Source organism: Anabrus simplex, chromosome 5, assembly GCF_040414725.1.
Source record: "Anabrus simplex isolate iqAnaSimp1 chromosome 5, ASM4041472v1, whole genome shotgun sequence".
NCBI lineage: Eukaryota > Metazoa > Arthropoda > Insecta > Orthoptera > Tettigoniidae > Anabrus > Anabrus simplex.
The window spans coordinates 346,773,211-346,911,688 of NC_090269.1; the positions used below are offsets into that span (position 1 = coordinate 346,773,211).

Consider the following 138,478-nt stretch of genomic DNA (forward strand, 5'->3'; position numbering starts at 1 on the left):
ATTATCCATTGCCGATTACCTGTAACAATGCAGACATCCCATCTTGTTCGATGCAACCAAGCTACTAACTTCTAGCCACCACTTTTACTACAAAAAACATCAGATAAGCCATAGAAATTAAATTTGGATAAGGGATTATTGATATTTACGTCTGAAAATAGCACTAAAAGAACGAGAAGAACGCACCCCCACCACCCCTCACCCACCCACCCACCCGCCCACCCACCCACCCACCCACCCACATACAACCTCAGAGGGCAGCACTTCCTCCGCCCAATCCGACTGCCAGGTATAAATACTCCTGTCTTTCTTCCCTTCAGGTCGACGGGTACAGAGATGGGGTGGCCACGACTGGTCCGACTCTCTACAATTATGCATTCCGACCGACCAACCGAGAAGAGGAACGGTGTCCAAGGATCTACCGTGGCTCTACACGGCCAATTACCCCTTTTCCTTTTCCACATCACCTTCACCTTAACATCATCAACTACAACATAATTAATATCAGATAAGATACGAGATTAATGCGCAATCGATTGCCTTCAGTACTTCCAATGATGACTTATGTTAAATTTACGCAGAAACATGATATACACATGACATTCAGCTCTGGACCGAAGGTGCGTGACCTCATCTGACAGGTGAAGGTTGACCTCCAGCTCCGTCAGGGAGTGTAGAAAACAGCTCGAGGCTGTTTATTGCTGTTGCGTTTGAATATATCCCATTCAATTATAGACTATTGTATTTGAGCATATATACAAGTTGCAATGATATGTTTTGCAGTTCATTAACATTAATTTCTGTCCTCGTCTCCGCTTGTATGGAAATAATTATTCCGCCTTTGTCATTCTATTTTGACAGAAATTTTCAAACTAATTTGGTTCCTATGATTGGCAATGTGGAAACATGTAGCCATTTGTTTCTTTATACACATGTAGCCTCGTACAATTTTTCGTAGAATGGTCTACGCTCTATCATTCTCACACGCAAAGTAAAAGGATGTCCTTAAAGTAGTGTAAGCTAAGTCACAGTAATATTCCTCCTGTACCTAGCGTAGGACATCCACTCTAACAAATATAAATAACTGATTTTTGAGCGATATGTTAAAGACAGGTACATGGATTTCCAGACTGGGCTTCATAATTCTTATGCAGGTTGTTTGTGGATATATTTATCACTTTAGGCAGCGTCCACACCAAGTTTCAGAAATGCTCTTCTCCCACCTGGCGTGTATTCTGCTGTTAAAGAACACAAAAAGTTATGTCGGTGGCATTTTAAAGATTGGTACATGTGTCCCCTTGAATGTTGGCTAGGATATTTTATGCTTTACAGTTCTTAAACATGAACGGTTGTTTGTGGATGCGTTCAACGGTTTACGCAACCTATGCCAAGAAGGTGTTCGCATGCCGCCACTTTCTTCAAGTTGTTTTGCAGAATCTGTTACTGCTTGGCTTTCTTCCACCCCGAATTGGTATTTAAAACAAGGAAACCTCCGCCGTGAGATCCTCTAGGTAACAGCGAAAACGGCATATAAAACTGTACAGCGATTCTCGTGTTATAATGGTTTAGTCGTTGTTAAGTCGAGACTAGGAATGCTCGTACCACAGTGTTTAAACTCTCACCGGAGGAGTTGGCCGTGCGGTTAGGGGTGCGCAGCTGTGAGCTTGCATCTGGGAGGTAGTGGATTCAAACCCCACTATCGGCAGCCTTAAATATGGTTTTCCATGGTTTCCCATTTTCGCACCAAGCAAATGCTGGGGTTGTACCTTAATTAAGGCCAAGGCCCCTTTCTTCCCTTTTCTAGGCCTTTCCTACCCAACCCTCTCCATGAGACATATGTATCGTTACTAAGTAAAGCAAATTATTAAAAAATACTGTTAAATAATATAAAACACTTATTATGAGCGAACATCTAAAGATATATCTGATACCTGAGACTAGTATGTAGAATACTTCATGCTATCGATTCTGATGCATATACAGTAGACTGTTAATATCTTTAACAGTTTAAGGACGGACCAAGTGGCTCAGACGGTTGAGGCGCTGGCCTTCTGATCCCAACTTGGCAGGTTCGATCCAGGCTCAGTACGGTGGTATTTGAAGGTGCTCAAATACGTCAGTCTCATATCGGTTGATTTACTGGCACACAAAAGAACTCCTGCGAGACGAAATTCTGACACCTCGGCGTCTTCAAAAGCCGAAAAAGTAGTTAGTGGGACGTAAAGCCAGTAATATTAATATCATTATAATTAACAGTTTAGGTAGCGTAAGCCGAAACCTTATATCACCGAGCATTATTTTCTTCCAGTTGCTTCGCAGAAAATATTACTCCTAAGTTTTTCATCACAGTTCAGTCGTACAATTCTATTCCCCTATCTAGCGCAGATTTAGGAACATAAAATCTTCTATTGTGGCCGAACGTTAAAAGATAGTAATGCGGCCTCGGACCATTCTGTAGTACACATTATACGCTAAAATTCGTACGTATGTAGGTTTTGGAAACCATTAGCGGCTTAGGAAGCATATGCTGATAGTTTTGTCACCTGGTATCATTTGTTGGTTTTGAAAAAAATCGTTATGCTCGGTTTATTGTCATCACAGTTCAATATTTAATACACGGAAACATTCCTCAGGAAATCCTCTGAGATACGACAACAATCGTTTAAAATTCCGTCCAGCGGTTCTGGTGTTATAACGGAATACCAACTATACAGGTTGTATCAAAACCTCACAAATGGGCTCCTCATACAGAAAAGAAAAATGCGATATGACAACATGGGTCCGGAAATGCATAATTGCAGAATTGTGCGGGCATGTATTTGCTGAGTGCACGTCGACAAGTCCTGATTTTCGGAATAAAAAAAGTGGGACACCGTTTACATACATAAGTAATCATGTCGTGAATAAATCTGATGTGGGTCTGAATACCTCTAAGCCTCTGTTTTGTGACAACCTGACAAACAGTATGAACTACATCAGTCATTTTTTATCGCCTTCGGCACTCGGTGCGAGGACGAGCGAAGGTCTGCATTCACGTAGATATAGCTAGCCTCGTGCAGCCTTTAGGGCACAGACTATTCGATGAGGTTGTGTGATGTATGCGTTGCAGATACGTTGGGTGCACTACAAATTACAATTCTTTGAACCAAAGCAATTAACGGTTTACAGCCAAAACACGTCGAACCAGATGTAGTAACACTTGGATCCACGAGGGCTGAAGTCCATGACGCTGGCCACTCAACCCTGGATGCGAATATCCATCCTACTTATCTGGGTCTATTCAATCAGAGAGCAATAATGTATACGCAAATAAGGACGATGTACGTGAAATAGTGATATGCATATGTACAGCGAGTGAACATCGAATCAGGACTTTGAATAATATCTTACTTTTTGTGTTAAGAGAGTGTTTTATGAATGGAAAAAAATAAGAAAGTTTAAGAAGAAAATAGAGATAATGTTAGAATTCAGGAGGACAAATTGGGGTAAATATCCGTTTATAGGAAGGGCAGTTAGGGATTGGAATAACTTACCAAGGGTGATGTTCAATAAATTTCCAATTTCTTTGCAACCATTTAAGAAAAGGCGAGAAAAACAACAGAGAAGGAATGCAGGAAGAATTAAAAATACGGTAAAATTAGATAAATTAATTACTACTGCGAAACAATACATATAAAATACAAATTGCGTTGTTCGGCGTAGGCCTGGGGAACAGCTGGTCAAATTTTTAAAGGAAACTATAAAATATTGGTGAAAATAATGGTATTAAATGTTAAAAAAGAATTAACGAGCCCCTTTGTTCTATGTACGATGAGGAATGATCAGTATCTCCATGTACTGGATACTTGTCTAATTCCTCAAACAAAACACGTGGTTTCCCGGATCACACAGTACACTCCGCAATGATTCATCTTCAAAAACTAGTTGGAAGTCAACCCAGACCTCTTCACGACATATGTAAGTTATTTATAGAGGGAACTGGAGCCACTAAGTGTACTCCTATATGTAAGTTATAGAAGCATTTTTCAAATTGGTGACATCGGGAAGAAGTTTTGGAAAGTATTGCTATTCAGAGACTAAAAAAATCTCTAAACTAATATGAGATGTAATCAAGGCTAAAGGTGGACGTAATAAGTACAGAGCGAAATTTGTTTGCTTCAAATGTGCATGTTACAGCAGATATTTTGGATTCAGGAGGTCAAATTGACGGTATCGCCATTGACATATCTAAGGTGTTTGACAGGGTAAAATACGTGAGACTACTGGCAAAAATGAGTGCAATTCGACAAGACAAAAGAGTGTCTGAATGGATGGCTGTATTTCTAAACAATAGAACTCAGAGAATTAGAGTAAGCGAAGCTTCATCTGACCTTTAATACAATTAAGATGGGAATTCCTCAAGGCATTATTACTAGACCTTTATGTTTTCTTATATATGTATTGTACCAGGAAAAAATGTTTATCTTTGAGGCGCTTGACACTAATTTGATCAGCATGGACTATAACTTAGGGTGTGGCTTGAAAACATTGGAGTTGGTACAGAGAGGGGTATAGTTAATCGAACTTAGAGATTTTTTTAATAATCTGAGTTTATTGATCATTGAAGACAAGTTAATATCACATCCGTACAGTAGAACTGAAGTGTCGTAGCCGGCTGGTAACTCCGGACCCTGGGATGTTGCTGGATACGACCTGGGTAGGAACCACGCCCGCCTGGATGCGAAGTTCTCGAAGTTCTGGAATTTCTCGAAGTTCTGGAATTAAGAGTTCTCGATTCTCCAGAAGCACACGTTCCGGGGTTCGTTCTTTGAGACGTGATTCACATACAAGTTCCCCGTACGACACTCCACTTATTTGTAGCAGTGTTAAATAGATATGACCTTTCAATTATTGCATCTACTCGTACAATGAAATATGGCAAGTGTTACTAAATCCTTGATTCAAACACTTCATTGAGTCGAAAATGTTCATAAATCGTCACTTGAAAAACAGGATGATTGAACTTAATATTTACCTTGTATTCGTCGAATTAATGTGTAAAATGTCAAGTTCATGACGTGAGCTTACTAACACAGGCATGTTAGACTAGAATGTTCCATGGGGTTACCAATTATAGTCACCACAGTTCTCAATGCACAGTTTATGAAGGTTCGGAACACATTGGCACATTTGCAATAAGCTTAGTAAATGAAATAGTACTCGGAAAATGTCTTATTCCGTCGATAAGCAAGGTAAACAATCATTAAAGAAAAATGGTACTTGGGAAAAGTATAACTCCATAAATTGTGAGTTCACTTAGAACACTGGAAAGTTCTATGTTCCCTCGGAACATGGCACGTGTACTCTGAGTTGTCACAGTCTACTATGTTGACTCTGGAAAAATAATCATACCATTCACACGAAAGTTTACGTTCCCACAGCTTTGTTGTAGAACACAAGTCCAACTTACACACTTGGAGAATTTCTATGTTCCTGAAATCGGTTCATGAAAGTACAAGTTCGAAATACAAGTTCAAACGTGGTACTTGCAGAAGTCACGACACTCACGAGAATTCTAAGTTCCTTCAATAGTCACCGGAACACAAGTCCTAACGCGACACTTTAAGAAAATAACAAAGTTCCAACACTCGAATTTCAAAGACATATCTGACTATAGGTTCAGTCCGCACTCGTAGCGCTCCTCCCGTCACCCGTGCTGTAGAGACGGTGGAGTGACATGTACTGAATTTGTAGTCCAGATCGCCCTCCTTTTATACCAGATTGTGGGGAAGTATCTAGAACATGGGTATTATCTACCCCTATAACTCTTAAAGTACAGGGTGGATTTTCTTAAGAATTTGACAGGTTGCATCTATTATAATGGTCTTCACGATGGCAGTGTCAAAATAGCAATATTTTAACGCAAAATAGACTTTTACATATGGGCTGGGACATGACCATATATGGTCATGTAGAGCTCACTCGAGGTGGCTACGTCACTCGCTGAGTACGTCATTGAGTTCGGCGGGCTGCCTATCTTCCGCCTCGCGCGAAGTTCAATAAACATACTTCGAACTTCTCTTCCGTAGCGGCGTTCCCGGTACAGTATCTAAATGATATGCTTAAAGAAGTAGAATCAAAGATAAGGCTTTTTGAGGATGATGTTATTCGGTATAGAAATAAGTTACAAGATTGTGATCAACTACAAAATGACCTCGATAATGTTGTGAGACGGACAGTATGCAATGGTGTGATTATAAACGGGGTTAAAAGTCCGGTTGTGAGTTGCACAAATAGGAGAAGTTCTCTCACTTTTAATTACTGCGTTTATGGGGTGAGAGTTTCTTAAGGGGATTATTGTAAAAGCCTAGGTGCTAATATAAGGTAAGATCTTCACTGAGGCAATCACATACATTGGATTGTAAATAAAGAGCACAGATGTCTGCACATGGTTATCAGGGTATTTAGAGGTTGTACTAATGATGTAAAGGAGAAGTCTCTGGTAAGACCCCAAATATAGTAAGGTTCTAGTGTATGGGACACTCGCCAGTAATACTTGATTCAAGAACTGGAAAGAATCCAAAGAAAAGAGTTCGATTTGTTCTGGGTGATCTCCGACAAAAGAGAGCGTTACAAAAATGTTGCAAAGTTCGGGTTGGGAAGACTTGGGAAAAAAGGAGAAGAGCTGCTCCAATAAGTGTTATGTTCCGACCTGTCAGTGGAGATATGGCGTGGAATGACATTAGTAGACGAATAAGTTAGAGTGGTGTCTCTAAAAGTAGGAGTAATAACAATATGAAGATGAAATTGGAATTCAAGAGGAATTATTGGGGTAAGTATTCGTTTATAGGAAGCGGATTTATGGTTTGGAATAACTTAATATACCCTACTGGGCATAAAACAATAATGGATTACAGAACTTACCTACTTACCTGTCCGTAAATAACTGCACCAGCTTAGCTGCAACCGGCATAGGGGCGTTTTGGGTTCTTGTGACGAGAGTATTATTGGACAGGGATACTACTCTATTAATTTTAATTACGGAAATGAGGAACTCAATTGTTTTTTAACTATTTAAGTGACAAATCATAGTCGATTAAAAAATTAGTTATCACAATACCTCTTTTACAATGGATCGCAGTAGTAGTGCAAAGATAACTTCCGTGAATGCTTACATTTGTGATTTACAAAGATAAAAATGAGATGACGTTACAGTAACTTACAAAGAAAAAATCACGTGATGACTCGGTGCAGGAAAGTAAGTCCGTGAACCAAACCTGTATCCCTCTTTAGGGAACAACCATTGGACCTACAAAATAAAAACATGATGCCAGGATTGGGAACGTTTCGCAGAAATAAAGCTATTACTAAAGGTTCCCCCATATTTAGGGTAAATATTTACATATAAACAGCAACTCCGTATGTTACAAACGACGATTAAAATAAACCAAACACTGAAGCTATATGTTACCCGACTACATATAAAAATTCATAGGGTTGTGAACCCATATCCTCTGAGTAATCTTTATAGTTACTGGATGAACTAATAATCAGAATCCACTAGTACCAAGATATCATATACACAAATACACATCCATATTGACAAGTAAGTGGAAAGAAAAGAGAAACAAAAAGAAAGGATCGTTGTCACAAATAACTCTCGGCCTGAAAGAAAGAATCCCGTACAACACTTGGCTTTTAAAAATGGCCGCGACTTCCCGGATTGCATGGTTGGGCCATTGACCTGGTTGTCTAGCCAATAAAGCCTCCTCCATCTCACAAAAGAATCGTAAACAAGGGTGCCAGTGACCTGCTTTCTCTGCGTACTGGACTAACATCACAAAAAGGCTATCAATTTCGTCTTCTTTTGACAAACCTATAAGACTTAGAACAAATAAGGAGCCAATTCTCATTATATATATCTGGCTCTAATAACTGACCACCTCGGGCCTAATTCATTTCATACAAAGTACTATACCGTACTATTTCTCATAAAGTCACGACCGTCTATACATGTGACGTGCCTGGTACCTTTTAGGTCCAAGGTTCAGGACCATGTTTTGCAGAGTGAAACGGGGTCAAGATTTAAATGACACTGCATACAACGTGGTTTTAATTTCACCAGGATTCAATCAAGTAGATATATGCATATAAATCACACTCAGGCAAACACTACGTTACGCAGATCTACCTATCCTTCCAAATAGAGAGAATGATAAACTAATCCAAATGATCCTTACTTACAAGAAAATTTTATCCGACGACAGATACTAAGGAGTATACTGATCTAATATTCACTAAACGAACTTAAGTAACACTTGGCACTCTACTTCCCACCACGTAACATAACTCACGTCACTATTCGCTACACAAGAACATTTACACTTTACAATTTTAGTAATTTTTAAACCATCTCAATAAATAGCCTGATGGGCTACATACAAGTCGTATTCTAATATTTACATACTTAATTAGTACATTTCTGCGTAACGACCGCCAATACTAGCACATGCCTACAAGTATGGTTCACTTATCTGACATTTGGTGACTTCCTTATCCCTCTTTCAGGGTTAGGCTGTGCCTTCTTAGCCCATCATGGTAGCGATGTAGTCCTGGGTCGATCCTCTTGGTCCAGTCTCGATGGATAGCTCGTTCATGAGCCCGTCTTCTTCAGGAATGGCTCGTCCATGAGGCCGTCTTCGTGAGGTTGTGGTCGGAATGTCCCGTATCACACGTCTCTTGAAACACGCCACAGGTCTTCACTGGAATGCAATGCCTAATTTATTTAACAGCACGGCACTACCGGTGCTTGTATTTAATTTTAGGGGCATAAATCAGTACTGGCGATCTGCGACGTTAAAAATCATTGTTCCCGTTTAGCTGCTTAATCGCGCACGAATGTATATAGGCAATATATCTGCGATCTGGAATCAGCAACCTAATCGGTCGAACAAATTGTCATTATCTCAAGCTCGACTGATTCAGACTCGTAAGTCTAGCTGGAATAACACAAATGGATTTAGTTTATACTTGCACTTCTTCCGCACTTCGCAATCTATTTGCGAGTTTATCCGTACCGCTTCGTGATGAAGTCTATATGTACGGCATTGTCTACAGGCGAATAATTAGGCACTAGCGACCGCACTGTAAAGCATCTAAATACAATCATACAATTGAACAATTAGTGCAAAGTTTATGGATCACCGATCCGCTGAATAAATGTTAGCGCAACTGCACTAAAGTAATCACAGTCTTTCTCCTAAGCAAAAGGTTTCTTGCCTAAGCCACGGACGAGTGAGGTCGCATTGAGTGGAGGGTCCCGGGAGTGGGAGGTGTGGGTGATAATGCCGAGTGCAGGAAGATTGTGGAGAAGTGTGCCGAAAATGATTAGTGTAGAGCAGTACAGGGCGACGGCAGGAAGATGGCAGGGAAAAATGAAGAAAGAAGAAATGAAATTAGGAGGGTGTAAAATGGATTTGGAGGGAAAGGGTGAATTATTGCTATCAGCGGCGGTGATTATAATTTTGCTATGCATTGGGGGGGGGGGTCGAGCTGACCCCAGGCCCGACCTCTAGTAGAAATGAGGAAAGGGAAAATATGGACGCATTCAAAGAGCCGTAAAAGAGGTGGTGGAAGAAGTTGGCCCTTTTGAGCAAATTAAAAATATGATTAAAGGACAAACCAGGGAGTTTGGAAAAATGGAGGTATGGTTAAGAAAAAAACGGAAGATATAACAGCACAAGTGAGACATAACACCGAAGAAGTTGTAACATTGAGGGAAAAAAATAGGACGATTAGAAGAGGAGAACTTGAAGCTGAAAGTAGAAGTGGAAGCCAATACTTTATATCGAAGAAAGAAGTGTTTATTTATATATGGTGTGATTGAGGAGTTGAAAGAAGACAAAGTACTTACAACTTATAAAGTAGTGGACTTAATACAGGGGAAATTGAAACTCAATTTTAGTGAAGTAGATATTGACGATGTGCAGAGGGTGGGAAAAATTAGGGGCAACAGGCCTATCAAACTAGAACTGTTTTCTACGTTGATGGCTGATGCTGTGATAAGAAATGCGAGTAATGTGCAGAGAGGGAAACTATGGATCAAGAGAGACGTGGGATGGGAGGCGATTAGGAACGAGAAAATACTCAGAAAACACAAGATTCGTGCAATAAATCAAGGGTTGAGAGCGACTATTAAAGGGCAAGAACTAGTGGTAGCAAGCAGAAATTGGAAGAAAATCTGGTCTGTAAATAGATTAATTGATTTAGACAGGAGGATAAAAGAAGACGAAGAAAAAGTGAGTAGTGCAACGAAAGGTGGGGAAGTGAGGCGAGATATCAGTATCAGTGTGCAGGGTCAGGGAGAGGTGCCAAGTGAAAATGTGATCAGAAACAGTGAAGAAGCCCAAGTTCAGGAAGAGATGACAAGTGAAAAGGTGACCATAAGAAGTGAAGAAGAAAGGCAGGGGAATGAAAGCAGTGAAGTAAGGGCAGGGCAGGGTAAAAAGGTGACGTCAGAGGCAACCTTGGGGTGTCTCAATCTGAGTTGGGAAAGAGGAAACGGGAGAAAATTTACGGAGAGGATGACAGCTGAAGTTGGAGGCAAAAGTACACAACGGAGTGAAGATAGTGATGAATTGGCGGCTAAGAGAGGTGGTGGAGAAGCAGGAAAGTATAGAAATCTGACTGACATGTGGGGTGCAGGTAGAAATGAGAGGGGGTTATTCACTAGAAGTAAAATACAATAGTTTAGTGAGTAGTGAAGACAGAGATTGTTAGATGTAAGAATGTAGTGTTGAGTAGAGGTGTTATTTGGTAAATATGAGATTGAGAGGTGGTTTATGAAGCGACGTGTTGGTATAGAATGGTAGTTGTAATAGCTTTTGTGTTTGGTATGATGTTTATTTAATGCTAAATGAGTGAGTGTTGAGAGGGAGCAGAGTTTTGGATGGTGGAGGTTGAAATGTGGTGTTGGTGAAGAGATGGTATATGAGTGTTTGGTATTTTGAGTGTTATATGTATTGAATGGTAGTTGATATAAACAATAATAAAGTGAGTAAGTAATTAACGGCATGATTGTCGAAGAAGTAAGAGAAGTAGGTGGTGTTTGTGGAGTTGGAAGTTATGATGGTATTTATTTGTGAAGGCTGAAATGTGGTGATGGAGAAGTGGTATGTAAGTTATGATGTGTTATAGGGCTGAAATGTGGTGTTGAAGAAGTGGTGGTATAAGATGGTCACAGTTATTGAGGACTATGGTTGAAATGTGGTGAGAAGAGGTGTTATTTTGTAATTCTTAGATTTTGTAAATTTTGATTTGGTGCTGTATTGTGGAAGGTATATGAGGTGGATCTGAAATGGAAATTGTGGGTAAGAGGTGGTATCTGAATCCGGGAGTTTGTATGTTGATGGTTTATTTATTGCTGAATTATTTTAGATTTGGGAAGTGGTATTATTGTATTTGGGTTTGGTATTAGTAAGTTGATGTAATCGGATCATCGATTACTGAATTTGGGAGACTGAGAGGTGGTATATGAGGTAATGTGTTGGTATTAAATGGTAGTGTATTGGTGAATGTTTGGAGTTGTAGAGGTGATTTTATTATCTATTGAAACGAAATATGGTGTGGGAGAAGTGTTGGATATGAGTGTTTGGTTTTTGTAGGCGAAGATGGTTTGGTATTGAGATGGTTTTATTTATTGCTGAAATTCTTGGAGTTGCAGAGGTGATTGTATTAAGTGGTGTCATTTTGTAAATTTTGGTTTGGTGGCTTGTGTTGTATTACCTTTCTATACCTTTTCGGTACAGTAGGTGGAGTTGGTTAGAGTAAATGCGGGTTGGTAAAAGGGATGAGATTTGAGAAGTGGTGTTTTGTTTGAATAATTGTCTTGAGGTGTTTTATTAGGTGGAGTTGAAGTTGTAATTGATGTGTCTGTATAGTGAACTTGACGGTGGTGGTGGTATGTATGGAACGCCAAACAGTGTAGTACTTGTGTGGTAACAGTGATAGTACAGCGTAACTGATTAAGCAAGTGGATCAATGTCATTAAGAAATTTAAATGTTAGAGGACTGTCGTGTGTAAACGTTAGTCAGCACACTCAGCAGTAACGTGATCTTGCCTGGGTTTGCTAAGAGTGGAATTCTGTTACAGACTAGCTTACTCAGGCAGACAAATATGGGGCATGGTTAATGTTGCGTAGCCCCAGCGGCTGCGCAACATGGTCAAGTCAACGGAATACCAACATTCGTCACTCATGTTAAGTTAATTTAGCACCACTCGGTGGCACATTTCATTTCATTTTTAATTGTTCTGTTGTATTTATGCCTTTTTTAGTTTACCATTTTAATTTGTCTGTTTGTCCGTTAAGGCCATTGGATCTCCGGTAAGGAGCTATGCATGGCCAGTTATCAGTATCTGTTGCTCATATTATTGTAGTTTAATCCTGGCTATAGGCTGGACATTGCTTTGTGAACATGTATTGGGGCAGGAAGCCTGTTTGTTCATAAATAATTAGTAAATAGTAAATAGTTCAAATACAGACACTCGACACGCACTAGCTGCAATCTCGCTGTCGAATGAACAACCTCCCTCCACATCTCTCAGCTCTTATAGGGAGCAAGAAGCGAAGCGACGCCAGGGAAACTCCCTCGAAACACTCTTGAGTTTGGTATGCAGCCACTAAACAGTTTCCCACGGTGGTCGAATTATTGCGAAGTTATTAATCTCGTTACTTGTTAACAGCGTTAAACGTATCATTCGCTTCTTAAAATTCTGAAGATTATTTTCATCATTTTATTATTCTGGAAAACCTTCGGATAGGGGAGACATCACTCGATTCCCGTGATGTGCTGAACCTGACTACTCCTGCTTAAAATATTGTAAGGGTGGTATGGTACTTCCCAAAACAAAACGCTTCTCTCTCTTTCCTTCTCCAACATATCTTCTGTTTCCCTCATGCATACCCACACCCTGCCTAGGGAATCACCTCTTAAGTTCCAGCGTTCTATACGGCATCACGCCCTTACGTTTGACGTCATGTTGCGCAATATCTGCGTTAAATATCGCTTATTAATGAATGAACAGAATGGTTCATTACCAAGGGGGATGTTCAATAAACTTCCAATTTCTTTGCAATCACTTAATAAAAGGCGAGGAAAACAAAAGATAAGGGAACTGCCACCAGGGTGACCGCCCTAAATGAAGATCGGTAGATATTCATTGATTGTTTAATTGTATTGCTTCCTTGTTAAGTGTAAAATAAAATGGGCGATTTGGCCATGCGGTCAGGGGCGCAGCAGCTGTGAGCTGCATCCGGCAGATAGTGGGTTCGAACCCCACTCCCAGCAGCCCTGAAGATGGTTTTCTGTGGTTTCCCAATTTTCCACCAGGCAAATGCTGGGGCTGTACCTTAATCAAGGCAACGGCCGCTTCCTTCTCACTCCTAGCCCTTTCCTCTCCCATCGTCGCCATAAGACCTATGTTGGTGCGACGTAAAACTAATTGTAAAAAAAATTAAAATAGGTTTTAATTGAAGCTGTATACTGCGGAAAACGTGCTTAACATTAGAAAAAACGGCATTACTTGTCTATCTGCAAGAACTGTACCGGTCATTTTGACCGGTGATGTTTTCCCTTAATTTTAATAGGCGAAATATCTAATAAATAGTACTACAATTTCTTACAGATCACTAGTACGCCATGCAATACAATTATTGTTGACCGTCACTACCTAGAATTTCTCATTTCTTAAATCTCGAGTGGTTTAGATACCGATTTTAGGAGTTAATTTTGAGTTAAAATCATTATATGAATTGGAATCATATATTTCTAGTACCAACTATTAAACTCATTATTTATTATATAATGAGTGTTAGAATTTATTTCTTTTCTTCTTAATCTGTTTACACTCCAGGGTTGGTTTTTCCCTCGGACTAAGCGAGGAATCCCACATCTACCGCCTCAAGGGCAGTGTCCTGGAGCATCAGACTTTGGGTCGGGGGATACAACTGTTTAGGATGACCGGTACCTCGCCCAGGCGGCCTCACCTGCTATGCTGAAGAGGGGTCTTGTGGGGGGATAGGAAGATTGGAAGGGATAGGTAAGGAAGAGGGAGTAAATCGGCCGTGGTCTTAAGTTAGGTACCATCCCGGCATTTGCTTGGAGCAGAAGTGGGAATCCACGGAAAACCACTTCGAGAACGGCTGAGGTGGAAATCGAACCCACCTCCACTCAGTTGACCTCCCGAGGCAGAGGGGACCCAGTTCCAGCCCTCATACCACTTTCCAAATTTCTTGGCAGAGACGGGAATCTAATCCAGGGCTCCGGGGGTGGCAGCTAATCACGCTAACTCCTACACCACAGAGGCGGACTAGAATTTCCTTTTTCTAATTATAACTTCTTACTTTAGTTTTTAAAAACACGTTCTTATTGTTGCAATTCATTTTCCATAAAATGCAATGTCTTAAAGTAGAACTTCATCCAGATCTTTACCAGGTGGTGAAATGGAAATGGCGTATGGTTTTTAGTGCCGGGAGATCCCACGACGGATTCGGCTCGCCAGGTGCAGGTCTTTTGATTTGACTCTCGTAGGCGACCTGCGCGTCGTGATGAGGATGAAATGATGATGAAGACAACACATATACCCAGCCCCCGTGCCAGGGAAATTAACCAATGATGGTTAAAATTCCCGACCCTGCCGGGAATCGAACCCGACTGACGTGTAGGCTGTGGACCGTGACAGTGATAACGAGAGTGACTGAGTGGCTGAGAGAGTGTAGTGTAAATAATCGATGACTCTGTGTGTGTGTGTGTCATTGTAGGTGGAATATGAGAAGCTAAGAGAGAGAGTGCGAACCGTGTAAGTGTGTAACCGTGTACTTGTGTAAGTTGTAAGCTCGGATATCGTGTGTGCGTGTGTGTGTGTAAATCTGTAATTGTTGTGCATAGTTAATAAATCTTAGAAATAGGACGCTAACAGGTTCTGTACTATTTACTTATTTACCCCACCAACACGTTACAATATGAAGTTAGAATTAGAGAGAACAAATTGGGTCAAACGTTCATTTATAGGAATAGGAATAAGGGATTCTCGGTAAAAAAAGAAAACTGACGGGAAATCCTCCACCTTGGCGATAACCCTAAATGAAGAACATTGATGATTGACTGACTCATGATTGAGGAACTGCAAAAATATTCAACAGTCATAATGACCGATGACGGTCCCATGAGATATTCATAACTCTGTCCATCACTGAATTTATGAATCAATTAATTTAATTTTTGAAGGAAATTTAACTCACAGAAAGTCATTGATTGTCGGTGAATAAAAGGGAAAGTGTTTGTGCTTTGTGTAGCAATAAAACGTTGTTAACAATGAAAGTGTATAAAATCTGAAACTTTGTAATTCACTCGTCAGGCATTGTACTATAACTGGATTTACGTAACATAGCATACGATAACCGTTACGTTACGTTCTCAATACGAAAGAGTTGTATTCAGCAAGGTTTATATTTGCATTGGAAGTATAGTGATCCTACATGGAGAATTAACACAGTATCAAGCGACATGCAGAGTTTCAGTAAAAATGTTTCATGGACACATGGTCACGACAGAATACTATTTAGTAGTACCGTACTAGGAAAGGCTCGGAGGGTCTGGCTAGCCAGTCAGTAGAGATGTGTTTTGTTCATCTGGATAGATGTGGATTGGACTTTTTTTCCAAAACGTGAATCAAAGCATTTCGAAATTAGACTTCAACATCTAGAGAGGCGCAAAAATCTGTGTTAGAATCAGCGTACTTCAAGACTGAGTGCTGGGATAATTCCTGGGAAATAAGGTAGCCGATACAACCCTATCCATTTTGGCCCACTTAGTGACAAGATTATGGATTTACTTGTTGGATTTTATGGAGATGTTTTAGACAGCACGTTTAAGATTTGAGTAATTAGGTACACAGTATAAAGACAAACCTCAGTCTTCTCACAGAAAAAAAAATATAATTCATAACACATTAATCTCACCTCATTCAATGATCAAATAAATCACCACTGATCTGCGTTTACGGCAGTCGCCCAGGGGGCAGAATTCATATCTGTTGTTTGCCTAGTCTTTTCTCAAATAATTTCAAAGTACGGTATTCGGAAATTTATTGAACATCTCCCGTGGTAAATTATTCCAATCCGTAACTCCACTTCCTATAAACGAATATTTGCCCCATTTTTTCCTCTGGAATTCCAACATTATCTTCATCTTGTGATCTTATCTACTTTCAAAAACACCACTCAAGATTATTCGTCTGCTAAAGTCATTCCACACCATCTCTCAACTGACAGCTCGGAACATACCACTTAGTCGTGCTGCTCGCCTCCTTTCTCCCAGGTCCTCCCAGCCTAAACATTGCAACATTTTCGTATCGCAACTCTTTTGTCGGAAAGCATCCAGAACAAATCGAGCTGCTTTTCATTGGATATTTTCCAGTTCTCAAATCAAATAATGCTAATAAGGATCCCATATACTGGAACCGTAGTCTATTTGGGGTCTTACCAGAGACGTATATGCCCTATCCTTTACATCCTTAGTATAACCCCTAAATACTCTAACAACTATTGGGTGGATGCATAAGTTCGTGCGACATTATTTTGGGTTGGCAACAATGTGGCGTGAAGGGACTTCTTATCGTTATTTCGCTGTTTTAACTGAGTTTGGAGTTTGTGTGGCGTGAAACACAGTTTTCTTGATTGTGAAAGTATTATTTATGTATATAAAAAAAACGGATATTGAATGTCAATTTGAGGAAAGTGAGCATTTCCGACACATTTTGCTGTTTGAGTTAAACCGAGGATTCAGTGCAGCATGAGCTGCGAGAACAATTTTTGAAGTGTCCGAGAATGAAACAATTGCTGGAAGAACAGCATAAAAATGATTTTCTTGCTTTCGAGCAGGACGGTTTGACTTGTCTGAATATCCACGTTCTGGAAGACGTTAAGATTTTGACGAAAATCGCTTGTATGGGTTGCTTCATGAGAATTCTCGTCAAACAACATGGGAAATGGTGCCAGTTTTTTTATGTGATCAGTCAACTATTGTACGCCATTTTCATTCGATAGGTAAGGTACTGAAATTGGGTATATGGGTACCACATGTGCTAAGTGACAGTAACAAAAATCAACGAGTAAACATCTGTTCGTCATTGCTTGCCCGGCACCGGTTGGCTTGTGACAGGCACGAAGCATTCCTTTCGAACATTGTCACCGGTGACGAGAAATGGCGCCTGCATATCAACACGAAGAAGAGTAAAGAGTGGATCAGCCCATCAGAAAAAAACAACTCCCGGTGCCAAGGATAGTGCCCATCCAAAGAAAATCATATTGTGTGTTTGGTGGAACAAAGATGGCGTTCTTCACCATATTCTTCCTCTGAAAAACGTAATGATTACCTCTGCTGTGTATAGTGACCATCTATGATGGCTTGCCGTTGTTATTCACAACAAAAGATGCAGACAACAGCCATGATAAAGTTCATCCGCACACAGCGCAATTGACCTAAGATTTGATTGTTGAACTTGCTGGGAACCACTTCCTCATCCTCTGTATCGCCCTGAGCTTTACTCCTCAGATTCCCATCTTTTCAGCTCTCATTCTAACCACGTCCAGGGGCAAGTGCTCCTGACGAAGCTTCTCTTGACTAATAGCTAACAGATTTCTTCTAGCCAAAACCAAAACAGTTCTACAGGCGAGGCATTCTACTGCTACCTGAAGTTTGGCCGAAGGCCATAGAGAGTGGAGGTGAATACATCACTGAGTGACTGTGATTGTGATGGTGAGTTGAAGTTGCAGTGTGTGACAGTGACACTAAAATAAAATGAAATAAAATAAAATAAAATAAAATAAAATAAAATAAAATAAAATAAAATAAAATAAAATAAAATAAAACAAAATTAAACAAAATTAATTATAATAACCGCACGAACTTATGCATCGAACCAATATCTGCAGAGATCTCTACCCTTTATTTACAATACCATTTATGTATTTACCCCAATGAAGATCTTTGCTTAATTATCACCTGGGTACTTAAAGTGATCGCCATAAGGAACTTTTACCCTATCAACGCAGTAATTAAAACTGAGAGGACGTTCTCTATAAGGGAAACTCACAACCTGACTTTTAACCGCGTTTATTATCATGCCACTGTCTGCTGTCCATCTCACAACATTTTCGAGTTTTTTCAGGTACTCACACTCTTGTAACTTATGTATTGCAAGATTATGAATGTGCTTGAGGGACAAGGTGAATACTTGTAAAGAGGTAATTAATTGTAAATTCGTAATGGATAGTATTCCACTCTAGCATTCAGTTCTCATCACCACACCTGCGGTTTGAAGCAGACAAGTCTCTTGAACAGTTCAGTATGCACAGAATATCTGAGAAGGAACTTATCGACCTGTCATGACTCGTGCAACGTCTGGTTTATTCTCACGTCGCATGCCAAAGAAAAGGAATATCAAGGAAACAGAGGAATGTTTCCAGCACACAAAAGGACGAACTAGAATGGGAAAAGGCTTATGGATCTGTGTAAGGCCGACAAACTGCAACTAATGTCGACTCGACTTAGAAAACATCCTAAAAGAAATCATGGAAAACAATGTAGCTTCGAATTGGGAGAATTCCAGCTTCATCATTTTGCAATATAACAGAACGTATGAAAACATGGTTTTGATTCAGATCAATATCAACCCCAAAATCAAAATTATCTAACGAAATCTATGAGAAAGTATAAAATAGAAGAAAAACTAAGCGAAGGAATTCTTTCCGGATATCAAACAAAAGTAAAGAACATTCAAACTGGCAAGCAGGAAGAAAACAAAAACGGAATCATAAATGAAGAAAATACAACATTGTCATTAACAAAAGGAAGAAACTTCAGGTGGAATCAGACATGCGAAGAAGCCTTACAAGAGGGAGAAATAAAGTAGAAACTATGACACTCCAACAAGTCAGTACGAAACAAAGAATAATTTAAACAATAATAAGAAAGACGGCAGCAAAACTCATCCGAAATCAGAATAGGAAATATGAAAAAGAACAATTCGGACTGATAGAAGAGAATTTCCGAAAGAACAATAGTACAGATTTGCAATACATTTGAAACAAAGACACAAGAATATAAACCGATGTGTAACAACTTCAAGGATGATAAAGGTAAAATGATGCTAAAAAATACAGACAACCTGAAACTCCTAGCCGAATACTTTAAAAACTAAGCTGTCCTGATGCTGAAGAGACTTTTGATTTTAAGGAGAATACTAATCTAGTAGCCCCTTCGGAACCTCCAGGTAAAGATGGAATTAAAGAAATAATCTAATATTTGAAAGGCAACAAAGCAAGTGGCGAAGACTACTTAGTAGCAGAAATGATCAAAATGGCTTAAGAGACTCTCACAGAGAAACAGAACGTTTATTTATGCAAAATTGAAAAGTGAGAAATTCCCGGACTACTGGAAAACTGTAGTTATGCACTCACTCGACGAGAAGAGGGATAGAACGGACCCGAACAAATAAAGGGGGATCCCTTCCGTACCTGTAGGGTATAATATCCCGAGTACAGCGCTACTAAAGAGAATCATACCAATCATAGACGAAGAATATTAGTGAGGGAAATCAATCCTATTTAACAACAGAAGAGGTACAAAGTCGGATATAGTGACAATATTTGTACGAGAGTTGTAAATAAATTAGTGGCCATACTGATAGAATGCAATATTCAATGAAGTAACAAGAAAAATTCCATGACATTCCTTCATTGCAGTCACCAGAAAATCTATAACCTTTAGCCAAGTGTCGGGAAGCCGTAGAGGACCGTTGACAAGGCGTTTTCTCTTGATGACAGCGACGGAGCGTCCTACTGCGCGGAGTACTGATATCTATACCGGGCGTGTTGGCCGTGCGGTTAGGGGCGAGCAGCTGTAAGTTTGCATCCGGGAGATAATCGATTCGAGCCCCACTGTCGGCAGCCCTGAAAATGGTTTTTTGTGGTTTTCCATTTTCACACCAGGAAAATGCTGGGCCTGTACCTTAATTAAGGCCACGGCCGCTTCCTTCCCACTCCTAGCCCTTTCCTATCCCATCGCCACCATAAAACCTATCTGTGTCGGTGCGACATAAAACCAATTGCTGATATCTATACGTATAATTCTTGGAGAGTCCATGGATGGTCTACGGAAACGAAACCACTCGCGATGTCAATATGATCTTGAGGAATGGATGCTCGAACTCTGCGGTGCAAATCCACAGTCTCATTCTGACCCCACGAAACGCCTTTACACATCGTGCAATTATCGCATTATCGCCACAGCCTTCATGTAATCTTCGATAATATTCTGATGTATTTTTTCCACGGGAAACCTCGCTGATAACCTTTTGAAAACATGCCTAAGAGTGTTGAAATGGACTCTCCACTTAAACGCCACACAGCAAAAACACTCCCAACTAGATGTCTGTCAAATGCACACTGTACATCGACAACAGCGCCACCTGACCGCTCCCATATCTTATTTACGCATACGCGATCTTCTGCGTGTGTCTGGACTACGTTGCCACTACTTTATTTACAGCCCACGTAGATTTAAACAAAGCCTACGTTTCGTTCCATATAACTTTCTTCGAAATGTTAAATACACGAAAACTGTGAGCATCATTAAAGAAACACTGACTGACACCTTCTCAAATGTCAAACACTTAGGTGAACTCTCAGAACCATTCGAAATTAAAACTGGCGTGAGATGAGGGGATGGACTCTCCCCGGTACTATTCAACTGTGCATTGGAAGAAGTAGTAAGGGAACGAGTTGAAATATTGAAAGAAAAAGGAAAATACGGATCAGCTGTAATGGGGCCATCAAACAAAACAATTTTAACAAACCACTTAGCTTTTGCAGACTGATGATTTAGTCATAACAGCAAAAACCCCAGAAGATGAAAGAATAAATCTGAAAGACCTTCAAATGTGTGTGTGGGGCCAAAATAGGATTATAAGTTTAATATAAAAAAGGAATGTGTCACTAGTATTAACAATGTATCTGCAGAAATCAAGATATTCAAAATCAAAAGGGTTAAAAAGTCATCAAGTTCAAATACTTAGGTCAATTAATAACAGTAACAGCGTAAAGAAGGAGAGCATGAAGGCACGAATTCACAAAATGGAAAGAATATTATCACAGAACGATGTATATTGCACCTCTTCCAGGCCCGACAGAGTGCTGAATACAAAATCTAATTTCACAAATATATCATCGGATGGAAATCCAATGGATGAGGAATTGCAGAAAAATCATACCCGGACATCGAAGTCCCATCCTTCCTACTTTAAACTAGCACAACAGCTATTCTCAAGAGAATACGAGTCAAGGGTTCAGTTCGTTAAATAAAGTGGGCACTTAATCTAAATACAACCTGTGACAACAAAGTTCGGTCCTGTACTATCAACATAGATGAACAATGCATGACACTGACCTTACTGTTCTTTGAAGTAGTCCCCTCACACAACTATGCACTGCTGAGATCGGTGATACATGGCCTGGAAATTTTGCAAGAAGGCTTCCTTTGGGATGGTGTTCAAAAGCCTCCTCACGTTTAGTTGGATGTCAGGAATATCGTCAAATCTCTTTCCTTTCAAAGCGAGTTTGAGTCGTGGGAATAGAAAGAAATCTGGAAGATTGAGATCTGGCGAGTATGGGGGATGTTCAAGTTGCACCACTCCACTTTTTGCCACGAAATGTTTGACGATAGACACCAAGTTTCATCCTCAATGACGATATAGTTCAAGAAATTTGGTGTCGCATCCGCCGTTCCGACAAAATCCTGTGAAGCTTCTAAATGTGCCTACTTCTGATCGTCGGTCAAGTGATGTGGCACAAGAGGTGAACACATTTTTCTCTTCCCCAACTTCTGAGTAACGATTTGTCGCCGGATTCACGATTAATCTGCAGTTCATCCGCTATCATGCGCACAGTTAATCGCCGATCCTTCGTGATTAATGTCCTCTCCTTTCCTATGTTTTCGTCACTGACGGCGATCGCCGGTCTTCCGCTACGATGGTTGTCAGAAACACTTTTCCGTCATCCTCAAAACGGGCGAACCACTCCTACACACACTTCAAGGACAGTGTTTGATCTTCATAAACACGTATCAGCATCACACGCGTTTCTTTCGGTGTCTTGCCAAGCTTAAAACAAAAGTGTACATTGGTCTTTTGGTCGTTCATGTTCCTGTTCGCAGTTCAGAACCAACGTACTAAACACGCACTGTGTCAAACAGGTCTTACACGGCACACACACGATGCTCAACTGAACAACGATGGGAGCAGGTGGTCAAAACCTACTGCTGCGCAGGTGCAGCGTTGCGTGTAGCCAGTATTGCCGGATCTACAGTTCTGACTTCATTCACTGAACTTTATTGTCACAGGATGTATATTGAAACTAAGGCACTATAGTAGTAGGAAAACGTTAATCTACTAAATGATAAGAATGGACTGTTCCCATTTCAAAAGCACAATTTTAATTACTGAGAGAGTCATGGGAAAATATTTAAACACCAGAGAAATGCCATATTATTGCCTGCGTGGTTTTTAAACATATTACACTGAAATTTATCATATGGGTAATGCCGTTAAATGTCTTTATCAGCTCGTTGATCATTCCTGAATCTTCTAGCATTTCCAAATCAAATCATTAACACTGCACGTATACACTTTCATTATAACAGACAGTGACCTATTCCTTTACCTTAACAGTGATACCCGTGGGTATCCAATAGGCTATAACATAACAACACATTTTGTATGGAAAAAGTTAGCATTCTCGTGAGGAAGCAATAATATGTTACATAATGGTGATTGTGTTAAGACATAACGATAAAGGATCAATATCGCATAATTATTCAGTCATGAAAATCATGTCGTCACTTGTCGCTTATTAAAGGTCTACATTATCACATTAATTATTATCACACTATCGATTATACGCATTTCTTCGGAGTAATGAATAATTCTAATATTTTCAAAACTGTAACCATTCCCGTACACAATGGTTAAAACTTGCATTGGTATTTTGTGTGTGGCCATGCAAACATCTCTTCAGGAGCTCTGGATGGCACATATCTCTATAAATAGGCTTCATTTCCTCCATAATAGCCATCGGTAAAGAATTATTATGTGAGTAAGTGTCTTTTGTTGCTACAACCTTTTGATACCGACACCAGGATTCGGCATATTTGGGGTTAAGTCCATGCTCAGGTTTTTCATCAGTAGGATACTTGTGAAATAATCATGCCCAAGCTTCCTTCCTCATTTCATTGATATATTTCACCACACCGTGTCTTCTAATATCCAGGCCATAGTGTAACTAAAGCTGATTAATTACACTATCTCTCAGTCGTCCCCTTCCACTCAGTGGTTTGCCGTCTGTCAGTTTTATTCCTTTCTTTTTCTTTCCGCAGTTTCCTGAGTGTGGCCCCAACTCATCTTTTACATGACCACAACATTCCATTTTCTTAAACTCTACACCATTCCCATATACATTTGCTCCTTTCACTGTCATAAACCTTTGGAGTCCCCATAACCCTGGTAATTTACATAGCGACCTCCCCCTTCACTAACTACAGAACATTCATATACTGTATGGCGAGTACCTCATCACTTTCCAATCAACCATTGAACCCCGCACAATTCTTGGTACACTTGTGTTGGATTCCTTTAGCACATCCTTGGCACTACATAAACAGACATTCAACATCAATTACATTGCCATTTTGTAGTGAAGTAGCTGTCACAACATCATTCAAACTTGTGTGTCCCCGCTTCTGCCAAGATCCATCAAATACTGCGGAAAGATCACAGTTTCCTTCATTCAAAGCTATTGCTTCTTGAGTAGCAAGACGCATGTTCTTTTCAGCCAATACCTCCAGGGCCTGAAGAGTGACACTGGTATAAACATGCCACTTAGTTGGCAGTGGAGACAAGTTCATCCTTGCATATAATGTGACGGCAGCCTTGTTACCTTTATCAACACATTTCATCCCATATGCAAGTCTAATATTAATTTCATACTTCTCCTGAACTAGTATTGAGGACATTGTTGATTTCTTACAGCTACAGGAACTGCACACTATAACCAATCGTGTACCTAAGTATCTAATCCCCTCCTACTGTTTTGTTCCTACTTTAGGCTTACACAGTTAACAATCTCACAGTATTTACATTTAAAACACGTGTTTATTAATTTAGAAATTAGACCTATATTTACAATTGCGTAGCCATCATAATCATCCACATTACTCACAGTAAACATCTCATCGCCCTTCCTTTACGAAGCACTGAAAGTAGCCCTACTTAGTCCACTAACCACTTCGTTTGCATAAGAAGAAAATATCACTAAATCAATATATACACTTTTAACAACATGGGGATAGTATTTTCCTTTATTTAACATCTTATTTCTGCCCATGTGGCAACAGGAGAACAAGTAAATGCAATAAAATTTACATAATAACGTAGTACGAGGTAATCGCAAAAACATGAAAAACCTAGGCGGATACAGATCTTCAAATATTTCCATAGCCTTTAAATACCTTGTATTACCAACATAAGAAACAAGATTTTATTTAAAACATCGCTATGTACTTGGAGGTCCTAAATGTGCACTTAAGCGGAGTACGTACCTGAATTTTCGCAAGAATTTGCGAATTTTGTTTTAATGTATTTTAGTATTTTTTCGTATGTGTACAACACAGCACGGTTTTTATTTCAACAAAATCACGATATATGTGCCCATAATTTGGATATTCCATGGTCCCTCCCATTTATAAATGCCACGCCCTCCTCTGAGTGCACGCTGAGCTTTATTCTTTGATAACTTTCTAGGAAATGCAAGTGAATTAGTGAACATGGCTTCGTTTTGTAGGTAATTTGTTGCTTAGCTATTGTTGATACTGTCAGTAACATGTCATGTCGCTGTTTGTTTATATTGGAATAGTTTGGCGCGAGTTTCTTTGTTTACCTTAGCAACCGTAAAGAGGTGTTTTTTTGAACTTCAGAAAATAGTTGGAAAGTTTATTAGTATACGCGTGGTGCATTGAGGATTTCTGAGGTCTACATAACGTTTTGCGTTTGCGTTAGTGAGCTTTTTTACGAGTTCGTGCGGACCATTCAAGCTATTCGCTTCAGTTCACTAGTGCGCTGAGTGTATCACGTGTGCTTCCTATACATTTGATAATATTATGTGTATCACTTGATCAATATTAATTGTTAGTTATTTGTCGGTACGATGGCCACATCCAGTGGAAGAGTCGGACATATTTTGAGTGATCCAATACCAATGAATAAGGAAGTAGAAGTTTCAATGGAAAATGAATCGCTTCAAAGCTCTGAACAAACACCTGCTCAACAGAATAACCTAGCAGATAACAGTGCTAATGTTCAGATGGAAGGGGAATTTTACCCTCCGAACATTATGACCCATTTAACGTATTCGTAGAATCCAAAAATAACCAGCATCTTGGACAGCTACACCCTATGACACTTGCGGGATATTTTCACGAAAATGCTTTAAATGTGAAATCCATTACCCGAAAGGGGAGGAATCGTTTGCAAGTGACATTTATTACTGCCTTGCAAGCTAATGATTTTTTGTGCCATTCCATTCCATTCCTGCCTTTGCTGGCAGGACCTAGTGTTTACAGTGCACTATGTCTTCTGGTATGGGCTAAAGCAATTTTGTTACTTTCATTGATCTGTCTCTGTCTTATCCTTGGCTTTGACAATATGAAAGTGACTGAGGTATGACAATGCTAGTAATGCCATTCCTTATGCAGCCAGTCCCTGCTATGAAGGGTGTGAAAACGTTGCTCATAGGGTCGGTTGGTGCATGCATTGCAGTGGGCTTGGCAGACTGAAATGTAATAGCAACATCTGCTTCGGTGAGGAAAGCAACGGGAAACTACCTCACTCCTCATTTCCCTAGTACGCCTATTCAGTGATGCCTAGGCCATCTATGATAGCTGATGGCAGAGCTGTTGAGGATCCAACCAGCCTTACGGCTGAAAACTGAACATACATACATCCATTCTCGACACATTAATGTACTAAGACTTGGCCTGATCTGTGACGTTGATAAAAAGCTCACGGAAGATGAAATACTCAAATACATACAATCTACCGTTCCCATCAAGTCAGTACAAAGACTCAACAGACGGGTAGTCAATAATGAGCATATTGGGTAACTGCCCATATGGTCTGTTAAAATTATTTTCCGAACTCAGGCTTTGCCACAATACGTTTCTCTTTTTAGTGTATATTTACAAGTTGAACAGTTAATTTTCGCACCCATATTATGTTGAAAATTCCAACGGTATGGTCACACAGAAAAACAGTGCAAAGCTCAATCTGTTAGATGCAGAAAATGTTCACTTACACATCCTACCAATCAATGTACCAAACAATTACAAAAATGTGGGTACTGTAAGGGTAGTCATTCAACGGGATCCAACGGATGTCCAGAGCATAAATGCCAGAAAAAGTAAAAGAAGTGATGTGCATGGATTACCTTTCGTTTGAAGGGGCTAAAGCGAACGTTGCGCTACCCATTTACTATCCACAACAGCACCCACATCCCTTCCCGCCCCCTTCCACGAAAATGACCACTCTACACTCGTTCCTCCGGAAAATCCTAGGAAAAGAAAATTCACCCAAGTGGTAATGCAATCTCCACGACCCACTCCAACCCACGGGTTTGATACGGAAAGATATACGGCAATTTTACGCAATGAACGAACCTTCGCACAGGGAATGGTCTATCTACTGCACCAGGTAACCCCTTCTGAACCTTCCCCCTCTTCTTATACCTCTCCCCCTTCTATGAGTATCAGCAATTCAGAATGAAAACAGGCAACCATTCTGCATCAGAAGAAAGTCAACTTCAGCAAGAAATTCTAAAAATCATAGGACTCCTATTACAAAGTGCCAAAGGAGAGAGGCAACTCTCACATGCTACATATCATTTAAGGGACCAAATAACTAACATGATGGCATTGTATGATTCACATTTTGCAATGGAATGCAAGAAGCATAGTTCCTAAAAAGCATGAGATACAATTATTAACCCGCGAAATCCCTTCTAATATCATTATCATTCAGGAAACATGGTTTTCTAGCTCTTCCACATTTTGTTTACAGGGTTTCAATCTTGAACGACAAGATGGACCAGGTAGTGCGGCTGTAGCGAATTTTATTCAACAAAATCTTACCTATCATATTTTACCTCTCACTTACCAAATTCCTTATACTTTCGCCATAGGTGTTACTCACAATAATATTCATTTCATTAATGAGTAATGCCCTCCTGATATTTATATTACTGCAAAATTTTTTTTGTCAATTTTATGTTTTAGATCACGTCATTATCTTCGGAAACTCCATTTGCCATCATACGTTATGAAGAAGTCAGCATGATACACCAAGGGGACTTCATCCCCTATCTGAGTTTCAGCAATATGATTTCACATTATTAAATGATGGATCTCCCACAAGATTATTCCCCCCTCCCTGGCACCCCTCCTAGTCTTGTAGATTTAACTCTTTGTAGGTCCCACATAGCTTCCATAATCACATGGCGAACACTATCAGACACAAATTCTAGTGATCATTATCCTATATTTATCACGCATGGTATTGGAAAACCAAGTTTAACGCAGAGAGCAACTCAAATCCGTAGCAATGTCCGTTCATTTCACACTTTCGATAAGCAAACTTACTGCACATGTATACACAATCAATTTAGTAACCTTCAGCAAACTCCTATCACGTATACTACACTTCATTCTATTATTAATACCTACATTGATGTATTTCATCCTTATAAACCATGTGTGTCCACATATTTACGACCCTATCAGTATATACATTGGTGGGATAATGAGTGGAACCAATTGGTATTAAAACGAAAACGTTTATTTCAGACGTACCGAAATGACATGACGGTACAACATTATTTATGTTTAAAGCGTCATATTGCAAGAATGAAACAAGTATTTCATGAAAAGAGACGGATAGCCTGGAAAACCTTCATATCATCTTTGACTTCACAAATTTCCACTGCCTGTTTGTGGAATGAAATTAGAACTCTTACATGTGCTGCCCAATAACGCCCACATTCACTCATTCCGCGAGAGATTCTTACTCCCTTTCTCACTTCTCTTACTCCAGATTACACCGTTCCCTTCCCTTTTCCTCAAACTGTTTCCCAATCTACTCTATATTCTACTTTATTACAACCTATTCAACTTCATGAATTAACTCAGACACTTGTATCTTCAACAAGTTCTCCTCCTGGCCCAGACTCAATAACCTATACTACGCTTCAATTGTTGCCATCTTCAGCCCATAAGATAATACTGGAATATTTTAATAATATCTTAGCTGCTGGACTTATCCCCACAGAATAGAACATCTTTCATCTTATACGAATACTTAAACCTGGAAAAACGCCAACAGACCCGGCGCATTATAAGGGAATCGTGTTGGGTTCATGTGTAAGAAAAATTCTTAAAAATATCATTAAACCGTTTGGTCAGGATTATGGAATATTATCACCTCATACCCACATCACAATATGCTTTCCTTAAAGGAAGGTGTACTCAAGACCCCCTTAATATTTTCATCGTTGACCTTTTGTTAGCTCGATATCGCAAACATAGTACAATTGCTTTATTTTTAGATATCAAAGGTGGATATCATTCCATCCTCTTATATTTACTACGGAAAAAATTTGGATCAGATGGATTTCCGTAAAAGTTCATATTACTTTTGTATCAATTACATACCGAACTCTTATCGTTAAAACACCACATACTTCACTTGCGGGTCGACAGACTTCTACCGGCTTATCACGGGGGACGTTCTGAGCGGTGTTCTATTTGATTTCTATATGCGTGAATTAGAACGGATCATTTCACCATACGCTAGAGTTTTGTCTTACGCTAATGATTTTGCGAAATATATATCGCATGAGAGCATCCCTGAGTGTAGGAGGATCTTAGCTATTGTAATGCGTGACGTAATTAGGTGGTTGGATACCCATGATCTAATTCTATCGATTCCTAAATGCACAGCAATGCTGTTTACGCACAAGAGGTCGTATGACCACTCCCCCTTCATACTTGATGAATTTCTAGTTCCTTTCTCACTTCAACACACATACCTCGGTATCATATTTGATCATAAGCTTTCGTGGAAACATCATATTTATGCAATTCGGCAAAAAACGGACTGGTATATCCAAATCCTTAAAACAGACACGCGTAGAAGATGGGGAGCAGATCCATTCGTAGCTTTATCGCTTTATCGTACTACGATTCGCTCTGTATTAGATTACTGCGCATTTTTATACATATGGTCGCACCTTTCATAGTAGCGCATCTCAATACCATACAATACAAAGTGCTTCAAATATGTATAGGTGCATTAAAAACTACTCCCACGGATGCCTTACTTGTGGAAACGGGTGAATATCCTATGTGGATTCGGAGAAAGACTCTAGCATGTAAATACCTTCTAAAGAAATTTGCTTTGAGCCGGTCACCATTAATTCCAAAATTACAGCTTCTACATGAATATTATACGAAACACCCTCCGAGAGGCGAACGAACTCCTGTTCTCTATCAGGCATACAAACTGTTGTGCACACAGAGCGATACATTTCTACGTTTGCCAAAACTTCCTATGTATTCTATCCCTTATACAGTAATAGACTACTTTTCCAACCTAAAATCATTATATAATCTACAGCTCATTTTTCTCCTTTAGAACACTATGCTTTTCATAGTCCTCCCGCGTCCAAAAAATTAGAATTTCCTTATCTGAGACCGAGATCGGTATATACACTGACGGTTCTAAGTCCGAGAAAGGCGTAGGAGCGGCATTCTTTATTCCCAATTTAAATATAATTGAAACCTTCCCTATACCAAATAATTTTTCTATATTTTTTGCAGAATTATTTGCGACTAGACAAGAACTTATTCATGCTCAGCAACAGCATTATAAACGAACAACTATATATATGGATGCTCAAGGTGTACTTTATGCATTAACCTCTCCCAAGCTATCTTATAATTGGTATCTGTACAATGTGAAATGTTTATTGTATCAACTTGAACAATCAGGAGTGTACATAACAGTAGTGTGGATCCCAGGGCATTCCGGTATTTATGGAAATGAGTGAGCTGATTCTGCAGCTAAGGCAGCTTGTACTCAAAATACAGCACCAATTCTTGTGGCAATTCCTCCCCTTGATTTCATTCCTGAACTTTATGTTGCAGCACATAGTTCGTGGCAAGAGGATTGGCAATATTCTACTCGTACAAAAGGTATTTTTATCAAATTCAGCCGCAAATTCCTCATAAAACGTGTTTCTTATGGATCATACACTCGTCGGCATATCACAAATATCATACGTCTTCGTTTAAACCACGCACTTACACCGCAATATAAGTACCGTTTCCACCTTTCTAACCTCTCTACCTGTGTGTGTGGCCACCCACTTGGTGACAGTAATCACATTTTATTTCAGCGCCCACAATTTTATTTTCCCCGTCGTCAATTTATGCAACGCCTTGTAAATTTATCTATTCCCCTTCCTACTAGTGTTTCCTGTTTATTGTCAACCCCCACTCCCACTTTAATCGATATATTCAATAAGTTTATTGATGAGTCCAAATTGCAGTTCTAAAAGATGAGCTATTCTCTCCTTCATATTATCAAAATATGCTTCTTGTCTTCACTGTAAAATTTATTCCAACCTCTACGGGTAAATGCAAGCAAATCATAACGAAGCGTGTGAGATTTTTACAATAATTAGCCCCACTTAACATATATTATCTATCTCACATTCTAAGTAAAAGACATATAATTAAATTTCGTATCCAAGACACTTGTGTTTACTCCACAGATATACTGACTGGACGAAATTCATAGAGTCCAATCCACACCCTCAAGAAGAAGAAGAGAAGAAGAAGAAAAATAATCCCTTGGCGCATATTGTGAGATATCGTTACTTTGAATGTTTACTTTTAAAATGCCGAGGATTAAAATGATCGGCAGAAGTAAGTGCCACGAGAATCAATATAAGAACAGGAAGACATGATTGAAGGTTGAGGGTGTAGTTATTAGGAGAGTGACTATTTACCCGCCAATCCCATAACCTCAAACGACAGTGAGACAGGTCCAAGTAGTACTTCTCTAATTTCATGTTGTAAAATGCTGGTCACTTCCGAAAGTGTGTATGAAGTATATGACACAGGCAGTGCGTTTACTGGTGTAAATATTGAGAACACTTCAGTAGGATACCAGGTTATAGATGTTCAGCTCATGTGTGCTACTGTGAAATCTTTTGTGCAGTGTAATTATTTTAAAAATGTTGAATGTGTGACAGTGTCTGGAAAGGCTTCATTGCGTAAGGGCCTAGCTTTCATCATGGTTCTTTCGTGTGAAAGTTGTGGAGAAGAAACAGAGTTTTCCATCTCACAATATGTGAATGGTGCTTATGATATTAACCTTAGACTTGTGTATTGCCTCAGATCAATCGGTAAGGGCAAAGCAGGGAATGACATGCTGTGTGCTGTTATGAATATGCCTAGTCCTCCCACTAGATTCCAGAGGTTCACGAACGTTATTAGTAAGGCATTAGAGAGTGTCAGTTTGGACAGCATGAACTAAGCCATTCAGGAGGCAGCAATAGAAAATTAGGGTGTTAGTGACATAGTTGTTGCTCTTGATTGTAGCTGGCAAAAACGAGGCCACAGCAGTCTTACTGTTCCTAGTGTCGATACTGGTAATGTAATTGATGTGGAGTGCCTCAGTAAATACAGCCATGCATGCAAATCGCAAACTGAGCTTGTGTGTATGAAAAATGATGCTGGGTCTAGTGGGGGCGTGAAAGCTGAGGGCGCATCAAGGATTTTTAAGAGGTCAGTTGCCATAAGGGGTGTGAGGTATGAGCAATTTTTTAGGTGATGGAGACAATAAAGCTTTCAACAGAGTACTGTCTGAGAAACCGTATGGTGAAAGTGTAGCAAATACCAAGTTAGAATGTAGGTCATGTTCACAAGAGGATGGGTTCAAGAACGCGGAGGTTAGTCCATGACATGAAAGGGAGGATATTGCAGTATGGTGGCGCACTTGGGGGTAGAAACAGACTCACGTCATCTGAAAGAGACAGGCTACAAAATTACTACGGTAAAGCTATAAGAGAAAATGTTGGTGAGGTGAAGAAAATGAGGGAGGCTGTGTGGGCAACTTTTCATCATAAGGTTTCTACTGATGAGAAGACTCAACATAGTCTATGCGGTTCTTGGTGCAAGTATAATAAAGACAAGGAAACATGAAAACACAATAGACTTCCTGAAGAATTGGTGCTTATGATTAAACCCACTTATATGGATCTTGCCCATCCCGATTTATTGAAGAAATGTTTGTATGGGAAAAAGCCAAAATGTACACGAGTCATTTTACACCGTTGTTTGGAGCCGTGTACCTAAAAGTATATTTGTTGGATATAAAACCTTAAAATTAGGAGTACATTACGATGTTTCATAATTTAGTATGGTAAATGCAGGCATAATTATGGTACAAGAACAGCTGGGGATCCAACCAGGGTGGAATTCGCTCAGTGCGTTTCAAGCTTTAGATGTTCATTGGATCGAAATGAAGGATGAAAAACTGTTTATAGAGAAAGCCAACGTAAGGAAGTAAAGAAGAGCAATGAAAAGGAGTCTGGAAGGCAAGGGGGATTAGAAATATGCAGCAGGAGGGTTGTAGACTACATCTCAAGTAAGATTTATATGTTCATTTTCTCCGCATTCGTTTTTTTTCCTTATATAGGTTCGCTCAGTTAAAAAAGCTATAAAATGTAGAAATCTGAAATAATTATCAGTGATACTTCCATAAATTATCTCTGTAAAGCTGCTACCTTATTTTAGATATGTTAATATATGAGACCAGGAAAAAAAATATTATTCTTCAAATGTTTCGTGCAAAATTTTTAAGTTTGTAAAACAATTCCCAAAAAAATTATGCATCTAATTATAAAACTAAGGACAGTAATATAAGGGATAACGTTCATACAATAACAGTACAAAATTTCAAATTTGTAGGACAAAGGACCTTTAACCTGAGCGTGCCTAAAAATGGCAAAATGACCATTGTCAGCATAGGCAGCATATACGAATTCGCACACAACTTAAATATTTCCAGTGCTTTACACTACGGCTTACAGCACTCTAGGTTGGGTTTAATACTAGCTTAACAAGTGATAATAAAGTAAAATTAAACCATAACTATCCAACAATAATAACAACTACTACAACAACTGTGCAATCAGCAATTCCATGGAGAGAAAATATTACAAGATATGCTACTAGTCTAACATTCTAAATCCAGCATCAGCAATACAAATTCACACACAACTTAAGTATTTAAGTGTGCAATGTTTTGACTAACTATGCAGTGATTTGTTGGTAGTAGTTTGGCTCCTTTGCGGAATGTTGAGCGTAGGGGCCGGTTTTATGATTTTAGGCGCGTCTACGTAATTATTCGAGTTCGGGGATTAGGTATTTTTGTGTTAGTCTTAATACTTGTGTTCATTTACGCACAATGCATGACTTCCAACAACCAGACGAACACGCAATAGTGAACACATTCCCCCTCGTAGGATTGGCGTCAGGGACGGCATCCGGCCGTAAAATTGAGCTTAATCTACTTGCAACCGAGCGAGTTGGCTGTGCGGTTAGGGGCGCGCAGCTGTGAACTTGCATACGAGAGATAGTAGATTTGAGCCCAGCTGTCGACAGCCCTGAAGACGGTTTCCCATTGTAAAACCAGGCAAATGCTGGAAATGAACCTTAATTTTCGCTTTTCATTGCTAGTTGCTTTACGTCGCACCGACACAGACAGGACTTATGACGATGATGGGACAGGGAAGGGCTAGAAGTGGGGAGGAAGCGGCCGTGGCCTTAATTAAGGTACAGCCCCAGCATTTGCCTGGTGTGAAAATGGGAGACCACGGAAAACCATTTTCAGGGCTGCCGACAGTGGGGTTCGAACCTACTATCTCCCGAATACTGGATACTGGCCGCACTTAAGCGACTGCAGCTATCGAGCTCGGTAAACCTTGATTAAAGCCAGGGCCGCTTCCTTCCCACTCCTAGTCCTTTCCTATCCCATCATCCCCATAAGGCCTATCTGTGTCGGTGCGACGTAAATCAACTTGCAGAAAAAGATCTACATGCAGTGCCGGATCCAAATTACAGATAATAGTCCAGAAAGAAGAAGTGCATTCCTTTATATGGTATACGATCAAAATTATACACAGATTCGTGTTTAATTGGTTGCAAAACGTTTACACCCTTATCACACTGTAGTGAAAGTGAATTTCACGATAATCCTATATTATTGATCGTGCGCTCTCTGACTTTCTGTCTTTACGCTCTTTCGTTGAGACTATAAAGTAGCAAGTTGTAAAAGCCGGGTGTCGCTCTAGTTAACTTGTCACTGATTGGTTTCACTCTCTGTAACACGTGCTCACCATTACAAACATTACGTATTGATGTTAGGGTGTGCTTTGAGTGCAAAGCATTCCAATGGGAACGGAAATGAACTGCAGGTTGGCATAATTAACAGAGTGTAACACAAGAGGTCCAACGACTCGTAATCTAGCAGACTTACACTCGGGTGAGTAATGTAATGTTCGTGTTGATCCGCTAATGAAGATCAGACCTTCATTTCTCTGCTAGTTTGTTGCTTATCTCAATTTAAAACAAAACATAGTGTAGCACTCGTAAAACGGATATACAATGCAATTAAATTTATTTCTGCGTATCTTAAGTACCGAGCGATTTGGCCGTGCGGTTAGTGGCGCGCAACTGTGAGTTTGCATTCAGGAGAGAGTGGATTCGAACCCCACTGTCGGTAGACCTAAAGATTGTTTTCCGTGGTTTCACAATTTCGCATCATGCTGTACCCTACATAGGGTCATGGCCACTTCCATCTCGCTCCTAGTCTTTTCCTATCCCATCGTCGCCAAAAACTGCTGCTTCAGATCCTCCAGAGTTAGAGGATCGCAGTTGAACTTTATTGTTGGCAGCTGACTTGTGTTTCGACATCAATGGAACAGTAAGTTGTTGTCACCCCATCTGTTAGGCCCAGCTGTACTTAGGCCTTCTACCTCTTTTTATCCCGAGTAGATGAAGGTCAATTGCAGGGTAGACTGACATCACTGAGGTATGCTCATGATGTGAAATGCGCCGCTGTGCTGCGCACGTAGCGAACGATAAATGGAACACGGCGTTGGCGAATGGCCCACTTCGTACCGTGATTTCTCAGCCGACAGTCATAGTAGAACGTGTTGCCGTGTGCCACAGGACACGTGTATAGCTAAGAATGCCAGGCCGCCGTCAACGGAGGCATTTCCAGCAGACAGACGACTTTACGAGGGGTATGGTGATCGGGCTGAGAAGGGCAGGTTGGTCGCTTCGTCAAATCGCAGCCGATACCCATAGGGATGTGTCCACGGTGCAGCGCCTGTGGCGAAGATGGTTGGCGCAGGGACATGTGGCACGTGCGAGGGGTCCAGGCGCAGCCCGAGTGACGTCAGCACGCGAGGATCGGCGCATCCGCCGCCAAGCGGTGGCAGCCCCGCACGCCACGTCAACCGCCATTCTTCAGCATGTGCAAGACACCCTGGCTGTTCCAATATCGACCAGAACAATTTCCCGTCGATTGGTTGAAGGAGGCCTGCACTCCCGGCGTCCTCTCAGAAGACTACCATTGACTCCACAGCATAGACGTGCACGCCTGGCATGGTGCGGGGCTAGAGCGACTTGGATGAGGGAATGGCGGAACGTCGTGTTCTCCGATGAGTCACGCTTCTGTTCTGTCAGTGATAGTCACCGCAGACGAGTGTGGCGTTGGCGTGGAGAAAGGTCAAATCCGGCAGTAACTGTGGAGCGCCCTACCGCTAGACAACGCGGCATCATGGTTTGGGGCGCTATTGCGTATGATTCCACGTCACCTCTAGTGCGTATTCAAGGCACGTTAAATGCCCACCGCTACGTGCAGCATGTGCTGCGGCCGGTGGCACTCCCGTACCTTCAGGGGCTGCCCAATGCTCTGTTTCAGCAGGATAATGCCCGCCCACACACTGCTCGCATCTCCCAACAGGTTCCACGAGGTGTACAGATGCTTCCGTGGCCAGCGTACTCTCCGGATCTCTCACCAATCGAACACGTGTGGGATCTCATTGGACGCCGTTTGCAAACTCTGCCCCAGCCTCGTACGGACGACCAACTGTGGCAAATGGTTGACAGAGAATGGAGAACCATCCCTCAGGACACCATCCGCACTCTTATTGACTCTGTACCTCGACGTGTTTCTGCGTGCATCGCCGCTCGCGGTGGTCCTACATCCTACTGAGTCGATGCCGTGCGCATTGTGTAACCTGCATATCGGTTTGAAATAAACATCAATTATTCTTCAGTGCCGACTCTGTTTTTTCCCCAACTTTCATCCCTTTCGAACCACTCCTTCTTGGTGTTGCATTGTCACTGTCAGTCAGTGTATGATGACAAACCTCCCTACACTAATACTTCTATCATATTCCATACTATAATTGTGAGGATATGTTTTTAACATCTTCATTAAAGCTTGGCACTTATGATGTTTTAAATAACCCTTTTTGAAGCATTATATTCACCATCCATTGACCTCCCGAAAATATTACACAGCTAGAATCGATTAAGAACCCTCTAGAACTGTTACAGTCAGTCATAACCCGCGTATCATGATACACTAGAAAAGGAATCGTACTCTCATCAATGTCATCGTTGAATATTGTATCCGACGATTCTCAAATCCAATTAAATCTAACCCATAGGAGTCACGGGAACTGGGGGTATAAAATATTCTTCTTCTTCTTCTGTTTCTTCATCCTCGCTTTGTCATCGATGTACTTCACTGATGACGTCCTGATTGTTGAGCTGCTGCTCCAGATCCTCCAGGGTTAGGGGAACGCAGTTGAACTTCGTTGTTGGCAGCTGCTTGTGTTTCAACATCAATGGAGTAGTAAGCTGTTGTTTTCACCGCATCTGTTAGATCCATCTGCACTCAGGCCTTCTACTTCTTTTTACCTCAAGTACATGAAGGTCAAAGACTCTCTTAGCTACATAGCATTCGTTCTGTTCGTTCTTATTCCCGAACCATGTCATCCGCTCACGCTGTAAAGTGTGTTGGTGCAGGTAAAAATACTAAATGGTACACGGGCAAACTAGAACTGGGAGAGAGAATTCATGAAATATTAAGCAACCCATTAAATATCACTGAAGAATGTAAGGGAAAAATCTATAAGCACATACGCAGTAGCGCATTTCAGGAAACGAAAGGAAATGAAGTTCAAAACATTCTACGCCTCCCTTTATTTCAGAGTGATTGTACTTGGGATTCCTTTCTTCAAACCCGAATCCTATTCACTCGTGATCGAATTATTATTTAATCGCAGGGAAGAATAATTGCTATTGAATTCAGTTCTTTCGTTCCTTATCTTTGTTCTGTTGGAAGAAAATTTTCAATGAGGATGAAACTGATTATCTAGCAAGGTTCCTCATCACTTATCTGGAAGAATGGTACCAAGTTCGGAAATATGATTATAAAATTTCTAGGGAATGAGCATCACCCTCACAAATAGCACACGGTAGAGCAATCTCTTAAGTCTTCAGTTTGTAGGATGGTTTGATCTTCTGAAAGCACTGCCAAAGTTAATGCAATTATGGGGAAAGAGGCATACACTGTACGATAAGTAATGAGGTAGTTTGTCATTACCTTCCTCAATGAGCAAGAAACTGAAATTACAGCACTACTGGCTCTGAGTTCCGTTACACAGCAAGTCCCTTGTTGTCACAGCCATGAGTGAGACTGAGACTTCAATGGAAGCTACACTTTGCTGTGTCCAGTGCAAAGACACAAATACAAAAACACTGCATCATCGAGAAATAATGGCAGCATTTCAAATATTACAATTCAAGCGCATGTCTTATGATTCCTACTTCAAAATGTTATTAAGCACTGCTTGTATGATCGATATTAGGCACAGTGGACTGGTAATTATGAATATTATTTTACAGTACCCTAAGTAATATAATAAAACCGCGCGATTGGCTGCCTAGTTTTTATAACGTAGCAGTCACCTTGCATTCGGAAGGGATTCGAACCCCACTGTGGACAGCCTTGAAGATGGTTTTCTGGTGATTCCAATTTGCACACCAGGCAAATGCTGGGGGTGTACCTTAAGACCACGATCGCTTCCGTCCTTGTCCCAGCCCATTTTATCCCATCGTCATTACTACATAAAACAAATTGTGTAATAATAATAATAATAATAATAATAATAATAATAATAATAATAATAATAATAATAATAATAATAATAATAATAATAATAATAATTGTACCGCAATTGTATCAAATAAAGCGCGTAGGAGAATGCCATCTACAAGCTAAAACCCGGAACAACGAATACAAGAAGTTTGGATATTTCCCTACAGATTTCTCTACTACAAACTTACGTTATGCCCTCTGGTGCGAAGATTGACTAATAAAATTGTAAAGTAATTTGATATTTTAAGGTTTACTAAACTGAATTGATTATTCTTAGTTTTTGGTGTGTTAAAGTTTGCAACAATTCTATCTCTTCCCACCAACTTAAGATGTTGGCTAATAGCAAATGTTTGCATATTTATTTTAGCCAATCATCTATGCCTTGTATTTATTTAATTACCCAATCAAAATTGAGGGTGTGTCGGGCCTTAGCCCAGAGTTTTCTGGAACCTTCATCTTGGGTATAAAAGCTGGCCCATTTCGGACCAGATTGTCTTATTGATCGTTCCAGTAGAAAGAGTGTGTGTTAATAAAGGAGGTGGGGGTGCCCGTCCATCATCGAGTAGTCCATCAGCTCAAGGTAATGGCAGTCCTGGTTTAACTAAGTGATAGTCTTTGAAAGCTAGCTCGAGGGGAAGATTTCCAATTTTTAACAATGTAACTTAAATTTTCTAAATTGTAAATTCCATATTCTAGTGTAAATTTCAAACAAGCCGAACGGACGTACCCGAAATCAGGTAATATGGAGTGAGCTTCCCTCTCACCTTCCCTATCAACTTGATTTTGAAGTGATTATGATTTTGTAACCGTTTTCTGTTTGTATTCTTTGTAACTTAAATATTTTCTCCATCTAGTCGCCTCAGCGGTATAGGATTAGCCTCTGTAACTTCGTGCCATCAGCCCAAATAGGGTTTTCAGATTTTCATTGCAAATTTCAAGGAGCGCAAATGTCCGTCTCCACACAAGTTTGATTTTTGGGCCAGTAACTTTAACCTATTGTTTTTCACAAAGGCCCGGTAGAATGGGTATTCAATACCCCTGTGAAACCGATTTCGTCCCTTTTATGTTAAGATGTTAGACTGTTGAGCAGATAAGACAGTGAATATTCTTGGATTTTGTTACATGTAGGTTGTGCCTTCGACAGGCCTGGTAGATGTGAAAGTTTGAAAATAGATTCCTAAGGGTAAACTTATAGAACAAAGAGGCTCTTACTAGTTGTATGTAAAGAAATTGGGAGATCCTTCTCCTTGACTAGTGTTTTTAAGGAGCAGTAGTGCTCAGATGGAGATTGTAATTGTGAGCTTCAAGCTCAAACTGTAAAATCGTGATCTAAGTCAGGCATCGTCATTCGAGAGCGAAATGCCTTCGGAGCCAGTTTGCTCCCCGCTCTCGAGGAACGAGAGCAGCTTAGCGAGCAAGTAGGGGAAGAAGTAGGGGAAGTGCATGACGTAGTAGGTACTGAAGGCCAGTGGCGCAAGTACAGTACGGCCACGGTATGAAACCCGCCTGACTCCTGCTCTCTTGTCACGTGACAAACACCCGTCCCGAGCGGAGCAAGTAACACTGGCTCCCTAGAACAACTACGTGATGACGTCTGATCTAAGTATTCTAGACCTCTCTAATGGCATCGTTTCAAGCCTACGGGCTAAACCTTGTAAATAACTGTTAATTACTTGGCAAACTATTAAGGCTGTCTTAGCGAATTGTTTTGTTAAAATTTAACATCTAGAAAGAAAGAGAAAAAAGGAATGAAACTTAAGGAAAGGAATAAAACTGCTAATTTTTTTATTTATTTCAAAAGAGGCACCTGAGCCAAGGCTCATAATGGTGCAGTACAAATAATTATATTTGGCAACAAAGATGAGATTTGAGAACATCAGCTTCTAGGACAAAAATATAATATACTGTACAATGAATAATTAGAATATTAATTACATTTGGCAACAAAGATGAGATTTTAGAACATCAGCTTCTAGGACAAAAGTATAATATACTGTACAATGAATAATAATAATAATAATAATAATAATAATAATAATAATAATAATAATAATAATAATAATAATAATAATAAATAATAATAATAATAATAATAATAATAATAATAATAATAATAATAATAATAATAATAATAATAATAATAATAATAATAATAATAATAATAATAAGGTATCCTAGCGATAGAAACCAAATATGAACAGCAGTGATATAGTATACTAAATCAGTACTCTATAGGCTTGGCATTTTTACTTTTAGAAAATTTACAAGCTTGGTTTTAAAGATTGGTAAGTTAGCGGCTTCTCGAATATGATCAGGAAGGCTATTGAAAAACTTTACAGAGAAATGCCATAAAGAATTAGTGCCATACTTAGTAGACTTTGATGATTTACAGTGAATTTTAGTAGATCCTCTTGTACTGTATGAATGTACACTGACTGACAGAGCAAATGCAACACCAAGAAGGAGTGATTCGAAAGGGATGAAAGTTGGGGAAAAAACAGAGACGGCACGGACGAATAATTGATGTTTATTTCAAACCGATATGCAGGTTACACAATGCGCACGACATCGACTCAGTAGGATATAGGACCACCGCGAGCGGCGATGCACGCAGAAACACGTCGAGGTACAGAGTCAATAAAAGTGCGGTTGGTGTCCTGAGGGATGGTTCTCCATTCTCTGTCAACCATTTGCCACAGTTGGTCGTCCGTACGAGGCTGGGGCAGAGTTTGCAAACGGCGTCCAATGAGATCCCCCACGTGTTCGATTGGTGAGAGATCCGGAGAGTACGCTGGCCACGGAAGCATCTGTACACCTCGTAGAGCCTGTTGGGAGATGCGAGCAGTGTGTGGGCGGGCATTATCCTGCTGAAACAGAGCATTGGGCAGCCCCTGAAGGTACGGGAGTGCCACCGGCCGCAGCACATGCTGCACGTAGCGGTGGGCATTTAACGTGCCTTGAATACGCACTAGAGGTGACGTGGAATCATACGCAATAGCGCCCCAAACCATGATGCCGCGTTGTCTAGCGGTAGGGCGCTCCACAGTTACTGCCGGATTTGACCTTTCTCCACGCCGACGCCACACTCGTCTGCGGTGACTATCACTGACAGAACAGAAGCGTGACTCATCGGAGAACACGACGTTCCGCCATTCCCTCATCCAAGTCGCTCTAGCCCGGCACCATGCCAGGCGTGCACGTCTATGCTGTGGAGTCAATGGTAGTCTTCTGAGCGGACGCCGGGAGTGCAGGCCTCCTTCAACCAATCGACGGGAAATTGTTCTGGTCGATATTGGAACAGCCAGGGTGTCTTGCACATGCTGAAGAATGGCGGTTGACGTGGCGTGCTGGGCTGCCACCGCTTGGCGGCGGATGCGCCGATCCTCGCGTGCTGACGTCACTCGGGCTGCGCCTGGACCCCTCGCACGTGCCACATGTCCCTGCGCCAACCATCTTCGCCACAGGCGCTGCACCGTGGACACATCCCTATGGGTATCGGCTGCGATTTGACGAAGCGACCAACCTGCCCTTCTCAGCCCGATCACCATACCCCTCGTAAAGTCGTCTGTCTGCTGGAAATGCCCCCGTTGACGGCGGCCTGGCATTCTTAGCTATACACGTGTCCTGTGGCACACGACAACACGTTCTACAATGACTGTCGGCTGAGAAATCACGGTACGAAGTGGGCCATTCGCCAACGCCGTGTCCCATTTATCGTTCGCTACGTGCGCAGCACAGCGGCGCATTTCACATCATGAGCATACCTCAGTGACGTCAGTCTACTCTGCAATTGGCATAAAGTTCTGACCACTCCTTCTTGGTGTTGCATTTGCTCTGTCAGTCAGTGTATATCAGAATTCAAGTTGCAAAGTGTGTTTGAATGAGTTTGTCCATTTTTCAATTTATACAACATAATAGCTGAAGCTTTTTTACGAAGACCATCTAGTGACAGCACATTACAATACTGGTAGACCTGTATGGTTGGTGTTAAGGTGGGTAAGTTGAAGATTACTTTCAGTGCTCTTTTCTGTCAGATACTGATCTTTTCAAATTGTTCTTTACTGCAACATGCCCAGAATTGAATCATACAATTCAGGTGACTTTCAATTAGTGCATGATAAATACTCTTCAACAGCCCACGAGAAACTTTGTATTTTAATCGGCTGAGTACACCAATAGCAGGAGTTATTCTATCACACAGCATTGTGATGTGATTCTCCCAAGTAAGCGACTCATCTATGCTAAGTCCTAGAAATTTGGTTGATTGAACACGAGGTACCATTTGGTCATAGAAACTTAAGTTGATGTCCAGAGGAAATGTACATAATGGTTTGTGAAATATGATATAGTTAGTTTTATTATGATTAATTCTCAGTCGGTTGGTAGTAAGCCAGGTCTGAATTAAAGATATGTCATGTTGCATCATTTCTTCAAGATTATATATACAATTCTCTGTGTAGAAAATATTTGTGTCATCAGCAAATAATGACAATTTGCCGAACAGCGGCAAGTTACCAATATCATTGACAAATACAAGAAATAATATTGGTGCTAGAACAGAACCTTGAGGCACACCAGTTGTTATAGTCTGCAACGTGCTTTCTGCTCCCATACAACTAACGAACTGTACCCTGTCTCTGAGATAATCTGTAAACAGGTTAAGTGCTAAACCTCTAACCCCTGATGCTTCCAACTTCAGTAACAAAATGTTATCGTCAACTGTGTCAAATGCTTTCTGAAGATCTATAAAAAGGCCTGATGCTACCATACATGAGTCTAAGGATTCCTGTAACTTAATAATAATGTCTTCCACAGCATTGTAGGTACTAGAGTTAGGCAAAAATCCGTACTGGTATGGATAAAAATAGTCATTATATTGTAGGTATTTTAATAGCCTATCTTTGACCACTAACTCTAGGATTTTTGACACAATGGGAAGGACTGATATAGGTCTGTAGTTACTAAGATCGAATTTATCAGACCCTTTATACAAAGGAATGACCTTGGCAATTTTTAACTCACGTGGAACAATACCTTCACTTAACGATTTGTTGATTAACATTGTAATGCACGGAATTAAATGCACAGCTAGACTCTTAAGTACGTTATTACTAATACCGTACACATCACTACAGCTGCTATTTTTTAATTTTCTTATTATTTCCGCAACTTCAAGGTCATTAGTAGGTTTCAAAAACATTGAATTACTTGGCCCATTTCCAATATTAGGTGATTTGTGGGTAGGAGTATTGGTAGCTAACTTTTTTCCTATATTAATAAAATGGTCATTAAATAATTTTGATATTTCTACTGGACAAGTCACAATATTATCTTGAAATTTGAGTTTGAAATTCCTGTTTTTGTTCAAATTTGATGTTAAAATTTCATTGACAATTTTCGAAGGATTGTTTTTGGCATTACTTAATCTATTTATGAAATATGCATTTTCCAACTGTTTTTAAGCTTAGTTACCTGATTACATAATAGTTTATAGTCATTTATCAATTGCTGTGATGGATAATTACAGCCCATTTTTACTCTAAGCTGTTGTGTTTTTATTTTACCGTAAAGTTTATTCTTTTGATCAATGAGGCTGGAAAGTGTATCATTCATCCATGGGCAATATTGCCTACCTTTGAATGTCTTACTATTTAATCCTCAGATCGTCTTATTTAGACCCATTAGTAGTATAATGCAGGGATTCGGCCGCCTCCGCCTCCGCCCACGGCGCGGGAAATTTGAATTTTGGCGGGAAATTTGAATTTTGGCGGGAGATTTGAATTTTGGCGCGAGATTTGAATTTGTAAACAAAGCCACGTGCTTTTTGACAGCTGTCATCGACAACAACGCATCGCTAACCTCACTGCTGCCATCTTGACGGGCCTAAACCTCACTAGTGCCAACTTAACCTAACTAGCATGAGGTAAACAAACCCACGTGTTTTTTGACAGCCACGTGCTTTTTGACAGACAACAACGCATCGCTAACCTCAGTACTGCCATCTTGACGGGCCTAAACCTCAGTAGTGCCAACTTAACCTAACTAATGTGAGGTAAACAAAGCCACGTGTTTTTTGACAGCCACGTGCTTTTTGACAGATTTGTAAACAAAGCCACGTGCGTTTTGACAGACAACAACGCATCGCTAACCTCAGTACTGCCATCTTGACGGGCCTAAACCTTAGTGGTACCAACTTAACCTCACTAGCTCGAGATAAACAAATCCACGTGCTTTTTTGACAGCTGTCATCCGCCATCTTTGAGCACCGTGCTGCCCTCTTTAGCTACTTACCTTTGACAGCTGTCATCCGCCATCTTGCATCCGAAACCTCAGTGCTGCCTGGTGACGGCAAATTCCACGTGCTCTTGTTTGGAAACAAAGCCACGTGCAGCTGTCATCCACCATCTTTGAGCACCGTGCTGCCCTCTTTAGCTACTTACCTTTGAAATGTGGTACGTCACAGCTGTCATCCGCCATCTTTAATCCAGAGAGAACAGTGCTGCAATCTATGTGGTGGCGGCAAATTCCACGTGCTTTACAAATCAACATGCTTTTTTTGACAGCAGCCATCTTTAATCACCGTGCTGCCCTCTTTAGCTACTTACCTTTCAAATGTGGTGGCGGTAAATTCCACATGCTTTACAAACCTATATGCTTTTCTGACAGCTGTCATCCGCCATCTTTAATCCAGAGAGAACAGTGCTACCCGGTGGCGGCAAATTCCACGTGCTTTACAAAGCCATGTGCTTTTTTGACAGCTGTCATCCAGCCATCTTTAATCCAGAGAGAACAGTGCTGCCCTCTATGTGGTGGCGGCAAATTTTTGTTAGCTATCATCCGCCATCTTTAATCAAGAGAGCACCGTGCTGCCCTCTATGTGGTGACGGTAAATCCCGCGTGCTCTTGTTTGGAAACAAACTCACGTGCTTTTTTAACAGCTACCACCCGCCATCTTTAATCAACAGAGCATAGTGCTGCCCTCTATGTGGTGGCGGCAAATTCCACGTGCTCTATAGCCACGTGCAGCTGTCATCCGCCATCTTTGAGCACCGTGCTGCCCTCTTTAGCTACTTACCTTTGAAATGTGGTACGTCATCCACCATCTTGCATCGCAAACCTCAGTGCTGCCCGGTGGCGGCAAATTCCACATGCTTTACAAACTTATATGCTTTTCTGACAGCTGTCATCAGCCATCTTTAATCTATAGAGCACAGTGCTACCCTCTTTAGTTTGAAATGTGGTGGCGGCAAATTCCACGTGCTCTTGTTTGGAAACAAAGCCACGTGCAGCTCTCATCCGCCGTCTTGCATCACAAACCTCAGTGCTACACTCTATGTGGCGGTAAATTCCACATGCTTTACAAACCTATGTGCAGCTGTCATCCGCCATCTTTAATCACCGTGCTGCCGGGTGGCGGCAAATTCCACGTGCTCTTGTTTGGAAACAAAGCTTTTAATCCAGAGAGAACAGTGCAGCCCCGGTGGCGGTAAATTCCACGTGCTTTACAAACTTATATGCTTTTCCGACAGCTGTCATCCGCCCAGCAATTCTCTTTCTATATAATAATTTCGTGTGGCTATTTCTAGCCAAGTGCAGTCCTAGTCTTGTTACATCAGGAAGGGTAACTGGCTAAATCCTGGTCTTTCAGCGTCAGGAAGGGCAACCGGTCGAAAACCACAGTGTAAGAGGCTAGATACTCCCAGTTTTGCATCAGGAAGGACAACTCAACAAATTCTTGCGATTTAAAAATCTTAGTCAGGAAGGGCATCCGGCTGTGAAACAATAGTTCGTGATTTACAATCTAAGAAGTACATCTAGCTGTAAATCCCCCGATTCTCGACAGATTCTTAATCCGAGTTGTCAGGAAGGGCAACCGGTCGAAAACCATAGTGTAAGAGGCTAGATACTACCAGTTTTGCGTCAGGAAGGGCAACTCCACAAATTCTTGCGATTTAAAATCTTAGTCAGGAAGGGCATCTAGCAGTAAAACAATAGTTCGTGATACAGCGATTTAAAATCTAGCTGTAAAACCCCCAATTCTCGACAGATTCTTAATCCGAGTTCTTTGACGTCAGGAAGGGCAACCGGTTGAAAACCATAGTGTAAGAGGCTAGATACTAACAGTTTTGCTTCAGGAAGGGAACTCAACAAATTCTTGCGATTTAAAATCTTAGTTTTGCGTCAGGAAGGGCATCCGGCTGTAAAACAATAGTTCATGATTTAAAATCTAAGAAGCGCATCTAGCTGTAAATCCCCGATTCCCGTGTTAGAAGTTGTAAAACAGATTCTTAATCTGAGTTGTCAGGAAAGGCAACCGGTTGAAAACTATAGTGTAAGAGGTTAGATACTGCTAGTTTTGCGTCAGGAAGGGCAACTCAACAAATTCATGCGATTTAAACACATTTTTATTCCCAAGAGAATCGAACCCGAGACTACTGGGTGAGAGGCATGCATACTGTAGGCTATGGGTTTGTTCTACAGTCCTTGAAGTATCGGCACAGTCATTCTGAGCGAGTGTGGAATGCATGTGTTAGCTGAAATTGTACACGTATCTTCCGGCTTGTGTAACCTTGAACGAAAACACGGTGTGCTGATAAGCGACTTGTAACTCACGAACGTCTTCTTAGCTGAGTAGCATTCAGCCCATGTAAGCTCTTAAAACACAGTACTAATTAAGGTTGTAAAATATTCTGAAATACTCCTCCTCTGTAGTGTAGTAGTTAGTGTGATTAGCTGCTACCCCCGGAGGTCCGAGTTCGATTCCCGGCTCTGCCACGGAATGTGTAGCATTTAGCCTATGTAAGTTCCTAACGTAAACTATCATGATTGTACGGAGAGGTTAAAACACACACAGTGCCCACTCCTATCGAAAGAGCCTGCGCGGTGCCGGCATGTAGGCTTCTCCTGATGAAGGAGCCTGCACAAGGTGTAACGTCCCCATCAACAGCCCTTACTTATTGCTAGCTTTGTTTTTTTTTGCACACCCCGCCTCACACCATAGTTTTATACAACCGGTTGCCCTTCCTGACTAGGATTTTAAATCGATGTTCCGACATAGCCTACTCCTACTGAAGAAGCCAGCACAAGGCTTATTACCTCCATCCGACAAATGAATCACCATCAACGTCTTGTACTAAAAAATCATTTTCGAATGAGCCTGCACAAGGTTTAACACCCCCTATCAACAGCCCTTACTTAATGCTGGCTTTTTTGCACACCCCGCCTCACACCATAGTTTTATACGACCGGTTGCCCTTCCTGACTAGGATTTTAAATCGATATCCCGACGTAGCCTACTTCTACCGCACAGCTTAACGCCTCCATCCGACAAATGAATCACACTCAAACACTCTTCAATCATTCTCGCTACTTCGGAAGATAGCGGGTTCGAACTGGAAGCCGTAAATGTTAGGCGAGGGACCTGCGCGATCGTCATAACATGATCTAGCCGGATGCCCTTCCCGACGGCATAAGTTGCCAGGATTTGAATCGCGTACCCTGACTAGAAGAAGCCTGCACATAGCTTAACGCCTCCATCCGACGAATGAATCACCCTCATCACTCTTCAATCATTCTCGCTACTTTAGAAGATAGCGGGTTCGAACTAGAAGCCGTAAATGCTAGGCGACGGGGCCTGCGCGATCGTCATTACATGATCTAGCTTTAGCTCAATACCTACAGGTAAGGAATACCGCGGATGTACCCTCGAGAAGTCGAGGATCGCACGCTAACTTTCCAAGGCTCGAACTCTTAAATTCCGGCACCTCGGCATCAACAGGAGATTCGAATACGTCAGCCTGCGGGACTACAGGGGGAGAGCTCTTGCTGCATAAACACTTCGTTCCGACTGTACCGCAGTTGTCAGCGATTATCACATCCGCTTGGTAACAAGCAGCATATTTAGTCGCTGCAGTCTGCGCGAAGTGCTCACAGTTCTCTGTATGCGTTTATTACGTACACACACATCTCCCGTCTGCTGTGAATATTATTCTTCAGCCTTTATCTTAAGGTAAGGTAGAACTGTTAGTTACTTTTTTATTTGCAAAGCAACTTCTACGCTAGACATCTACATTCATATATGTTTGTTCTTTTTAGGTACCGTTCGAAAGTACGCAATTTTATTCATCCTAGTAACAGTCTGCAGCACGTGCATTTTTTTAAGGTATGTTTTCGAACTTTGAGTTGTAAAGATAAGTTGGTTAGATGATGTACCCCTACACACTACATTCATATATGTTTCTTCTTTTTAGGTACGACCAGAATATTATCATTCGAGTTTCAGGCTTGAACGCACGCATTTTATTTATCCGAGTAACAGTTTGCAGCGCGAAGATTTTAAGGTATGTCTGACCTCTATTCATTGAAACTTGGTTTCTTCTAAAACATCGTAACTTTAGTCTATTGATAAATAGTTGTTCTCTTTAATCCTCACGCTATAGACGAGGTGCGTACATAGCTATGTCTGCCCTCAACAGGCTGAAACTTGGTTTCTTCTAAAACATCGTAACTTTAAGCTATTGATAAATAGTTGTTCTCTTCAACCCGCATACTATAGACGAGGTGTGCACACAGCTATGTCTGCCCTCAACAGGCTGAAACTTGGTTTCTTCCGAACATCGTAACATTAGGCTAATCATAAATAGTTGTTCTCTTCAATCCTCATGCTATAGACGTGGTATAGTTTCAAACACGCACACATAGCTATGTCTGACCTCAACAAGCTGAAAGTTGGTTTCTTCCGAACATCGTAACTTTAGTCTATTGATAAATAGTTGTTCTCTTTAATCCTCACGCTATAGACGAGGTGTGCACATAGCTATGTCTATCCTCAACAGGCTGAAAGTTGGTTTCTTCTAAAACATCGTAACTTTAGTCTATTGATAAATAGTTGTTCTCTTTAATCCTCACGCTATAGACGAGGTATAATTTCAAACACGCACACATAGCTATGTCTATCCTCAACAAGCTGAAACTTGGTTTCTTCTAAAACATCGTAACTTTAGAGTATTGATAAATAGTTGTTCTCTTCAACCCGCATACTATAGACGTGGTATCATTTCAAACACTCACACATAGCAATGTCTGACCTCAACAAGCTGAAAGTTGGTTTCTTCTAAAACATCGTAACTTTAGTCTATTGATAAATAGTTGTTCTCTTTAATCCTCACGCTATAGACGAGGTATAATTTCAAACACGCACACATAGCTATGTCTATCCTCAACAGGCTGAAAGTTGGTTTCGTCTAAAACATCGTAACTTTAGTCTATTGATAAATAGTTGTTCTCTTTAATCCGCATACTATAGACGTGGTATAATTTCAAACACGCGCACATAGCTATGTCTATCCTCAACAGGCTGAAACTTGGTTTCTTCCGAACATCGTAACTTTAAGCTAATCATAAATAGTTGTTCTCTTCATTTTTTAGTACAAGACGTTGATGGTGATTCATTTGTCGGATGGAGGTAATAAGCCTTGTGCTGGCTTCTTCAGTAGGAGTAGGCTATGTCGGAACATCGATTTAAAATCCTAGTCAGGAAGGGCAACCGGTTGTATAAAACTATGGTGTGAGGCGGGGTGTGCAAAAAAAAAAAGCTAGCAATAAGTAAGGGCTGTTGATGGGGACGTTAAACCTTGTGCAGGCTCCTTCATCAGGAGAAGCCTACATGCCGGCACCGCGCAGGCTCTTTCGATAGGAGTGGGCACTGTGTGTGTTTTAACCTCTCCGTACAATCATGATAGTTTACGTTAGGAACTTACATAGGCTAAATGCTACACATTCCGTGGCAGAGCCGGGAATCGAACTCGGACCTCCGGGGGTAGCAGCTAATCACACTAACTACTACACTACAGAGGAGGAGTATTTCAGAATATTTTACAACCTTAATTAGTACTGTGTTTTAAGAGCTTACATGGGCTGAATGCTACTCAGCTAAGAAGACGTTCGTGAGTTACAAGTCGCTTATCAGCACACCGTGTTTTCGTTCAAGGTTACACAAGCCGGAAGATACGTGTACAATTTCAGCTAACACATGCATTCCACACTCGCTCAGAATGACTGTGCCGATACTTCAAGGACTGTAGAACAAACCCATAGCCTACAGTATGCATGCCTCTCACCCAGTAGTCTCGGGTTTGATTCTCTTGGGAATAAAAATGTGTTTAAATCGCATGAATTTGTTGAGTTGCCCTTCCTGACGCAAAACTAGCAGTATCTAACCTCTTACACTATAGTTTTCAACCGGTTGCCCTTCCTGACAACTCAGATTAAGAATCTGTTTTACAACTTCTAACACGGGAATCGGGGATTTACAGCTAGATGCGCTTCTTAGATTTTAAATCATGAACTATTGTTTTACAGCCGGATGCCCTTCCTGACGCAAAACTAAGATTTTAAATCGCAAGAATTTGTTGAGTTGCCCTTCCTGATGCAAAACTGTTAGTATCTAGCCTCTTACACTGTGGTTTTCGACCGGTTGCCCTTCCTGACGCTGAAAGACCAGGATTTAGCCAGTTACCCTTCCTGATGTAACAAGACTAGGACTGCACTTGGCTAGAAATAGCCACACGAAATTATTATATAGAAAGAGAATTGCTGGGCGGATGACAGCTGTCGGAAAAGCATATAAGTTTGTAAAGCACGTGGAATTTACCGCCACCGGGGCTGCACTGTTCTCTCTGGATTAAAAGCTTTGTTTCCAAACAAGAGCACGTGGAATTTGCCGCCACCCGGCAGCACGGTGATTAAAGATGGCGGATGACAGCTGCACATAGGTTTGTAAAGCATGTGGAATTTACCGCCACATAGAGTGTAGCACTGAGGTTTGTGATGCAAGACGGCGGATGAGAGCTGCACGTGGCTTTGTTTCCAAACAAGAGCACGTGGAATTTGCCGCCACCACATTTCAAACTAAAGAGGGTAGCACTGTGCTCTATAGATTAAAGATGGCTGATGACAGCTGTCAGAAAAGCATATAAGTTTGTAAAGCACGTGGAATTTGCCGCCACCGGGCAGCACTGAGGTTTGCAATGCAAGATGGTGGATGACGTACCACATTTCAAAGGTAAGTAGCTAAAGAGGGCAGCACGGTGCTCAAAGATGGCGGATGACAGCTGCACGTGGCTATGTAGAGCACGTGGAATTTGCCGCCACCACATAGAGGGCAGCACTATGCTCTGTTGATTAAAGATGGCGGGTGGTAGCTGTTAAAAAAGCACGTGAGTTTGTTTCCAAACAAGAGCACGCGGGATTTACCGTCACCACATAGAGGGCAGCACGGTGCTCTCTTGATTAAAGATGGCGGATGATAGCTAACAAAAATTTGCCGCCACCACATAGAGGGCAGCACTGTTCTCTCTGGATTAAAGATGGCTGGATGACAGCTGTCAAAAAAGCACATGGCTTTGTAAAGCACGTGGAATTTGCCGCCACCGGGTAGCACTGTTCGCTCTGGATTAAAGATGGCGGATGACAGCTGTCAGAACAGCATATAGGTTTGTAAAGCATGTGGAATTTACCGCCACCACATTTGAAAGGTAAGTAGCTAAAGAGGGCAGCACGGTGATTAAAGATGGCTGCTGTCAAAAAAAGCATGTTGATTTGTAAAGCACGTGGAATTTGCCGCCACCACATAGATTGCAGCACTGTTCTCTCTGGATTAAAGATGGCGGATGACAGCTGTGACGTACCACATTTCAAAGGTAAGTAGCTAAAGAGGGCAGCACGGTGCTCAAAGATGGTGGATGACAGCTGCACGTGGCTCTGTTTCCAAACAAGAGCACGTGGAATTTGCCGTCACCAGGCAGCACTGAGGTTTCGGATGCAAGATGGCGGATGACAGCTGTCAAAGGTAAGTAGCTAAAGAGGGCAGCACGGTGCTCAAAGATGGCGGATGACAGCTGTCAAAAAAGCACGTGGATTTGTTTATCTCGAGCTAGTGAGGTTAAGTTGGTACCACTAAGGTTTAGGCCCGTCAAGATGGCAGTACTGAGGTTAGCGATGCGTTGTTGTCTGTCAAAACGCACGTGGCTTTGTTTACAAATCTGTCAAAAAGCACGTGGCTGTCAAAAAACACGTGGCTTTGTTTACCTCACATTAGTTAGGTTAAGTTGGCACTACTGAGGTTTAGGCCCGTCAAGATGGCAGTACTGAGGTTAGCGATGCGTTGTTGTCTGTCAAAAAGCACGTGGCTGTCAAAAAACACGTGGGTTTGTTTACCTCATGCTAGTTAGGTTAAGTTGGCACTAGTGAGGTTTAGGCCCGTCAAGATGGCAGCAGTGAGGTTAGCGATGCGTTGTTGTCGATGACAGCTGTCAAAAAGCACGTGGCTTTGTTTACAAATTCAAATCTCGCGCCAAAATTCAAATCTCCCGCCAAAATTCAAATTTCCCGCCAAAATTCAAATTTTCCGCGCCGCGGGCGGAGGCGGAGGCGGCCGAATCCCTGCATTATACTACTCCCATTCATGCCCGTACCTTCTTTCACCTCTTGATCCACACAAACACGATAACAATAATAAAAATAATAAAATATTATTAATAATAATAATATTGGGCTGACATTTTTATCTGATGCCACCTAGCCTGCCTGCGCGTCTATTTCATTATCCCAGTTGTGGTGACTGAGTAAACCGGGTCTCTCTTCGGCAATCTGTGCCTGAGTTTCATTTCTTTTAAGATAAACACCAAATGTACCACAAGAGATCCTCTACTATTCGAAACCGTACGTAATACATTGTCTTTTTTCTTGCAACTTGCTTTACGTCACACGGTTACAGATAGGCCTTATGGCGACGATGGGATAGGAAAGGCCTAGGTGTGGGAGGGTAGCGGCCGTGGCCTAATTAAGGTACAGCTTGGTGTGAAAATGGAAAACCACTGGAAACCATCTTCAGGGCTGCCGACAGTAGGGCTCGAACCCACTATCTCAAGGATGCAAGCTCACTGCTGCGCGCCCCTAATCGCACGGCCAACTCGCCCGGTAATGGATTGTCGAATGGACTTGAGTCGCACTTCAAATTTCGAATACCTCTGCTGTGTTGGGGCCCAAGATCTCGAGATTCTAAGGCTGTCACTCGACCGCTTAAGCCAAGAGGGGACTTCTAAAGTGAGAATTCCATGGCAGTAGATTCACATGAAAGTGAATCTCTTTCCATGACAAAATTTCGTCACTGCGATGGGTCTTTAACAATGCTAGTTCAAGGTACGTTAGAAGTATAGCTTTACATTATCAAAGATAACAAATTGGTTTATTAAAATGTAGAACAGTAAAATAATATTGCCTGTCTGTTTGTATTGAGCTCTACCTGAAATCTGGAAGTAGTTCGAAACAAATTTTCAGTCTGACAAATGAAGCTTCATGTTAATCATCGGGTCCAGCAGGGAGTTCAGGTGACTAGTGTCACTGGCCCTCACCTACACTGAATAGAAGGAGTGAGCAGATAGCGATTGATTTGCGCTTGATTTCACCATTGCAGTTCAACCGTGATATCAAACCAAATTACCTAATTGACGGGTTCAATGTCAATTACCCATTGGCACTCGAGAACTTGGCATCAGATTACGAAATATTTGATTAATGGACCCTACAAGCGGTCATGACTATTCAGAGTTAATTAATATTTTCCCAATTCTGATATTCCATGTCGTAATCGTATTCACATGGAAGATTTCTTATGGCGTATTCAACCTCCTGACAATCGTCCAGTAGAGATTTGTTTGGAGACTGTACTGTATTCAGTGCAATCGGACTGTCAAAATTGGCACACTGGACACCTAGATGGCAGTCAATATGATTATTTCTATTATTTCTTCTTTCTTCGAATTTGGCCCACATTGGACCGCGGTAAACAATTGACTTGTTGGTTAGTCCATTTTCTTTCTTCTCCAAGAACTTCTTCATCATTTCGCTGTGGTTCTTCTTCCTCCCCTCTGACTACATGTTCTTGGACTTTTCATTTTTTTCTTGTAACCCCTTGAATTGATTTATTTTAGTTCGAAACCTATCTCTATTAAGATTTATTTTGGATTGATTCCAGCTTCCTCCACGTCTTTTCTCGTTCCTTCTACCCGTTTAGTAGTTGCTTTTGATAATATGATGATGTGGTTAAGGATTTTTTTTTTGTCAGTCGACCCTCGTTCTTTCTTGTGAGGTGCCCATAAAACTTTAGTCACCTCTTATGCATGGTGTCTGCGATGTTCTCTGCCTATCTGTATGGATAGATCTTCATTTCTCCTATCCCTCCATGTACCATCCTTTCTTTTTTCGGGTCAAAAGGTCATTCTCAAGATTTTCCTTTATTTCTTCTCTAGCTCATCCATTTCTCCTTTCCTATTTAGTATCGGATATTCTGAACTGTATAGTCCTGCTGGCTTTATGACCGTTGTGTAGTGTCTGATCTTTGTTCTGTGATACATCGTTCTTTTATTGTATTGATTCTGTACTGATCTATAGGCTAACTCCATTTTTCTGGACCTTCCCTTACTTGCTTCTTTATCAAGCCCATTCAACTGGATCCATTCACCAAGATATTTAAATTGGTGTGACCTCTTGACTTTCCCATACTTTGTTTCCATATGCTTTTCTTTATTATGTTTGCATTTTTTGTACACTTTTTTCGTATGAGGTCCAAAGTCCTTCTTTTTCTGCAGAATTCAAAAAAGCTAATGACTCCATCGACCGGCAGACACTCTTCAATACACTTCTGTGTAAGTCTGCACTGTATTGCAAGTCTTCCCGGCCCTATCTTCAACCAAGAGACCGACCAACGTTGGCCTCACTCTCTCAATGACCAACGACAAATGGCTCATTGAGTCTTCTCCATCTCGTTCACACTCGTTGACTCTCGTTGACTGACCGACTTAGGGCTCTGCTTCCAATTGAATAATGACTGACGCTACAAGATACAGCGATCTTATATAGACGTTAGTTGACGCACCTACGTAATCTCCAGAAATAACAATCATTGACTCCCACCTCTCTACAAGTGTTACCTTCAATGGCGAAATAGCCTGGAGCGGCTTGGGTTTCTCAAAGAAAGTGAGCTCAGTGCTAAATGCTCACGATGACGTAGCCATGACTTGGCAGAAACGCCATCAGTATTGCACAATGTAGCAATGTCATATCCAACATCTGATATTCAGCAATTCTTACTGTACATGGCTTGAGTGTTATTCTACACACACGTATATACGCATACATTTAACTACAATCATGCAAGCGACAAGCATTGCAGAATTGAATAAGAACGATAATACAATAATAGTAATCTCACAGATAAAATAATAATACTATTGGCATAATAATAATAATAGTAATAATAATAATAATATCACAGATGAAAAAATAATAATAAAAATACACATATCACCTTGTAACGGGATTTGAACCGATACACTTTAGAGATACGCCTTACACCTAGAATTTCATGTTTGTCATCTTTAACATTTTTCGTATCTTACAAATACTTCTTTCACCGGAATGAATAACCCCCTCACACCGTTTCTATCATGTCTCTACGATAAACACTCCTGTTCCGTGAGAAAATATCTGCATCTATTAGATCAGTTCTCAGCCATGATTCAAATCCTATTACAATACCTTGTAAGCATATATCAATAAGTTCCCTGTTCTTTATCTTCCCTCTGTTGTTGTACCTGCACCCATACCATTTCTCACAGACACCTGTCCAAAATTCTGCTCCTAAATAGAGCCCTTAGCCTGCAATGCCCTTCTTCTTAAAACATTAGAGCACCTGTCTTCTACGTTCCTTCCCCTTTCCTTCTCATCCCTCTTTTACACCTAAGGTATCCCGTATATGGTTTGAGGGAGGCCTATCTTCCTTCCTGTCCTCTGATAGGATCCTAATTATCTCCCTCAAATTCTACAACTCCTCCTTCATACTCCTTAATGCCTGGTCACACCCACAGTTCCTACACTTGCATTCCTGAGTCATTATTTATGGAATAATGAAAAAGGAATGATAAAATAACTTATTCTCTGGAAAAAATGAAAAGTATGAAACACCGTCTAAATATCGTGTAGTACAGTAAGTTACTACTTAGTCGTATTATATATTTATGCTACAGCAACCTAACAGAATGGAAACTGCCATTAATTACTGAATATCGAAAGGAATACACAAGAATTACACAATTATAAACTACAGTTAAGTCTATCTTATTACAACAACAAATTTCTGTTAAGAGTTTCTAGAGAGATATTTCTACTATACAAATATTTCAAAATAATAAAATAAGCACGCTAATTTCTAATAAAATACTACAGTACACTATAAATATCGATCGGGTTACCGTGAACAAGTGTACACACGAATGTAGCATGCAAGAAAATAGCCTATCTAATATAATATCTACAGTACAGTTCACAACTGAAATGTGGTTACGTGAAAATTACAGCTGGTAGATTACTATTAATTTCGCTACTACGCGAGACGGAGATTAGAAATGTCCTCAAATGCTGAAAAATCGGAGGATATCTACAATAATTTCTCAAACATTTCTGTCAAAACTACGCAGGGTTCTTTGAATTGTAATCATCAGGGTACAGAAATGTGATTATTAATTTTTCTTGATGAATAACCGAAGGTGAAGTATAAAGTACGCCGGGGATTAGGAACCGCATGGGGATACAGTAATCAGCTGATTATTGGTTCTGTTTTCACAACCACCCTGTACTCATTGTTCTTTTCCTAATGCAGCAACAATCGTCGACAATCCAAAGACTGTTAACTTATTCTTTATTCTTTATAAAATCAAACTTTACAGGCGTATCGTATTATTTAACAAAATAAATTATTATCTTCTTGATAGTTTGAACGGATTTCTATAAGAAATACCGTATCTATTGTCAGCACGAATGTAAAAGCTACGGAATTTACAACTCTCTTTAATAACCTGTCTTTTTTAGTATTATGCTAACGAGCCTAAAGATATTTAAATTTAAACAAAATTAATAATATTGACTAAATTACTTCCTAAACCTAAATTCGTAACAAATTGTACCTAGCTAGCCTACCGTACTTAACCTAGGACACGTAATCGACCAAACACCAACTGACAGCTTGTTATAAAATTCAAATGAAAATCACTAATCCTAATTTCTACCAATAACACTAAAAACAATGTACCAATAGCACTAAATGGATCAGACACGCAAAGTATTACTCAGTTTCAATAGGTTTTATCTTCTTTATCACTAAGATAATACAAGAGCACTCTCAACAACCGACCGTTCACAAGCGTGACCAAAAATATAAGTACTAAATAAAAAATGGTTCAAAACGATACAAATTTCAAGAAGATACCAAAATAACAGAATAAAATGATCTGTGAAAAGAAGAGGGAAATAATGATGAAGAGAAATTAGATCACAGCTAGATGATTCTTTCATATTTTCCTAGTATTTCGACAGAGGCATGTTTAAAAGCTCAATTTCTAGACATGAATCTGACGACCTCTGGTAGGAGATTCCATCGTCGGACTGCGGTAACGATGAATATTTAAACGTAGATTTGTCGTTCTGTGTAGGGGAAGGGATAAACACATGGTTCTGCAGGATCGGGTATTTTTGTTGTGGTCTGTGGAGAAGAGTTTTGTGTGCTCACGGAAATAGACTGGTTGAGAATTTTTATGAATATTATGCAGGAAGAAAAGAGCATGAATTGTACGGCGCTCTTGCAAGCAAAGCCACCCGTGCAGCGTGTACGACGGTGTGATATGGTCAGTGTGACGTGATCCATATATAAATCTCACACGAGCATTCTGAGCACAATGTAATCTCCTTCCTCATTGTACTCTAGGTACATCGTAATAATAAACATACGATAATGCAAGTGCCTTTGGGACAGGACCAACACGCGCCACCGCACAAATTGATTCACACAGGGGAGAAAATCGGCAGGTGCAATAAGTGCTAACAGACATTCACTGATATTGCAAGCGCTGGTTCACTTTGGGAAAGAGAGACAGAGCTGCAATATTAGCAAGCAGACGTTCACACTGGAGGGAAAGTAATAAGTGCGGAAAGACATTTACTGGTATCACACAGGCGAATTGTTTGTCATTGGTAGGATCTTTGTTCAGATGGTCGATTTGCAGATCGTCGTACTTAACCTTGCAGTTGGCCCAGTCCCACGTGTATCCAATATTACGAATCCTACCCCACTTAAACAACTCAGTTCTACTTGCTAACACCTCCTCACACACAGAACACTTGACTGCATCGCGTGAGTCGTCCAAACCTTATACCCGCACTCACATATCACATATCACTCCCTCACCAACAGGCAGCACTCTATTGCTGTCCCCTTAATTGATAATGCAAGTGACTCAACAAGTATTTTATTTAGTTTGAAAGGTGTTATATATATTATCTATGCAGTTTCCCGTGCTTTGGTGCTTCCTACACACTTTCACCCTCTCCATCTTGAAACTTCTATTAGTAAAGCAACAGAAACTGAAAAGTTTCAACATTATTGAAAGTCTACTGAACGTATGTTGATACAGTTTCCATTGTTCATCAGTTTTGTCAAAATTAATTTCCTTCCATCGATGTAAGCATAATTTCGTCCGATAGGCAATCAGATGCTCGTTTGCAATCTATATAAAAATAAGAGTTTTGTCTGTACATTGCTCAGAATTTAAGAGGAATGGTATTTCTGTATCGATCGTGTCCACAGTAACAAGGAAATGCACTTTGTAATTTTCCGTCATTTCTCTGTCTGTCTGTCTGTCTGTCTGTCTGTCTGTCTGTCTGTCTGTCTGTCTGTCTGTCTGTCTGTCTGTCTGTCTGTCTGTCTGTCTGTGTGTGTGTCTGTCTATATGTATGTACGGGCATCACGAATAAAATGGCTGAAGGGAATTTAATAAAAATCAATTTGTAAAGTCGGGGAATGTTGCATTATAATCTAGGCTATAAAAATGTTATTCACGCTGCGTGAAATTGTAGGGGAAGGCCTAAAATTTAATTCCCAAATATATACGTTATTGGCGTTCCTATCGAGAAAAACTACATACTAAAATTATATAGAATTAAATTTTCGGACATTTATGTCTAATAAATTTTTAGCGTACCAGCTATGATAACAGAGCTATTCGTGAATTTTGATTTCTATCGCTAAGTCCACATCAACGCCAAACTACGAGAAAATGGGTGAACATAATTTAATGAAAATATGTATGTTAAGTCTGGGAATAAGGTGCTACAGTCTAGGTTATAAGTACTTTATATTCGTAAGTTTTATTCACGCTGGATGAAATGGTAGTTTAGAGGAAGGTGTCTAAATTGTTTTAAAAATACCTACGATTTTGGTCCTATCAAAAAGTATTACACACCGTAAAAAACTTACAGAGAATGCAAGTTCCAACCATTTATATGTTAGGCCTATACAGTTTTACATTACCGACTATGATAATTGAATAATGAATTTAGACATTTGTTGCTTAGTCCATATCAACGCCAAGCATTGTTATTAACTGGCGATGGTTTTTTTCGTGATTACCTTAAGGTGTAAAACCACGTGGTCATCAGTCTATATCGACAAGGAAAAATGTGAAGATGGTTACGAAAATGAGAAAAAAGTCATAAGGAACGAGCGCTTAAGGAATAAGAAAAGGGGGCGCCATGAATGAAGGAAGGGCTGGCGTTACATGAGATCCTCTAATATGTCAGAATCGGAAGAAAACTAGATAAGACGGCCTACGACATCGGAAGCTCATAACACTGATCAACAGTAACATTATATTGACCACTGTTGTGATGTGGTTGTCTCTTCTGCTGCCACTCATCTCCGATAGATGGGATTACTGCTGCGTCCCGAGTAAAACAGCCTGACTGAATATTGGCGGAATATAGCTGAGGAGTTAGATATGTTTGTCCTGTCAAGGACGGATACTGCAGTTAGTACTGGTATATAAAGAGATAATCCAAAATTGTAACGTTACAAATTTGGATTACTTTAAATACTACAGGTATGTGTTTAGTATCATTATTCTCTAAATTTAGACAATTTTAATATACTACTCTTCGAATTTCAAATTCCATGCGAGAATGATAAACTGAATATTTTACCTAAGTGGTAAATTTCAATCTTATTCCTCCCAGACCTTTGAGTAGCTTCGAAATATTTTGTGCTCTGAAGATGCCCTTTTATTAATACGTGGTCAATTATAAAATGTAATTTATTAAGGAATATTCTCGCTGTAAAAAACTTCTACATATTCCAACGGATTTTCTCTACGCTCAGAAAACAGCAGACTATCAATATGTCGGCTATCGCCTTCATATCAATGAACTTAACGTCATTGCTATGCTCCCATGAGCATAGCACATATTGAAAATAGATTTTCGATTCTTCACTTTGAAACAATACTTCAATACTTAGTTATGTGTCAGATTCCTCTGTACATTTTAACACTCTCGCTACCAAGCACATACTTTTACGGGTCGCCTTCCTTCCTAAAATCGCCGAACACGTAGTTTCTACGGAGTCCCTCATTTAAACGAATGTTATTTCTCTAAGCGGTTTTTCTATGGGTCTAGACATCAGGGGATTATCCCTAGTACTGTTAGTAACGATTCTGAGCAAGGGATAACACTCCACTTGACATATTTTTAAATCTACGCCTTTCTCATAACAGTGTTATCGGGCTACTTCACCGCGCGCGCGTGAGTGGAAGTGGAAGCTCGCCAAAGTTTATCGCGGCATGATATTAAGGATTGTTTCGCTAATATAGACGACGATTTGAACGATTTGGAATGTGAGGAATTAGATGCTGTTATATTTGAAGATATGTACTTGAAAGAAATTCTGTACAATAAGCACGGTATAACAAAATATTGAGCGTTTACACAAGTATGCTGCTAGGATATGCCAAGTTTACAGCACGAGAAGTAAGAAATCAAGTTGGAAAGCTTCTCGTAAAGGAGACACAGCACCATTGTGAGCAGTGTGGTGTTGCGCTGTGTATGGATCCATTCTTCCAAATTTATCACACGCAGAAGCAATATGATTCCATGTAGTAATTCACCCAAAACTGATAACAATGGTGTAAAACGTGAGGATAAATTCAATCAATAGTGGTAATAATGTAGGGGTAGCGTGCCTGCCTCATACCCGGGTCAATTCCAACCCGAGTCATGGATTTTTATCTGCATCTGAGGGCTGGTTCGAGGTCTTTTCAGCCTACGAGATTATAATTGAGGAGCTATCTGACGGTGTGATGGCGGCCCTGGTCTAGAAAACCAAGAATAACGGCAGAGAGGATTCGTTACGCTGACCTTACGTTACCTCGTAACCTGCAGGCCTTCAGGCTGAGCAGTGGCCGCTCGGTAGACCATGGCCCTTCCGGGCTGTTGCGCCATGTGTTTAGTGATAATAAGTGAAATGATGCAATGTTACGAACAGTAATCATTGTTGGACATTTACGTGGTCGAAAAATATCCATAAATTTTGAGATATATTGGAAATAATTGTGTTCTTTTATTTGTGTAATATTGAAGAAGCATATACCTTCGAAATGATATAAGTTCCTTTAAAGTTTGTAGCATAATTACAACACAACATAAGTTTAAATATCGCAGAAAATGCCTGCTTTTCAGGGACATGTACCTAAATATTGTTTGGTAGTGACAGTGTTAATGCAAAATGTTATGAATTTATGCCCAGCAGTTTGGAAAGCAGACACACACGTCACTTTACTTTTATATACAGAGGTTATCATTGACTGTTTTGAATTTTTTTTAACAAAATACTAAAACCTCTTCGAAAGGTATAGAATACTTCTTCTGGCATTGTTGTCTTCTTAGCAGTTGGGCACATCCTCATAGTCGTTCATCACCAATATTGTGGGTCAATTCTTTATATATTTGATGTCCTTGATATTAGTTGTGAATTTTTCTTTATAGGCTTGAAAATCAGTTACTGCTGGTCGAATTTTATTTGTTTGACTCACCCGTGTCGTCTCTGTGGTGTAGTGGTTAGCGTGATTAGCTGCCACCCCCGGAGGCCCGGGTTCGATTCCCGGCTCTGCCACGAAATTTGAAAAGTGGTACGAGGGCTGGAACGGGGTCCACTCAGCCTCGGGAGGTCAACTGAGTAGAGGTGGGTTCGATTCCCACCTCAGCCATCCTGGAAGTGGTTTTCCGTGGTTTCCCACTTCTCCTCCAGGCGAATGCCGGGATGGTACCTAACTTAAGGCCACGGCCGCTTCCTTCCCTCTTCCTTGCCTATCCCTTCCAATCTTCCCATCCCTCCACAAGGCCCCTGTTCAGCATATCAGGTGAGGGCGCCTGGGCGAGGTACTGGTCATTCTCCCCAGTTGTATCCCCCGACCAAGAGTCTGAAGCTCCAGGACACTGCCCTTGAGGCGGTATATGTGGGATCCCTCGCTGAGTCCGAGGGAAAAACCGAACCTGGAGGGTAAACAGATGATGATGATGACTCACCCGTGAGACTGTCGATCAACTTTGACACTGTTGGAACTGTAGAAAATGCATCATTCTCGAAAGGAATCCACATGCCGTACTCGGTTGGTAGAGACGTGTGAAGTGTAGTTTTCAAGTGGAACAATACTAAAATATGTGAGACAACTGGAGGGAAAATGGACATGTGCCCATTTTTCTAATGACCGATTCACTTGAAGTCGTGGATACACTGAGAACGTACCGTATTAGATTCGTGTTCGCAGCTGTGAGGTGGTAGTGGCAATAAAAATGCCATGGGATCGTTTCATAACAACAGGTAGTAACTTACTGATAATTTTACGCGCTGATGCCTTCCACTTTTTATAACTGCAGCTGCGGCTACGAACTCCATCTGTTATCTTGGAGCACAGGAATGAGTACACTCTGTGTCCAATCATATTATTAGGAAAAGTTTCAATCATGGCAATCTGTATTCTGGATGGCTATGGTGAAGTCCATCTCATACACTTCGCGATCGTCCAACTCGTTGGCTGAATGCTCAGCGTAAAGGTCTTCGGTTCAGAGGGTCGTGGGTTCAATTCTCGGCCGTGTCGTGGATTTTAACCTTCATTGGTTAATTCCAGTCGCCCGGGACTGGGTGTTTGTGCTGTTCCCAACATTTCTGCAACTCACACACAACACTATCATCCACCACAATAACACGGAGTTACCTACACATCGCAGAAGACGCCCACCCTCATCAGAGGGTCTGTCTTACAAGGGCTGCACTCGGCTAGAAATAGCCACACGAAATTAATTAATTACTTCGCGATCATGCAGTCCGTTACAGATTGGCAAGGTATCCTGGCGATGGATTTACTTGAAATGACATTTGATACACATGTTTGAGCATAGTCAGTATACCTTACGTCTGATGCACTGCATCTAATACGTGAAACACTGTAATGGTTCATTGTTGCTCTGGCGTAGCACTCCAAGCAATAACCATACACCTTCTGTGGTGGTTGGGAGCATGCAAAATAATCCAAATTACAGGAAGATCATACTCCAACCAGAAGTAGAACTGCTTCACCAGCAATTCACAGATGTCTTCATTTTTATGGTCATCAAATTGCGTGTTCTTCTTGAAGTTGCCGTTAACACTTTTCCTCGTCATGTAGAGTGGAATCTCTGCTCCCGAATATAAGACCTATTGAACACACGTGGAAAACCTTGACACGAGCAGTTAATGAAAGTTTTGACTGATCAGTGATGATGTAATGTGTGCAATGTACACAGAATTGGCAGTGATGAATATCAACATGCACGACTTGAGGACCTTATCGAGAATATAACAAAGAATCTTGAAATTTTAATTAAAGTTTGTAGCATTATTACAACACAAAATAAATTTAAATATCGCAGAAAATGCCTGCTTTTCAGGGACATGTACCTAAATATTAACTTCATTATGTTAAGAAATTCAACTGAGAAATCGACGGTGTGATTCTGAAAAGAAATGATTTTGTTTCTCTTTCGTTGGACAGAAGTTACTGCATGAAATGTACTACTCTCACATGAGTCAGGTCTAATTATTGTGTTAAGTGAACTACATAGAGTGTATCCGTGATGATGTTACAAACTTTCAGAGATGATGGGGAACGGCAAATGAATTACTTTGAGATCAGGAAACATTCGGGTCAAAAGTTATTAATAATCCAAGTTGTTTAACGTCTGTCCGTCCTTGACAGTTTAAACAACACCGGGGATTTTTGAACGGGTACGACAGAACTTTGAGTGACGTTGCCATGCCGGCATTGCGCAGGGGGGGGGGGGGGCGCCATTTCGAACATTTGTTGTAAATTGAGCAGCTGGTGAAACTTGTGCAGGTAAACGGATTTAAATGAGTAGAATTTTGCTTAACTCTTGACTCGAGCGTTTCCGGAATGTGGTTCCTTAACTCAAATTAATCAATTTGTCGTCCTCCATCACCCCTGAAACTTTGTAACATCATCAAGGATACACTCTGTATAGTTCTGTCAGATGAAAAATCGTTTCGATATGTGTGAATTATGCTATTTGAGAGAAATGTCTATTTAATGTGCGTGGTACTCCAGTAGGAGAGTGGTTAGGCACTGGAAAAAAATCATGTAGACAGATTCCTCAACTAACGGTTAATATCGGTTAAACAACGGACGCTTTTACTCCGTTTTCTATTGACTTCACGGACACTGCATTCAGTTCCCTTCAATGGTTTTATAATTACTTTCCTAATCATCCTACTTTCATATTTTTTCGTTGATTATTATATATTTACGTCCTGTGTTACTTCGCATACTTAACAGTCCATCGCAGCATATTTTACGAAGTGCTGAATCTTAATCTGTCGTATATCAAACCATACTTCCACCTTCGTCCCAAATATTAATTTTCGCACCACTACACATAATCTCCATCTTTCTTGACCTTGACTTACCCACTGTCTACAGCCTCTGTATCTATCGTTATTCATACTTCATCACCGAATGCTAGACGACTTGAACAGATCTAACCTAATCTGATGAACATTCCAGATGTAGCAAAGATATATAAAGGACGGTTTTGCTTAACCCTATTTCTCATACTTCAACTGACTAAGGTTAGTTTAGTAGTCTCACACTGTTAAACTTTATTTCTTTGTGTGTTAAATTATTATTTTTGTTGGTATGTGTTTTACATTACTAAATTTGCACTTGTTGCTGCAACACGCTTACGCTTCCGTCTCTTATCTTGCTAGTGCCTTTACGTCGCACCGACACAGATAGGTCTTATGGCGACGATGGGATAGGAAAAGCCTAGGAGTTGGAAGGAAGCGGCTGTGGCCTTAATTAAGGTACAGCCCCAGAATTTGCCTGGTGTGAAAATAGGAAACCATGGAAAACCATATTCAGGGCTGCCGACAGTGGGATTCGAACCCTCTATCTCCTGGATGTAAGCTCACAACCGCACGCCTCTAACGGCACGGCCAACTCGCTCGGTGCTTCCGTTTCTAAAACAAAAGTACGCCGTAGTACTGTACTTTGGAATCAAATATACATTCACCTTTATATTTGTGTGAATATTTGTTCGACATATATTATAGGAACACAATAACCGGTGAAGTAAGCAGTAAGGCTGACCACTTGGCACTTCATTATCTGCAGGCCATCTGGATGGGCAGTTGTCGTCCTGACAGGTCAAAGCCTTAATGGCTGCAGCACCAGTAGTTGTAAGAAAATACTTAAGGTTGACATCCATCATGAGGGATCCATTGAAAATTTAATCAGATTACCAGTCTACCTACCGAAAATCGGATATTATAGGAAACAACAAACTCATACTGAAAGGTATGCATAAATTATGAATAATATGGATTAGGGATTATTGATGTGATAGGGCATCTGATGTGAGATAGGAAACGGTAGCATACAGCTTTCTGCTTCTGTGTCAACATTCTATCTGTACTATTCCTTAATAAAGACCTTAAACCTGTCTGCTTCGAAAATATCTATGTCTTGTTTGTCAAAATCAACAATGAACGGGAAAATGTAATATCAATATTAAAAACATTTCTTAGCAGTCAAAGTAGTGATCCCCATGCTACGAAAAACTTAAGCAATTTCCTCAATTGTAGCGAAAGTTGAAGGGCTAAAGAGCCCGGAAAGGTTTTAAATTTTGTGTCTTGGATAAGTATATTAAACTAAAAACAATAATTTTGAAAATCACTTACGACCTACATACAGATCGGGAAAAACTGCATAAAATAGCTTGTGTCTTTAATCGTTTTCTTATTTACAAAATTCTTTCTGTAATGCGTTCTTTGAATCAGTACCCTCTGGCGTTTCTTGATTTTTAAAACATGTAGTTTTAAGGACTTAAGTGAAACTCTGCATTGACTCACATTACCGCTTGTATTGACGCTTAAGAGAAACAATGCATTGACTCACATTACCGCTCGTAGTGGCGCTTAAGAGAAACACTGCGTTGACTCACATTACCGCTCGTAGTGGCGCTTAAGAGAAACACTGCGTTGACTCACATTACCGCTCGTAGTGGCGCTTAAGAGAAACAATGCATTGACTCACATTACCGCTCGTAGTGGTGCTTAAGAGAAACAATGCATTGACTCACATTACCGCTCGTAGTGGCGCTTAAGAGAAACAATGCATTGACTCACATTACCGCTCGTAGTAGCGCTTAAGAGAAATAATGCATTGACTCACATTACCGCTCGTAGTGGCGCTTAAGAGAAACAATGCATTGACTCACATTACTGCTCGTAGTGGTGCTTAAGAGAAACAATGCATTGACTCACACGCTCGTAGTTGTAGAAAAAGGCAAAATGCTAATCTAATCGACCGGATAACGATGATTAAGATAATAATTGTAAGTTTTAGGAATGAATAAAGAATATATTCCCATACTTTCTTATATTTTATTTGCCTAAAATTCGTTGCTCACATTTTAGGATTCTTTTCAACATTGAGTTGCTGGCCTTGATTTTTAGTTGCGATGTATCGCTTCGGTTTCTTGTGAATTCTAGGTAATCCATTTACTGTACGCTATCACACCAATCCGGGGGAAGTGGTTCTTCAATCTCTATTGCAGTATCCATTCGTACAAAATTGAATGTATGTCTGTATAAGTATGTATGTAGACTATGTATTGTTGTTCAGCTAAAGCTCGAGAACCCCTGGATGGATTCTCATGCATTTTTCAATACAGCTTAAATACCTCCAAGGAAGGTTAGTTGCTTTTTTACGTCGCACCGACACAGATAGGTCTTATGGCGACGATGGGACAGGAAAGGCCTAGGAGGTGGAAGGAAGTGGCCGTGGCCTTAATTAAGGTACAGCCCCAGCAATTGCCTGGTGTGAAAATGGGAAACCACGGGAAACCATCTTCAGGGCTGCCGATCGTGGGGCTCGAACCCACGATCTCCCGGATGCACGCTCACAGCCGCGCGCCTCTACGCGCACGGCCAACTCGCCCGGTCTCCAAGGAAGGAGTTTAACCACTGAGCTAAGATGAAAAGAAACCGAGCTTACGGTTTCTGCATTACAACTCGAAGAAAGGCGTCGTATGTCAACGCTTTACGGCTTAAGCTACCTACACTGTTTGAAATATCTGTATGTATTGCAAATTGTAGAGCATAAAATACTGTAAGAAATCAATCAATCAATCAATCAATCAATCAATCAATCAATCAATCAATCAATCAATCAATCAATCAATCAATCAATCAATCAATCAATCAATCATCATTAATCTGTATTTAAGTCTGTCGCCCAGGTGATGGATTCCCCATCATTTGTTTACATACGACGCCTTTCATCGATTTGTAATGCAGAAACCGTAAGCTCGGTTTCTTTTCATCTTAGCTCAGTGGGCAATGCATCGAAAGCAAATGTGGAACAAGTCGAAGATAAGCGTATGCTTGGGATCGTTAAAACTGAATACGATGCCTATGTGGTTAGTCCTATTAACCAATGGGGCGCACAAGTATACTTGAAGTTCAATTCCGCTAGAAAAATATTTTACTGTGTTTTGGCGCAAGTTATATCCTTGGTCTTTCAAGTAAAACTATTAGACGGACGCTGCTCAAAATTGACAAGCATCAACAGAAAAGACAGTAAATCAGTGGTCTTATACCTCACCATTCGCTTTGAAAGAGACTCAAATCAGGCTCGGGATGTGGACTGTCGTGACCCTAAGGGTTGTACAACAGGCTGAGGACTTGGGTTCGGAGTTGAGGGAGCGTATAATCAGATTGACAAAGTATGAATACTAATTATATTCTAACATCGAGAATATTCACACATCAATGTATACAATAATACATACAACATAAAATCTCTGACACCAATTACTCTCAATCCCTTCTCAACTTCAGAACCCTGAGAAAGTCTTTAAGTCTTTTTCCTAGTGCACACAAAAATACATATAATACACATATTTACTGGTTGAATACTTAACTACGGAGTATAGCTGATTCTTGTACAGCTGACGTCTTCGCTCTTCCCTTCCTGGCTTCTCCTCTTCTGCGTAGATACCCCTGGAACTCGTTACTCTTCACGGCAACGTGATTTTTCCCAATTAAAATTGAGCTGCTAGTCTATAAGCTTATATCCCAACACCTACTTTGATAATCGGTGTGGAAGACCCTTGTGATCGTTTACCAACAAATCACACTCGGTTCGGAAGCCTGATATCCCTCTATCTTACTATCACTTTACTGTGTACTCCGACTGAATGCTAAGTCTACCACCTCTCCAACAGTTCTCCCTAGTTGATTATTCACTCCTCTGCGCGATATTGCCTACCGTCGAAAAGCCTCCTTTGAGGTCTGAAAGTCAAAAAGCCTCCTTTGAGGTCTGAAAGTCGAAAAGCCTCCTTTGAGGTCTGAAAGTCGAAAAGCCTCCTTCGAGGGATGAAAGTCAAAAAGCCTCCTTTGAGGTCTGAAAGTCAAAAAGCCTCCTTTGAGGTCTGAAAGTCAAAAAGCCTCCTTTGAGGTCTGAAAGTCGAAAAGCCTTCTTTGAGGTCTGAAAGTCGAAAAGCCTCCTTCGAGGGATGAAAGTCAAAAAGCCTCCTTTGAGGTCTGAAAGTCGAAAAGCCTCCTTTGAGGTCTGAAAGTCAAAAAGCCTCCTTTGAGGTCTGAAAGTCAAAAAGCCTCCTTCGAGGTCTGAAAGTCAAAAAGCCTCCTTCGAGGGATGAAAATCAAAAAGCCCTGTTGTTTACTAGTTACCAAGTTTTATAGTTTCTTCTATTCTTTCTCGAATAATCCTACTGATTCATGTACCACCACCACAAGTCACTAGTTCACGTCACGACTGCACTGTTCTCCGATTGGTTCTCTGGCATAGAACCACCCAGTCACGTTGTATTACACACATTGTTCCAGAACACTTTGGAAACTGTTTCTACGACTCTTACACGTGACTCTGTATATTTTCAACCCAAAAGAAGTGCGTTTTTGACTTACACAATGTTTCATAATATTGAGACACAAAGTCCTTGGCTTACGAGCTCCAAAGCAACATCGAATATTCTAAATCCTTCTTTGAAATATTCTGTTATTTCTCTTATTATTATTATTATTATTATTATTATTATTATTATTATTATTATCACTTATGAATTATGAGTTATGAACATACACAAACTCTACTGTAATTTCCCTTCATATATAAATGCGTTCATATGCCTGCTACTTTTTGAATCACAGGCTTTCTACCCTGGAGGTCGCGGATTCGAATCCCATTCGAACCCGTTCGCTCTCTCGTTAATACGCGGAAGGCGCGTTGTGAGCCGTCGTTCACGACAGGACCTAGAAAAGCAAGCTATTTTGTTCCATGCCTGCCTTACCTGTCAGCAAAATACAAAATACCTGTGGATTCTCAGAGACATGCCATTCGGAGCAAGAGGCACACTCCCTAGTTAGACATCGACCTTACTACAAAATCTGGAAGTTCCATTCTGCGAAATAAAAAATATTAATACAGATACTGAGGGACTCTTTACAAATCAATCATTTCCATCTATACCTGAGAACATGATTAACATTCCTCCCCCACTCCCCCTGGAAAAAAGATAGGGTTATTCATCATCATCATCTGTTTACCCTCCAGGTTCGGTTTTTCCCTCGGACTTAGCGAGGGATCCCACCTCTACCGCCTCAAGGGCAGTGTCCTGGAGCTTCACACTCTTGGTCGGGGATACAACTGGGGAGTATGACCAGTACCTCGCCCAGGCGGCCTCACCTGCTATGTGGAACAGGGGCCTTGTGGAGGGATGGGAAGATTGGAAGGGATAGGCAAGGAAGAGGGAAGGAAACGGCCGTGGCCTTAAGTTAGGTACCATCCCGGCATTCGCCTGGAGGAGAAGTGGGAAACCACGGAAAACCACTTCCAGGATGGCTGAGGTGGGAATCGAACCCACCTCTACTCAGTTGACCTCCCGAGGCTGAGTGGACCCCGTTCCAGCCCTCGTACCACTTTTCAAATTTTGTGGCAGAGCCGGGAATCGAACCCGGGCCTCCGGGGGTGGCAGCTAATCACGCTAACCACTACACTACAGAGGCGGACAGATAGGGTTATTGACAATTATATTTCCACTTTTTGATGCTTTTAGACTCTATTGATACTGTAACCTGGCTGTATTCCGGATCTGAATGGTTACGCTCACTGGAGGACGGACGATTTATTACTTCTTTTAAAAAAATTCACTCTCTTAAAGTGTGCCTTAAGTGGGCCGTACAGGGAAATAAAATTTGATGCAAGTAATAGGAAAATGTGCGCCTGGTACCACTGAATGTGAATACCCGGACTAAACCGTTCGTCCCTTAGAATAATTGAGTCATCGAGTGTACTCGCCATTCTGTTTCCTAGAAAAGAAGTTTGTAAGCATTCCTTTCGTAATTCTAACAATATTCCAGGAAAATATGCTTTTCTATGTTTTACTATCACACCACCTCTTAAGCTGGCTACCTAGTGAAATAAAATGTGAAGTATGTCAAAGGAAACCGTACGTTGGTGACCCTTAGAAGTGAATAAACTACCTAGACGGTTTGTCCTATTAAACAACGGATCAGAGCAGGCGATCTTAAACCGGGCGAGTTGGCCGCGCGGGTCGGAGCGTGCAGCTGTGAGCTCGCATCCGTGAGATAGTAGGTTCGAACCCCACCGTCGGCAGCCCTGAATATGGTTTTCCGTGGTTTCCTATTTTCACACCAGGCAAATGCTGGGGCTGTATCTTAATTAAGGCCACGACCACTTCCATCCCATTCCTAGGCCTTTCCTGTCCCATCGTCGCCATAAGATCTATTTCTGTCGGTGCGCCGTAAAACAAATAGAAAAAAAGCCATACTTATATTTCGATATGCCAAAAAAAATGTGAATTTTCTTCCTAACACTAATAATTTTCAAGGAAATGATGCTTCTTTTGTGTTCCCGCGAGAACAGTGATTGAAAGTAAAAAAGGCAACAATCTGATAGTTTGTGTATGTGCCTGTCTCTGTTCATTCACTTATAGCCTACTTGACTCATGGAGTTCAAACTCGAAAAGGTTATAGCTGATAACACAGGCTGCTTGCTGTCACGCTATGATTTAAGTGGGCCATGTAGCGAAAGAAAATGTGGCTTAAGTCAGAAGAAAACGTACGCTTGGGACTCTTAAAATTGAATACGCTGCCTAAACGGTTCAGCCAATTCAACAATGGAGTGTTCCAAATATGCCTAAAATTAGATTTCGCAGACAATACATTAATTTTCTTCGTAATATTAATATATTTCGAGAAAAAAGGCATTGGTCTGTTTTGGAGCGAGATAAAAGTTTACTTGATGGACCATGCTTAAATTTGGCAAGCAAACATCTATATCCTTTGGTTAAAACACAAGCTACTTTCTATTACAGTGTATCTTATGGGGGCAGTACAGGAAAATACAATTTGAAGCGAGTAATAGGAAAATGTGCGCCTTGGAGCCTTAAAAGTGAATACCGTGACTAAATGATTGGTCTTTTTTTCTATTGGCTTTACGTCACACCGATCCAGATAGGTCTTACAGCGACGATGGGTCAGGGAAGGGCTAGGAGTGGGAAGGAAGCGGCCGTGGCCTTAATTAAGATACAGCCCCAGCATTTGCCTGGTGTGAAAATTGGAAAACACGGAAGGCCATCTTCAGGACTGCCGACAGCGGGGTTCGAACCCACCACATCCCGTATACTGGATACTGACCGCACTTAAGCGACTGCAGCTATCGAGCTCGGTTATGGTTTGTCTCATGAAATAATAGTCAGCGAGTGTACATAAAATTAAATTTCCTGGAAGAAAGTTTCTAAACATTTCCTTCACATTTCTAAAAGTATTCCAGAAAAATATGCTTTTGTGTGTTTTACTATCACACTATCTCTTAAGCGGTCCATGTAATCAAATAAAATTTGAAGGAAGTCGCAGGAAAACGTACGTCCGACACCCTTAAAGGCGAATAAGCTGTCTGAAAGGCTAGTCCTATTTAACACTGGAGCAGAGCAGGTATACTTATAAGTGGATTTGCCAGAAAAATGTTTATATGAATTTTCCTCGTAATTCTAATAATTGCCCAGCAAATAATGTTTTTCTGTGTTTTGGTTTATACTTCTTAGGGTTAGATTGTGACGTCCTTACTTTGAACGAATAATATAAGCCTCAAAATGGCGGAAGGCCGACCATTTAGTTCGAGAGCAGTTTTGAATAAATGTTCGACGGAGGTGGGGGTGGGGGTGAGCACGCCGTTTTCGTTCAGGAGTATGCTGTAAGGAAAAGGTCATTTCTTAGGCGAAACTTTTTCATCGCTCTGTTTTCAGATAAAAGTTTCTGTATGGTAGCGTGCGTTGGATGGACTCATGATATGTTATTCATAACTTGGAAGTAACAAACGATTAGATAGCGAAAATGATAGCATATAAAACTGGTGGGAACAATGGGAGGAAGGCAAACGAAATGAGGAGATAATTGCTAAATTAGGAACAAAATACAATGATGAAGCTGTTCATGTTCGATGAATAGAGGGAGATGGGTTATCTAGGAACATATTGTGGCAATGGAGGCTGAAAAAAAAGGATGGATAGCAAGGTGATAATAATTCACTCAGTTTTTTTATGATTTAACTGTAAGATGAGTAGAAGTAAATGAGACCACAGAGTTTGTTCCAAGTTAATTCACACTGAAGTGCAGACTGAAAGCTGCAAGACTTAAACAGTCTATAGAGAAGATTGATGTATGTTTGTATGTACAGTACCAGGTAACCCGCGAGCGCCGTACATTTTACTTATACGTGTCCCGCATGCAATAACTGATTTTCACAGGGGTACTACTGCCCGTGGCATGTTACGTCAGAATACGATAGGATAACAACCGGACAGCTGTTTGCTGCATGTTACTCAGCGCTACCCGTCTAATGCGCCTCCTTGCGTTGGTAGGCCTTGTTTTCGGACGTAAAGTGGTAGGCTGGTATTTGGTATAGCAGCACTACAGTTGCCGTCAAGATTTCAACAATGGCCCGTGTGTTCAGCAATGACGAATACACATAAGAATTGTAATATACCGATAATCTGGTTGTCATTCAGCCGATGGTCGCAGACGATATGGACAAGAGTTCCCACATAGCAGCCTGCCTTCTGTACAGGCATTTCTCTGAACAGAGTTATAACTGAGAGCTTATGGATCGTTCAAGGTACATACCACTTACAAGCAGGGTGGAATATATGTTCTTGTATACATTCATGAGTTATTAAAATTTACATTTCTGTATCTTGTGTATGTTTACAAATGAACCCTGTTAAAGAACGAGTGTAGTAAAATGACTGCTATTTGTTTCACATCCTAAATACAGCACGTTGTAGCGCTCCTTTGACAACCAGTGATCAGGTTTCGCTTTCATCATTAGTGCATACGGGGCACTTATGCTTAGAAAGTACGGGGATAGACGGCCACCTGTTATAATTTACGTATATAGGGTGTGCAAATCTAGGTCATTTCCTGCCTCTTGCTTCAATCATAAGATCCTTTATTCTACAGAAATCAACTAACCCTTTCCTTCGCATGTGGTTGTCAGGTTTAGAAGAGATGAATACCGTATATATATGAAACCACCACCCTTTTGCAAAAAGAAAATTACCTGATTGACACTTAAAAATAGGAAACTATGAACACCCACCCGCAGTTGCAAGCCAAGGCTTTGATCAGTCGATGCTAGAGCCCTCGTAGAGGAAGTAGAGTACTGGCTACATATCTGTAAGACGGGCTCACAAAACCCGCCGCTGTGTTAATGGCGCTTTCTAACTTATAGCGTTCTGATTGGCTTGAAGTACACTATGTAACCATACTACCCGAACAAGGAGAAGGATGAGGAGAAGGAGGTGGTACTTGTATCAGTTATCGGTAACCATATTACCCAGTAGCTCCTGCGCTAACTTCCGGGAGTTAGTCCCATAAGAGGTCATGTTTAGAAAACAACCACCCTACTCCGTGCGCATTAGCCCTTGGACCAGGTCCCGGGAGTTGGTCCCATAAGATCCCATGTAGAGAACCCATCTAGCGCATTAGCCCCTGCCCCATCTCTGTCTTATTATCACTACCGAAGAGGAAGCGAATAAATTAGTCCAGTATTCAAATGTTAATCCTTATGGGAAGAGAAATAATAAATAATTACCTTTGGCGAACTTCGTGGCATCCAAAATTTGACACGCTCGGCCTGGGCCCAACGGGCCCGTTTGTAAATGCGGCACTGCTTAGGCGCTTTTCACCTGCCTTGGTGAATTTTTATACTGTTTGTGCTTGAAGAGCTTCAGTTCTAAGAGTAGGGTCAATTATAAATCCGTGAGTTGAGTCTGTTGCAATGTCTATTAAACCTGTCAGGTTTGTAGAACGAGGAGCAAGAGATTGGATTAATTTATCAAAGTAAACTTCGATAATAATTTCGAAGTTCTTTAAAAATATTTTAGAAAAGTTTACGGAATCTGCCACATGCGTGACAGCCCTAAATGCGGATCATTGATGACTGTTTTATGATGATGATGATGATGATGATGATAGCTCCGTTGAAGTGGAAGTTCATGGTTCACATTACCTCCTTTCGATTTTATGAATATAAAGATTTTATTCGATGACATACAACAGAATGATAATGACTCGTAGTGGTGCTTAATTTAAACGGCTCATTGACTCACATTAGCACTCCTAGTGGAAGAAAAGACAAACTGCTAATCTAATCGACCGGATAACGATGATTAAGAAAAGGATTTTAAGTTTTTGGAATAAATTAAGAATATATTCTGATACTTTATTTACCGATTCGTAGCTCATATCCCTAGGAGGTTTTCAACATTGAGTTGCTTGCTTGAAGGGCTAGAACTGTGGATTTTTTAATAAGTCAACCTATTGAAAGACCCATTTAACAGATTCGATCCATATTTGAAGGTGGTTCAATACACCAGCACTGCGTCAATGGATTTACTGGGACGTGGGACAACGTTCTGACTTCAGTGGCTACGAAATTCGAAGTTGGACTAAAAGCCAAACATATTTAATATAATAAAAAATAAGCAGGAATATTTGCACCAATTCCAAGAATACCCGGGATAATCTGAGAAGAGGTAGTGCACTGATCAGTGTATTATGAGAGTGACAATGTTCTTTGAGAATCTCTATACTTTGTTTATATTTTGAAGAAGGGATGAAAAATCATCAGTTTGTGTTTCTGATATCTCAGGTTGAACAACAGATTAGTCTAGAACTTTTATCTCCTATCTGCTTGATGTTCTATACTCAGTAATGAACACTTCATTCATATTCCAGATGTGCAGAGTGCATCTGTTACTGCTGCTATTAAGTTCAGGATGGGCATCATCCCTTGAACTTCTTGATGCTGAACCCGGATTGAAATGTTCCTGTGATTTAGCGAATGTGATCAGCTTTACCGCCGTTCATGCTCGGAACACCTCTGGACAATGGAACACTGAGGTAAATTATTCTCTACGTACTTCCAGGGATGGATTGTACAATATTGCGTGATCTTAACCCAAAGATAATTAACTAGCGAAGTCATAAATCCAATTACATGAACTACATACATTCTTCTAGAAATATTGAAATGGCAACGAATATAGGTCTTCTAGTTGCAATGTCTTACTCTAAGTCATTTTTATTTATTTGAATACACTAACAAGAGGGCCAACGGCCGTAGCCGTGTTGAAACACCGGATCCCGTGAGATCTCCGAAGTTAAGCAACATTGGGCGTGGTCAGGAGTTGGATGGTTTGCCACGCGCTGTTGAGGGGGGGGGTAAGGGAATGGAGGAGCGGAAAGGAACTGGCCACTCTACCGCACGTAAACTCCGGCTCAGGAACTCCTCTGCGGAGGTTCGGACCTGCCTTCGGGCAGAATAACCCTTACCTACCTAACAAGAGGAGGGTTTCAGCTCAAAGAGGAATTTCGTATCCTAAGTTTGTGTATAGGCCTATCTTTTCATCTCTTGAAGATCCTAAAAGCATTCGTCCAGATAATGTGTGATTTGCCCGTAATAGCACACTAATTGCTGATGAAGTGGTGGTTGTGAGGGGATCTTACCTGTATTGAAAAGGTGGAACTTATTGTACTTTTCTTTGATGTGGATCTTACCTGTAAGCCAACCCGTCCGTAGAACAGCTGTTTGTTCTACAGGCAGCAGTTTATATGTAACTGTGACGATGTGTACCGTGTCTCCTGTTGCTTTTGAAGTATACAAAAAGAAAACTCTTAACTTATGTTCGAAGTATATTGTAATGAAAAATGAGGACATGTATACCAAATCACAGGATGTTGGAACCGAAGACCACATTTTTGCGTCGGTTTTTATAATTGTTCGTAAACCGGAAAATAAATTGTACTGTGCCAACGACGATGAAAAAGTCTTTGTGGAGTCATAATACTGTTCAAAATCAAGAGTTTGGTGCTAGTGCTAATGGTGGAAATACTACCCACTGAAAAGAATTTAGTAGTTCTCGTTAATATTAACCATCCCTATAAAATAAACCAAATGTTAACCACATTATAACAAAATATTCAGAAGATACTCTTTAAGAATTTTTTTATGATAATCTTGAAAGGCCGCGAAAATAAACAAACGACATTTGCCACCTTCTTAAGGAGGTGTCCATCCAAAAATATCAGACAAGTAATATTGCTTCTGTAGAAAAAAATGAAAGAGTGAGATATCTTTTCCATAAAAATAAATTAAGTCAGGAAAATCTATAAAATAATTTAGTTATATCTGAATTTTGCATGACGGGAAATATGAGAAAAATATATTTGTTAGTGGCATCTCTTGTTTTGAGCTATACAAAAGGAAAGAAGAAAAATCCAAAGGAAGTAGGGCACATAAACTTCAAATTCTCTAAGACTTTCATTAACAATCTCAAAAAGTAATATGGTATTCCTCTTGGACACACAAGATGTTTTATGACGTAAGAGGTGAAAAGAAATTCATGAATGTGAGGACCGTTTTGTAGGGGAATGTATCAGGAGATTGCAAACTTCCAAATACAGCGACATCGTATTTGAAATTGTGGTAAAGAGAATTCAATTACGAACTAACGTGCAGGTCTACATTGTCTAGAAGAGGAGAGCAGTGAAGACCTAAAATGTCATCATTTATTATACAACACTTTAAGTGAGCGGCCACATATCAAAAAGAAATGCCCAAGAATAAGGAAAATGATTGCCAAAATCTTTCTCCTAAATATACACGTAAAGGGTAATGTGAATGGTAAGGTATCCGTGCACTTTTATTCGCAACCAGTTGTCTGTTCCTGTGTATCACCACAAAATGCCTCAGTATTGTCAACAATAAGTGGTTACTCGAATTCTGTACAAGTTTTGAAATTTAAAAGTGTAATTCAGCGACATTTTAATTTGCATTAATCGAATGTGATTATGAATATTGATGAGGTATTTTTCGCGTGTTGTGCATATTACTCCTACTGTATAGAGAATACTTATGCATATTTTTGAGAACATTTCTTGGCCAAAACCAAACAAACGAAGTGTTACACAGAGGAATAAAATTTCGGTCTTCATCACCATTGGGAGGTAATTCTCTGTACAAAAAGTTAACCGAAAGTTATTGCTGCGGCCGAAATCCTGCCCTTGTAAGAACATTTATGATCACATACATTTTTACAGCGTGATTACCATAATTTCGCTTACAATTCCACCGCTTATAGTTCAAGGACCCGAACCCCAGGTTCTACACCCGTGATTAGCTTTCTGTGACAGTTGATGGTGAACTTTTGAGGATCCGTATTTCTTTCCACATGAAGTCTAGTCGGACTGATTGACTTACGTACGTTAATATTATGTCCTTATTACACCAGTGAACGTCTCGAATATTTATCAACGACTGACATCTGCGTGTAGATCAGCTTTACAACACGAATGTCCAACTCGTCGCCAGATGCTTGTGACTTAGCCAGCTGATGAAACGAGGTTAAGACCTTAAAAGCCATTTAAGGAATTTCACACACTTTGCTGTTATTTGAAACATTCTTCGGCAAGGAAGAAGGCTTATATTGCGTACATTTATAGCTCACATTACAATTTCTCAGTGTCCTGCGCATTATTAATATTTAATGAAGTATTCCAAACCAAAAGCTTAATGTGCTTGGTCATTTTCAACAGATAATATAAATCGTGCCCATAGCATAGTGTTACTTGGATTGGATGAAAGAAAAGAAATATTACAGTGTTGTGTATAAATAGCCTAATTTCAGTATGATATTCTCTACATATTTCGGTAATCGTAGTTTATTTGTAAACGCTCAATAAAGAAAGCAACGTCCTCCGTATGAGAAGAATGGATAACAGTGGTTCTCTCCTTCCTTCATTGGATCGTTAAGTGATTAACTGATACATGCTCTGCTATGTTAAGTGTAGTCGACCACACTTTTGTGTGTTGAACACATAAGAGTTTACACACGCTCTCAGTTTCGGACGAATTTTACCACATATTGCATCGAAAATTCAAGTTCTGAAAAGTATAGAGCTACGTGCATCAATCCCCCAAACTTTATGCCTGTGCGGCTAGATAGAAGGTAATAGTAATAATGGCGTGTGGACCCCCGGAGAGGCCTGGTGCAGGTCTTTTGATATGACGTCCGTAGGCGACCTGCGCGTCGTGATGAGGATGAAATCGGGATGGAGACGGCTCATACACCCAGTCCCCATGCCAAGGGAATTAAACAATTATGGTTAAAATTCCCGACCCTGCCGAGAGTCAGACCATTTATCCATTGAGCCGAACAGACAGAAGGTGAATGTGGAGGAATCTCAAGCATCATGAGACCTTCAATTAGACTTAAGATGAGTAGCAATAGTATTATTTAATCTTCTTCATTTCTTTGTTAGTGTAGATTATTTGACACTCTGCATTGTAGAGTAGTTTGATGCAGAGTAACATGTTATTGCTACATTTTGAGTATGCACCGTGTTATTTTGTGGACATATTTAAATTTGTAGATATTGTAGCCATATTTAGCGTTAAACACAGTCCTCTAATCAATTCAGTTTACTGTATTTTTCATAGAGTGTGTAATTTTAATTTAAGAATATTCGATACCCCACGTTGTAAATTAATTTTTAAATTAACGTGATTATGACATCGCGTAAGATCAATTTTAAGATCACATTCCCATGTTACAGGTGATAGAAGAGTTGCTCTTTCTTTCTTTCTTTCTTTCTTTCTTTTTTTTCTTTCTTTCTTTCTTTCTTAATCCGTTCACCCTCCAGGGTTCGTTCTTCCCTTGCACTCAGCGAGGGATCCTACCTCTACCGCCTCAAGGGCAGTATCTTGGAGCATCAGACTCTGGGTCGGAGGATACAACTGGGGAGGATGACCAGTACCTCGCCCAGCCTTCCTCACCTTCTATGCTGAAGAGGGGTCGTGCGGGGGGATGGGAAGTTTGGAAGGGGTAGGGAAGGAATTGGCCATGGCATTTGCCTGGAGGAGAGGTGGGAAACCACGGACAACCACTTCCAGGATGGATGAGGTGGGAATCGAAACCACCTCTACTCAGTTGACCTCTCGGGGCTGAGTGGACCCCGTTCCAGCCCTCGTAACACTTTTCAAATTTCGTGGCAGAGCTGGGAATCGAACCCGGGCCTCCGCGGTTGGCAGCTAATCACACTAACCACTACACCACAGGAAGAGTTCCTCTTAGGCATAATTAAAGTTCATCAGTATGAGGGGCTATTGAAGCATAAATATAAATGTTATGAACTTTATTATTAGCTGCTAGGTAGATTAGCCCTAATTATAATGTGTTAATTACGAGCGTTTTCATGTAACGGATTTGCAAGGATGCTACAATATCAATGATGAAATTTGAAGTCATGCTCCTCGATCATGGTGATATACTGTAATTCGTTTGTGTGGAATAACCAGAGTTATATTGTTCAATCAATGGATATATTTGCTATTTGTGAGCAGTAGTGAGGATGTTTATAGAGATTTTCATGATATTGGAAAACTAGAGTAAATGATTATGAATAATTTGAGACGCACTCACATTCGATACTGCTAGACCTTAATTTGGAGTGGCTGTCCAGAGGAAGTTAATGTTAAACATTTATTAGGAGAAATGTATCGATAACGAAATTTATCGCTGCCATATTTGAGTGATTTTAATCAAATCTTCGAGGCATTTCATGAGATTTCTTCAACTACGTGGGTCGGATATTACAGTCAGATAGATGCCTTTGTGCTATTGATCAGACTTCATCGGAGGAACAATTTTCATGGGTTTGGTCCTTTATTGTGGCTATTTTGGCATTATTCTGTACACTACGAATTTGATTGAACATAACTGAGCTAATAATAATAATCATAATCATAATAATTTTGGTGGAGTCACAAGAACGTGGACACTGGATGTGAAAAATAATTGCTTTATCTGTAGAGTTTGGATTGATAATTGTAGATATTTTTGTATGTTAGTATTCTTGTAGTTATTTCTATGATATTCATGCTATGTTTTCCAGCGAATCAAGTTCAATGACTTTCAGGTTGTTAGCTTATGTCTTTCATCGTCATTGATTATTTGTATGTCTACCAAGATTTGTTGTTATTATGTTTCGTCAGCGAAGCGTGATGTTTTGTTCTGTTTCGACTGTCATTTTTACTGTCAGTTAAGTCAGATTTTTATTTTAATTCTTACTTAAATTGATTAATTATTTAATCAAGTCTGCAGTTAAATTTTCACATTCAATTAATATAGCTTCGTAACTGCTATGTCTAAATGATTAATTCACCAAATATCTCGACTAGATAATTCTTATGTAATATTAGAATTAATGTTAATTGTGAAAATATGAACCTATTGTGAAATAATATAAATTATTAATATGATCATTACGGACTATACCTGCAATCATCCCATTTATTTGAAGTATTGCTCTGTATAACTTAGCCTATGATTCATTTTGTACTTAAATTAAAGCTAATGTAACGACCATATTCCTCCATCGTTTAATTGATTACAATCTTGTCATGATCCTTTGCTTAAATTACGAGATAAATTCTGGGGCTTATGTCGTCAGTGTTTTATCTGCCCTATTGTCTTATTCCTTCCATTACATGTTGTAATTTAGGGCCTAGCACCCCCTGAGATGCAGTCACATAAACGTACGATACTTACATGCATGTATAATATTCTTCTTTTCTTTTCCTACTGCTTTTCCCACACCTGTGGGGTCGCGGGTGCGAACTGGGTAGCACATGTTGATTTGGTCTTTTTTACGACCGGATGCCCTTCCTGACGCTAATCCTATATAGAGGGATGTAATTAGTATTGCGTGTTTCTGTGGTGGTTGGTAGTGTGGCATGTTGTCTGAATATGAAGAGCAGAGTGTTGTGACGGACACAAACACCCAGTCCCCGAACCAAAAGAATTAATCAAAAGCGATAGAAGTGCCATCCCGGCCGGGAATCTAACCCAGAACCCTCTGAACCGAAGGCAATTACGCTGACCATTTAGCCAACTAGTTGGACATGCATGCATAAAATTACACGTACATAAACACGTTATACATTAGCTTAAAGCCGTTTTAAAATGTTCACAATATCTTCTAAATGTGTACACTCATCGACCGAGCAACATTCACATATTTTACTTACTGAAACAGAGAACACGGGAAGGTTTGAATATCTAGGAACATGATTAAATATTCAGGCAAAATGTGTTTGGTTTGGTTGGAAATTGGAGATCGTGTTCGTCAATTCGGGAAATCAATTTCAGTGAGAGATTCTGTCTAACCACAGTTGAATACTTGCGTTGGGGATACAGTAGACTAACATTTCAAGTACAGTAATGATAACACCTTACGTATCGTTCACTGTTAACTGTACAGGATAAAATAAAATGACTTCTTTTTTCTTCATTTTTAAAGTTGTTCCTATTTGTACAGAGACAAAGTAGTCTCTACGATTCATCCAAAACAGTATGTGCAGTTGTGCCTAATAAGAACACACTTAAAATGAAGACTTTCAAATTATATGAATACTTATCTCCTAACCTGGTATTAACAATTATATTTTAACTGAGTATACCGCGCGATTCAGTCGCCCCTTAGAATGTAGTTTCATTCGAACCGCAATATTCCGTCATGAAAACATCTGCCCTACCGGTATGCTCACACAACACAACTGGATATCTTGGTATTTATCGCCTAACCATGATAAGATGCCTTTAATGCTCGTATTAAACACTGGAAATCATGCATGTGCCGTCTAGATCATATGAACCTGACACGCCGGCGAAACACTAAATTGATATTATAAACCTAATACATGCTATTAGCTACACCATGTTTTGTACGGAACCGCAGCATAGTTGGTAAAGGCACGGCGGAGAGGCTTATGTGTGAGGTGGGAGGGGTGAGTCCACGGCGAAGATTCCATGTAATTAAAATGTTCGTTTAATATGTTCCGCACGCAATGTATGATCAATACCCGCTTTCATGCAAATAGTGTGAGAATGAATGTGTTTGTGGCCCTAAGAAGAGCCGATTTGTTAGCAGGCTGGACACATACCGACGAGAAATATTAGAAACACAACTGCCCTGATAATGTTTTATTGCAGCAAATACTCGATGTGATGACCGTTTTGAATTATGCACATTCTGGCCCGGTGTCCAATAGATCGTCTTGGGCGCCGAAGAATTCTAGGTGTGATTGCTCGGCAGGCGTCCGTGATGAGTTGCCGGAGCTGGTCGGGATTTCCCGGCGCTTGAGTCTAAACGACGTTCTTCAAATGCCCCACAAGAAGAAGTCTAACGGCGTTAAATGCGATGATCTGGCGGACCATGGAACGGTATCCTCGTCCTATCCATTTCCCTGGCTGTTTCTCGTTCAGGTGGTTACGAACGGGTAAAGTCGAATGTGGCGGAGCTCGAACGTGTTGCAACCACATCTTCAAACGATCGTGCAAGGGCACATCCTCCAGCAGCAGTGGGAGTTCCTGACGCAGAATGTGCAGGTAGCGTGGGCCTGTCCAATGGCCGCCAATATTCCACACCACACATTAGCTCTCCATCGTACTTGATGGCGGCCAGTTACACCCAGTGATGATTGTCCGCAATCCAATAGTGCACGCTGTGGCGATTGACGTTCTCACACTCAAGATTAGTCCCAGAACAATATGTGCGATAAGAATTCTGCATCATTGTCCAGCCTGCCTAATAGATAGCCACCGACAGAACTCCATTCGAGTTTTGAAATTTATGTTCATGTAACATTCGCCAGATGGTCGTCTGTCTGGTGTTCACCTGTTGTGTAATCGTCCTTGTGCTCATGTGTAGATTATTACGAGCTGCCTTCAGAACTCCTATTATATTTCCACCCGATGTAACGGGTCTTCCGCGAACTGGTGACTGCTTGTAAATCACGCCTGTTGTTCAACACGGCGGAATGTCGTAGCAGCCGGGTTTCGCCTGTAGGGATACCGCTCCTGGTACAGACGTAGTACCTTGTCTTGCTTCCACATCAATGAGGAGCATGTCAACGTATTCCTCTGTGGAAAACATGCCGAATAACAGCAGAGATTACATTCAGGCCCTAACCAGCGAAGTATGCGCAGGGCACAAGGTGAATAACAGCGTCGTTCTACTGCTTGTATGTGGGCCTGTGTCTACGTATTCAAACATCATACCAATGCAAACATATTTGAACGACTCAGAGTTCGAACCGCTGATGGTACATTCCGTCGATTGCAAGGCTAACACCTAACCTCACCTGTTACGCTAAACTGCTGGGAACATGCTGGTATTACGACAAGAGTAGAGTACATATGCCATCCAGCTACGTGTTTAAGCCATTAATTACTACACTGTTACCTAGTTGTATGCATTGGTTGATTCCCTTCTTCGTTACACCCGGTCACGATGCACGACACATTAATAGAGTTACATGGTCAAAGGACGTCGCTACATGGTTTCAAGGCGTCATGTTTTGCGAGTGGACGATATAACCTGTCGGTACGGTTCAATCATGTGCAAAATGTGCTCACTGGACATTTTACCATACAGTATACCTGCAGAGGAGTAGCCACATTATAACCATGTCGGACGTTAGTTGGGATGCATAAAACAACATTGCAAGTGGCACTGATTCATACGGTATCATCAAATATTGCTCTATTCATTTTTTTTTAGATACAATATTTTCTTCTCGAATATGGTGAAGAAACAATTGCTACCACTACTTCAAAAGATATGTTCGCAATTCCATAATACACTGGCGGAAAATGAAATCTCAACACTCAGAAGATGTTAGTTCTGAGGAATACTTTTTAAGCCAAGCAATTTTCTAGGTAGCATATTTATTTGATTAAAATTTCTTGGTTACAGGTTCAAGCATGCACCAGAAGACATGTGACATAGTCGTAGATTTATAACAGTTGCATCTGCCACAAATTCGAATGCAAACGTGCTTGATTTGTGTCGTACAGGTATCGTATATCACTTTATGGGAAGGAGTTCTACGTCTTTTGCACTTGGTCAATCAAATCAGCAACGATTATTTCTGGTATTCGATAGCGCTTGATTCGTCGTCCCATAATGCCCCGTACGTTCTCAAAGGGCGAAATGTCTGGTGATCTCGCAGGCCAAGGCAACTGGTCGACACATTGTAGAGCACGTCGGGCGACAGCACTGATATGAGGCCGAGTGTTATCCTTTTGGAAAACATCCACTTGAACACTGAAAATGAGTGGGAGCACAATGGGTTAAACCGCCAATCAGAAGTACAAATCCTATGCCAAAGTACTTAGGATAACGACCAGAGTACTCCTGCTGTCGAAGGAAATCGCTCCCCAAACCATAATTCCTGGCGTAGGTCCAGTACGTCGGCGCAGCAGGCAGCCTAGTCCCGATCTTGCATTCGAGATATAGGGGTTCTAACGCCACTGTGGTAGCCCTGAAGATGGTTTCCGTGGTTATCAATTTTCAAACCAGGCAAATTCTGGGGATGTACCTTAATTATGGCCACGGCCACTTAATTTCCGCTCCTATCCCTTTCCCATCCCATCGTCGCCATGAAACCCATCTGTGTCGGTATGACATAAAACAACTTGTAAAAAACTAGCTCAAAGCTCTCACCTGGCACCTTTCTTGCCAACCTATGGCCATCACAGGCATCAAATACAACAGATCTCCTCTTGGCCCTCCACTGAGCTCTAGCTTGACACCACTGAAGACACTGATGGCAGTGATTCAGAGTTAGGGGCGTGAACGCTATAGATTGTCTGGCACGGAGTTGTCCCACAAGTAATCGATTTGTTACAGTTTACTGTGCCACTCTAGTGCCAACTGAAGCTCTAATGGCTGCTTCAGACAAAGTAAGAACCAGTATACCCATGCAGCGTTTACGGAGGTTTTCCCTCTCCGTAGAAACCCGTGTGCGGCCAGATCCTGACCTTGTTGCGACGGGGACTTCCCGTGGCAATTGTTGCCAATCCGGATGCACTGTATATACATCCCTGCCAAAACATTCTACATTATCGCGGAAAGGAATTCCATCTTTTAGTAGCTCTATTACACGGCCTCGTTCAAACCCAGTAATCTGCTCATACTGCCTTCTTCGTCTCCTTAAAGGCATATTTGACACACACCTACCTCAAAACGTCAACACCGGAAGATAACTACCACTCAGGAAGCTACGCCCAAGTTTGCCGTATGCATTTTCCTTATTTTCAGTAATTTTTTTTTCGATATTTGATTTTCATCACTGTTGAAAATATTTTAGTGAAATTTTCCAAATGCACTTAACTTATATAAGCAATATGTCCTAGTCTGATTTATTAGGTACCAGTTATTTCATCACAGATAATTTAGCGCAAGAATGTGCAGAATTGTAGTGAAGGATGATAATTAAGAAAAATATTGAGAAATATCCTATATAGTCCATTGGAAGTTTCACACTGTCGACGAGCTCCGCGGCGAACAGTCGCTGAATGACCTAAACCATCAGCTACCAAACGAGGCAACCAACAGGGCAGTTGCCTCAAACGGGGGGCTCCGCCACAGTTAAGCAGTATGGACGGTGAGGAGATCGCTAAAAACATAATAATAACACTTCATTTCGCGAACAGGAAAAAGGAATTGGACAGTAGATAATATTGTGTGCACCGCATGTTGCAAGAACACAATTCCGAAGGCATATTTCCCATCAAATTAGCAATTATGTTACCTCTCCTCATTCAAATTCTTCCAGATCCATGTCAGTGTAATGGGGACTTTCAAAATGCCTTGTAAATCTTCGCGGCTCTACGAGCGTAACATTCACGATAATCTGTAAAACTGATCACTTCGCAACACGGTAAAAAACAACAACAGATATCAATAGATATGTCAGCTCTCTTGAAGCTACAGTCTCTGAATTGTCCGCAATGTTTGAACGTGATTGCCATCAGTTTGTCTAATGGTCACTAGTCACCTCTGCATCGCCCGCTGCTTGCGCGCCTTTTGTCACGGTCGCCCTCATGTGGAACATCATAGTACGGTACCCATTTGGCACGGGCTCGTTCTAAGATCGGATACCGATGACCAGTTTTTCAGGGTATCGAACTGCTCCTAGTGATACGAGTAAAATGATCATGCAGGTATTCAATGATCAGTAGTAGTTACAGCTCAAACCTCACTTCGCTACAGTTTGTTTTTACAGGCAACGCATTAAAAAATCTAAACAGTGTTACATAAATTACAATGGATGTTCGCCAAGCTTGTAACATTTTGCTTGCAGTATCTGAGAAATCTGATTTTAGAAGACCGAATTAAGATGTAATAACAAAGATATAAGAGATGAGATCGGACAGTGTTTTGAAAATTGGCAAAATAGTGAAAATTTGTATGTCAAGCAACAGCAGAACAAGGGAAAATGAAATATTCAAAATGTGGAGCCTCCTATAACATGGATAGAAGTAGAAAATACCCTATAAACATGAGTAAAGTCAAGACTACAGGCATAGATAAGGTAAGCGCTGACATGAACAAGACTACTTGAGTACAAGGATTGCAATGGTTGTTTACAGTCCTAAACACCATTTGTAAAAAGTAAAAACTACCCAAAGAGTGAACTAATGGAGTCGTTTAATAAAGGAGATCGATGGAAACACAGCAACAACAGAGGAATCATTATTTTGTCTCATGGACTCAAAATAGGGGATGGATAGTTGGAGTGGTTTGAGACTAGGCAGGTTAATACAACAAGCAGCGCATTATCCCCACTTTTATTCATCATTGTTTTGGCTTCAATAATTAACATAGTTAAGAAACACAAAAATAGCTCTGAGTTTAAAGGTCATGCCTTTTCAGATGATGTGGTGACATAGGGTGATTGTGAGGCTGAAGTACAACAGAAGCTGAATGACTGGAATGCCATACTGAAGCAATCTGTCCTCAAGATAAGCGAGTCAAAAACGGCAATGTCGCTTGTGGGATCAAAGCTGTAACAAGTACGTCAGTTCCGTTATTTTGGCAGTGTAGTAACAACAGATAGCAAACCATCTGCAGGAATCACTAGTAGAGCACAGTTTTATCACCTTGTAGGAAAACTTATTTGGGTCTTTGGGATAAGCAAGTTCCATTAAGATCAAAATTAGTACTTTACAGAAGCTTTTTTGTATCAGTTACCACACACAGTCTGGAGACATGCATCACAACCAACAGAAATATCAGCAAACTGCAAGTAGTGATAATGAAGTTCTTAAGGACAACGACTTAGAAAACGAGTTGGAACACAAAAAGAAACGATAAAATACGCAATCTTGTCCAAATGAAACAATCCATAAGCGTGATCTGTGTCGAAGCCAGGCTGAAATAGTCTGGTAATCTCAAAATAATGGACCCACAAAGAAAAGCTAGGGTGCGGTTAGAGAAGGAAATCGAAGAAAATCAAAAGGTCGACCAAGGAAGAGATGGATCGATCAAATTAGAAGTAACCTAACTGAACGATGTCTCGATTTGCAGCAGGTCATGGAAGAAAACCTTTACATGGACAGAAGTAAATGAGGAGTGCTCATTCACTGCACCCTGGAAACTGGAGCTGGTTCAAGGTGTTAATGACGATAATGATGATGATGAAGCCCAAGTACATGGCGTTCGTACTCGTAGATCTAGAAAAGGCATTCGATAATGTTTACTGGACCAAGCTATTTGAGATTCTGGATGTGATCGGGATCAAATACCGAGAACGAAGAATTATCTACAATTTGTACAAAAGTCCGTCTGCAGTGATAATACTCGAGGGCACTGAAAAAGAAGCATCATTCCAGAAAAGAGTGAGGCAAGGCTGCAGTTTGTCACCCTCCTTCCATTTCAGTGTTTATATAGAACGGACATTAAGGGAAATCAAAGAGGAACTGGGAAAGAGACAAGACCCTGATATTTGCCGATGACATTGTTATTTTATCCGAAACTACAGAATATTGGAGAAGTTGCTGAATATTATGGACGAAGTGCTGGGTAATGAGTACAAGATGAAAATAAGTAAGTCCAAACCAAAGTAACGGAGTGCAGTCGAATGAACTCAGGTAATGCATGTAATTTTAGATTAGGAAATAAAGTTCTAACGGGAGTAGATGAGTGTTGTTACTTGGGTGATAAAATGACTAACAATGCAGAAGTAAGAAGGACATAAAATAAAGACAAGCACTAGCAAGGTAGACCTTTCTTAAGATACGAAATTTGCTCATTTCGAATATTGATACAGGAATTAAGAGGATGTTTCTGAAGACATTCGTCTGGAATGAAGTGAAACATGAACAATAACTAGCTAAGAAAGAAAGAGAATAGAAGCTTTTGAAATGTGGTGTTGTAAGAAAATACTGTATGTGAGATGGAGAGATCCAATGAAGGGATACTGAATCGAATTGGTGAGAGGAGATGTATTTGGCTAGATTTTGAGGAGAAGAAGAGATAGAATGATAGGACACATCTGAAGACACGCAAGTGTAGGCGGTAAGAACGGCAGTGGTAGACTAAGATATGAATATGACAAGCAGATTAGAGCATATGTAGGGTGCACTAGTTACAGAGAAATGAAATGGTTAGCACAGAATAGGCTGGCATGGAGAGCTGCATCAAACCAGCCTATGGACTAATGACAAAAGCAAAAAATATGAGATCAGGTACAAAATAATGGAGACAAAATTACCTAAATTTAAGACTGCATACAACATACAGTATATTGAACGAATGTAAATTTGGTAGATGACTTAGTGAGTCAATATAGAAGATTATATTCCAATATTTCCTAAAAAAACTATTTTATTTTATTTTAGATTACAGTCGAGAGAGGAGCTTGCAGTATTGATCGGCTTGCTGACCGTTCAGTCGCGTTAATCACTGCAGAAAAAGGTAAAGCAATTTAAATAAAATTATAATTTTGCCTGTGCAAATCAAACATTTGTTACATGTTTCTTTTACATCTTGCAGGTGGTGTTGAAAGTATGTTCAGTTCTATATTTGCCTGTGTGTTAGTTTGTGTCGACATAGGGGGAAAACGACGTATTATTTCATTAGCAAATAATAGCGTAGCAACTTTAAGGGTACGTTTAGTAATGTCGAATAGTGGAGATGAGTAACAGCGAAGGGATAGAGCACTCACATCCCATTCAGTGTAATGTAAATGTCTCCGCTGATATGAAATGCTTCTGTAAACTGTACACAATAAAAATAGTTTTAACTGTAATTCCCCATCTTTTATTATTGATATGATTTTACCGTAATAAGGGAGATACAGTATTCGTATTGTTACATTTTTTTACAAACTTGCTGCTACTACCTGAAATATTAGTTCTCTTAATTCTACTTCATGTTAAAATTTAACTATTTCTACTTGTGGCGGGAGAAATATTAGTTCTATCTAAAACTATAAATAAAATTATGTAAAGCGTGTGTCATATACGTTATCTACATCTTCAATCCTATCTTAGTTCAATCGATTCTTATTCTTCATCTACTGATTTTCCCACACTTGTGGAGTCGCGGAGTGAGCCTCGTCGCACATGTGGACTTGGCTCTGTTTCACGTCCGGTTGCCCTTCATGACACCGACCCTATGTGTAGGGATGTAATCACTATTGTTTGTTCCTGTGGAGATTGGTATTTTGGTGTGTTGTCTGAATACGAAGAGGAGAGTGTTGGGACAAATACAAACAGCCAGTCCCGGGCCCTGAAGAATTAATTACACGCGATTAAAATCCCCGACCCTGTCGGGAACCGGACCCGGGACCCTCTGAACCGAAGGCCTCAACGTTGACCGTTCAGCCAAGGGGTAGGTCATTTGATCTCAAACGATTCAGCTTCCAATATTTTAATGTTTGATTGGCAGGAATACTGGGTATTTCCAATATTCTTTAAAATCTCTCGTTCTAATTTTGAAAAATACATTGTTTTTGAATTTTCTTTTAGCCAGGATAAGACATTACTATATTTCTTTCTGGACCCGTGTGATCTGTCGCTCATCATGAGCTGATAGTAATTCCATGGATAAATAAAATAAACTGTAATATCCGATACTTCATGACTCAATTGTATTGTACTCTATCCGTTATAAATAACATAGATATTCACGAATTTCGATCAATTAATCGACAGTAACATTACATTAAATGAGATGTGTGTGCTCTATTCCTTCCGCTGTTACTCATCTCTACTAATCGACATTACTAAATTTTGTATAACAACTAACCTGTATAATCTAATAACTCCTAGTCGGAAGACAACAAAATATGATGATTTAAGATATCATATTCTCCGTCAGTCAGAAATCAATCAATCAATCAATCAATCAATCAATCAATCAATCAATCAATCAATCAATCAATCAATCAATCAATCAATCAATCAATCAATCAATCAATCACCACTGATATCCATTTAGGGCAGTGTCCCTGGTATCATATTCCCTATCAGTTGTTTACATAATCTTTTCTTAAATCATTTCAAACAAGTGAAAAATTAATCGATCATCTCGTTTGGTAAATTATTTCAGTCCCTTATTACTACTCTTCTGAACGAATATTTGCTCCAATTTGTCCTCTTGAATTCCAACTTTATCTTCATAGTTTCTTGCTATTTTTAAAAACACCTCTCATATCTCGTCTACTCATGTCATTCCACGTCATCTCTTCACTCACAGCTCGGAATGCAAAGCTTAGTCGAACAGCTCGTCTCCTCACTTCCAAGTCTTCCAGCTCAAAGTACACAACAACTTCTTGACATTGCTCTCTTGTCGGAAATCACGCTGAACAATTCGTGTTGCTTTTCTTTGAGTTATCCACCTCTCCAATCAGGTAATTCTAGTGAGGGTCCCACACACTGAAACCAAACTCTAATTGTGGGATTACACACCCTCTACTTTACATCCTTTCTACCGGGCGAGTTTGCCGTGCGGTTAGGGACGCGCAGCTGTGTGCTTGTATCCGGGAGATAGTGGGTTCGAACCCCACTGTTGGCAGCCCTGAAATGGTTTTCCGTTTCCCATTTTTTCACCAGGCAAATGCTGGGGCTGTACCTTAAATAAGGCCACGGCCGCTTCCTTCCTATTCCTAAGCCTTTCTTCTCTCATTGTCACCATAAGACCTATCTGTGACGGTGCGACGTAAAGCAAATAGAAAAAAAATCCTTACTGAAACACATACATGAATCCTTTAGATTCAAAACACTCGAAGGACAATTGAAAACGTTTAACATGAATTTTACAATATTATACATATATTTAAGTATATTATATTTTTACTTATAATTGCGTCTGGATCCCACTGTGCATGTTCCGATAACAGGCATTGTACAGTATCATTTACAATAAAAGTGACTCCCTCAACAATTTATGAAAGTGGACATAGGAGATTTCGAATCTAGAGCAGGCCTATTCAAATACCTTCATAACCTCATGAAGAAATATGTAACCATTATTTACAATCAGTTTGAGGGATTAGCCCAATTAATATTATCCCTCCCTTGCAGTAATCTACATGAGGTACTTTAGCACCATCAACACAGTAACTGAAATTGAGGGGATTTTTCCTGTTTGTGAAAGTCACAATCTGACTTTTCACCACGTTTAACTTCATACTATTGCCTGCTGTCCAACTTACAACATTGCTGAAGTCTGCAGTCGTTCACATCTCATAACTTACTGTATTAAAACTCTATACAGTAAAACATTAACTGCATAAAGCGAGTTCAGTTCTTTACTCATATCATTTAAACATATAAATAAAAGAGTCCAACGTAAGAACCTTCATGAATGAGTCACTTAATCTAATTTTCTGAGTTCTATTTTCTAGAAATCTATCCACCCATTCAATCACTCGTTTTGCTAGTCCAATAGCACTTGTTTTCGTCAGCAGACTCCCATGAACTGCCCTATCAAGACCTTAGGTAAGTCAATACCGATACAGGCAATTTAACCTCCTGAATCTAAAATACTGTATCCGGTATATTCTAGCTGGAAACCTACAAGTTGAGCCTCAATCGAATAACTTTCCTTAAACCCAAAATGTCTTCCATCAACAAGTTAGTAATTTCGCAAACATGTCTAATATAATCAAAAGTAATTATTTCCCAGAGTGTGCATGCAGCTCATGTCAAACTGACTGGCCTGTAATTATCCGCCTTATGTTTATCACCCTTCCCTTTGTACACAGCAACAATATGGAACACAAATATTCAGCATTTGTATTACAGATTACCTGCAAGGTTAGCTGCTTGTGTGATGCTGAGTGTGGTTACACTCGTTGTTAAAGATTCCACAGTATGTGTTTCTATCATCCTGTATTCAATATTTTGGATGGCCTACGGGCTGAATGCCCTGATTTATAACTCACATAAACAACTTCTTAGTCGGTAAGATACCCAAATTCCTGCCATGTGCTTTACCAATGCATTTCAGCTAGCACTCGTTAACTTTATGGAAGTTAGCACCCTTATTTGATTTGTGTTGTTTCAGCCAAGCCTTCGGCTGATGGTTACGAACTCTTCCCGGCTGTTGGCTCCTACTACAAGCACCACACAGTGAGCAGAACCTGGGAGGAGGCCCGCTATGTTTGTGAACAAGAGGGGGCACACCTCGCCATCATCAACTCAGAAGAAGAAGCGAATATTTTATCTGATATATTCAAGCGCTCCCCTAAAATCCCCAATGTTCAGTGGGATTTTGCCTTCATTGGATATCATGATCTTTACGACGAAGGCAACTACCTGACAATCTTTGGTGAGAAACTACTATTACACTTAAGATATGATTTGATTTTACGATGATGATTATTATAAAGTAATAATAATAATAATAATAATAATAATAATGATAATGCACGTCCACACGCGCAAGGATTAGGCCCTACAATACAATGATCAAACCTGAATTCCTATACAACAGCGAAACGCTGCTACTCAACAGAAAATGGAGATCTGGAGAACATTCTGAAGAAAGAACGAAAGTTCAGGAGGAATATTTATTTTTGGTCCAATAAAAAATCTGAAAACGGATACTGACTGAATTCCTTTAAAACAACAGAAAAAAACTGTCCAAGGTGGCAGTAGATATTAGAAAACGAAGATTGGAATTTATGGACACGTTCAAACACTCCCAACAACAAGGCTTTCACACGAGATCATGACATACTACAGAAAATTGAAGATTCTACCATGGATCCAAGAAGTAAAAAACGACCTGGATAAGGCCTATATAGATATATAAGACAGAAATATGTTCAGTAAAATAGTAAACAGATGGGTAGTACAGCCAAAGAGTGAAGTTCTAAGGAAACAAGGAACCAAGTAGACTGAGGAAAGTAAGACAGCCCACGGAGTAAAAATAAAATTCATGTGGAAGACCAGAAAGGTGAGTCATAAAAGCACTGCGTGATCCAACAGGGTCCATTCGCCAGTAATAATATAATATTAATATTGATAATAATAATAATAATAATAATAATAATAATAATAATAATAATAATAATGGAGGCATATTTCCCAACTTATGTAAAATCCTTACCCTTGTGTTTTGTCCTCCATTTCAGCCAATGTGCGTTCTGGATCGTCTCCTCTATGTAGAACCGTAGACACCTATGTGGGCGAGTTGTTATCGGGTGAGACCGGCCAGTACGTAACCACAACACGTGCAGAACATATGAGAAGTTCCGAAAGAGAACGGCGAACGTGGCAGTGGTCGATAATTGTTTTTATTTTACCTCGAGGTAGCTGAGATCATCCTCTATAACACTAGGTTGACAAAAGCAGATAAACTCGCCCTTACTACATCTAAAATAGCTGTTGTTTCGAAAGCTACAGGTAAAATTGGGACGGCGAACGAATCCCCAGCCGGCAGCTTCTGAACCCAAAACGTGGCCCGCCCAAGTGATAATGATGGTCGCCGGTCGGTTTCTTTCCTCTGGACACAAGGGGCGCGTGTCGTTTACAAGGCAAGTGAGCCCTGTCAAGAGCATGGTTGACATATTTTGCGGCCTCCACATTACTGCAAGAAGTTAAGAGAAAAACAATACACTTCACAAATAATAATGAATGAAGCAAACATTACAAGACTTTCAAACAGCGATCAAAGCACGTGCGAATTGTTGGAGCTGAAAACAGATTCTGGTGTACATTAAAATAAGAGGCGCAGTGGCAAGAGAGATAAGAGGATTTCTGTCGTGGAACAAGAACTTTCGTTTGTGAGCCCACTACCGTCATAAATCAGCCCCTGCTGCGCAAGCGAGGGTCCAGGCGGTCAAACGAAAGGCGTTTTGTTTGCAGCCGACTGTGGATCAGTTAACTGTCCCGACTATACTGTATAGCGTGTGACAAATTCATAATGCTCATATTGCTCCGCAAGAGTAGGGGGAGCACACCAACGGGCCGTCTCCAAACTTAACAGTTGATCACGCAACCACCCTTGTAACAAACCAAACACAGTAATGTATTCGTAGTAAGTTGTTAAAAGCAACAACCAAAATAAAAATCAGCCTGGCATACCTACCTATTATTTCCCGACCGAGTAAGTTGGCCATGGGGTTAGGGCCGTACAGTTATGGACTTGCATTCCGGAGATAGCAGGCTCGAACGCCACGGTCAGCATTCCTAGCCCTTTCGTATCCCATCGTCGCCATAGCACCTGTCTGTGTCGGAGCGACATAAAGCAAATTTATATATATATACATATATACACATAGGGTTATTCACCTAACATGTTACACGCAAATAACTTCTAAACCATTAAAAATATCAACATTCTGTTTTCATATTCGTAAATGGTACGCAGGGTCTTGTAAAATAACGTGCTACGTAGTCTCATGAGGTGATTAAAAACCGAGATATTGATACTAACTCCATATTTTTAAATGGAACGGCACAAATTTACATAACTGATTTAAAAGTTAATCTGCGTACAAGTTCAAATATGTAAGTATCTTCAAAATTGGACAATTACTTTTTGAGATATAAATAAGAACAACATGCGCTGTTTTGCATGCCGCATCAGTCGGCGTGAAGTCGAGCAAGGACATATTGAGGCGCAAGCTGCTTCCTGGCCTTGATTCCAGCCACAGAACGGATACCAGGCATGTACTGTAAACATAATGTGATGTTCCGTAACATACCCTGGATGTCAAAGTTATTGTATGACTGGCGAACACACAACGGGGAAGGGAGATTAAAGTTGTATTATTTTGTTTTGACATGTAATAGGCTGCGCTCAGTTTAGCGTGGTTTTTTTTTTCTGACGGATGGGAATGGGAAGGATTTGGAAAGAAAGTCGGCCGTGGCCGATCACAAAGTTACCTATCCGGTATTTGCCTGGTGTTCAACATGCGACAACATGAAAATCAGTGTCAGGTTGGACGAGGCAGGACTCGAACCTACGCTCTCCAGAATGCACGCTACTACAGTCAAGCTGGAGCTCTGCGGAGATTAATGCGTGTAAAATAAAACATAAGTAATAGTGTTGCTGCTATCTCACCACGATCAGCTCTGAACATTTTCTTTTCTAGAAGGAGCTCTTCCGGTGTTTTGTGTTATGTTTATTTCTCAACTCATAGAGTAGTATGAACTGTACACTAAAACTATTGACAATTATAGCTTTCGTTATGTTCCTCTCAAGGCAATGTACTTATTTTATTCGTTCTAAACACATCAACCCTTTCTGTCCTGTCATGTGTTCGCCTGTCATACACACTTTGCAAACCCATCACATGTGTACGAGGTGCTTACATGCCTGATACCCATCCTGTGGCTGAACTCACTCCCAGGAAACTGCTTGCGCCTCAATATGTCCTTTCCTGACTTCACACCGTCTGATGCGGTATGCAAAACAGCACATGCTGTTCTTATTTATATCTCAAAGAGTAATTATCCAATTTTGAAAATACTTGCATATTTGAACTTGTACGCAGATGAACTTTTAAATAAGCTGTATAAATTTGTGCCGTTCAATTTAAAAGTATGGAGCTAGTATCAATATCTCGGTTTTTAATCACCCCATGAGACTAAGTAGCACGACATTTTACAATACCCTGAGTACCATTTACGAATATGAAAACACAATGCTGATATCTTTAATGGTTTAGAAGTTATTTGCGTGTAACATGTTAGTTGAATAACCCTGTATATATATACTAGCAAGATACCCGTGCTTCACTGCAGTACAGTATTATACTGAAAGTTGTAATTGAATGCTTAACATTTTATATATAATCCGCTAAATTTCGCTATCTGACGGCAAAGTTCCTCCCATTTTTCAGTCCTTCTTTCCAGCAATCGATTTCGTACTTTCCGCGATAGCTCCAGGTATTTCGACCGGTAAGTTGGGTCCCTAAATCTTTGCATCTTTTCCTATAAGCATTTTTATATGAATCAAATCCTTGAGGAGATCCGGCGTGGTGTCGTCTTGGGTGCCTTGGCAGTACTGAACCCACGGCCGGACTGCACTCGTAGTCATTACCTAGCCAGGACCCGTTTCCAGCGCGGACAGCACATTTTGACGACGGTCCAGAACATTATTATTATTATTATTATTATTATTATTATTATTATTATTATTATTATTATTATTATTATTATTGTTATTATTATTATTATTATTATTATTATTATTATTATTATTATTATTATTATTATTATTATTATTATTATTATTATTATTGATGTTCTGGACCCCACATCAAAATGCAAGACCGCTACTTGGCGGTAAAATACATCTGCTGCCATTGTCATTTCTGACAATGTGACCAGCACCATTGTCGCGCGTAGGCAAGTGCGCGGGATTTCTGGAGACACGAATGATATACTTCCGTGCATTATTGACCTTATTTTCGAGGTGAACAAATGCACAGTCAATGTTTATTTCAAATGTGTTTAAATTTTATTTATATGCCAGGATAATCTATTGTAATCAAACTTTAAGTCCTCCATAGGAAAATATGGCTCTTGAAATCGAACCCAGGAAAGATTTAAAATGATCGGTTTATGTTCAGAATCAAGTACATTGTGAACAACAAAATCAATTGGTCTCAACTCCTTTTTCACCCCACCGTCGGTAAGTTGATTTCCCCCCCCCCCCCCCCCAACAAAAAGAAGGCGTGTTTCTTTACGTTTAAAGGAGATTCCAATTACCAATTTTCACGCCTGTTACCTTCAATTTTGAGATATAAGTATCCCCTTAAAAATAATTCAATATTTCCCCTTCCTTTCACACTCCCCACCCCATAAGTGAATTTTCCTGGAAAAATACTTGTTTCTCTATTAGTAAAGGATCTTCTAAATACCAATTATCACGACTGTAACATTTATTCAGTTTTTGAGATATGTGTCTTCATAAAAGGTATTCAACTCCTTTTAACCCCCGCCCCAAGATGATTCCCCCCCCCCAAATGCGTTTTTCTTTGTTTTTAAAGGAGATTCCAATACCAATTTTCACGTCTGTAACAACATTAGTTTTTATTAGATGTAAGTATCCTCACACAATTAATTCAATTAATTTTTCATTTCTTGCACCCCACCCCTTCATTGGATTTCCTGAAATCAAAGGAATACGTGTTTCTTTATTTTAAAGCGGATTCCAAATACCGATTTTGATGTCTACAACATCTTTCGTTTTAGAGATAATAGTATCTTCATACAAAGAACTAATTTTCAATTCCCCCCACCCCTTTAAGTGGATTTCCGAAAACAAAAATACATATTTCTTTATTTTTAAAGTAGATTCCAAATACCAAATTTCACGTGTGTAAAATCTTCAGGTTTTAAGATATCAGTATCCTAATAAAAATTAATTCAATCCCATATTCAGTCATTTTTACCCCCACCCCAAGTGGCTTTTCCGAAAACAAAAATGCATGTTCTTTTATTTTTACTAGAGAAAAAAGTACCACTTTCACTTCCGTAACATGTTATTAAAATTATAAAATCCTTTTATTTACAACCACCTATTCAATACAATACACTTTTTTATTACGACATTGTTATTCTTTTAATATGAGGACATTATTTGATCATTTTTAAACTCAGGGCCCTCATCTAGTCTTTGTACATTAACGGCTGATGATGTTCGCTATGCCGAACGAAACATGTCAAATTAAAAAAAAGGATTTTATAATTTTAATATATTAACTTCAAAACGGTTCTATTATGAGATTTATTACAGGTAACTTGTGTAACAAGTTATGTTTTTGAGTTAATTGTTTTTATTGTAACTCCAGGTAGCTGAGATCATCCCCTAACACTAGCTTGACAAAAGCTGATGTGCTTGCCCTTACTACATCGAAAATAGCTGTTGTTTCGAAAGCTACAGGTAAAGTAGGGACGGCGAACGAATCCCCAGCCGGTAGCTTCTGATCCCAAAACGTGGCCGGCTCAAGTGATTATGAGGGTCGTCGGTCGGTTTGTTTCCTCTTTTTACTTCCCCTTAAGTGGAGTTTCCAAAAACAAATCACCTATGTTTCTTTACTTTTACAGGAGATTCCAAATACCAGTCTTTACGTCTGTAGCATTTTACGTTTTTGAGACGTATTGTAGATATATTATTTCAAAAAATTCACCCCAATTGTCACTGCTGTTTAACCCCCATTAATTGGATTTTCCAAAAATAAAAAATTACGTGTTTCATTATTTTTAAAGGAGATCCCAAATAGTAATTTTTCAGGTCTGTAATATATTCAGTTTCTGAGATATAAATATTCTCATTAAAGGTATTCAGCCGCTTTTTCACACTTTTTTCACCTCTCCTATAGGGATTTCCTGAAAAAACTACGTGTTTCTTTATTTTTAAAGGAGATTCTAAATACCAATTTTTACTCTGTAAACTTTTAAAGGTTTGAGATGTAGATACACTCGTCTTAAAAAATTCACCCCGCTTTTCACCCTCCCCCCATTAATTGGATTATCCAAAAACAAAAGAAGCGTGTTTCCTTATTTTTAAAAGAGATCCCAAATACCAATTTTTAGGCCTGTAATATCTTCAGTTTCTGAGATATAAGTACCCTCATTAAAGGTATTCATCACTTTTCACCCTTTTTCACTTCTCCTATTGGTATTTTCCGAAAAAAATACGTGTTTATTTATTTTTAAAGGAGATTCTAAATGCCAATTTTTACATTTGTAAACATGTAAAGTTTTGAGATACAGATGCACTCATTTTAAAATTTACCCCCCATTTTAACCCCCTTAGCTACGGAATATCGAAAAATCCTCCCTTAGCGAGCACCTAAATTGTAATATAAATGTCACCAAAATTTCATTTCTTTATGTCCAGTAGTTGATGAATCCGTCAGTCAGTCAGGACATGTTCTTTTGTAAATATAGATATACACATATATATTATTTCCAATTATTCAATAAATTCTGTGGCTTTATTTGCTCTGATTACAACCCTAATGATACCTTAATAATGTAGTATATGATCAATAATTAAATAAATGTGTCCATATCTCAGTTTACGGAGTGTTATTATTTTAAGGAGATGTCAGTGGCAGATTCGCCATTCTCTTCCGGAACGCCTCATATGAGACGCACACATCTCCAGCACCTCTAGAATTAAATTATAATCGAACACACAGCACACTGTGGCATTCCATCTTGTTCGATAGAAACAAACTACTAGCCTCAAACCATCACTTTCACAACAGAAAAATTAGAGAAGCCAGAAGAACTACTGAAAAAGGACCCTCACGAATAACTTCTATAGAGACGAGATTTACGGCTATCTAATATCTCGATAGCAGTACGAAGAGGACAAGAAGAACCTAGCACCATCTAGAGGATAGCATCTTGACTGTACAGTTTGACATCCGAGCATAAACCCTCCTGTCTTTCTCTGCGCCATAAGTCTGCCTTGACATGACGTGGCTCGACACCCCGAAGCGCCAAGCACATCATCATTAGATCTGGCCTCGAATGTCTAAGAAGCAACGATACCACTTATGTCGACAGTGAACCTACCGTCTGCAAAGGACCACCTGTGGTACTGAGGATAGATGTCCTCCCCGATTTCAGTCTCTTTTAAGACGGATCGGGCGTGCGAGTTCCTGTTGAGGGGTCCACATGGCCCGTCGATCATGGTTGTCTTGACAATTTCATGGAGGCCTGCGTCGACTTTGGGGTCGGATACCTCAACACTGACGACCATGATATTACATTGAAGCCTTACCTCGTCTTCCAGCCACAGGTGAATGTTAACTTGGGGAGTCCCCTTTTCTATCATTCCACAGAAGACATGTGACAGTGACATCTGGTAGGGCTAATGACATTTCCCTTAGTGAGGAACTTCAACATTCGCTTGACTTTCAAATAGAAAACCAGTTACTGTGCTCGAAAGCTGCAGTCGCATAAGTGCGGCCAGTATTCAGTATTCGGGAGATAGCTGGTTCGAACCCCACTGTTGGTAGCCCTGAAGATGGTTTTCCGTGGTTTCTCATTCTCACACCACTGAGTCGGTCCGACGTAAAGCAACTTGTAAATAAAATAAAAGAACACCAGTGCTATTTTGTCATGTCTATCTCGAATGTTCTGACCTTGATTCACGAAAATTTCATTTCAGATTTCACGTAAATGTAATGAAAAGAACGCACGTATGTCATAGCATTTTTCATCCTTACCATGGGGCAAAATCTCTGTAAATTAATCACTTAAAAAACCTGTGACTGATAACGAATTTTATTATTTCATAAAGAATTAATTCACCGTCACGGATAAGGCTTTTCTTCAAAACCATTATGTTTAAGACTTTTAATTTGCTTTGTACTATCTTAGTCATAGAACTACTTTTCTATTATTTTCGATATATAAACATCCATTAATGATTCGATCTTTGACTGTACTTCATTTAAGCAATATATTTTATTTTATCACAAGACAAGACCGGTGAAAGTTCATTAAAGTGAATTTCGGATGTTTTCAATTTTCAGGCGAGCCACTAGCTAGTTTGGGTTTTGGACGCATTTGGAAAGCAGGTGAGATAAACAATTTGTGGCAGAATGATGTGAACTCAGGAGAAGACTGTGGCTCAGTGCATCGTAATGGAGGACTAAATGATCTCTTCTGTGAAATACGCCACTCTTTTTTCTGCGAAAAGGAACTTGGGTAAGTATATATATAAAACTCAACATCAGTCTGTTTGTATTCATGTACGTATCACTGTTCCATTATAAGAGGAGAACCGCTGTTTTAATGTGGATTCCGCTGTTCTTGCCTAGAGGACTAGGAATGGTTTCGCGTATCAAATATTGTAATATGATGATAGGAAGCAGAACAGAAAAGGTTTATGGGGAACAACTCTCAGGAGGTAACGGCATACGAGTACTTTCTCGGATTAGGCTGCCCAAACCGTTGAAGATGTCCATAAGCTTTAAGTACAAGAACTGTAGATCATAAGAATGGTTTACAACGAATCCGAGGGAATTCACACCAATCTTTAAAGGTTTGCCCATATTAATATCAGAAACTCTCGCTAGGTCCTAGAAAGGCTTTCACGAGGCACGGCTTGAACACGTACTTGGCTTCCACTGCCTAAACTGTTAAGTCACAAACTCCATGCATAAAAATGTTGTGGCCTGGAGAGTAATTCTGCAAAAGACTCCTGGTACAACACACCCGTATTTAGGAGGATGCCCACAATAACGAAATTGATGTTTATATTTGTACCTGAACTAGGTACAGTAGGAGCATTACTGAGGCTCGGATTAAAACTGACTAGACCGTTAAAGATATCCTGAAACTATGCTTGTAAGGATTGCCTGGTAAAAGATATTTTACGAAACATTCTGCGAGACTGCATGTGTACGAAGAAGTCCTTAACTGTATAGCAACATTTTCCCGTATCATCGATCATGTGAACAAAATTTCTTTGTGAATGTTGTTTGAAAAAAATGACGGGGCAGGATCATTATTCCTGCGCAAGTGGAGACGAGAAAAAGAAAAAGATATAAATAAACTGCAATAATACAATTCCAATTTCTATACTTTTAGAACTATAGTAAATCAACACCGAGTGACAAATAAATGGACTAAAACAAGATAGTTGAGTATATTAAATACTAGCCAGCATATTAACGCCCGGATGTCCGTTTAATCTCAGGCGGTCAATATTTATTAAAATAGATTCCTCTGGAATGGCTAAAGCTGCTACACTTTCGTGTTCCACTTTGTGATCTATTTACGAAACTCAAAGGACACAATTGATTAGATTCACGAAGCCAAGTCGAGTTGGTTAAACTCATGGGGGAGACAATGCGAATGAGAAACACATGGCTAATACTTGCAAGATCATTACCTCAAGGAATAAAATTTAACATGCATAAATATATGTCCTTCTTTTCCTTTATTTTACTATTTGCCTTATGTCACACCAGCACAAATAGGTCCTAACGACGACAAAGGGATAGGAACTGGAAATAGGCGGTCGTGACCTTAATTAAGATACAGCCTCAGCATTTGCCTGGTGTGAAAATTGGAAATCACAAGAAATCATCTTCAGGGCTGCCGACAGTGGGGTTAGAACCCTCTATCTCCCGGACGCAATCCTAAAAGCTGCGCACCCTTAACCGCACGGCCACACGTTCGGTCTCTTTTTTTCAGATCTCGGACAAATTTTTCTGATATACATCCGTTTTAGATCAAGATCGTATTCGTGGATTAGCTTTCGTGTCTGTTTGTTTGTCTGTTCCACCATCGCGTCGAAACGACTGTAGTTATCTCGACCAAACTCTATATTTAGAGTATACTTATCCAGGAGTAGGTTTCGATATACTGTACATAGCCTATGATTTAAAAATCACTGAATACGGTTTATAGGAAAACGAGAACAGGTTCTTTCAATTTTCTTTTAAGCTATTGATTTTCTGTAAAATCCGTACACTATATGTGAAACATCTCTTCATTTTAAACAACTTTTCTTATGTACATAATTTAGCTTACTCTTGAAATGACGGAGAAAATTTCGATTTTCTGCCTTGTATGACTCACACTCTCGCAGACCGACAACGTGCCTACCAGTTACTATGGCAACATCTCTGGCTGCTTGCCAGCAGGGAATTACCGTAATGCCATTTTCGTTATCATTCCTGTAAACTCGTGGTTGTTCGTTGGGTAAAATATGAGAGAGACGTCAAGCTGCCATTCTGCGGGGTATTTGCGGAATAACGTTAAAGGTTACAATCGTCTTCGAATAGCACTAAGGGTGGCTGTTAATATTGCAACAGTACCGTGGAGTGTAGCCAATAAATTATTTCACACCGTACGGCGTTTTCTGGCATGATGTATAATTTTTGCTGTATTTCTCTTCTACTTCTGTTTTCTGATTTAATTTCTTGCCTCCTTAGGCTTAAGTAATAACACCATATGTCATCTTCTTATCTTAATAATCCCTGCGCCTAAATTTCTCCAATTTCTTAAATCCGTAACTAATATAATCGCAATTTAGTGAGGGTCATTTCATTTTCCAATACATCCACTTGGTATTTACAGATTTGCCCTATTAGGCTGTCCTCAGTTATTTCCCTACTTTCAATTTTAATGTCGACTTTCTTAACTGTATTATTTTCTTCCTGAATAATCTGCTTATGTATGCGAGTCCTAATCAATAAATCTGGACACTGTTTTCCTTTGAGACAAATTCCAAGCTGTTCAAATGTATAAATTTTCGGCCTCGAAAAGTATCGAAATATGAAGGCAATTTTAATGACGTTGTAGTAACCTAAGTCGTATCACAAAACAGATAACACAATAGTTTCTCAATTTGGAGAGATCAACAACTTTGGTCCTATGACGTTTTTCGTATCTCGATCCCATATACGTTGGACAGAACTGCATTTCTCGATTATGATAAAATCTCTCGAACTCAATTGTGCATGAGATTAGGAAAAGGACTCGGTCCTTTTAATAAAAACTCCCGATCTCGATTGTGAATGGCAGTAGGCAAGTGAGTCTGCCGTTATGGTAGTAACTCACGAATTCAATTGTGAATGGCAGGAGAAAGAGTAGCTTGCCATTATCACCGAAGTCCCCGACGCGCACCTTACATCAGTAGCAACGTCTGGGGTCCTCCCCACTACTCACTGAGTGTACAGTTATTTACGTAAAATCCGCATACAGTTTAGAATACTGTAGAAAAGCACGGGTACATTTGCCAGTAAATAGAAAAATAAAAATACATAAAACACGCATATGGAACCTTTGAGTTGCTATCACATAGCAGAATATTGATTATTGTGGTGTAAACTAAGACATTAATTATTATTCTCAGGACACTTGTACAGTGTAGCATATAATACACACCCCAAAAGAAGAAAATAAGTTTTCACCACCTGAAGTTCCGCATTTCTAGGCTGCTGATGACTGCAGGGAGAGCCTACACACCATATATCAAGCATAACACGATTAATGTAAGGAAAAAGAAACGACAGGCGCAACACAAACACTATTATTCGGCAACGTGCATCCGTCTATAGAACATGGGGATCTGATTCTCCCTCTCAGTATGGTGTTACTCCACCCCATGCAGTGAAGTATGATCGGACCTGTCGTGACATGATATCCACAAGTTGGTTGAAGATATCCTGGTTGATCCTCTCCCACTCTACGACATCATCCCTCCGGTGGTCGGCCAGGATGAGAGGTGGATTTGTTCTTCGTCGCACTACATGTTTCAGCAAATTCCAGGCATGATCAAAGGGATTGATGTCCGGATACAGCGCAGGCCACTCCATCCGATGGATGTGGGCCTCCCTGTGGAAGAGGTTTACAATACTGAAGTGGTGCGAACACGGATTGTTATCTCGCAGAACGAATCTGTCGCCGAAATGTTGTCGGTATGGTTGATCAATGTGTCCGAGAATTCTGTTTCGATATTGTCTACCAGTCATATTACTCTCTAAGACGATGAGGGGTGCCCGATGTCCATATATAATGCCGCCTCAAAACATGACTGATCCACCTTCTTTATGGGCATGTGAGATGGCGTACAGGACTCGTCTGGCTTTACCTCGATCTCTCTAAACTCTCCTCTTGACGATTATCCTGTGTGAGTCACATTCGGCACTCACCCGCCGCCATTCTTCCAGAGTCAAGTCCAAGTGCTTTCTCGTCCATATGCACCCGGCGCCACGGTGTTGGGGTGTATATGCAAGTGCTCACCAAGGAACGTTTGAGTGTAGGTGGACCATATGGAGATGATTTGTGATTGTCTGCATGGACACAGCCTACCAGTTGCTTGCCCAAATGCATTGCATGGTTCTGTTGCAGTGTCTGCAGGGTTCCTGAAAACCAGGATTTGCATGTAACGGTCCTCAGCTGCTGTTGGTGACCATGGACGAGGACGATCTTCAACATTTTGTGCCACACGATTGCATGTCCTGAACACGTCATTATGGTGTACACCACCCACGTCAGCAATTGCCCTCACAGAGAAGCCTTGCTAAAGTAATGTCACTACGAACGTACGGTCAAAAGTGGTAATGGCTCGTGGAGTCAGGTTTGCATACTGCACAGGGCACTAAAGGGGCTCTTGTCACGTTGTGCCCACAGGTGACAGTAACAGCGCACTCTCCTGAATTGCTCTGAGACTGCATGTATTACCTCCGCGTCCATTAATAGGTAGCGTTACACGCCTTTCAGATGTCTGTATGTCATGAAACAACTCTTAGAGCGAACATCCTCCACGAACACAAAAGTACAGGTGGTGAAATATTTTGAGGTGTGTATTTAAAAATAAATCTGACAATGGAGCAAAACATATTTTACATTCTAGTATTGATGTAGTAGTGATAGTATTGAAATCATTTTCTGTTATGTCACATAATGAGAAATTGAAAAAAATATGAACGTTCTTAATACTTTGCATGATTTCCCGGCACCATTCCGAAATCATTCCTAATTCTTTCATACATGTCTACAATAGGGGAATTTACAATATTTCGTGCAAGTACTTCATGTTGGTAATACATATCTCTTGCAGATTGTACCCACCACCTGGATCAGTAGACAACAGTGCGAGTGCTTTCCGCAGCTTACAGGACGAGAAGAAACCTCCTAAAGGCACAAGTATGGATTCGTGATTATACTTATAAAGCAATCAGTGTATTCAGTAGTGTATTTTCTTGTGAGGCTTTTGCAGATATTCACTAAATATTTTCTATGTTACATCTCAGGAGGTAAGTTATTTCAAGCAATGGGCAATTTTCTTCAAACTCAGGATGGAGCAAATACAAAAACACACACTTTTCAGCCATACTAGAATGTATGGTGATGTTGTAGTGACCCTTGTTAAATTAATCGTCGATGATGGACGCTGCTTCCTGGTCCTCAATTGGCCTACAAATATTTCACTTCACTTGCAATCACGCAATGTTCCGTACCGAAACCCCCGATGTTCAATGTCTTATTCAATACTCATGCCTTCAGAAACATGGTCAGAGTTATCTATTTTTGAGGTGAGTATACATTCATACAAATATTCCTTGCTTGAGGTAGGCCACGCCTTTTTCGTAATTAATAGGCCGTGTCAGGTCTCCCCTGACATCGATAGCCAATGTGATGAAACCATGTCTATAATTGCCGATGCTGAAAAACTGCTCTGTTGTCTAATACTATCCTACACGAGTACGTAGTATAGCCAAGATCTTCATCTTCTACCGTCTACATGACAGGGTAATATCTTTTCTTGAACGGTTATGTGGAACGGTGTATATTAGCTCCATTCGGTGGAAAATTCTGAATATAAATCAGTTGTGCTCAAAGCATTTTGTTGTAAACACAGAGCTTCCTTATCCTCGTCAAAACTCATCGCTAACAACAAAGAAACAAATCATATATGGAGTGATAGGAACGCTTAGTGTGGTAAGCACAATGGAGGGTCAGTGGTCGGCAAAGGTGCAATTGAGAAAACAGAAGAGGACAAACATTGAAACACAAAGCAGGAGGATCATCTCCACACATTTGAATACTGCTGTCTTCACAGAGACTGGGTGTCACTTCATCAGTTCCTGTTACTCTACATCAATTTCCTCTTAGCTCCAAACGAGCTGGCTTGCTTCCCAGCTTCGTCAATAGTGCCAGCATCAGCATTCCTTGAGAAACGCAGTGACAGATCTTCAGCACTGATATGGGAAGTATGGGGTAAGGGAAGAAAGCGGCATAGGAAATCCGATAACGGTGAATACAGGTTGTTAAAGATTAGGAACACAAGATGAACGCAAAGAGGGGAAAAGGAACGAAGGTACGAACTTGACGCGAGCTTAGAAGCAATCGATGATGAGACAGACCGTATATATGAAGTCGCTTTTGTATAAAGATTTTTCATCTTTCTATTACTCACTTTTCATCCGCTTACCTGTATTGTGCTTATTCCGTAGTGTGTATCTGTTTAATGAATATGTCCCTTGGTTGCTCTTTCCATTACTTGCAAGTGTTGAGAATGCTTACTTCTCTGACGAAACTGTGTGTGCTTTTCGCTTGTCATGTCATCAGTATGTATGGTGAAATGTTCCAACCTGCAACGGACACCATTCATCAAATTTCAGCTGGAAGTGAGATTTGATTTTAGGGAATGGTTTTAAGTTTCAAAGAAATTCAAAGGCGAAGGGGATGTAGATGCACCTTTAAATCATGCAATAGAACACTTTACCAAAGGGAGTTAAAATGTTCTATATCACCAATGTTATAATTTCCTAATCTATGTACCCGTGAAACTTTTGTTGGTAGAAATTCGGAATTTTTCTAAATGTTTTTTAATATATATGTTGATGCTTATTCACAAGTTACGTCAATAACTACGCTGTCACAGTAGTCAAAATTTGTGAATATAAGTGTTTGTAAGCGTTCTAATTTAAGATTGAGTGCATGAACAATCTTATGACACATTAGGGGATAGAGGGTTGAATGAACCATCCTGCTGATGTTAGTTATATGTTCAAAGTTTGTAACCGTCTTATAGTATGTTACATATGTACCACCGACGGTGGTTTTTTATTATTAAGGGGGCGTAATACGCGAAATTTCAGTGTCCATTTATAACACTTTCAATCCTGCAATGGTTAATGATTTAATTGATTTTTCTGGCGTATATAGTAACTCATATATTCGCAGGCATGTCAAGCGGCTACGAGCGCTTTTCCCGTGCGTTATCAGATAGTGCAAGCCTGGAGGGGCGTACATTAGATTTCTTAACTACAGTACTCCATGCTTTCACATAGCCTAAGGGGATACATAACTGTATTCAACACGGTATTTTCATAAAGTGCAAGAAACAATATGCGTTTTATTCGCCGCGTACCAGGAAATTAAATAATTACTTTAAAAGGTTACCACGAGCAATGAGGTATATAATACAAGGAATTTACTTTTAAGGGCTTCACATATTAAACTCTCCTGTGGACAATTACAAAGCACAATAATGTCGATTAACGCCGCTACTATATCACTTCTGCAGCAAAGCATCATGCTTTTAGAAACTGTTCCATTAATATATTCGCAGATTGAACACCATTAGAATATTCGTCTGTTAAGACTCTCCTGTGATCCTCTTGTAGTCACAAGGATGATGCACTTCACACACGAATGGTTATAAACTAGAGAAACATAACATTCTCCAGTGCAATAGTTTCAAAATCCTTGGCATAACAATCTGCGACAATTTGAAGTGGCATATACAGTGTGAAGAGGCAAGGTGCAAGGTAACAAAAATCCTTGGGTTCCTGTGTAGAAATGTGAGAGTGTTGGGTTCAGTCTTCGAGCAATAAAATCAGCCTACCTTTGCATGGTTCGGGCCGTACTGTCGTATAATAAACCTGTTTAGCATCCCACAACAGTGCAGAATATGAGTGAGCTGCGGAGAGTACAACAGCGCGCCGAAAGGTTAATTAACCGTCACTCACCCTCCCAACCAATAAGGTTACCCTCCATTGACACAATAGCCAAACAAACTGGCCTGATCCTTTTCCGGAAATCCCACTCTAATTCTGTACAAATTCATCCCTTCCAACGTCTATCGGTAGGTTAGGGCTCAGCTCAGAGAGGTGAAGGAGTTACCCTTTGTCCGCCTTTCGCCCGTACGTCTGCCTTTCAGAAGGGTTTCCTTTGGCGTGAGAAAGGAATGAGTGAAGGTCAAACTGGTAGAGTGAAAGGAAGTATGCGAGTTCAGGAATGATAGAATGAATGAACGATTAGTTAACTATCGACAGACAGAATGAACGAGGAGTAAGAAATAAAGTATATATGTGCAGGCGAGATGTAGTGTTTACTGTTCACTTTGTCTCCTCGTATGGGCTAGAATAAATTTGTTAATTTTATTGACCTATATCAGTCTCATCCTTGGCTTTGACAATATGAAGGTGACCGAGGTATGAGCGATGCTAGTAATACCACTCGTTAAGCAGCCATTCCTTGTCATGAATGGTGTGAAAACATCGCTCATTTGATCGGTTGGTGCATGCATGTCAGTGGGCTTGGCAGGCTGATAACCAACAACTGGCCCGGTGAGGAAACTACCTCACTCCTTATTTCCCTAACATGACTCTTCAGTGACACCTAGGCTATCTATAACAGCTGTTGGTGGAGCTATGATCAAATCGGCCTTTGGGCTGAATACACTACATATGTACGTACATATATATTGTGCAGAGTACTATTGAAGTAGTTTATAAACTTTGTAAACTCTGCAAATCTATATAAATAAAATTGTAGGGGGTCCGCTGTCTGTAATTTCTTTTGTTTTGCCAATTTTTCAGATATTTATCCGTTTTAGGTCAACTCAACGCCGAATCGGTGGTTTTTACGTTTCGTGTCTGTTTGTTTGTCTGTTTGTCTCTTTGTCTGTTCTACCATCACGTCGAAACGGCTGGATAAATCTCAACCAAACTACACATTTAGAGTATACTCGTCCCGGGGAAGGTTTAGATATGCATATCATTTTAAAATCCTTGACTACACAGGGGGTTTATAGGAAAACCAGAATGGTTTTTCCACCATCACGTCGAAACGGCTGGATAGGTCTCAACCAAACTTCATATTTAGAGTATACTCATCCCGGGGAAGGTTTCAATGTGCATATCATTTTAAAATCCTTGAATAGATGGGGGGTTTATAGGAAAACCAGAATGGTTTTCCTCCATTTTCTCTTATTCTATTGATTTTCTGTAAACTTCGTTTACCGTACATGAAACGTCTCTTCATTATAAACAACTTTTGTTATGTTCATAATTTACCTTACTCTTCACATGACGGAGAAATTACAAGTTTCCGCTGGTATCATGCTCTGCATTGAGTGACCGACAGACCGACAACGAACCTACAGGTTACCATGGCAACGTCTCTGACTGCATGCCAGCAGGGAAGTAACGTATTGCCATTTACCTCATCATGCTTTTAAATTCGTGGTTGTTCCTCATGTAGCTGTCATATAATTATCCGAAAAGTAATGTAATCTATATAAATAAAATTGTAGGGGGTCCGCAGTCTGTAATTTCTTTTGTTTTGCCAATTTTTCAGATATTTATCCGTTTTAGGTAAACTCAAGACCGAATCGGTGGTTTTTACGTTTCGTGTCTGTTTGTCTGTTTGTTTGTCTGTTCCACCATCACGTCGAAACGGCTGGATAGTTCTCAACCAAACTTCATATTTAGAGTATACTCATCCCGGGGAAGGTTTCGATATGCATATCATTTTAAAATCTTTCAATACTCGGGGGGTTTATAGGAAAACCAGAGTGGTTTTTCCACCATCACGTCGAAACGGCTGGATAGATCACAACCAAACTTCATATTTAGAGTATACTCATCCCGGGGAAGGTTGCTATATGCACATCATTTTAAAATCTTTGAATAGACGGGGGGTTTATAGGAAAACCAGAATGGTTTTTCCACCATCACGTCGAAACGGCTGGATATATCTCAACTAAACTTCATATTTAGAGTATACTCATCTCGGGGAAGGTTTCGATATGCATATTGTTTTAAAATCTTTGAATAGACCGGGGGTTTATAGGAAAATCAGAATGGTTTTTCCACCATCACTTCGAAACGGCTGGATATATCACAACCAAACTTCATATTTAGAGTATACTCATCCCGGGGAAGGTTTCCATATGCATATCATTTTAAAATCTTTGAACAGACGGGGGTTTATAGGAAAATCAGAATGGTTTTCCTCCATTTTCTCTTATACTGTTGATTTTCTGTAAACTTCGTTTACCGTACGTGAAACGTCTCTTCATTATAAACAACTTTCGTTATGTTCATAATTTACCTTACTCTTCACATAACGGAGAAATTTACAATTTTCCGCTGGTATCATGCTCTGCATTGAGTGACCGACAGACCGACAACGAACCTACAGGTTACCATGACAACGTCTCTGACTGCATGCCAGCAGGGAAGTAACGTATTACCATTTTCCTCATCATGCTTTTAAATTCGTGGTTGTTCCTCGGGTAGAAGGCAAGAGAGGCGTCAATCGGCCTATCTGCGGGATATTGGCGGAATATCGTTGGATGTTATAACCGCCTTCGAATAGATTAAGTAATAACACCATTAGTCATCTTCTTATTATTTGTTTACCTAAGAATCAGTGGACCTAAATTTCTCCTGTGTTACCGCTTTATTATATCCATAACTCACACTAGCATAATTTATTGAGGGGCATTTGATTTTCCAATACATTCACTTGGCATTTACATATTTGTCGTTATCCGGCTGTCCTCAGTTATAATCCATTTTCTATTACTTTCAACTTTCTTAACTGTATTATTTTCTTCCTTAATTACGCCGTATGTACGCGAGTGCTACAAACTACTGGATGTATTTCCACCAAGACTCATATTTAGAATACACCTGTCCTTGATAGGTTTTAGGGCAAATATTGTTTCTAAATCCCTGAAATGACTGGGGGTTTATACGAAACCGAAACAGTGATTTTGCACTTCCACAAAATATACACAACCAAACTTAATGGAAATCTACTTACCTTGGTAGAAATTGATTTCTAAACCTTTTTTCTCATGTGCATCATTTCGATACGAGGATTGATAAGGGAGATATCATTAACGGACCGTATTTCTGTACAAGTCCAATCGGACTTGACTCACGAGCGGGTGCGTGTAAAGCGTATTCCTTACAACTTGAAAACTACTGAAGACATTCGAACCAAAATTTATATTTAGCATCCACCTGTCCAAAGGGAGTTTTTAAACGTAAATAAAATTTCATGTTCTGGAATGGACTGGCGGTTTATAGGGAACCGAAAAGGTGATTTTACTCTTCCACAATATATACAGAACAAGACCAACCTGACTGGAAATCGACCAAACGTGATGGAATTCCACCTCTAAACCTTTTTTCATGTACATTTTTTCGTCAGGAGGATTAATAAGGGAGATATAATGAATGGTCACTTTTGCAGGTTAAGTCCAGCGGACATAGCCCAAAAGGTGTTTTACATGGAGCAGATTCCTTATCTATATAAATCAAATCGTAACGACTGTGTGCCTCTACACTGACTATTTTGGCGAAATTTTCGTACAGCTTTCCGTTTAAGGGGTAATAATGACCATCTCCATAATTTTGGTTTAGTTTTCTGAAAGTCCTAATATTTACCCGCCTCACCCAAAATCCAGATTGCGGCATAATCTGCCAGAAGAAAAAGAATTGAAATTTGACAAAATTATACGTTTTAGCCTGTAACGAACGGAAAATATCATAAATCATTACATTTTTCACTTTTTATCCCCGAAGAATATCGAAATATGCAGGCAATTTTAATGATGGTGCAGACCTTCGGAAATTCCTATCACATAACGGATTGCACAATCTCCGTTCAATTTGGAATGATCTACAACCTTGGTCTTATGACTTTTTGCCGTATCTGTATCCCTTTTACGTTTGATTTTTTTCTATTAATCGACGTTAAGTCAATTTGGAATTTTCACATGCATAATTCATACTTTCATTTACTTATATGAAATACAGAATCATCAAACTCTTCACGAAAATTGGCCCACCCAGTAGCCATATGTGAGCTAAATCCTATGTATGTAGCTGTCACATAATTATCCGAAAAGTAATGCAATGTGAGATAATCTTACAACCCTGTTCCACGTTTCTAACTCAATCTGACCCAAGAATAGATGACATATCATAGGACCAGCCATTTAGGCCACTAAATCCGGCGTGTCTTATGGTATAATCCTTTGTCGATATGACGTACGTTTAGTAGCAGTTAATCTGTAAATGAAGGTCTTCAATATTGTAAACACGCATATACTTTCGTATGTCGATCTATATATATTCACTGATGTCGATTTTTAGCGATCGAGAAAGGGTGGGTCTGATATTGTAATCAGTACTCCCCACACCGACTTTGACTGGCAGTAGGAAAGGGTTCCTTCTCCAACTCCTGTGTAACTGTCATTAGTAAGGAAGGCCTACAATTGTAATGAATAGTTCCCTTCTCGATTTGACTTGCAGAAGGCAAGTGAGCATGCAGTTTTCTTTAAAACTCCCCTACCCGATTGTGTTTGGCAGTAGGCAAGGGTGCCCGCCCTTATAAAGAAATGTCTTAATCTAAAATGTGACTGGCATTAGGCATAGTGGCCTGCTATTTTGATGGAAACTCACAAACTTTGTGTGACTGGCAGTAAGCTCGCTGGCAGTAGAAAAATGGGCCTGGTATTATAATGATAACTCTACAACTCAATTTCGAGTGATAATAGGGTAATTGCCTACCATTATAATAGAAACTCCTCAACTGTAATCTGTCTGGAAGTAGGAAAGGGGGCTGCCATTTTAACGAAAACTCCCCAAATCGATTCTGTCCGCGTAGTAGGCAATGGGGCCTGCAATTATAATGTAAACTTCCCAACTCGATTGTGAATGGCAGTAGGCAAGTGAGCCTGCCGTTATATCACAAATCCGTAACAAACATTTTACATTGGAAACAACGTACGGGGACCTCCCCATGCTCTTTCTCGGATAACGCTAAGAGACATGCTATTTTAAAACAATCTTATTTACTGCATGTACACTATTTACTTCGATATTCGAATACAATATAGAATACCGTAGCAAAGCACGGGTACATTCGCTAGTATTGTAAATAATATCTCATCTTAAGTTAGCCCTAGGAAATATTGTATATGAAGATGGGGCTCACCATTTTGTCTAGACCTTCCATATTTCTGAATAAAATTGGGGTAAATAAATACTACTAATACAAATTCAAATTCTTACATATGATGTGTGTTTTACGTAGTAGGTAATATGCTTCCGTCATGATCACGGCTTAATAAAATTAATAACTATTCCTCGTTGTATCTTACAGGTGAAGCTTCCACGGTGTATAGAATTATTTAGTTTATGTTCCGGGTTGAACATTGTTATTGTTTTCTGTAAGTTATGTACAGTTTGCCGAATACATTGCAGAATTCTTTTTCAAGGCGACTGAAATACTCCCTACTCGATCCGAGGTAATCAGTCTCCAAGGCAGCAATCACACTACAAGAGTGGTTCCTGACCTTGGTCTATATATCGCAGCCTTTCTGGCTGACGTAAGCCCCCTCGCTGTCTCGTGAGAATTCTGGAAGGTATGTGTCACAGCTGGGTAGTGGGGCTTGCCCGCGCTGTTATGTAATAGGAGGTATTCCTCGTTGTATTTGGAAAATGTTTTCCGTTCACCATCAACGCTTTCACTCGACCTGTTTCAACCATTACTCGTAGAGCAAAACAGATAACTGGAGCCTGACGTCGGTAGGCTTGCACAGTCCTGAGTCAGCAACGCAGGGACGTACAAGCCTCCGTGCGCAGACTATTCTAGCACAGATATTGTGCGTACAGCGGGCAATGTTTGACACCCGTAATGTATTGGAACGATACATATATGCCTTGAGTTCAACCTACTTTATTGATAGTACAAAATCACAGTACAATATTGAGACTTCACCCTCTTTTACAGAACCCAGAAAACATCCTGGACCCGGCTACGAGCTGTTCAAAGACGTTGGCTACTACAAGTTCCACACTACAGGCACAACATGGGAGAACGCCCGTCGGATCTGTCACGAGGAAGGAGGCCACTTAGCCATCATTAACTCTCAGATCGAGGGAATGGTCCTGACTGCTTTGTTCAAAGGAGTACCTAACCTCCAGATGACCAACAACAGCAACTTAGCCCTCGTTGGATTTCACGACCTCTATGTAGAAGGAGATCACCGAACCATCTACGGTTAGTATCTTAAACTTCTTTTAATATCAGGATTCAAGGCTAATTTAAATCACAAGGTAATTTAATAACACATTCATAATAACAGCAATAGTAATAAGAATAAGAATATTTATACTCAAAGACAGATATCAAAGGCCTGAGAACAAAATATGGTACAATTAACAGGGTCCCTTACTTTAAATATGTGGGAGAATTTATCGAACCGAGAGGCCTTGAAAATATCTCACAAGAAACTCGTCTCCAAAAAAATAAAAAGGCATTAGGGCTAGTCCAAAACACCTACAACAAAAATTCCATGTCAAGACATACAAAATTTAGGCAAATTTTATGTACGTGAAATACTGGCATTCGACAGAAAACAATAACTTGAAGAAATCATAAAAAGAAGAGAAAAGGATAATCAGGAAAATATTAGGAGCAAGATACACCCAAGATGGTTACAGCTTACAGTCAATCATGACTACAGAAAAGTCCTCAAACATGAAAATTGACACTAGGTAGATACGAATGAAATTCTTCGGTCATCTCACTAGATTACCAGAAAACCGATTGAAAAAAAAGGATAATAGATTATGTAACCTCACTTTAGAACATCAAAACATAAGTTTAACAGACATTTTAATAAGAGACACCTTTAGACACAAAGTAAGCAATTGGGAAGCTACATCAGAGCAACCACAACAACAACAACAACAACAACAACAGTACAGACCAAAGTGGTCGGAAGAACGTGAAAAAGCCTTCTCGGAAAGAATGAAAGCCTATTAGAACAACAAGAAGAACCTAAAATTAACTGAGTTATTTGCTTAACGTCTTCCAAAATTGGGTGAATTCGCTTCTACTATTAATAACAATATTATTGTTTAAAACGTACCTTTAGTTGTTGCATATATTTGCCTCTACCGATAAGAGGTCGAGGTCACCATTCGGATCGGAATGTTGTAGATTCAAACCCACTCGAGTTACTTTGATTTTATATTGACATAAGGAGTTTCTTCTCTTACTCCAATTCGACTGATGTTGGCATACACAAAAATCTACAATAACACATTCGGTATTCACCCAAAATGTTGAAGTCAAAACTCCACAATCGGTCACACAATAAAGTTATGGTATATCTATTGTGTGGTAGAGAAAAAAGGAAGGTCGGAATTTTCACACTAGTAATCTAAGGCTTCTTTCATACTTTATCATTCTTCTCCGTTAATCTGGTGCAAATATATAATTATCTCCACTACTTCAGAAAAGTATGCTTGTATATGTCCAGGTATGGCAATTTCTGCGTCCCACCCTGTCAAGTATTTGTTGCTCCTGTTTTGAAACTTTAATAAATTCACATAATTCAAACACTTCCAAAGATATTTGGATGACATTTTACATGAGTGGATATTTTAGTTACATGTTTATATCGTAATAAGCTCGTTTCTTTGACGAGAGTAAGTTTAAAAGGATAAACGTATATTTAGAAAAGAATTAAAGAAGTTAGGAAAAGAATGAAGGCTATTGATTAGAATTGAACACTTTCTGAAAAATATCTTGGAGAATCTGGAGTACATTGTTGACATAAGTCTTCAAATTAGTTTATTAAAACATTCTTGTTTGTATAAATTGTAGATTTTGTAGTGTAAATCCTATTCATCTCCACAAAATTAATGTACAAATTATTTCTTAAAGATCTGATAAATAACTTTATGAAATATTCATAAATATTAAGGAATCCATATTTTATTCAATTATCACTCTAATTGCTGATATATTAAGACAATTTAATTTGACAGTGAAATGAGTACTTCGCTAGAACACTGTAGATGATATGAGATGCCTATTATTTATAGACCGAGTGACGTGTATTTGTAATTCTTGGCTCTTTTCAGGAGAGCCACTGAAACACCAGGGTTACGCCAAATGGGCACCTGGCGCGCCTGATAATTATGGTCAAAGTAATTTGGATCCTGGGCAGGACTGTGGCTCTGTTACCAGAACAGGTGAGCTTGATGACATCGACTGTCACAACCACTACGCCTTCTTCTGTGAGCAGAAGCTGCTGGTTTGAAGGAAGCTGTAATGAGAACATTGTACTATATCACATTAATGATTACCTTGTGAAATAAAGAGTTTTATTTCTTTGTATAACCTGTAAATAATATATGAGAAATTAATTAAACTGCAGCACAAAACCATGTTTACCGTATCAACCTGTTTTACAAAAAGACAAGGGGGTTTGTAAAATAACAAAGAGAGGGAGAGAGCATACGTGAGTGCCTGCGCCTGTCCGTGCATGTACAAAAACTGGCATTGCCACTCCAAGGGACGACATTCGTTTCCCTCCCGCGATCAGTTATTATTCCCGATTTCCTCCATAACAGAAAAAGCAGTAAATATCCCAACTCTATCCCCACCAGAAAATAACATCAAGATTTAAACACACCGATTTCCTCCCATAAAACGTACTATCTTTCTTTACAAAATCTATAAAACTCGTACATAGTTCTTTTCAAAAATAAATCGATTAATATTATTTTTCCGGACTTGGGACCGGCAACAGCAACTAATGAGCTATTCAATCCACTCAGCAGATAATGCAGAATGAACAATGTTAGGCTCACTAAAAGGACTCTCAACCTTTCTCTCTCAATGACAGTCAAGAACAACTGGCTTAGTGAAAGAGAAAAAGACCTTCAGGAAATTGGCTTCCCACAGGAAATTGTCAAGTTCGACTCCAGTTCAAAAGAAAAAAGCAGTCAACAACCATCATTATTTTAAGAAAATGGGTACCAGGATCAATAAATCATGGACTGAAGAGCGGAGGAAAATGTTCAGTGGCCAGATGAAGAAATGTTGGGAGAAGAAAAAATCAACATCAGCTAAATAAGTCCTATCGCGCTCCGCAGATGGGCATAACGCTGTACAAAAATAATATTATTATTCTTCTTACGTCCTACAAATCACTCTTGATGGTTTTCGGTGACGCCGAGGTGCCATTAAATATACTCACTCGAGGCTGACGTACTTGAGTACCTTCAAATACCACCGAACTGAGCCAGGATCAAACCTGCCAAGTACGTCAGAAGGCCAAAGTCTCAACCATCTTAGCCATTCTGCCCGGCGATAATAAAGACAAATATTGTTGATCACAAAACAGTTGGCCTTCGTTTTGTGTTGGTTGCACATAATGTGTTAAAGTATGTGTAGTATCAAATTGTACGTACCAAACCAAAGGACAGATTTACTTAAAAGATATTTATCTCAGTACCTTAATATATAATCACCTCAGAAGAGAACAGTTTCTGACGCATGGTAGCAAACGACATGCCCCATTGGCCTATAAATGCCGTATTGAACCGAACCAAGTTTTAGCTCTGTAGTGAAATTTGGTTAGATCTGACCAAGGCAACAGTGCAAGTTTAAGAAACCATTTTGTAGGATCCCGTTGATAGCACTCATGAATATTTGTATTTTATATTTTGAATTTGCCAGTCCTGACAATTCGAAACAACATACAATTCAATCGGTTAGAATATAAATCATGTTTTTGATAAAATCAAATAAAACAGTTTTATAATTAACATTAATTTTTCTGTACATTTTATGCTACATTGCCTCAAGGAGGCCGCTGAAAGTTAGCTGTCAATAAAAAATGTTGATTTTGTTGTTTTAGTTGTATCCAAGAAAGCGTTATACATTTACACTTGTCCCCTTTCTGCACTGAAATGAAGTTCCAAAATCATGGTAATCATGTATTACATTCTTTGAAACGCTGTAAAATTCATCTGGAGCCGAAAACAATGTTTATTTGAGAGGTAACAGATACAAGTCAAAGATACACAGAAAAATGTTATAAAATGAAAGATACCAGAGAAAATCTCAAACATGAAAGAAGGCTACTATAATACACGACTCTCCAGAAAAAAATTCTTACATGCTTCTTATAGCATAACGGGAGGTCCGTTTTTCTTTCCTACTGTTAAAGGGTAATCTGATTTGCATAATAATACATATTTTGTTTACTGCTTAGAATATAAAAGAAGAATGAATGTATACGCTGTGCTAGCACAGAATATTTTTACAAAAAACACTAAGATAAAATTTGTTTGACCTAGTCTCCATCACATTAGTCATCACTATTCTCTATGCGAAGTTTAGTTGCTTCATTGACTGTTCTGGGCTCTCTGTACAGTTAATCACAGAAGATGTACCCATGCACACCGTATTTATGCTTTTCAGGTCTCCTGACATTTTGCTGGGTAGAGGCAGGGGAGAGACATAAGTGTGTGTAGCGAGCATAAGAGTGTGTCCCAAAGCTCCTCCATTGACTGTGCTGACCGCGACTTTCCCTGTGTATCATAGCTGTAAGCATTTATAACTGGCAAATTTGAATGGTTCCCTCTGCCCACATGGAACTCATGGGTGGAGTGACTCGTCATTGAAACAAGTTTTCTTACATTGTTTCAGGCCACCACATTTTAAAGGACATAATGCCTTCCCTACATAACTCCCAGATGCATCAATCCTTTGTTACATCAGCTGTTTTAACTTGTATGGTACCGAGCTCGATAGCTGCAGTCGTTTAAGTGCGGCCAGTATCCAGTAATCGGGACATAGTGGGTTCGAGCCCCACTGTCGGCAGCCCTGAAGATGGTTTCCGTGGTTTCCCATTTTCACACCAGGCATGTGCTGGGGCTGTACCTTAATTAAGGCCACTGCCGCTTCATTCCCATTCCTGCGCCTTTCCTATCCCATCGTCGCCATAAGACATATCTGTGTCGGTGCGACGTAAAGAAAATGGCAAAAAAAATGTTATATGGCAGAAATGCTTTCTGTTGGCCATAGATGTTGTTTTTTGGAGACTATAGTGAGCAAAAATTAATCACTGCTTTATTTAGTGCAGAAAGAGGACATGTACAATACAAGCAGCCTTTCTGCACTCAACCTTAATTCCGATAGTCTAAGTCCTTCCTTCCCCACACCCATTATTACATATCTACCATTTATTCACAGAACGATGTATCTATCCATCTGGAGCAAGGGTATGTGATTCACTCAGTTTCAGACGAACCGTCACATACACATTTTCTATTCTAACCGATTCAATTCTTCTTTCAGGTAGCACCATCGTATTCCTCAAAAGCTATTAAAATTTCTATTAAGACTTGGTAACGAACTTAAACTATGTGCCATTCCATTCAAAACTATTGGACCGGAATATCCACAGATCTATGCCCTCCAACGATAACAAAATTCTAATGAAGAAATCCCAATATATTGTTCACGTTGTTAGCTTTTCGAATCGTTCATATATATAGTCAATGATGTAATATTTTAACATTAAAAGTACGTGAAATCCACCTCTTTCTCCATTTCATCATACCACTATTTCGAATAAATAATTATTCTAAGAAAAATCAATTACGATACGCCGTAGTTAGATTCGCAAGCTATATAATTTCCATAAACTGGTCTTCGTAGATCGTAAAAGAGCTAGACTAGTTTGAATTCATCGTAGGAATTCTCACGTTGACGAGTAAAATACGTATCTTCCCGATGGGTTCTTGGTATTTGGATAGATAAAGAGACAAACTGAAAAGGTTTGGAGAATAAATACCCATAGTAATATAAGAGCGTTTTCCCCTAGAAAGTTTGTATTTTGGCCGTCATGTCTCACTTCGAATGTTCTCCAAATACAGTATTATCTCAGTAAGTTCAATCTAAATCGCAGTGTCATCCTTTGCTTGCGGGAGAGCTACTTCTGCTTATTGAGGAAAATGCACGAAACTTCGCCGATCTCTATTATTTCGAAATTTTATGAAAGTAAATCTTCGGAGGGAAGAAGCATTCCAAGGATATTTTTAAAGGCAACTGAAGATAAAGAGATTTACTTGTACTTGCTGCAGTGATAGGCTGCCTAAATTTGATAGAGTATACACTAATACTTAAATATTGAACGTATGTTGAACCATGAAGAATTTTTGGAGTTAATCCTTCTCGTATGCATTACTATACTGTACCGTACCCAGGGGTAAGAACCCTCTAGGACGATGCCTCCATTTCCTGATTAAACATCCGACTAACTCAGGATGGGTATAGATGTGGGTAAGTTGTTGCAGGCAAGTATAAATGTCGAAATTTATAACTTATCTCTAAGTATTATTCCAGGAGGGGCTGCCTGGCCGAGGCGGTAAAGGCGTGCTTGGTTCGCCCGGAAGGACGTGGGTTCGAATCCCCGTCAGGAAGTCGAAAAATTTTAAGAAACGAGATTTCCACTTCTGGAGGTGCACATGGCACTGAGGTTCACTCAGCCTACACCAAAAATGAGTACCAGGCTAATTCCTGAGGCAAAGGCGGCCGAGCGTAGAGCTAACCACTCTACCCCATCACGTGCCGCGGTTAACAATGGTGGAAGCCTTTACCTTCCACTCCTCCAAGGGCTTTCATGGTCTGTACGGAGGTGTCCTTGTTTTTGTCTTTGTCATTATGCCAGGAATAATGGAGGTTTATCTCGAATGAGGAACACTGATATGGGGTAAGATAAATTTAATACATAAAGTAACCCGAATCATACTACAACCGCAAATTAATAAAAATCAGATTAATAAAACGGCATAAAACTGGCATTGAAATGAAACTTAAATCAGCAAATTTGAATGTGGAAAACAAACATTAATATCGCAAAACACATCAACATAAGAAAATGAAAATTCAAATTACAAATTTTAATGTTGATCAGTTTCGCAATGACTCCACATTATAGTCCAACGTTCCTGTTCACATGGAGTGTCACTATTTTGAGAATCACAGTTATACGGATTGATATTCGGAAAAGTTGCCACGATAAGCGTATTTAAACGTAATTTATAATTGAACGAAGTGGGACATGACGATATGAACTACGAAAAATACTAGTGGCATTTCCCTACGCTATATTTACAATAATCAAAACAAACTAAAATAACCCAAGTATTTACATTGAATCAGGTGGGAGGAAAACTTACACACTACACTGGCTCGACGTGAAACGCGGTTCACCTAAAGATCTAGTAGGAACTAGATTTAACTATAACCATCCACTCAGCACTCGGGCTGTTCCCCATTAATCAACAAGACAACAAATAAAAAACACAATGAAATCACATAAATACCCAATCCTGTAAGAGAAAACAAACAATATAATTCAATAAAGACATGGAAAGCAACGCGCAACCATCACGTTCATCTTGCTGTATTTGCTTGCAGGGTAGCGCCCTTCATCAATTACATATTTCCTGCTCGGGAATGAGCTGAATAGAATGTTAAAACTCGAGACTACTCTTGGAATTGGTCACTGTTTTGACAATATTATATCAAGTAAATTGCACATCACTTCACAACTTCAGTATAACCTTGGCTGATAAACTAACCTGCACATCGAGCTAATACTTCAAAAAATGCTCGGAGATTCACATACAAAACGTACGTATTGCCAGCATGCTACTATATACAACACACATGTAATATTCACTGGCCTGACATTTACTTCACGGCAATTCTAATTCTCAATAATAGTCCAGAATACGATCACAGGCCTATTCTCGCTTCACACAATACTCTTAACATTTTCAGGTATGCACTCTGCCCGAATAGTCAACTTCATATATTTCTTTCAGTATGCACTAAATTCTCATGTAGGGCCTATCTATATCTTGTAATTTCATGAACCTTTCATTATAAAGTAAACAAAAACAGAATCCATGCAATCCCAACCTGTACATATTTACGTCACAAATATAAAATGAACACATGCCATCAGGCGAGAATTACACTAAAGAAAATCCCTATTCTAAGCCTCACTAGTATTAATCGTAATTCATAAAACATGCCATTTAAACCAAAAACATGCGTCTTATCTTGGCAACTCCCAGGACATATGTAACGGGTTACATCCCCGCTACCATGAGGATCTACTCCATAGACATCACGGTTTCAATACATGGATCCACTCTTCTTTATTCTTTAGTTCCTGTATAACACAACATTCTGGTCAGCCTTTCTTCACCGTTCTCCGTGAACATTGCAACGAACAAACCATCTGTCAGCTGTAATTACATGCCAACATGAATAAAATCATACCAACCACACGTTCACAATATACAATCGATAGTAAGGGTTTAAACACAGTCACTAGGAGAGGCTTGTGGATCGATACGAATAGTCTCTCGCGAAACGCGACCGGCCCGAAAATAATCCACGGATGAGCTTCTCTCACTCAATTACCAGTCTGCGGCTGATATTACCGTCTGCCCCTTTAATACAAGAACTTGCAACATCGCACACTTGGCGAATTATAACTGCACCCAGTTTTCGTAACACTGTTCACAAGAAAGGAATTCACTGTCTTGGTCGATACCACCTTACAACGTTAGATTCCTGCCCACGTGGCAGTATTTACGCGTCCCGCGCACACCGTAATATAACACTGATGCTTACTCCCTGACAACACACTAATAGAGAAGTACGGAGCGATACACACTTTATGCGAACACAAACAGAAAGAAGAACGCTCCCCACAGTTGGGGCACTTAAGTAACTAAGCAAACGCCGTTATGGCCAGGGGATTCCCTGAATATTCAAATTCTCAGCCAATCAGGGCTCTTGTTACAGACGATGTCTTTGAAATTTAGTAAAATTTATATCAGATGCACTCATGATAACCAGATGACGGCTCAAACAATTGATATACTTTATTCCTCAATATTTCCCGCTCTCAGACCCGTGGAACACCCTCAAATAACAGAACTAACCTGTCTTTCTCGTTGAACACATTACACATAAAATAATGTTGGTCATCCTGAAATTTTAATTCTGCGCGTTCCGGAATTCACAGTACCCACACCCTCACTTTCTAATTGGCTGAACACACCTCATGGCCTAATGATTTCTCCACGTGCTGGGTTGTACTGACTCTTGGTAAAACTGAGCGTATCCCACGGTCGCAAGCAAGCTTCTCGAAGTATCCAGCGACATTTTGTCTCCTGGACTTCCGGTCTCAACTGTACTGCTCTTCTGATGCCTGACTTCAGTCCACGTTTATGATATTATTAAAAATGTAATTTAATATTTCATTTGAGCCATCAGGGTACGGCGCATCAGAGGTGATTTCTAACAATTTGGACGGAGCCTTTATTAGCCAAGACAGCAATATTACAGTACAGATTCTTGGGAATGCCCACGGTTTTGAAAACTCTACTAAGAATTTTATATGGTTCCTCTTTCTCTGATGAAAAGTCCTACAACCCCTATAGAGGAGATGTTGTATGATACTTTGAAGTAGCTGATGTTTGGTTCATAGATGGCTCGCTTCTCCGCATCTACCTCTGTTGGTTGTCTGGAGTAGACCTAAGTGGTGGAGTCAAGAATATACGCAAAGCCTTATTTTGGTCACTTGCGATTGTATCTATTCTCCGGTTTCTTCCACCGTCAGCAAACATGGCACCTCTTCATGTACCTCGAAACCCTTCTGGGAGAATGCTGCTGCAATTCTAGATCTTATTCTGCTGTGCCTAACATTCCTAAGCAAGTGCCCCCGTGGACTTGAACAAGAGACATGGGCTAGGGTTTCAGGATTACTGAAACCATCCCGGCTACGTCCAGGAAGGGCCCGACAAGGAACCACGTTGTATTGCATTTTCAGCGCGTCTTTCCACTCTGATCCGGAGAGTCCATTTAGGGTGTCCCATCGCTTAGCTGGCGTGTATTCCTGATAGTGGATGGCTCCCTTACCGTCAGTTCTTAATGCAAATCATTTCCTGTACTTTTTTCTTAGAATTTCTCTTAAATTTCTTGCACTAAGTTCTTCGAGTTGAGTGGTATCTGCATTTCTTAGGCCATGTCTTTGAACACACAGTTTTTTCTCTTCTACCAGATTGCGCAATTATGGTATGTACTCATTACCAGCCTTTTCTATCATTATTATTAGCGTATGGGAACGTACACAAAACAATATACACTGACTGACAGAGCAAATGCAACACCAAGAAGGAGTGGTCAGAACTTTATGCCAATTGCAGGGTAGACTGACGTCACTGAGGTATGCTCATGATGTGAAATGCGCCGCTGTGCTGCGCACGTAGCGAACGATAAGTGGGACACGGCGTTGGCGAATGGCCCACTTCGTACCTTGATTTCTCAGCCGACAGTCATTGTAGAACGTGTTGTCGTGTGCCACAGGACACGTGTATAGCTAAGAATGCCAGGCCGCCATCAACGGAGGCATTTCCAGCAGACAGACGACTTTACGAGGGGTATGGTGATCGGGCTGAGAAGGGCAGGTTGGTCGCTTCGTCAAATCGCAGCCGATACCCATAGGGATGTGTCCACGGTGCAGCGCCTGTGGCGAAGATGGTTGGCGCAGGGACATGTGGCACGTGCGAGGGGTCCAGGCGCAGCCCGAGTGACGTCAGCACGCGAGGATTGGCGCATCCGCCGCCAAGCGGTGGCAGCCCCGCACGCCACGTCAACCGCCATTCTTCAGCATGTGCAAGACACCCTGGCTGTTCCAATATCAATATCGACCAGAACAATTTCCCGTCGATTGGTTGAAGGAGGCCTGCACTCCCGGCGTCCGCTCAGAAGACTACCATTGACTCCACAGCATAGACGTGCACGCCTGGCATGGTGCCGGGCTAGAGCGACTTGGATGAGGGAATGGCGGAACGTCGTGTTCTCCGATGAGTCACGCTTCTGTTCTGTCAGTGATAGTCACCGCAGACGAGTGTGGCGTCGGCGTGGAGAAAGGTCAAATCCGGCAGTAACTGTGGAGCGCCCTACCGCTAGACAACGCGGCATCATGGTTTGGGGCGCTATTGCGTATGATTCCACGTCACCTCTAGTGCGTATTCAAGGCACGTTAAATGCCCACCGCTACGTGCAGCATGTGCTGCGGCCGGTGGCACTCCCGTACCTTCAGGGGCTGCCCAATGCTCTGTTTCAGCAGGATAATGCCCGCCCACACACTGCTCGCATCTCCCAACAGGCTCTACGAGGTGTACAGATGCTTCCGTGGCCAGCGTACTCTCCGGATCTCTCACCAATCGAACACGTGTGGGATCTCATTGGACGCCGTTTGCAAACTCTGCCCCAGCCTCGTACGGACGACCAACTGTGGCAAATGGTTGACAGAGAATGGAGAACCATCCCTCAGGACACCATCCGCATTCTTATTGACTCTGTACCTCGACGTGTTTCTGCGTGCATCGCCGCTCGCGGTGGTCCTACATCCTACTGAGTCGATGCCGTGCGCATTGTGTAACCTGCATATCGGTTTGAAATAAACATAAATTATTCGTCCGTGCCGTCTCTGTTTTTCCCCAACTTTCATCCCTTTCGAACCACTCCTTCTTGGTGTTGCATTTGCTCTGTCAGTCAGTGTACATGAACTGTAAGCCCAATTAATATTATATACATAACTACAAAGTATACACGTTATAACAGCGAAAACAATCATGCAAGCAAAAGGGTTCAAATAGTAAGATCTAAATTCTCTAGCCATCGTCTGGAGTCAGTCGAAGCCACCACAAAATCCTGGATGGATCCAACGAATGCTATTCCAACGCATTCGGTGACAATATGGTCGATAGTCTGCTTAACTGCACCACAGTCACAGGCATCTCCCATGGTAAGTACTTCTAGTGTCCGAATCGTTAGCTGAATGGTCAGCATTCTGGCCTTCGGTTCAGAGGGTCCTAGGTTCGATTCCTGGCCGGGTCGGGGATTTTAACCTTAATTGATTAATTCCAATGGCTCGGGGGATTGGTGTGCGTGGCGTATTCAACATTAGAAATCATCCTAGGTAGGGCCCTCATCTTCACAGACATGCAGGCCACCTAATAGACCGTCTACTAGAAAAAGACCTGCACCAGGCCCCTCCGGAGGCCATACGCCATTATATATTAGTACTTCTAGTAAGTGAAGTTATGATGCTGAAGTGCTGCCTCATACTCTGCCCTCTACAGTCCTAGCCCCTTCATTTTCCTTGCAGAGTACAGAGAGCTGTCTGGCGTGCCTGCAAGTAACTGATGAACTGTAACGTGTTGGCGGGGTAATAGATAAATAAATACACGGCTGGTAGTTTCTACTCTAAGATGTATTAATTATCACTTATTATAACTTACACATAATTACACAGTTCGCGCTCTCTCTTTGCGTTCTCGATAGTCAGTCACACATGTAACTTATTTCACTCGGACACCTACGAGCTGAAAGAGTTACACTACACGTACACCCAAGTACAATTCACGAATAGATTCACTGATCAACTTAACAGCCACACAGTCCACAAGCTATGCGTGCCCAACACAGTCACACAAGTAAGTATGGTGTATAGACTTTGCACCCACTCACTGGTAGTCTTCTTCCGTGCCCCACGTTATCCTGCTGCCTTGATCTCTCTCGCCGCTCGCTTCACTCGCAGCGTTTCTGTGCTGCAGTGCACTAACTCTGCAGCGCTGTCACTCGCAGAATTGAACTGTACTCCTTGCTCACACACTGAACCATCTGGCACACGCCCGTCCGCCTTTTTTAATGGAAAGGCTTGCCCTTCGAGATCCTTCGGACGAGGATGAGCTGCTGGAAATCTCTGAGATGGAAAGTTCTGAATTAAGCTTTCTCGTCACTTTTACACCGCCGAGGGTGACACGGGTTGGCAGCAGTGGGGATGGTAGCGCGCTAGCCACTGCGCGTCAGTTTCGTCTCTGAGTGTTGTCCGTTATTGCGAGAGGGTGGGGGACGTAACTCGGCGATTCGACCGCCATTGGGGCGAGGCTGACTTTCTCCACCCAGACCTTATTATAGAAAGGCGGATGCAGAGATCTTTCGAGCCAAAACACGATTCAAAACTAGATCATGATGAAGTATAAGTCTGAGAGTCTGACAGGCTGGTATTGAACTTCACTTCATAATGCTCCTTCATTATAGCCCCCTTTCGTGTTTGGAGTAGAACATTTTTAAAGCAAAGTTTTAGGAATAGAAGGAGAACTTGTGACTCAATTATAGTCAAGGTTGTGATAGCTTTCTTCCAATATCTTCCCGAAAATACCCGATATTTCATAAAAAGGTTTTTTTAGAGAGTGTAGACCTGCTATTGCACCGATCCCTCACGATGTGACAGATGAAGATGAAATATGATTTGAGGGGTCCGCACCTCTTCACAGGAGCAGCAGTTGAAGGAGAATGAAACCAGAGGTGAGGAAAGTAAAACATCTGAGCTTATCAGTGAAGAAGTCCTAAAGAACAGTGATCAAAACATGTTAAAAGTTATTGCTTTCTATTTAATTTTATTTGTCTGTGAAATATTTACCGACAGATTTGTTTGTTGTTATTATCAACTTTGTATCTACGGGGGTTTTCTCAGACTCGCGTCCTCATCAATATTCCTCAAAGGGTAGTCGGCTCTAGTGGACAATACGTCGCGACATCGGACGATTTGATGGCTGATTCCTCCCAGCTGTAAATGCGGTACTTCTTCATGTTGGACTTGTTTCGCCTTTCATATTCACTCCCATTGAGAATATATCTCGCGTTCTAGAAGATGTGTGCTAGATAAGTAGGAGACATGCTCACTGCGTCATTGAAATCTGGTGCAGGTTGGTAAAGATTTTGGTTTTCGGACTGATAGGTTTATTTCTATACTAATATAAGAAATCATTAAATATTGTATGTCAGAAGCATTCATTCCCCTTGTATCAATGCTGTCAACTTCAAATAATGTTCGACTCATTGGCTGAATGGTCAGCGTACTGGCCTTCGTTTCAGAGGGTTCCGGGTTCGATTCCCATCCAGTCGGGGATTTTTAACCTTCATTGGTTAATTCCATTGCCCCGGGGGCTGGGTGTTTGTGTTGTCCCCAACATCCCTGCAACTCACACACCACACATAACACTACCCTCCACCACAATAACACGTAGCATGGTTGATGCCGCCCACCTTCATCGAAGGGTCTGCCTTACAATGGCTGCACTCGGCTAGAAATAGCCACACGAAATTATTGTTATTATTATTATTGTTGTTATTATTATTTCAAATAATGTTCAACCGTCATTTGGAGATGTGTGATTAAGGTAATTTTAACCTTAATATATAGAATACTTGAACGAAATACTGACACATTGTATCGGATAAATGGGACTACCCACTGAACATCTTAAAATCCTCATTTCAGATCATGTCATTCAGTGGCTATACTAATGACAATGTTTTATTGTTCCATGAAGTATACCTGATTGCCAAACGGGAATGTTGTGACCGTATATTTCATCCAGAGTACGAAGCCTGGTTGGATGCCAAATAACTCTTCATCAGATGTCATACAATTCCTAGAGGCCTCTAAAGGCACGTTCGAGGAAAGTAGTAATTAGGCAGTTCCCGTTACGTTCCTCATCTATCCGGAAAGTACAATTTCATCTCAATCGCTCATAACCAGTGAAATATACAAACCTATACTATTGTTCTTGGTAGTGTGAGTTCCTGTAGTCACAACCTAGTTCCTGAACAACGAGCAACGGCAGAGTGGCCTAGTAAGTATTCTAAGGAATAATAGTGTGCATCTCGGGTACAGTCTTAGGAGTGCCTTCCTTGTGCTCAGGCAGCTACAAAATGCGTAATCAACCAGTAGTTCCTAACCCATTAGAGGAGGAATTGCCACTGGGACTATACTGTAAGTATTGTTAGCCGCCTACCTCACCAAAATCGACCGAGCACTTTCAAAAAAGCAAATTGAGTGAGTGACGGAGTCGCACTTCCATTTGATAGGCCACGGACGCCTTGGAAACCACTCAGTGATTGAAATGGAAATCAATAGGCGTGCAATCTATATCAATGGAGTTTATGTCAGAAAGAATATAGAACTGGATAAGTCAGCAAAGAAGATGTGCCTGCATATGTTAGGAGTTAATTATATTAGGGTTAGTGCAGATACCGAGGAAGAAATAGGAGGTAGTAACGTGTTCTTAATAGGAGGTAGAACCGAAAGGGAAGAGAGTAGAGTCCGATTATTCATTAGGAAGACGATCGAACTCAAAATAGTTTATCTCAAGCATATAAATGAACGAATGGTGGAGGATAGAAATTATAAGAATAATTTTCAAGTGTCCGTTGTCCGGTGTACAGCACCGTACCTGGTTCTGTTATTTATCGTCTGTTATTAAATGGTGTGTTGCCTCAGGAAATACCTGATTTGACGGCCGTAGGGAACCTGCGCGTCGTGATGAGTATGAAATGATTATGGAAAGGGAACATACACTCACTCTCTGTGCCAGCAGAATTAAAGAATTACGGTTAAAATACCCCACCCTATCGGAAATCGAAACAGGGACCCCTGTGACCAAAGGCCAATGTGCTAACCATACAAACGATAGATATACTTCACCTATTCATAAATTTGGGCTTATTTCTTCGTTTATATGATGAGACGTAGGCTGATGATCCTCCTTTACCGCGAAAAGAAAGTAGATGATGCTGCAAGGAGTGCAAGTTTGGACTGTGCATCCCCCAATGTTTTCAGGGCTACTATACCAAAATAAACCATTCCTAAAAAGGTAAATTTTGTATTTCAAATATAATTGTGTTTATTTTTGGTTTATGTAGCCACATTAGATTATTCATTTTTATTGTTCGAGCAGGCTTATTAGTAACAGTTGAATGTGAAAGTTACTGTACTTTTCGTACTTTCATTTCATGTTCTTCATAAGACTGGTATAATTAAACCGCTTCAGATATGTACTTCCTGATGAATGTCTTCAATTTGGTTCGCTGACACCTTCCTGTATACAAAAATCAGGTATGTAGTATGTTTCGCTGTTGTGTAATAATGTATTAAAATTCAGGAAAAGAACCCAGTTCACTGCTAGGGTCCATTTTAAAATATGGTAGAGTTTAAAGTTTTAAGGAGGGACCGACACCTTTGACTGACCAAAAATGCGACCTTTCAATTTATTTCTCATTTCAAACTGAACATTTCTCTTTACAACATGCAATTGTTTTGTTAATATCTCCAGTATTTTCGGAGTTATGACCAAGAACGTGGAGCCCTGTCGCCCAAGCAAGCCCTTTATTGGTCAGTTTGTTGCTTGTTTCCAGAAACTCTTGTTTTTCAGAAACGTTCCTCTGATAATTCTTAAATGTTTTAAATATTAAGGTGAAATTTTGCATTCATGTACATTTCATGGAGAGGAAGAAAATATACTAGAAATATTGAGCTAGCTTCATTGTTTAAGTTTTAAGAAATATACTTGGAAATTAATGAAAAATTGACAACTTGAAAATAACTTCTTGAAAAACGTATTTATACTTCATAGACTTCACTGACTCTAGTTTGTCCTTCTTTCTTTCTTCCTTTCCTAATCCGTTTACCGCCCAGTGTTGGATTTTCCCTCGGACTAGTTGAGGGATACCACCTACATCGCCTCAAGGGCGGTGTCCTGGAGCGTGAGATTTTGGGTCGGGGTACAGCTGGAGAGGAGAACTAGTATCTCGTCCAGTCGGCTTCACATGCTATGCTGAACAGGGGTCTAGTGTGGGGATGGGAAGATCGAAAGGGATAGACAAGGAAAAGAGAATGAAGTGGCCGTGGCCTTAAGTTAGGTACCATCCCGAAATTTGCCTGAAGGAGAAGTGGGCAACCACGGAAATCCACTTCGAGGATTGCTGAGGTGGGAATCGAACCGCCTTCTACTCAGATGACCTCCCGAGGCTGAGTGGACCTTGTTCTAGCCCTCGTACCACTTTTCAAATCTCGTGTAAGAGCCGTATTTTTGAACGCGAGACTCCGGGTGTGGCATCTAATCACACTAACCACCACAGCGCAGTCTGGCAGCTATAACATTGATAATAATAATAAAAAATAATCAAAGAAGAATATTCATGTGTCTGGAAATTATCAGGGTAACGGCAAAATATTGGCCATGATTCATCGCCATGTTGAATAATTAATTACATATAATAATAATAATAATAATAATAATAATAATAATAATAATAATAATAATAATAATAATAATAATAATAATAATAATAATAACTTCGTATGGCTATTTCTAGTCGGGTGCAGCCCTTGTAAGGCAGACCCTCTGATGAGGGTGGCCGGCATCTGCCATGTGTAGGTAAACGCGTGTTATTGTTGTGGAGGATAGTGTATATGAGTGGGTTGCAGGGATGTTGGGGACAGCACGAACATCCAGTCCCCGAGCCAAGGGAATTAAACATTTAAGGTTAAAATCTCCGAACCGGCTGGGAATCGAACTCGTGACCCTCTGGACCAAAGACCAGCATGCTAACTATTTAGCCATGGAGCCGGACATATTATGGCATAGGGTTATATGATTTCTAAACATGTAGGCAAATTATTAAGGATTAGTGTGTTTGTCATACTAAATTTCCTTTTACCGAGCTCGATAGTTGCAGTCGCTTAAATGCGGCCAGTATCCAGTATTCGGGAGATAGTAGGTTCGAACCCCACTGTCGGCAGCCCTGAAGATGGTTTTCCGTGGTTTCCCATTTTCATACCAGGCAAATGCTGGGGCAGTACCTTAATTAAGGCCACGGCCGCTTCCTTCCCACTCCTAGCCCCTCCCTGTCCCATCGTCGCCATAAGACCTATCTGTGTCGGTGCGACGTAAAGCCCCTAGCAAAAAAAAACAAATTCCTTTTAGTATACATTCCCAATGTTGTGGAAAAGAAAATGTTTAATACATCCCATTTTTCTATGTCCAAGGGTCCGAGTCCGCCCTCAAATGATCGTTGCTAAAGTGTGGTGAACCGGATCTCTGTGGATGATGTTATGCTAAAATATATCTAGTTTATTCCAAATCATTGCAGATGTTTTATTTTAGGTAGATAACATTGGTACAGTTCCCACCCGTCCAATATTGTTCTCGGAGGGTTAGGTAAGGCCCGTAGCGGACGTAGTAGTACACAGCTTCATGCACATGACCTGGGAGAGAGGAGAACATCTATCGTGCTCTATTCGAGGATTTCGTTTTGGTGAGCTCTGGTAGCCAATTTACGTTCTTTTCGGATTATTATAATTATTTCAAATAAATTGAAATATAGTACAGTGTTGTTTTAATTACAAATGTCCCTAATTGTGAGTAAGTAGGATCAGTTAGATCGCAGAGTTTAGAAATGTTGTCCCGGTAGCATTAGCCGGTGGAGTGGAAAGGAAACAGGACAACATGGATGTCTCTTATATCATTTGAGAAGTGCGTTAATAATCTGAATCTGTCCATCAAACCGAACGAGTGGCTCTGTGGGTTGGACCACGTAGCACTGAGCTTACATTCGAGAGATCGTAGGTTCGGACCGCACTGTCGGCAGACTTGAAGATGATTTTCCGTGGTTTCCCATTTTCACACCAGGCAAATACTGGAGGTGTACCTTAATTGAGCCAACGGGCAATTCCGTTCCACTCCTAGCCCGTTCCTATTCCATCGTCACCTATCTGCGTCGGTGCTATGTAAAGCAAATTCTTGTATGTCCTTCAAGAAACAAAATGGAAATGTTTTCTTGTTCGTAGAAAGCAGCAAGACAACAGATAGGTAACAAAAGACGAAGCGATACGAAATTCAAATTTTTACTCCCAGATTTATCAGTGGAATTCAACCTCCTGACTAGGTAATTATTCGTATGTTGAAATAGCGTTTTTTCCAGAATTTATTACAGTTCATTGTCATTATCATCATCATCATCATCTGTTTACCCTCCAGGTTCGGTTTTTCCCTCGGACTTAGCGAGGGATCCCACCTCTACCGCCCAAGGGCAGTGTCCTGGAGCTTCAGACTCTTGGTCAGGGGATACAACTGGGGAGTATGACCAGTACCTCGCCCAGGCGGCCTCACCTGCTATGCTGAACAGGGGCCTTGTGGAGGAATGGGGAGATTGGAAGGGATAGGCAAGGGAAGGAAGCGGCCGTGGCCTTAAGTTAGGTACCATCCCGGCATTCGCCTGGAGGCGAAGTGGGAAACCACGGAAAATCACTTCCAGGATGGCTGAGGTGGGAATCGAACCCACCTCTACTCAGTTGATCTCCGGAGGCTGAGTGGACCCGTTCCAGCCCTCGTACCACTTTTCAAATTTCGTGGCAGAGCCGGGAATCGAACGCGGGCCTCCGGGGGTGGCAGCTAATCACGCTAACCACTACACCACAGAGGCGGACACAGTTCATTGTACCTCGAATAATGTTCGACTCCTTGGCTGAATTGTCAGCGTTAAGGCCTTCCGTTCAGAGGGTTTCGGTTTCGACGGTCGGGTCGGAGGTTTCAGTCATGAATGATTAATTCTTCTGTCTCGGGGACTGGGTGTTTGGTTTGTCCCAATGCTCTCCTCTTCATATTCAGACACCAGACTACCAACAGCCACAGAAACACGCAATAGTGAATAAATCCCTCCACAAATGGTTGGCGCCAGGAAGGGAAACCCGTCGTAAAACAGGGCCAAATCCACACTTGTGTGACACTTCGCAGCCGCCATCTCACAAGTATGGGAAAAGCGGTAGTATAAGAAGAAGAAGAAGTAGAAGAAGAAGAAGATTATATCTTGAAAACCGGTAATAGACGTAATCTCGGTTAACAATTTTACCGTAGAAAGTTTGGCCGGTAAAACAGGATAACAGCCTTTCATGATGGCACCTCGTAGACGACTGAAACATTGAAGTGAAGAGAAAATCAAGCGCTGAGGATTACAGAAGGTCATTCGGGATCTCTGGTCACGAGTGTGAAGGCCGCTGAACACGTCAAAACGGGGAGTGATGATTCATGCCAGTACTGAGAACGTGTGAGTAGTGTTTCGTGACATTAGCTGCAGTGATGCCGAAGCGCATTGACCCTTACTGGAAGGGCTACATAACAGCTATTTTCGATACTAGATATAGCTATTCTGTAATCGAAGGTGTGTGCAAGAAGCGTGGTTTCTTGATACCAAAGAACGGCATCAGTGCTGCATTTAATTAAAAAGGGGCACAGGTCAACTGGGCTTAATTCCAGAGGGGAAAATACAGGCAAATCCACGACCAGTCACCAGCCGCACACCAGAAGTGGTGAGGAAAGTGAAGGCCTTTGTCTTGCTCCCTAAAGGACTATCGCACGTATGTTGGAGATGTATGAACACACTAACTAATGAGTTGCGATTAGAAAAGCGGCATAAGAGCCGAGTTCACAAGCTGTTGCCTCGTCACATTTCGGAATGTCGCACTTCGCAAGATAGCTGTAAGAGGGCTACATGGCAGGGGACAGGCGGAAACAAATGCATAACTTAGTGACTGTAACAAACCCCACTCGATTTACTACCCCCCCCCCCTAAAGACAAAAACTAATCAAACATTGATAAAGAATGCCAGGAAATTTTTCCAAGGGGTTTCATGATCATCGCTGGATACTGCTACAATTACAAAACCATTCGCCGTGTTGTTAATAATGTGAAGGTGATCTCTACTTACTACCAACAAGAGATTTTAATACCCATTTATAACAAAAATATCCCAGCACTGTATGGGAGGGTGAAAAACCAGGTATGAGTATATCATGATAAAACATCCAGCCACACCTCTCGTTCGACGCGCCTGTCCTTTGAGAGAATGGAGGTGGGAACTGGAATCTGTGTGATTCCTTTTACTGACATTCCGGTGAAGGCACCCAATGGGTGTGCATTTGGACTCCTAAAAAGGACCTTAGGAAATAAACATCCAGTGAATATCAATGGCCTGTGGAAAACCTGTCAGGAGAAGTGAGATAAGATAGACGTGCTAGCCCTGTGACAATGTCGGGTGCAATGTAAATTACGTTGTAGGACTATAGTTAGAAACGCTGGATTTCCAGCTGAGCATGATCGTTGGTGGAGATGTGGTTTTTCATAAGCTAATTACCCTTCAAACATCATCCCCAGAGATCCCCAATGACCTTCTGTATGACGAAGATTATGCAATAGAACTTCCTAGGTAGAAGGGACACTAAACATTGAAACACATTTGAGTTTATCTAATGCTTCGTAGATACTCATATGTAGTCCTATCAAAAGAGGAGTAAGCCAAGGCTCCATACTTTCACCGATCATATTTAACCTCTATGCCAATCACATATTCAAAGAAATGCATGATCTTGAGCTAGGTGTGAAAGTAATTGGAGTCGTCATAAACAATATGAGATATGCAGATCGCATCCTAAATATATATGTGACACTATTGAAGGTGTTCAAGGTTTCTTAGAATTCAACTCCGTAGATAAAAGTATAGCCTGGACATAATACCACGAAAACCTAATTCATAGTCTGTAGCTGAGACAACCGTGAAGATGCCCCCATTTCCTTAACTAATCAAAATATTAAGTGAGTAATTTAGTTCGCACACACTGGCAGCACCGTAACATACAATCTCGACCCTAAAAGAGATCAGATTCCGTACTGACATTTCTAGATCATCTTTCCAAAAGATTAGGTCATTCATTTGTGGAGATAATCTGAGCCTCGTACTGAGGCGAAAGCTGTCAAAATTTACATATGGCCAACACTGCCTTGTTGAGTAGCTTCCTCCATGAACAGATTAGAGTCTTTTGAAATTTGGTTACGGAAGGGAATGGTCAGTATATTGGGGACGGATTTTGTAACCAAAAATGCATTATTAAGGAGAGCTGACAGCAATGATGAAAGCCATGGAGACAGCTTATTTATGCTTTGTTCCACGAGATGGAAAGTAAAGGCTTCTACACCTGATATTACAAGACAAGGTAGAAGGCAAGAGGCTGGCAGACCACCGATGTCATGTCTAAAGAACATCAAAGACTAAACTGGTGTCAACAACAAGGAACAACACGATGC

At 40.4% G+C, this 138,478-nt stretch overlaps 1 protein-coding gene across 1 annotated transcript; it reads left to right on the forward strand.

Annotated features, from left to right (window-relative positions):
• Positions 1-32,644: 32,644 nt before the first annotated feature.
• LOC136874526 (uncharacterized) lies at positions 32,645-118,805 on the forward strand. Its single transcript, XM_068227828.1, has 8 exons — positions 32,645-32,761; positions 76,221-76,385; positions 90,233-90,308; positions 93,906-94,169; positions 102,352-102,526; positions 107,397-107,482; positions 116,381-116,650; positions 118,525-118,805. The coding sequence occupies exons 1-8, from the start codon at positions 32,645-32,647 to the stop codon at positions 118,701-118,703; spliced, it is 1,332 nt and encodes a 443-aa protein (XP_068083929.1). The 3' UTR covers positions 118,704-118,805.
• The last annotated feature ends 19,673 nt before the right edge of the window (positions 118,806-138,478 follow it).

Coding starts and splice junctions, on each gene's coding strand:
- LOC136874526 (XM_068227828.1), top strand. CDS start 32,645: ATGGTACAAGAACAGCTGGGGATCCAACCAGGGTGGAATTCGCTCAGT. Junction 90,309..93,905: donor GTTAATCACTGCAGAAAAAG/GTAAAGCAATTT, acceptor GTGTTGTTTCAG/CCAAGCCTTCGGCTGATGGT. Junction 94,170..102,351: donor CAACTACCTGACAATCTTTG/GTGAGAAACTAC, acceptor TTCAATTTTCAG/GCGAGCCACTAGCTAGTTTG.